The following is a 116,442-nucleotide window of genomic DNA, read 5'->3' as shown; positions in this document are numbered from 1 at the left end:
ATCCTAACACACTACTCAGAATCACTAAACATGATGAACAAAATCATAAACCCAGAAATCAATGAAACTTGCATGATTAGAAAGATAAGACAGAGATCTACAATATTGAACAAAGAAGTAAACTTAGATTCTCAATACCCAGAAAGTTACAGAAACAACAAAGTAAGAAAATCTAGAGAAAAAGCATAAAAGTGGTTGATGATGTAAACAAAAAGCTAATATTCCCAAAAGGGTAAAAACTAGATTTTTCTGATATTTTTCTCCCTAAAGTTGCTCTCTTTTCGGCCATAGAGTACAATGGGTTTACATAGGAAGGAAGGGCGGCTCGGTCAACTCGACCATGTGCTCGGTCGAGTGACCTCTTCTTCTGCTTCTTCCAGTTGGTCGAGTCCTTCTCCTCACACGGTCGAGTGTGGTGGTCGAGTGGACTTTCGGACCTTGGTTCTCTTCTGCTCTAGCTCCTTTGTCTGCTTCTCTTGATGGCGCCACTCTCCTTCAGCACTTCTCCATGCTCCCTTGGGTCCTAAATCACCTGATTATGCAAGAAACAATGCAATGCAATGCAAACCAACTCTAATGCATAAACAGTCCTAAAATTACTCAATAATGGCCTAACAAGCTAGTAACTCATGCAAAAGGTGCAAATAAACTAAGGTAAAACAAGGTGAAATATATGAACATCAGTGGGTGTTCTGATCACCTCCGCTGTCGTATCAAGATGGGGAAAGACCCTGTTCGCACTAGGACACCGTTCAAGTTTACAAATGCGCTTGTCTCAGATTCCAAATTTAAGCCACTGATACAAGAGTTTTGGAATGGTACTGAGGCCATTTACTCTTCCACATATGCAATTTTCCGTTTCTCAAAGAAACTAAAGGCTTTAAAACCAAAAATAAAGCAACTCAACAAAGAGGTACTTGGCGATCTAACTAGGAAAACAAGAGAAGCGTTTACTACTCTGTGTCAGTGTCAGACAGCCACTCTCTCTAATCCCACAGAAGCTAATATGAATCGAGAATCAACTGCCTATAGCCGCTGGTTGCACGTTGCGGAACTTGAGGAGAGATTTCTGAAACAGAAATCAAAACTCCATTGGTTGAGGGTCGGGGATGGAAATAATAAGGTGTTTTACAATGCTGCTAAAGCTAGAGAGGCTCGCAATGCTATTTGCGAAATAAAGTGCCAGGATGGGACAGTGGTTGATACGCAAGAAGCAATGAAGCAGGAGGCAGAACGTTTCTTTCGCGATTTCTTGGGGCACAAGCCGGGCCATTTTATGGGTTTGTCTGAGGATGCTATCCGCGAGTTAATCCAATATCGTTGTCCAGAGAGGGATAAAGTAAATCTTGAAGTTGCTGTTACAGAGGAGGAAATCAGAGGAGTTTTATTTTCCATGCATCATGAGAAAAGTCTAGGACCTGATGGTTTTACTGTGGAATTCTTGAAGGAAACATGGTCTATCATCAAACAGGATTTTGTTGTCTCCATCCAATCCTTCTTGCAGTACGGTTTCATACCAAAGGGTGTTAATGCAACCATTCTAGCTCTTATACCAAAGAAAAAGGTGGTGTACGAGATGAAAGATTACCGTTCCATCTCTAGTTGCAATGTGGCGTATAAGGTTATATCAAAGCTTCTCGCGAATCGACTTAAAAGGCTTTTACCAGACTTCATTTCTCCAACACAATCGGCATTTGTTAAAGATAGATTTTTGATGGAAAATGTCCTTCTTGCTTCTGAAATAGTCAAGGATTATCACAAAGAAGATGTTTATCCACGGAGTGCAGTAAAGATTGACATTTCAAAAGCTTTTGACTTCATTCAGTGGACCATCCTTATAAATATTTTTAAAGATTTGGACTTTCCACCCCAATTTATCAAATGGATTGAACTCTGCATCACCACGACCTCCTTCTCGGTTCAGGTCAATGGCAAGTTATCAGGGTTGTTTAAAAGTGCTAGAGGTTTGAGGCAAGGCTGCTCTCTTTCCCCATATTTGTTTGTAATTTGTATGCAAGTGCTCTCTGCAATGTTGGATAAATCTGCTCTGGATAAACAAATTGGCTATCACCCGAAATGTCACAACCTGCAACTCACTCATCTGTGTTTCGCTGACAACCTACTGGTCTTTACCGACGGCACAAAGCATTCTATTGAAGGTATTCTACGCAGTTTTGACAACTTTGCAGATTTTTCTGGTCTCAAGATAAGTCTAGAAAAGTCAACTATGTATATGGCGGGTGTACGAGAGGAGGATCAAGCTGACATTCTCAGTTCTTTCCCCTTTGCTATTGGCGCTCTACCGGTCTGTTATCTTGGGCTTCCCCTTCTGACAAAGCGAATGACCACGCAAGATTATGCTCCACTAATTGCACGCATAAAAGAATGCATAAGTAGTTGGACGGCTCGCCACCTATCGTTTGCAGGCCATCTGCAACTGATCAATTCAGTCCTCCACAATCTCATTAATTTCTGGATGTCTACATTTCGTCTCCCAAATGCCTGCATTAAAGAAATTGATAGCCTCTGCTCTGCTTTCCTTTGGTCAGGTCCAACCCTGAACACAAAGAAAGCGAAAGTAGCATGGAAAGATGTGTGTCTCCCTAGAGAAGAAGGGGGGCTTGGTTTACGATCCCTTAAAGAAGCTAACATGGTAAGTTGCTTGAAACTCAAATGGCGTCAAACTCACTTTGGTCAAAGTGGTTGATGACCTATTTGATGAGGAAAGGCTCCTTTTGGTCAATCAAAGACAAAACTGCAGCAGGTTCTTTGATGTGGAAAAAACTACTGAAATATAGGCACATTGCATCCGATTTTATAAAATAAGAGGTCAGGAATGGGAGATGTATCTCTTTCTGGTATGATAATTGGTCGAGTTTGGGTTGTGTATTGGACATTGCAGGCCTGCGAGGTTGCATTGATATGGGAATACCATTATATGCCAAAGTTGCAAAGGCGCTAGACCATAAGAGAAGACAACACCGGGTCGAGTATCTCAACCAAATAGAGTCTACTTTGTATTAGATACATTTACTTGGGACGACTGATGCAGACGACATAGTTTTATGGAAAGGGAAAGGAGGTCGATTTACAACAAAGGAGACATGGATGCAGCTACGAGACTCTCAGGGTAACAAAGAATGGGCGAAAGGGATCTGGTTTTCTCATGCGACACCAAAATATTCTTTCATAGTTTGGCTAGCAACTCTGAATAAACTCTCAACAGGACACTGCATGCAGTATGTAGTCCTGGGTGGTAATTTTAACACATCCTGTGTACTCTGCTCTTGCTCTCTATAAACAAGAGACCATATGTTTTTTTCCTATCCTTTCTCAACGGAAATATGGATAGACCTCACCGCTAAGCTCCTAACAACCAGATTTTCAACAACATGGGGACACATCCTCTCGCTACTCACGGATCCAACACAAAGCTCTGTCACACTATATCTCTTACGCTAGCTACACTTTCCAGGCCATAGTCCACACTATCTGGACCGGAATGTTAGGGACAGACTGCTCTCCATCTACACTCAAGGCAATGGCAAATACACAGCTGCAATGGAATTGTGGCTTGCTTCAAGATAATCTCCATTTTTCCCGTTTTGAAAATTCATTAGATAAAGTTCTCTAACTCTTTAAACTCATTAAACAAAGGCTGATGTAAAACGATTTTTTCAAATAAATTTTACATTTTATTCAAAAAAAAAAAACAATGAGTCAAATCATTTGGATTTGCATTTTTACTATTTTCCAACCAAAAAGGCAAAAATAATGATTCAAAATTCAGCCTTTGCATATTCAGCCTTTCTCCGTCTTTTTTTTTTGTTATTACTTTTTCCTGTTTCTAAGAAATATACACAATTTCATAGTAATTTTTTATTTGTTGTTAAATAATTTAAATTTTTTTATCTTTGATATGTAGTTCTTCAAAATAATTGTTAGTTATCTTTTCTAGTAGTTGCAGTAAAATCTATGCCAAAATGTGTCTTTCATGTTTATGGATTTTTAAAAATAAAAAGTAAAAAAAAAACAGAATACTTCTTCTATATCAAATTACTTGTCAAAAAAACAGAATACTTCTTCTGTATCAAATTACTTGTCTTTCTAGATAATTTCACATATATCAAAATATAATTAAATTTTCTATATTATCCCTAAATAAAAAACAATTTTATTTGATATAAATAACAAATAAATTAAAAGTTAGGACAAAATGGAATTTTCACAAAACATATGCATTAAAAAACTAAAACAACTACTACGGATCAACAGTTTAATCCTAAAACGACCCATTTTTTTTTTAACAACATAATCTAGTGATCTCATAAACACTAACATCCTAACCCCAATAAAACACAACAGCGGAAATATAATAACAACAATAACCAAAAATACTCCAATAACAAATAAACATATAATCGATCCACCGTAATAAACCATCCAACAAAAATCATTAAACATGGAACCATCAACCTAGCAACATTCTAATGAATCAACTCTAGCAACCTAATATAAGATAAACAACACAACAACGAGCCACAAGAACATCCTCCTCTTCATTACCTTTATTCCACGATCACACTTTGCATTTACCTTCATCACAAACAACAATTGAGACACATGAGTATTATCACAAATACTCAGTAAGGCAATCCTTCCATCTACTGAGCTATACACACAAGCAATAGAGAAACCAATGTTCAACAAACAACAAAATCAAACTAGGAAAAGCAAGTATTAGCCATGTCGCCGACACCCTCTTAGTGTTGATCGACACTGGCCACCTGGTGTCGACCGAGACCCTACCTCGACGACCCGAAAACTCTAACAGTGTTGCCGACACCTCCACGTGGTGTCGACCGACACATGCCCAATCCCTCGCGCCATCTCCACTTTAGTGTCGATCGACACCGACCCCGCAATCGCGTTCTGCTCGAAGCTGAAGGTCTGATCTTCGCCTTCCACCGCCTCCAATGCGGCCAAGGCTCACCCATAATTCATAATAGGCCATAGGGACCACAAATTAACCATAAACAAGCAAGAATCAATCAAAACACTCATAGAACATAGAAACAAAGAGTTCTCAAGCTTAGATCAGTCATGATCATGCGTTCACCTCGTAAACAGGAAGTTTCTGACCAAAAACGGACGAAAACACATCACTACAAGCTTCCAACACACCTCTTTCCTCGGCTTCAGTCCCACAGACAGACCTCAAAAGAACATGCACAAAAACTCAAAGGAAAAGGATTTAGAACTCTATGGAACTTTTAGGAATCAATATATTATTAAGCGAGGCAAAAAATAGATTTATCCATCGACCTCTCCCCCTATATATACCCTTAAATCGAAACAGCTTGAACCAAAAATTCTAAAAATCAAATCGAACTATCCGCTGACTTATGGTGTCGATCGACACCCCTGCTAGTGTCGATCAGCACCCACACCAAATTCTCAATCTTTGGTTTGCGGATATTACAGATTTAAACGATGGAAGTATACCCTAAAGATTAAAATAGGGAAGAACCTCAAACAACAGGGTTAAACACACTCTCAATAATGAGCATTATCCTCTTAAGACTATAAAGAGGAAACTCAAGGAATTGAGTTTGATGCCAACCTAATAAAGAATATACAAATTATAGGTCCAACAATTATTGAAGTCTATTTTGCTGAACTTTTGCAATTGATAAAGGAAAATAATTTAAAAAAAGTAATATTCATAATAATACATATAAATATAAGTACATAAAGAGAGGTAAAAACAAAGAGAATCTCGCAGCGAGTTTGCCGTAGTCGACATCCTCTCTGGTACAACAACCAAGGAAGCTTCTCCCGGCGGCGTCGAGACCCATCGGCGTCGCTTGGCTATGGTTCTGTAATCACCATCTTCTCCTCTGTTCACCAAGCTCTCTTAAGGTCCTTTTTCTCTTCACCGGAGTTTTCTTGAGATCTCAGATCTGAACTCCGGCAATGCGTCAGCTTCAACTCCTTCCCCTCTTCCCTCCGTCTTTGACTACCTCTATCGGTGAAGCTTCTTTGACCCGACAGCCACCTCCATGAACCCTTGAACGCCCCTGTAATACCCCTCATCAAGACTAAGTCCCGGACGGAGCAACGTTCGCTGCAGCCGGTCAACTAAAACCCATTATTCTGTCAAGGAAGGACATTTTTGGCTCGGACATTCAAAGGGCCAATACAAGAGAGAGTTGAGGCACACCTAAGGACCAAGAAGGAAATGTTATACCAAGATTGATTCCGACAAATGGGAAGAATGGTATGGAAAGCCAGGCTATCGGCAATGTCCCTAAGTTGGTCGAGGAACCCATAGGTAAGATCTTAGTTATGTAACCGGCACTAACCACATTTTTGCGTGTACAGCGGCGGCTTTGGTTATGCCTCTAGTGACTTGCGGCTCTATTTTGGTTGTGGTTGGTTGTAACAAAGTTTGAATAAGTGGTCTGTGTATGTGGATACAACCGTGATGTTTAAAACATATGTTATGATATAACCATGCTATGTTTATATTCTCGCTCTTGCCTTTGATTGCTTTTTATTGATTTGCTTGTTTGCGTGTGAGTGTTTGTGCTTGTTTAACTCAAGGAGTTCTGGCTAAGCGCATAGAAGTCTAGGGAGTCCGAAAAGCAAAACAGAGAGTTAGGGCTAAACCTAGAAGATAGGACGATTATCCCCAAACCTCGCTGACAAAGAGACTAGTCGATAGCCACACAATACATATTGACGTAGAGAATCACTCATGAAACCATGGGTGAAAAGAAACTACATGGCCACAAAGTACCTTAGTGGAAGCAAAGGAGGAGGAAGAAGGATATTATGAGTTGACAACCCAACTCAAAGGAGCAAGGTAATATTCCATGCGCGCATCACGTCGAAACAAAGGAAGAAGAACGCTTACAAAGCCAAAGAAGAGGGTGTAAGAAAATAATGGTAAAGACCATTTAAGGGAGTTTATCGGAGTGACTAGGACGTAACAAGCCTTTCAAGAATTAAGTGGAGACGACATCAGAAGCTATCTATTCGCGGCCGACATTACAGAATTCGGGGACGAATTCTTTTAAGGGGAGGAGAATGTAATACCCCTCACCAAGACTAAGTCCCGGACGGAGCAACGTTCGCCGCAGCCGGTCAACTAAAACCCATTATTCCGTCAAGGAAGGACATTTTTGGCTCAGACATTCAAAGGGCCAATGCAAGAGGGAGTTGAGGCACACCTAAGGACCAAGAAGGAAATGTTATACCAAGATTGATTCTCCGTCAAATGGGAAGAATGGTATGGAAAGCCAGGCTATCGGCAATGTTCCTAAGTTGGTCGAGGAACCCATAGGTAAGATCTTAGGACTAGACTTCTCTAGGAAACCCTAGCTGGTCTAGGGAATTAGGAAGGGTCAAGGAAAATGGACTGAGGCAGGATGGTACGGGCTAAGGCAATGGTTGGCCATGGTAGGACCAGCGGACATAGTTTGCGTTAGGCGATTTGGACAGTGGAGGTACATGCTAACGTTGGTCACTATCAGTGATCTAGATGATGGCAGTACTAGTTAATACGAATTGTCAATAGTAGCCCGGACAATGGTGACACTGGCCTGTACAGGATGGCTATCAGTGATGCGGATAGTGGTACCATCGGTCGATGCAGGTTGCCATGGGTAATTTGCATGAATAAAGGAGTGGTCTGGTACGTATCATTTCTTTAAGCTAGTACGCGTACAGGTGACCTTATGTACCACCGTCAATTCGGTACCCGGGGGCCGGAAACGGTCGTACCGGTACGCTAATGAACGGACGGTCAGGATACAAGGGCGTTAGCTAAGGAAATGGACGGCCAGGATATTCCCAAAGGTGGTGCTTATCCGTTAGGCTATGGAACTTATCCGGTTTGCTCATCCTTATCCGTTCGCCATGTGTTGCCACCGGAGCTGCGAAGAGTGTCTGCCATGTGTCGCGCCAAGAACCGACCTTGGGAGGCTATATAAACCCCCCTCCCACGTTCATTTCTCCCTCAGACCCAAAAACCACCTTAAAACCGTTAGTTTTAGGATCGCGCGGAGAGCTGCGAAGCGCTGGAAAAATTAAGGTGAGTTTTCTGATGGCGTGTGAGTAGCACGTGGGTAGGTTAGTTTAATTTTATTATTTATTTAATTGAGGTTAGCCTTAATTACTTGTTTAGTTTAGGGTTAAGGTAGTTAAGTGAGATTAGGGTAGTTAAGTAGGATTAAGTTATGCTAATTAGGATTAAGCCTAGTAAATTAGGATTAGGTTAGATTAAGTTGAGGATTAGTCCTTAAGCTGGAACTGCTTAGTGTTTAGCATTAGAATTAGAATTGTTTAGTGGTGATTAGTGTTAGGTTAGGAGTGATTAGTAGTTAGCCTCTAAGTTAGAACGGTTTAGGAGTCATTAGTACTTAAGTATGGAACTCCTTGGTTATTGTGGTGTGATTGTTTGGTACGCGATTGTTTGTGTGACTTGGTACTCTTGCTTGCTCTATTGCTTGTTGTGTGATTCTTGTGTGCATCATTTTAGGTTCCACCTGCATTGCTCCATTAGTACATGATCATATTGCATTCTTGTATGTGTGATGATCTGATATAGCGTTGCGATGGTATAGCCGTGATGCTGGACGCCGAGTCGCATTGCAGTTATGCCGTCCGATTGTTATGTTATTGTTTGCTGCATAATAGTTAGTATCATCTAGGTAGTTTCATTTAGGCGAATCATGAGGATTTCGCCGTCTGATGTGCGTTGCGTGTAACTCCGTAACGTTATGGCTTACGAAGGTTCGGAGCGGGTCATGCCCGACCGGACGCTACATGACGATGTAGTATGAAGGAATGTATCCTTTAGACTTTGTGTCTAGAGGTGGGAGACATTGCCTTGGGATATCATGGATTCGTAGAAGGCCTTAATTAGGATAGAAGCATGCATATTCATTATTTCCGCTGCATATTTAATTTGAATCTTCATGCATTGCATTCTTTATGCTTGTTGCTTTGTGTCATTGCTTGTTGTTTGGGTTCGTATTGCTTGGGTGTAGGTAGATGGGTAGAATTTCCTTAGGTATTCGGGGTAGGCTTTTCTTAGACATCGACCTCAATAAGTAATGCTAGATTACTTATGTTTCTACTCAATTTTTCCAGGATTCCTTAGCCGAAAGATTTTCGTAGTAAGCAACATGACCTAGGTGAATCAATGTAGGTTTTACAGCTTTTGTAAATCCTTACTATGTATATTATGTATGGTTTTCAAAAAGGATTCGAAAGCTATATAAACGTTTTGGCAACGATTTGCGCGTATACTATATATATGTAAGACTCAAATTTTCCAAATGCTAAATGGTTATTTCAAACTGATATTAAGTCTTTTCCAGACTTAACACAACTCTCGCTCGCGATACGGGTTGCAAAGCCTTAGGTCGTGTTCGGGAGGTCGGGCACTCGCGGTTGGACGACCAGGGTGATTGGATTTGTTCCGAAAGTCTTGGTTGGCCGACTACAAGGGTCCTACATAGCGCTTCCGATTTGTTCTTATTTTTAGGACGGGTCGGGGTGTTACAAGCGTGGTATCAGTGATTTCTATCTCTCGATCTGGCTCTTCCGGCAATCAGCTGCAACATCTCTCCGCTCCTCGGATCTACATCCACTCTCCAAGAGTTTTACTTGGTTGCAGATGGACGTGAGCTTTTTTTTGATGTCGGAACCATGGAAGATCTTGAAAAAGATTTCACAATCCCTGGCGATCTCTGTTTCCCCGTTGTTACTTCTTTGGCCCAGGTTTCCTCTCCATTCTTTTCTCAATGTCCTCGTAGATAGTTTACTTTGGTTAAACTATAGCACATCCCTGAAATGGAACCTACCCCGACCCTATATCGATATCGTTATATCAAGTTCATATCTGTTAGCATTGGTGTTTTCTGCTTGGTCAAGTCGAGTTACCCTCGGTAGTAGAACACTGGTTCTTTCTAGGTTTCTTAAGCTCCACTTGTGTTGAGTCCAGTGTTTATTCGGGTTTGGTCTTAACTCCACTCTACCCCACCCTAACCAACCTTTGGTCAGCTTAATGGTCTCTTTCGTCTGAAGACAGCGTTTGAACCTTAAACTACCATTGTTGTTAGAATGGCATAGGAGTCTTTTGGAAACCACTTTAATCGGATACCCTAGGGATGATCCCAATTATGAATACAGCTTGGTGAAGCTTGGCATTATGTTCCCACCTCTACGAAGTGGGGGTTACCGATGCTTCACCAACCTTGTACCTATACCTTGCCTAACCTCAAAGATCTTAAAACCGCTAACCATCTACTTCCTGAAGTCCTTCCATAGTATCTTGAAGAATAGTGGCATTATGACCCTCACTCCAAGGAGGAGTGGTTACCACAACCTATTAAAGTCCTGCTCTAGCACCCTTGGACCAAATACTGCCTTTGTAGCAACCGGTTATCAGAGCCACAACACCCCTGCTCGACCTTTTGGCAACTCAATTTTGCCAAGTTCATATCCGCTCAGTCTTCGAAGTTTCAAGACTGTGGCTTCCTACTCCTTTGATTTGCTTATGGAGTCTGCATTGGTTTGTCTTGACCTAACAAGTTTCATATAGCTACCTCACATGTGGTTCTCAGCTCTCAAGCTCTTCACATCGAATGCCCCTATCTATCTTTGTACTTTTATTGCTCTATGCTTTGGGTTAGCTTACCCTGTGTTGTACTTTAAACTATCCTTGTTATTTATGTTACTTTCTGTTTGAATGAAATGATAACACCTCTTTGATAAAAAAAAAAAAAATTAATTATTATGAGCGAGATAAATCGCACTATGAGCGAGATAAATCGCACTATGGGCGAGATAAATCGATTTAAAGAAAATTATTATAAGTAAAATTATTATTCTAGAACCAATATTTGTTTGTGTCAAACATAATATGTAACTGAAGATTTTTATTTATTTATTCAAAGCTGCGCTTTTTCGTGTAAAAAAATATGTTTCACCCGTGAAATCTTTAAATGTGTAAGAATACATTTCACCCGTGAATTATGTGAACGTGGTAAAGAAAATATTTATAAAATGTTACAATTATTGGAAATATATATTTTTGTGTGCTTTAAAAAGCGAATTTTATATTTATGGTTAATTGAGTAACTATAACAATTTTTCATAATCTAATAATCACTCATTTTAAATATATTATAATTGTTTTTGGGTACTAAGTTTATTTATAATGATAAGGGTTATTGTCTCATTCCTTTTTAATAGCACATAGATTAATGTAGAATTAGAACGTATATTCCTATTCGGTTATCAATATTTCCATTTTTGAATGAATAATCACACTAAATGTTGAGATTAATTAGTTTACATACTTAGATATATATATATAAATAATCACACATCATGATATCCTCTAATTTGTTGTCATTTTTATATTTATTTATGAATATATATAAATCTATCTTTATTGGGAATTAAGTTTCCTTTAATGAGTTGGAGATAATTCAGGGGTAATATATTTTTCTTTTTATAATCAATTATAATAACTATTGAAAGCTTGTTATTTAAATTATTATGGGAATAATACTAACATAAAAAATAACATTTTATATATGATTTTGTTAATAAGTTATATGTTCTTTTTTTATTAACTTTATATGTTTTTATAGCCTTTTTAAGTTATTTCTTAAAAATAATATAATTTTGACTTGTATATTTGTAAGTAAATTTTAGAGAAATTTTAACTTAAAATAGTATGTAATTATTTAATTAGTTTTAATATGTGATATTTAAATTTGTGTGAAAATTGATGACATATCTAATTATTATTCAGTTAATTGTTTTAATTTAAATATAATGACATGTTGATGTAATTAAGTAGAAAATTTAAGGATTTTTTTGCTAAATGTGTCTCGAGCTCTCTGGCGGTGACACATCAGTTTTTTCAAGAGAGTGCTTCTCTATTGAGGGAATTTGTAAATCAAACATCTAGTAACTGATATTTTTAATGTACTATTATACTTAAAAATAATATATTATTGGTCAAAATCAAATTTGTAAAGGAAAAGTAAAAAACAGAGGTAAACAGAAGAACTAAAAAAGAGGACAAAATCACCTTTATGCATCACTTAAAATAGCAAATCTATAAAACCACAAGGAAAATGGCGGATTCAACAAACGCTCCTTTTAAGATGTAGGAGACATCAAACAAACAATTACAGTTTTGACCCTTGAAATTTACAGTTTACATATGTTTTTTACGACAAAGGAAACAAACATTTACTTCTTTTGCATACTCATGTTTACTAAGTCTTTATATCTATGAACCTTCACACGATTTGTTCACATGCCTTTATCTACAGCTACGGATCTTCCTCCACCTGAAAACACCATTATAAGCATAGTTATTTTATATTTAAATATAAGCATAATGCGTGCGTGTGAGATCATATGGCAAGCTCATGATTTGGATCAATTAGAATTTTTAAGAGGTTAAAGATTAGAGTATAACATTATATATTTTCTACACTTTACATTAAATCACATAACATGGTTTCTGGATAAATTGCTGCATTTTCAACATTGTCTGTGCCTTGTCCTTTGCCACGTTGTATTCTTGAGGTTAACATGAAATGTGAAACACTTAAAACGAGGCTAATTAATTTAGTCTCTTAAAAAAAAGTTGAGAGGTAAGGGCCGGATGAGATCTGCACGAGTGGCATGACCTTCAATAGCAGACAAGCCAGCTCCCGTTCATGGTTTAAATCAGCACTCATGCAACGCAGCGCATCTCATGCTGTGAGGACGGTTGGTAAAAGATATTGCAGAGATATTTCATTTTTATATTAGCTAAGATGCTTTTTGTCACCTTGGAAGGGGAACATTGCATTGATGATTCGATTTTCTTAACCTCATAATATAAGTATCGACCGGAGAGGCATTGAGAAGGCAGAACAAAACATATTAAGCTCTCTCAACATCTTCTCTTTGATCAAGAAACAAAGAACTTAAGATCAACAAAAATGGCAGTCTCCTTCCATGTTCGATCTAACAGCCTTCCGTCTAGACTTCACCCACAAGCTGCTCATATTAATGAGCAGTTGGCCCGATTAAGATCTTCCGAGGAAGCCTCAACATCTTCCAGCTCTTCTATCTGCCATAGGCTGGATAACATTCAGGATCTACACGAGTCTCTTGACAAACTTATTCGTCTACCTGTCCCACAAAATGCTCTATCTCAAGAGAAGAACAAGAAAGCCGTCGAGCAGCTTCTTGATGGATCTCTAAGGATCTTGGATTTGTGCAACATTTCCAAGGATGCTTTGTCACAGATGAAAGAGGGTCTCATGGAGGTCCAATCTATTCTACGAAGAAAGCGTGGAGATCTATCGGGAGAGGTCATGACATACTCTAAAGAATCGTAGACAATGGAAAGAATATTTCTGTCTATCATTCCATGGTACTTTACATGACATGGCTTTTATAGACTACAATAGAATCTTATAATATCTAATTACAATCAATGTAATATACGATGACAATCGTATCTCAATCACAATCGTATCAATTAACATTGACCAGATCTTTGTTAACTTGTTGCCTAAGCTACGGAAATGATTCCGTAATATACTTAGCCTCAAGAAGATCCTTAAAGAAGTCTTTCCAAAAGGTTCTCAAAAGTTTGAAGGTTAAACATGACCACGAGTGTAGCTACATATCCTTGGCAGTGTTTGGAGAAGCAGAAGCTGTCACAATTGTTCTGTTTGATTCTCTCTTTAGCTACATGTCTGGATCAAAGACTTGTTGCAAATGGTCAGTCGTCTCAGAGCTAATGAAAAAGAAGAAAGTTACGTGTGAAGCACAAGAAAACGAATTCACAAGGGTGGACTCCGAATCCCAGTATGAACAGACTTTGAAGATGGAAGATGTTCACATACTAAAGTCATGCATTCAAGATCTTGAAGATGGACTTGAGTCTCTCTCTAAGTCTTTGATCAAATACAGAGTCTCAATACTTAACATCTTAGGCCACTAATGCCTACAAAATTTTGTACAAAAAGGAACTATTAAAAGAAATATATTCAAGTCGCAATTCTAAGCATCTTATTTCTCTTACCTTTGAATCTTTCATCATTAAAGAACAAGTTCATTCTAGAAACAAGAAATCAGAAAATACTCAAAATAGCTCATCATTAAAAAATTTTAAACTTCATGAGAATACAAATTTTAAGGTAATAAATTCATATCCACCTAATCTATAATTGTCACACGTACTCTACAATCTCTATATACTTTTATTTAAGCAATGTTGTTAGAAGATTAACTCTACTATCATATGGCATAATACAAAAATATGTCATTACATTTTAATTAATTTAATAACTAATAAAAGAAAATATTATATTGTTTTATACCCTATTTTTGAAATTATTTAATGAAATTATTTAACAGATTTCGTTTATTGTTTCAGAAAGTTGAAGGAAAAAAAACAAATTATTTAGAACAAATATAAAAATTGATTTTATTTATAAAATTAAGATTAAATATATGCATCCCAAAATTGTTTAATAATGAAATATATATTTTAAAACTATGATACAACATTGCTTATATTTTAAAAATATAAAATAGAATATCTAATTTATTAAATATTTTTTTGCATTGCACATCGATGCAGTGACATCTTATTAATATCTAAGAAATCACAAATGTTACATTTGAGTTAATATAACATATACAACTAAAAAAAAATCAAAATACCAAATCGAGATTTCTAAACACAACCGCTTCAATACAGATTTTATTATATTTTCTAGATTTTACCAAATTTATATGATTCACGGATTTAAACATTGTATCATTCTCCGAAGATGGTTTGAAATCAAATTATATATGAAACTAAATAAAAAAATTATAAAATGTACAGAGTAAATCAAATAAACTTTATACTATTATTTTGTAACTAACAAATTATATAGTAAAGTCTATGGAAATATTTTTTGTATTGTACATGGAGGGACTATCTAGTAGGAACTCTATTTATGCTTTGTATGTTGAAGAAAAAATTGGAATGATTCATGAAATTATGCTTTGTTTTCTTTAAAATAATCACACATTTTTTAAAGTACATAAATATAGTGGGAAACAATATTAATGGTACAATATTAATGGTCATTATCGATGATTAGGATCTTGTCTGAATTATAATTTTGAATTGGTCTTGGATTTTCTATATATGATCATACAGTTAGTATTGGTGGAAATCTTAAGAAGGTGTGACATATGGGAAAACATATAATCACACCAAAATAAATTTTGAATTTTGAATTTCTATCTATATATACATTTTTGGAGACATTTATAAAATAAATCCTGAAATTGGCACTTATTTACAGGTATGTCATTGACATTAAAGAATTAATTTAATAAACACAATTAACTATACTTATATTTGATTTTTTTTTATAGAAACTTACTATTTTAAAAGGTAACAAACATAATTGTAAATGTATACAGATTTTATTTCTTTATTTTATAAGGAGGTGAGTGAAGAGGTATTGTTCATTAAAAATTTGAAAAACTAATTTGATAAAAAATGATTTTTAGCCTCAAATACTATATTTTACTTTCATGGGTTTTGTATGATAAGTTTTTACGGATTAAAAATCTTTGAACATGTTGCGTGATCCGCCTAGCATGGCGGGTTTGGACTATAGAACAACCACTAAAACTATTAGTTTATTTCATATAATATATATTTGTAGTCATAGTTTAGAAACTTAACTTAACTTGCCATATAAGCATATACCTCTGTTTAATTATAAAAAACAAACTAAGTGTTTTAAAATTTTATATTCTATCTAATAACAAATTTAATGTAATTAGGTTATAAACTGTATAAAACATAAGAAGAAGAAAAAATATTATAAACAAAATTATAAATACATTAGATAAAATTTAATTAATTGAGAATTTGAAAACTAAATAAATTAAAAATTATTATTTAAATTACATTAATTTATAATTTAGTCTCGCGGTGTACCGCGAGTGAAAACCTAGTAATCACATATAATCAAATAATATCAATATTAATGGTTACTCTCTCTCTCTCTTTCCAAAATAAATGTAATGAAATTATTTGGCTATTGCCATTGAGCAACTCATTTGGATTTTCCATTTTATCATTTTCACACCAAAAATAATAACGATTTTATCTTCAAAATTCATCCTTCTACCGTCTCATTTTTCATTTTGTTATTACTTTTTTTTTTGTTTCTAAGAAATATAGTCATAGTCATTTTACCTTTATGTTAAATTGTTTTAAAATTTTATATTTGAATTTTAGTTCATCACAATAATTTTTAGTTTTCTAGTAGTTGCAGTGAAATCCCGTGCAAAATTGTATCTTATACATGTTTGTGGATTAAAAAAAAAAATGAAAAAAAGGAAACAGAATTAACTCAAGTAGTTGAGTTAAACGCCCACGTACTAAAGAACATACAACTTATATAGGTCCAACATTTATTGAAGTCTATATATTTTGCTGAATTTTTGCAAGTGAAGGAAATGATCATATGAAGAAAAAAGCAATATTGTATTTGTAAGAATACATATAAAAATATAAATACATAAAAGACAGGTAAAACACACAGAAGTTTCAATGTATATTTGTAAATCAAACATCTTGTAACTGATATTTTTAATGAACTATTATACTTTTAAAATAATAAATTATTGGTCAAAATTAAATTTGTAAAAGAAAAGACAGAAAAGATAGGTAAAAAATAAATAAATAAAGAAGAGGACAAAAATCATTCTGCATCACTTAAAATAGCAAATCCATAAAACCACAAAGATGTACATCTTTTGACATGTAGGAGATTTATGCTGAAAACATCAAACATCTTTTGACCTTAAAATTTACAGTTTACATATATTTTTTTACGACAAAGGAAATAAACATTTACTTCTTTTGCATATTCATGTTTAATGAGTCTTTATATCTATTAACCTCCACCTGAAAACACTATTATAAGCATAGTTATTTTACATTTATTAATTAAATATAAGCATTATGCATATGGTTTGGATCAATTAGAATTTTTAAGAGATTGAAGATTAGAATAACATTTTTCTTTTCTTTTCATACACTACATTAAATGACATAACATGGTTTCTGGATAGATTGCGGCATTTTCAACGTGATTAATACTTGACAATTGAGATTCACATTCTTGAATCAGCATTGTCTGTGCCTTGTCCTTTGCCACGTTGTATTCTTGGGGTTAACATGAAATGTGAAACACTTGAAACGAGGCTAATTCATTATTCTCTCTTAAAAAAATGTTGAGAGGTAAGGATGAGATCTGCACGAATGGCATAACCTTCAAGAGCAGACAAGCCAGCTCTCGTTTATGTTTTAAATACGCACTCATGCAACGCAGCGCATTTCAATGCCTTAAGATATTTAAAAGTTAGGCTGTGAGGACGGTTGGCAAAAGATATTGCAGAGATATTTTATTTTTATACTAGATAAGATGCTTCTTGCCACCTTGGAAGGGGAACATTGCATTAATGATTCGAATTTTTTAACCTCATAATCTCTCTTTTCTAATGGTGTATATAAGTATCGACCGGAGAGGCATTGAGAAGGCAGAACAAAACATCTTAAGCTCTCTCAACATCTTCTCTTTGATCAAAAAACAAAGAACTTAAGATCAACAAAAATGGCAGTCTCCTTCCATGTTCGATCTAACAGCCTTCCCTCTAGACTTCACCCACAAGCTGCTCATGTAGATGAGCAGTTGGCCCGATTAAGATCTTCCGAGGAAGCTTCAACATCTTCCAGCTCTTCTATCTGCCAAAAACTTGACAACCTTCAGGATCTACACGAATCTCTTGATAAGCTTATTCGTCTACCTGTCACACAACATGCTCTATCTCAAGAGAAGAACAAGAAAGCTGTCGAGCAGCTTCTTGATGGATCCCTTCGGATCTTGGATTTGTGCAATATTTCCAAGGATGCTTTGTCACAGATGAAAGAGGGTCTCATGGAGATCCAATCGATTCTACGAAGAAAGCGCGGAGATCTATCTGGAGAGGTCAAGAAATACTTAGCCTCAAGAAGATCCCTAAAGAAGTCATTCCAAAAGGTCCTCAAGAGTTTGAAGGTCAAACAAGACCAAGAATGTAATGACGAATCTTTGGCAGTTTTTGGAGAAGCTGAAACTATTACAGTGACCCTTTTTGATTCTCTGTTCTCCTTCATGTCCGGATCAAAGTCTTGTGGAAAATGGTCATTGGTCTCAAAGCTAATGAACCAGAAGAAAGTCTCATGTGAAGCGCAAAAAAACGAATTTACAAGGGTGGACTCTGAGTTTCAATCTGAAAAGACTTTGAAGATGGAGGAAGTTCAGATCCTAGAGTCATGCATTCAAGATCTTGAAGATGGACTTGAATCTCTCTCCAAGTCTTTGATTAAATACAGAGTCTCAATTCTTAACATCTTAGGCCATTAATTTATGCCTATAAATTTTGTACACATACTAAAGACAAATTAATAGAAACTAATTCAAGATTTCTCATATAATTATGTGTTATTCATTCTTAATTTTATTCTATTATTATCCAAGAACAAGTTTAGTTCAGAATCAAGAAAACAAAAGCAATTTTAAATAACATATCTACCATTGGCTTTTGAACCATCCCAAATTTCACAGTTTAGGCTTCTCACCGTAACAAGTTCTTGAGTCCACAAAACTTCAGACCCAAGTTTGCTCATCATAATTATAAGATATATAATCATGTGTGAATTCACATGCTTTCAGCAAAGAAGCTCTATTCATGTCTATGGTGAAACAAAATGGATCTGAAATCAAAACCTATGAATTAGGTTTTTTTTGTTGTTGTTCCTGTATGGGATTGTTGAACAAACTGCCTTAAGTATGCAAAATTGTTTATTCATGTCCCATTCTTATCATTTTCAAAATAGAGCAAATGATGATAATGAAATCAAAGAAAATATATTACCTTCTCTATTTTAACTTTTGTATATATATTTTTTTTTGATACAAAGACCAGATATATCAACTAATATAAAAAATAGATTAACATCTTTCTGGTAGCACATTAATTAAGAAGGATTAGAGGTATCTGTGGAATACTATTATCTACTTTACGCAAAAAATGTTGTGATTGTTTGACGAACTACGAGTAAGCTGACAAATAACATACATACTAAGAAGAATTTTTTTTTTCTAATTCATTTTTTTTCTAATTATTTCTTCACCTCTCGGGGCAAATCTCCACGCTTTTTTCTAAGAATCAGTTAGATCTCTTTAAGACCCTCTTTCATCTGTGAAAAACTGTTAGAGTACATGGAATGAGGCTGCCATTTTTACAAAGCTTCCAATTTTGGTTTTATGTTAAAATCAAGAGAAGGTTGTTGTTTATGCCTTTGCTACGTCTCTCACCACTACATATATACAACCAACGATCAAGGAAGGGAAACATGTGGAATCATTGTGATTATAAAGAGCGATGTTTGTGCAATGTCTCCCTCCAATCACATTCCATGACTCATAATCTAAAAGAAAAACAGATATGAAATGATTTACAAAAAAAAAAAAACAGATATGATTCAGATTTTATCACATGAATTATCTTCTAAACTAATGTAGCCACGTTCTAGCAACTCTGCCTCTCTCTTTTACAGGATATTGTTGCGCGCAGTGCAATCGATGCATACATACATGTGCATTTAGGATCTTGTCTGCCTCCTTCGCTGCAAATTTCTGATTTCTCGGAATTTTCTTATAGGCTCATGTGGTTTTGAGGGTGTATAGATACACGAAATATGCTGTTATTATCTTCTCTAAGGAGACAACCATAGTGGATTGTGCATGTGGGACTTAGGCAGAAGGGGAAAATTGCATAAACATTGGAGTCTTGTGATGCCAACATTGAATAATAAAGATGGCAAATGATGATATATTTCTCATGGTATATATGTATTGAACAAGCTGGTTGATGAGGCATCTTGAGTTCTCTAAGGTCTTTTGTTGATTACAAATCAGAGAAAGGAATACCAAAAGAGAGAATATGGGGGCAGTCACCAACAAGTTAAGAGGAAGAAAGCCATGGTATAGTAATTTGATGAATCCTTCATGATATTGTATTTGTGAAATATGGCGAAAGGATGCTTCGAGATGCGAGAAAGTTTTTTAATGCCTCAAAAGAAAAGAATGAGGTGGAGAAGTGTTTAGGTTTCTGAAAGAAAAACACATCATTGGCTGCGTTAGGGAGAAGCAGAAAGCCATAACTATTTTTCTCTGTTTGGTTCTCTATTTTGCATGTTGTGAGGTTCAAAGTCATTGATCTCTGAGTTGATAAACCAGAAAGGGAGAGTTTTATTACAAGAAAAAACCCGTAGAAACTAGAAACTATCAGTTTTGCTCAGTGTTAAAAGGATTCTGGCAAACAATGACTAATTTAGACACGCTAGGGTATGCAAGGATATATAGAAGCACCTTCTTGGAATGGCTACGAACAAGTTTCAAGATATATTGTGCTTGTTATAACGTGTATGAAATTGATGCATGGAATTATTAACCAGTCTTGGTAAAAATATCAAGTGTGGCGGACCTATGTACAACCAAGACAGGTCACATGACCTGGGTAAATTTTTAAATTTCCCTAATGGTTATTGAGAAAAAACACAGTTACTCTCATCAAAAAAAAAATTTCTTGTGTTTGACCTGTTTTAAAATTCATCCTGGATCCGCTATTGATATCAACAATATATGTGAAAGCTTCATCCATCTCAGCTCAATCATGTTGCTACTCGTCTACTTTCCCCAAACAGGTTTCTACAATTAGTTTTGATTTGCTTCTTTTGATCATGTAGATGGATACTTCATAGGAAAACAGTAGCCCTTGTATCTTCAAGTTTCCTAATCATAACTGAAGATCTAATATAATAAAGTAGGCTTACACTCTCTAACTAATCTTTATCTATTGCCATGCGGCACCTCTGAATCTTTTGGTTATTTTTGCTTTTCTCATGTTTAAACTAATTATTAATAGTTTGTAAATGGTTATTGGGCCACAAAAATATTTCGACTTCCCAAAGCAAACAGACGGAATCTCACAGTTCTATCTTCTCCTCTTTCTCGCTTCTCTCTCTTCCCCATCCCTCCTCTCTTATCTGTTCAATTACCGCTAGAAATCCTAATTAATCTCATCTCCGTTTTCATGGTGTTTCGTTAACCAACAACGGAGAACTTAAATCAATATTGCGTTTGTAAAAAGATTACGTTAACGTCGTTAAAAATCGTCACAATGATATGTGGGAAATTAGAAAATTGTGAAAGTTCATGTATTTTTTATCACCTATAAAATAGTTTAAGTATTTATTTGGCAAGAAAAAAAGTTTGTGTTTAATAAATCATGTATTTTTTTGGCATTTTTTCCTTTTTTGTTTCATCTTTCTAATTTAAAAATATGAAAAACACACTCTTATATTTTTTATTATTATCATCTAATTTAAAAATATATAAGTTATTTTCATATATAATTTGTTTGTGACATGTGACATATTGTCATGTAATCTTTTTTTAAATTTATTTTATGGTCTCTTTTTAATAGTTTCTTACCTAATTATTTTATATATTTTATATTATATAATATTTTCTAATTTCAGTTACTCTCTCATTACTGGTACATTTAGTGTTTATTTTCTTAAACATATAATATTTATTTTTAATTAAACCTAAAATATAACATATTTAATCATATACATTAATTTATACTTTAAATATACACTTTAGTATTAAATTGTAACTGAAATTACATAAATTGTAAATTGACTACTTGTTTTCTCCATTCACTTTCAGTTAAGTACCCTAGCAATTATAATTGTAACTCTTCTAATTTAATTTTTGAAATTTGTAACTTCCATCATTTCTTATCCTATAAATAATCATTCTCACATCCTCCTCCATCATATCTCAAATCCTAAATATTTTCTTTGTTTTTTTTGTTTTTCATGTTCCTGCATTGGTTGAAACTCAATGAAGATAATATTGTAAGAGTTTAATAATATATTTTACATTGTTCTCCATTTTATTTATTCTTACTTTTATCTACTTCTTTCTTTACTTTAGATGTTAGATTGTTTCTTAAATATTCTTATATATTTATTTGTTTCTTAAAATATGTAATGTTCTAACTTCTAAGGAAAGAAAAATTTGTAATATAATTATGAAATATCAAATCAATTTTTTCTAACAAAATTGTAATACATTTTTTAAGAATACTCATCATTATATTTAGTTTCTGATTAAACATATAATTACATAAAGATCATTAAACTATATTTATTTAATTCAAATATGTACTTCAAAAGGATTTTTGTATATAAAAAACAATACAATAATCTATTTTCTGTCTAGCTTTTACTACAAAGATGAAACGATTATAACTAAATCTAACAATATAAATTAAAATGAGGGCAATATAAAAAAGAGACTTAAAATTAGAATTAATCTTTGGGAATTGTACTTTAAAGTTTTACTTGCACTTCATATGATTTTATAGAGAATAATTTTGTTTCTCTCATTTAATACTTTAGGTTATGTGTTGGTTTATATGAACAACTTAATTTAATATTTGAATATCATAGTTAATTTTCATTTTATCATTTTTTAACCTCAAATAAATCTTCAGAGAAACTAATGAAAATTATTATCAAAGTTAAATAATAAAAAAACATAAAAAAATCAAGAGATATGTATGTGTGATTATATTTAAATTTGTTATATATTATGAATTTGTATAATTTTTTTTAAATGTATATTTCCTAAAGACATTTAGATTTAGATTTTTTTTTGCTTTTTATGATTATTAAATAAAATTAAATGAATTAACATAATTTATTATATTTATAACAATCCGCGCATACGCGGGATATAACCTAGTATATATATAATTTAGAACTACAATTGATAGTATTCTTGATTTTTTTATGGCTTGTGTCACTTTGAAACTCATGGCCTAACGGTAACCAAAATTTCTTACCTAGCTAAATAAAGAACAATAGTTTCTCGGTTGTGTAGACATGACAACAGACTAGTTAGCGATCACATTTAATTTGTTTCTTTGGATACTACTAATGTTTTAATACAAAAGCACACGGCATTTTATAACCTCAAGGTGCCTTTATTTTTTTGTTTTATCTACTCAACTCTACAGTCACCGTGTAACGAAAAGTTATTGTTATGTAGAAGGTAGACAAGATCCGAGTATTTTGCAATGGTGGTTATTGGTTAATCAGTTATGCATCATGGAGAGTTAATATATGCAAGAATAGTGCTGTTATCATCTTTTCCATTTGAGACAAACCACGTTGGGGTTTCCATAAACTATATGCCAACGCGTTGCAAAGTCGACTGTGCACATTCATTTTATCAGATCTGAGTCATATCTTTATTGCATAATAGGCAATGACGTGTGTAGGGGAACATTGCACAGACATTGATGTTCAATATAATAATACAGAAAGAGATTCCTCATTTTTCTCTTTCATGATGGTGTATATAAGTAATTACAGGAGAGGCAATGAGAAGGCAGAACAAACATCTTAGCTCTCAACATCTTCTCTTTAATCAACAACAAAGAACTTAAGATCAGGAAAAAATGGCACCATCCTTCCGTGTTCGTTCTAACAGTTTCCCTTCTAGACTTCACCCACAAGCTGCTCATGTCGATGAGCAGTTGTCTCGTTTGAGATCGTCTGAGGAAGCCTCAACATCTTCTAGCTCTTCTATCTGTAAAAGACTTGACAACATTCAAGAGCTACACGAGTCTCTTGACAAGCTTATCCGCCTACCAGTTACCCAACAGGCTTTAGCTCAAGAGCAGAATAAGAAAGCTGTCGTGAAACTTCTTGACGGATCTCTCAGGATCTTGGATTTGTGTAACATTTCCAAGAATGCTTTGTCGCAGATGAAAGAAGGTCTCATGGAGATCCAATCCATGCTACGAAGAAAGCGTGGGGATCTATCAGGAGAGGTCAAGAAATATTTAGTCTCAAGAAGATCCATAAAGAAGTCATTCCAAAAGGTCCTCAAGAGTTTAAAAATCAAACAAGACCAACAAGAGTGCAATGACAAATCTCTTGCTATGTTTGGAGAAGCAGAAGCTGTTACAATGGCTCTTTTTGATTCTCTATTATGCTACATGTCTGGATCAAAGACTTGTGACAAATGGTCACTCGTCTCAAAGCTAATGAACAAGAACAAGGTTTCAAGTGAGACGCAAGTAAATGAATTCACAAGAGTTGATTCCGAATTCCAGTTCGAGAAGACAATGAAGATGGATGATGTTCAGATCCTAGAATCATGCATTCAAGATTTTGAAGATGGACTTGAATCTCTGTCCAAGTCGATGATCAAATACAGAGTCTCAATTCTTAACATCTTAGGCCACTAATGCCTATTAATTTTGTACATATATAACCAAAAAGTTAAATACATCAATATTTTCATATGATTTTTGTTCTTAATTTGATTATATTCTCATTAAAGAACAAGTTCATTCTTAAATTAAGAAAACAAAAAGTCACCTAATCAAGACTTCTACCATTTACTATTGAATCCTCCCAAAAATTTACAGTTTAACTTTAAACCAACCAAAATTACAGCGCCAAAATTCCTCACTATAATACTACGTACAAGCATCTCTCAAATTCACACGTTTACAGCAATTATAGCTCTGTTCATGTCTAAATGGTGGGAGACAATGGAAATGATTCAGCATAAAAATAAGTAAACCGTGTGATTTCACATGCCAAAACCAATGAATTAGGATCTTGTCTATATTATATTCTTGAAAACAGACTTGCACAAAAATGAGACATTGTTTTAAAGCCACTCGTGCTTAATTTTAGTATCGATGGAAGGCTGACATGTGAAGATGAATGGTGGGAGACACAATACATGTTTAGTGTATACATTAAAGTAAGTCCACGTTGGCACTATAAACATTGCATATAAAAAGTTAAACCTCATGCACACAGATTTTAAAGAAAACATTATTTCAGTATTTTGTTAGTTAGATAGTTAAAGATCCTTGTGATCTTCGATATATTTGGATATAGGATATCTCTAGAATATTCCTCTAGCACAGATATGATTTTGGATTCGATCTCATCTGTACATTGTATCCTATATATACTTTTCCATGGTGAATAACATTCTCCACGGAGTTTCTCTTATAACATGGTATCAGAGCATTATAAGTGAACGGAGTTTAACTTATAACGTAGTTGTCTATCACCGAGGATGGGAGGAGATTGATTGTGTGAACGGCGGTGTAGAGAGCTTCGACCCAGTATGACAGTGGTAGAGAGGCTTGATGAAGGAAGGTGCGAACGAGATTATTGATCGTACGTAGTGTCCGTTCTGCCCTACCATTTTGTTGAGATGTGTGCGGGCAGGAGAAGCGTATGGTGGTGCCGACGGCAGATAGATGCGACAAGAACTCCCTATTGTTGTACTCACCGCCGTTATCGCATTGAAGTGTCTTGATGGTGCGGTTGAAGTGTGTCTTTACGAAAGCGGAGAAGGCTAGGTATTTGCCAAACACGTCACTTTTTTGCTGCAGTGGATAAACCCATATGAAATTTGTGTAATGATCCAAGAATCAAAGATAATACTTAAAACCGCTAATACTCAAAACCGGAGATGTCCAAAAATCAGAATGAATTAAATCAAATGATTGAGAGACAGATTTGTTTGATGAATAAAATGGAAAACGAACGTGTTTTCCAAGCTGACACGCTTGACACAAAGTTGTCAAGTCGGTCTTAGTGCTTGGGAGATTATTAGAGGAAAGAACACGTTGAAGAATTGTACTACTAGGGTGTTTGAGGCGGTGATGCCACGTTGAGCAACTAGGAGGAACCGAAACAAATGCTTGTGGGGGGGATAAATTTGTGTGCGGAGTGACGGAGTAGAGGGGACCCGTGCTATTGCAGCGGAGGAGCTTGGTCTTGGTCGGAAGATCCTTGACACAAAAACCAAACGGATCAAACTCCACAGACAAATTATTGTCGGTGACAAAACGACGGACAAATATCAAATTTTTGATGATAGAAGGGCAAACAAAAACATTACGAAGTTGAAGGTGTCGAGAGGGTGTTGGTAAGAGGCCATTACCAACGTGAGTGACCTTAGCGGAGGACCCGTTGCCGACAATGACACTAGGTAAATGACTCGAATTAAAAGTGGTACGTAGAATACCTGGTTGAGCGGTGATGTGGTTGGTGGCACCCGTATCTATGACCCAAGGAGTTGCATTCGGATCCTGAATGGTCATCGTTTGGAGAGCGTTGGTTAGCGCATGTGGGAGGTATGTGAGAGGTGTGGGAGAGTGAGGAAGCATTTGCGTGACGTGAGCTTCACCATGTGGACGAGGTTGGTGGTGTGCAGGTTGAACCGGTGGAACAGAGGGGTAAGCCATGTGTGGTGTCGAGCCGTAGAGCGGGGGTGGTGGTGCGTAATATGGAGACTGGTACGGTGGTTGACCATATCCCCATGGTGGGTTTTGATATTGCCAGTGATTATTGTAGCGGCCACGTCCTCTGTTCTGGCGACTACCGCGACCACGACCTCTGTGTCTGCGACCTTGGTGACCGGAGTGATGTCCTCGCGAAGATTGTTGGTCCGTCGTGGTATAGAGGATATTTGGGGTAGACGTATCGGATGGTGGGCTAGGAGCAGGTTGCACATGTTTGGAGAGACGAGTTTCTTCAAGTTGGATCATTGATCGAGCAACGGTGAACGATGGGTAAGGAGATTTGTGTTTGATTACGTTGATGATGGAGTCGAACTTGTCGTTGAGACCGTCCAACATGTACATGACAAGTTGGCGGTCAGTAACCGGAGATTCGACGTTTGCCAGGAGATCGGAGAGTGTCTTGAGGCGTTTGCAGTAGTCGGCGACGGTGGAGTCACCGATGGTGAGAGTTCGAAGTTCGGTGTCATACTCCATCGCTCTTGCTTCTTTGTTATCACGGAAAAGTTCTTCGATGGTGATCCAAAGTTCACGGGCGGTGGACTTTGTCTTAAGAACGATGTCTAAGATTGATTCAGAGATCGTGTCGTAGATCCACATTTTGACGAGGCCATCATGTTCTTTCCACTGCTGTTGGGTCGCCGGAGTGGCAGTGGATGTGCCGTCGAGATGGCTGAGAGCACAAAAGCTGAGACAATGAGTCTCAAATAGCTCTCTCCACACGTCATTGTTAAGTTTGGCTATGTCGAGGGTGATGGGGATGTACGCTTTCGATCTCATATGTACATTGTATCCTATATATACTTTGCCATCGTGAATTTGCCATCGTGAATAACATTCTCCACGGAGTTTCACTTATAATATATTTAACAACTTTCTCAAGGATATTATACAAACTAATATGACGTGTGAGAAACCTCACGGAGACTTGAAGTTTCATCTCTCTTAATTATGGTTTCTTGAACTACTTCAAATGTTTCCCACCATACAAACATGAACAGAGTTATTATTGCAAAGAACGTGTGAAATTCGAAAAACTTCACCAATAATAATGAGTCCATACAGCGTCATTTAGGTGGATTGAAGTTGTTGACGTAATTTTTTTGTTACCATGTTTAACCTGTGAACTTTAGAGGTTCAAGATATAATAAGAGAATTTTCTGTTTTATTGTTTATAGGATGAACCTGTTTGTTGATGTTAAAAGAGTCAAAGATAAATAAAAAAAATATGTTTGGAATTGAGACTTGAATTCGTTCTATTAACTTTTCTTACATGTACAAAATCTTTAGGCTTTAATGGCCAAAGCTGTTGAGAATTGACACTCTGTATTTAATTAAAGACTTAGATAATGATTCAAGTCCATCTTCAAAATCTTGAATGCATGACTCTAGGATCTGAACATCCTCCATTTTCAAAGTCTTCTCGGATTGGAATTCGGAGTCAACCTTTGTGAATTCATTTGCTTGCGCTTCAGATGTAATTTTCTTCTTGTTCATTAGCTTTGAGACGGCTGACCATTTGCTGCAAGTCTTTGATCCAAACATATAGCTAAATAGAGAATCAAAAAGAGCAATTGTAATAGCTTCTGCTTCTCCGAAGACAGCCAAAGATTTGTTGTTGTTGTCTTCGGCTTGTGAAACCTTGAGAGACTTTTGTAGTTTTTGGAAAGTCTTCTTGAAGGACTTTCTTGAAGCTAAGTATTTCTTGACTTCTCCTGATAGATCTCCGCGCTTTCTTCTTAGAATCGATTGGATCTCCATAAGACTTTCTTTCATGTGTGACAAAGCATCCTTGGAAATATTGCACACATCCAAAATCCTGAGAGATCCATCAAGAAGCTTCTCAACGGTTTTCTCGTTCTGCTCTTGACCTAGAGCGTGTTGTGTAACGGGTAGGCGGATAAGCTTGTCAAGAGACTCGTGTAGTTCTTGAAGGTTGTCAAGTCTTTGACAGATAGACGAGCTTGTAGATGTTGAGACTTCTTCACAAGATCTTAATCGGGCCAACTGCTCATCGACATGAGTGGCTTGTGGGTGAGGTATCGAGGGGTGACTGTTAGAGCGAACGTGGTAGGAGACAGCCATTTTAATTGATCTTAGGCTATATGTTATTGATCAAGAAGAATATGTTGAGAGAGCCTTACGATTTTTGGTCTGCCTTCTCCATGCTTCTCTGGTCAATACATATATACACCATCATTGAAAAAGAGGAGAGACGAATCTCGTGGTGGTTAAACAATTGGCATCTCATCAGATATGGAAAATAAAAATAATGGATCAAGATCTCCACCATATCAGTTCTTTGTCTCTCTCCAACCATCCCTCACAGCTCAATTCTTCATTTACTTATTGCACTGAGTTGAGTTCCATTGCACGAGGGACTATTTACAAACAGATAGAGCTGGCTTGTCTAAAATCGAAACTCACCCTTATCTCTGTCCTCTGAACTTATAATAATGTTTGTTACTTTTTAAAATGTAAACAGAACCACAAAGAATTAGTCAAGAGTCACGGCAAAATTATATATAGAACATGAAGAACGTTACATTACATGAAAACATCAATAAACCAAATTCGTTTCGATTTAGTTCTTTATAGACTTGCTCAAGAAAAATAGTTTTTGTCATGTTCTGTGGTCTAATGTAATGTAAGAAGAAAAATAAATGTAATCTTTCATAAAAAACGTAATTTTACATTATGTTACACGCTTGGATTATGTTAATTATATTAAAATCTTCATATGTTAAATCAACTGTGATAATAATGGTGATTTGGTGGAGTGAGCAGCAAGATCTCTATCCCTAAATAATGGCATGTGAAACAAATCGTGTGGAGGTTTTCTTCAAGAAATTAAAAAATATCATTATCTGTGCGTAGTACGATAATGCAAGATTTATTATCTTACAAAATGTCTAACCACACGAGCACTGTCCAATAGCTTCTGTCAATTCCAGCTTGGCTTTGCATCAGAATTTTTTTGTGAATATTTATAAGTTTCTCCGTGTGCTATATAACCTGTTTCCAGTATAGCACACGCTTGCATTGCATCATATGATTATACTAATCAAAGGAAAGACAACTGTGATATATAGATGCAGTAGGGGCATGTGACTACACATCCACCTAATAATTTTTTTGTAGATCTTTTTAAAATTTCGAATAAACGTGTAAAGATTCAAATATGCCACATGATATGTCAAGCAAGCACATGTTTATTTTTTCAAGCCGTTAAAAAAATGTTTTCACCGTTGGAAAACTCTTATGAGTTTTTTTGGTAGTAAGATTGAGATGATTTGGTTGTTTCATAAGGGAGAGAGATAAAGAGATGTAACAAAAGAACTAGTTAATTGTATTTGTTGTTTTTTGAGAACATTTTTACATTAACTTTCTATACAAAAATACTTTAGGCACTGATTAGTGGCCTAAGATGTTAAGGAATGAGACTCTATATTTAATCAAAGAATTTGAAAGTGATTCAAGTCCATCTTCAAGATCTTGAATGCATGACTCTAGGTTCTGAACATCTTCCATCTTCAAGGTCTTTTCGGATTGACATTCGGAATCAACCTTTGTGAATTCGTTTTCTTGCGTTTCACATGTAGCTTTCTTCTTGTTCATTAGCTTTGAGACGACTGACCATTTGCTACAAGTCTTTGATCCAGAAATGTAGCTGAAGAGTGAATCAAACAAAGAAACTGTAATAGTTTCTGCTTCTCCAAAGACGGCCAAAATTTCTTCGGCGTGTGTAATCTTCAAAGACTTTTGTACTTTCTGGAATGACTTCTTAAGAGATTTTCTTGTGGTTAAGTATTTCTTGATCTCTCCCGATAGATCTCCGCGCTTTCTTCGTAGAATGGATTGAATTTCCATGAGACCTTCTTTCATCTGTGACAAAGCTTCCTTGGAAATGTTGCACACATCCAAGATCCTAAGGGATCCATCAAGAAGCTGCTCGACGGATTTCTTGTTCTGCTCTTGACCTAGAGACTGTTGGGTAGCGGGTAGGCGAATAAGCTTGTCAAGAGACTCATGTAAATCCTGAAGGTTGTCAAGTCTTTTGCAGATATAATAGCTGGAAGATGTTGAGGTTTCCTCAGAAGATCTCAAACGGGCCAACTGCTCATCAACATGAGCAGCTTGTGGGTGAGGTCTTGAGGGGAAACTGTTAGAGCGAACATGGAAAGAGACAGCCATTTTTGTTTATGTTTAGATTTTTGTTGTTGAGAGAGTTTAAGATGTTTGTTTTGCCTTCTCATTGCCTCATCAGCCTTACATATATATACACCACAAGGGGAGAGAAAGAAGAGGAATCTTTTCGTGCGTAAAATATTCATATCATTAATAAGATGTTTGTGCAATACACCTTTTACTAGGTGACAAGAGGCATCTCATATAATATAAAAGTTATAGATCAAGATCTCCGTCATTGTAGCTCTATGTCTCTCTCTAACCATCCTCACAGCTCAACACTTCATTACAATTAAGACATGTCTCCTATTCCATTTTTGCACGAGTGACAATTAAGACATGTCTCTTATGTGTCTGTACAATGAGCTGTAAGAAGGATGTGGTTGGAGATGATTACAAAAGCTCTCAACAGTTAAATGTAATATAACCTCTATATACTAAACTCAGATCTTGTCTACTTTTCCTCTCAGCAACCACAATACATGTGAGTACGGAGACATAAGATTACAACCCGACCACAAGAACGATACATGAGATCTTTAATATATGTGACAAACTTTGACACATCCATTTCTTGCCACACTTGTGATTTCTTGTTCTTGAATTTTGAAGATTGAATATTATCTAATCCAGGACAAGAGGGTTGCAAACATCTTTCCTGTTTCTCTTCTAGCTAGTTTCATGCATGATTGTTATACATTTAACCTATTGTTAAAAGAGTTAAGCATTGAAGTCTACGTGCAATCTCCATAACCAAACATTGGATCTTTATTCCTTACACAAAGAAGAAAGGAAACTACATGAACGAAGACTTTGTTTTTTCTATCTATATACCCAAATGCTATCTCAAAATTAGTCACTGATGCAAAAGATGAAAATGAAGATTCACATAAAAAAAAAAAGAAAAGGTTTCAGCTTGTTTTAATTCTAAACTCAGAATTTACACAAGACTTCTCTCAATCAGAAACAAAAAAAAAGTGTCACGTCTATTATTTGATTATTTCACATTTTATCCTAAAGGAAATATGCAAAATCAAGATTCTTTCTCACTGGTGCCTTTTCTTTGCTTCAAGAATAGCTGCTTCTTTCAAAGTATTTGTAGAGTCAATGTTCATGTTGAGTTTGGCTAAGGCCACAGACTGCAAGTAGAAGGCGGTTGGCCAATCAGGGTACACACTTTGTGCAGCCATCCCATCAAGGAGGGCTTTATCTGGCTCATTGCAGAATATATAGCATAGACTACGCCTCGCATAAACACTTGGGTACACCATTGACCTAGCCTCAATGAACTGTGGACAGAAAACAGAAACAGATTTAGATATAGAGATTCTACTAATATGCATGCTGAAAGTGAAAGGGAAGAGAATGTTATAATAACTACCTGAGAATAACAGTCGATGGCGGTTTTAAAGTCTTGCTCTACAAAGGCTTGATCACCTTGTTTACGTACATCTTGAAGTTCTTTCACCTCTTGTATCCATTCTTCGAAAGATAACTTAGCTCATAAACAAATACAAGAATAGTTAGCATCTCTTTGATGCCAAATAAATTGAAAAGTCATGTTGATGAGTTACCTCGATGAAATCCTTGTCATCGTCATATGCTGTCGACACCATGATTTTATGAATAGATGCAAGGTCCATTCTCGAACAAGCCTCTCCTAGTGGCGAAGTACGATTTGATGATGATACCTCCTCTTGCTGCGTTGTCGTTTCAATCACTTCATGAGATGGAGCCTACAAGCAGGACGATCAAGTTTAACATGAATATAAGATTTTTTTTTTAAACAAAGAATGAAATTATGAATATGATAAAGTCATTACTTCTGCTCTAGCTAGCAAGGTTTCAAGCTCTTCAACAATCTCTCTTGTGTTGGGACTCTCTTGATCCTCGTGCTGCAAACATTGAATGGCGAGATTGAGAACTGCGGTAGCTTCATCCATGGAGAACCTCCCCTTCAGGTATGGATCCATCAACTGAACAAGAGTCTTTCGATGTATCATCTCAGGAGCCTAGAAGCAAGATAATAACAACTAATTAATCGGCTTATATGTGGCTTCTTTTGCAAGAAATGGACAATGGTAGATAACTTTATGAGTACAGTCACAAAGTCAAGATGAATGGTTGATTCACACAACTAAGAAAGCAAAAGATTACTTACATGGCTTGGAGGAATTTGCTTTCCACTTAACAGATTCACAAGGATAGTACCAAATTTGTATGTCATATTATGAGGGTTCACACTTCCTGAATTGAGAATATAACATCACATTTTAATAATAATAATATATATAAAAAAAAAAAAAAAAAAAAAGAGAAATGCGTATTTTGATTATTACCTGTTGTTGTTCTTTGATCATCATTGATCTCCTTCACCAAGCCGAAACAAGAAAGACATGCATTACCATCCTTCGATTACACCATTAAACAATTATAAAAAATAAAATAAAAACATTTTATCATACTTAAACTACACGAGAAGGCATATACATGAGAATGTTTGTCTTATGTATACCTCATCAAATAGAACCTTGTAAGCACTTAGATTATTGTACGAAGCAAAGCCTGCCGTATTGCAATAACACAATGCCTCAGCTACACCATAGGCTACTCTCAACCTCGTAGGCCAATCCATGGTTTGATGCTTCCCTATGAACCAAAACAACAACAACAAAAAATGTTAGCAAGTTCAATCTGATTCAATCGGTTCCTACAAGCAATATACATTGATATATACCATCAATATATTCCATCACAGCATGTCGTATAGACCAACATTGTAACCTCACTATATATTCCCAGATACACAAAACCTAAAATATGAAATAAATTGAATAAGATATGAAGAGAATGAATCATACGCTGAAATAAACGCTTAGCAAGAGTATCATTTGGCATGAAATCTGCTACAAGAAGCCTTTTATCTCCATCACAACAATATCCAATCAAATTGACGATTCTCTTATGTCTTAACCTCCCAACTCTTTGTGCCTCTTCCTGACAACGTTTCGAGAAACATTATAACCAAACCCATCAAAATTAAAAGAGAACAATAACCGTCACATAAAAACATTTTCAGACAAAGAAAGGGTACGGTACGTACCACAAATAGGTTAGGGTCAGGCCAAACCATGCTATTAAATATCTTGATAGCGATGACGCTACCATTTTGCAAACGCCCCTTGAAGACGATATCGAAGCCATGCTCCGTAACAATGTTTTCAGGACTAAAATATCTGGTGGCCATCTTGAGATCGTAGAAAGAGAATTTTGTTAATGGTGGATCTTCTCTTCTGCCGTTTCTGGGTTCGGAAGATGCATCGGTCGTCTGGTCTTGAATAGGATCTACAGTTGAAGGCAATGAGTAACAACAACCCATGATTATTCAGCGCACAAGGGGAGAGATTCACAACTATTCCTTATTGTTTTATCTGATTCCTTGTTTGGTCTTTGGAGTCCTTTGACTAATGAAGCTTAAGTGTCTCTTTGTTGCCAAAGACAAAGAGTCTGATTTTATAGCAATATGACCATTATTCTCGTGCCAAAAATAGAAGAGACCTTTCTTTTTTGTCACTTCAAGGGTTTTTTTTTTTTTATTCTTTTAATTCGTTTTTTACTAGATAAATATTCGTGTTATACGCGCGCTTTTTAGTTTCAATTTGTTAATTTTTTACTCTCAAGTTTTTATTTCAAAACTTTTAAATTAAATTTGATAATTATTTATATTTTTTATACTTTGAATATATTTTGATTATAATTTTTTTTATTTGCATTGACTTGGAGATGTCCTTGCAAACTTTTAATTTCAATTCTACACATTTAGATATATCTCAAAAAGACAACATATTTACAATAACATTTAGATATATCTCAAAAAGGACATTGATTCATATTGACTACACTTTTAAAAGACTTGCAAACTTTTAATAAATTTCAATTCTACACATTTGGATATATCTCGAAAAGGCAACATATTTACAAGTATTTTAAAAGTGTAGTCAATATGAATCAATGTTGTGGCTATTAGAAAATTTAAGAAATAAGCTAGCATTATAAATGTAAAGAATGAAAAAAAAATTGTTTTTCCTTAAATATACTATAAGGTAAAATTATTAATGCAAAAAATATTGAACTTTTAGAGTCAGAGTTTAATTTTGCAGTTCAGGGATATGTTGTATGGAAACTCTTTTTAAGGTCAGTTTCCCATTTCCGAAACGTTTTAAAAAGGTAAACTCGTGGAAACATGGAAACAAACCATAGAAACACGATTCCTAGAAATCTCTGTTTGAAAACACGATAGAAACTCCATTTTCGTTTTGGAAACAAAACATAAACTTTTTTTTAGTTTAGAAACTTTATAAATAAATAATTTGAAAATAGATATATATATATCTAATATTATTAAATTTTTTAGTTCAACTATTTAATATTTATGTTTTAAATTTGTGTTGTTTCAAATATTCTTTTTAATATAATTTTTATGTTTGGTGTTTTATTATGTCTATACAAAATAATTAAGAATCATATTATCGTCGTTTTAAAAAATTTAACCACAATATATTCAGACAAAAAAAATCTAGGGTTTTTAGAATGATTATGAAATAAATCAATAAATGAAGTGATCGATTAATAAAGAGGACACGCATTTTCTTGCATGACAGAGGGTAAATTTTAGAAATGTAAATTTCCTCCAAATAAATGGTGAAATAGTTATATGTTTTATTTACTCAGATAACTTTTTCTGCATTTTGACCAAATTAATAGGTTTTTTCTATTATGTCACTTGTAGTTTAACCCTAATTGTTTCAATGTCAACTTTCACAGTCGTCGTGCCCGATCGAAGCTCAAAATTAGTGGTGTTTAGTGATCTTTCTCATCAACTCTGCCATCTATACCCTCATTAAGTTAATGCTTTCTCCTCTTTCATCTTGTACTATACACTAAGTGTTCTCTTAAGTTCATATCATACAAAAAAATGGTTCTTTAATTTCGCTTTACTATCTTTAAAAACTGTATGACTCAGTGTCATAGCTTGTAATCGTCATTCTGTATTTTAGTTGAAAGGCCTTTATAAAAAAAGACCATGCAAGTAATTTTGTGTTAGGTTATCAAGTAGAAGTTACAAGCCTATTGGAGTTTATATCTCTGGTTTAGTTTCAGTAAATTTTATTGTACCATTCGGTTATTAATTATGTTGGTTTAGAAACTTGTATTTAAGCTTTGTCGTGTACACATTTTTAATTCAATGAAGTTTGTCTACATGGCTAGTTGAAGAAGATGATTACACCTTGACTAGTCTGAAGTCTCTCTAATATCCAGTTTATGAAAGTGCCAAAGTCTTTCCACACGGAGGAAAACGAGACTGTCGATTTGACAAAAAAATTGACTTGTCAAGGAAAAAAAAGAGAGTCAAAAACTAATTAATAACGGTTACCAATAGGAAAAAGAACAAGAAAACTAATTACAATATTTCCTAATTATTGTAGTCAATGTTTGATTATCTCAAAAGTGCTAATATATTTCCAAAATTTATTAATTTTCTTAGTATTTTTAAGTTTTCCTAAATTACTAAGAAGAATAAGAAAATGAGGGAGTCAAACTAATTAATATGTTTCCTAGATTTTAATGATTCAATATCCCCTTGCAATAACTTTTTTTTTGTATATATATAACCAAATATTTTGCTGGCATAAACACTACACTCTCTACATGTATCTACTTAAAAAGTTCTTGTGATTTTTCAATCGAATCATATTTTTTTCCTTTGAATCATACTTTTCTCACATTATACTTTTGAACCTACAAGGCTACAACAGTATTACAAATTACAATGGTCCATTGCTTCAGCTACACAATATGAATTTGGTACTCGCAACTGCATATTGCCCATCCCATATTGTATAGCTGAAGCCCTGGTTTTTGTAATATGTAATGGGGGCAAATAAAATAAAATAAAAATGCTTTGCATTTGTAATTTGTGTAGTAGTCAATACATCTTTGTTTTGCATCTGTTATACTCACAAATGTTTTTAATTTTTTCAGTCAACGATAGGGTCTCGCAGCTCTCATTCAAGGTGTAATCGTAGCAAACGTAGCAACCTGATTCGATGAGGAAGCTTAACCAACAAGGAGAAAGCAAGCTCCTAATAATCCTGCTATTGTCCTCAAGCAGAAGATGCCAACAGAGACATCATTCTCCTACGTCAAGACTCACGAAAAAGATGAGGTAAAATGCAACCAAATAGTAGCCACGCTCTGTAAACGTTGGTTGGTGTTGTTCGACTCTTTTGAGCTTCTGATGCCTCGACCTCTCATTTCTGGTCCTCCTTCGCATAGGTTTACAGAGCATGGCTAATATTTGGTTGCATTTTACCTCATTTTTTTCGTGAGTCTTGACTTAGGAGAATGATGTCTCTGTTGGCATCTTCTGCTTGAGGACAGTAGCAGGATTATTAGGAGCTTGCTTTCTCCTTGTTGGTTAAGCTTCCTCATCGAATCAGGTTGTCTTTTGCTCCTTTGTGTAGCTGTCGTGGTGTTTGATAAGTAGAGGAATTAGTTATCGGTGATAGCTTGCTTTTCTCTCCTTTTGAGAACTTCGTAGGTATACCAATTTATTTGGTTTGGTTCAAGGCATGTTTATGTTGTGGCTTCCTATTGCTATTGCCTTTGTTTGAAGATTGCATAGCTTTGCGTACTCGCCTCTTCTTGTGTCTTGTTTGTGTTATAGAGAAGTTAGTAGGGCTATCGGCTTCTGGTGTAGTATTGAATGGTATTATTTTGCTCTGCTGACTTCGAGGATGAACTTGGTTAGAGGGAGCTTGCACCTTTTGCTTTATTTGGTGTGTGAGGTTCTGTTCTGAGAAAGCTCATGGATAGAAACAAAGAATCAGTCTCACATAACGCAGGGAGAGTTTGTGATCGATGATTTGGAGTTTTACCGACGGCTTAGTCTCGGGCCTCCTGCGGAAGGTTTCTATAGCTAGTTATTAGTCGTATTGAGGTGTCTTACAATCTGCATCAGCCCTTCTTCTTTTGCAACTCATTCGGGAAGGACAACATAAATGTCATCCCTTCATCTTGTTCCCAAAGCTTCTTGGCTTGGTTGAGTAGATGGACCGAAAACTTGGTTTAATTACCATATTATGATTTCATGTTTTTAACCTTTTTTGCCATGAAACCATATGTATAGGTTTCAAATTCTTAGGATTGTAACCTAAACTTTTTTCATTTTCAATGAAATATTTACAATTTAGCAAAAACATAGCAAACGTATCAAACCATGGAATGGGCATGTTATAGTTAAAGGCTTGGAGCTTTGAATTCCTGAACCTTTCATGCCTGCTAATGTACTGCCTCTTTGTGGTATATATGATAATCGCAGACTAGTTAATCACAGTTCCCAAATTAATAAAACCAAACATAAATAAATCCGTTCTAAGGTTTTTGTTCATAGACTAAATAAATGTTGTGGAACATAGTAACGTTTTACAAAATAAATAAAGCTATATAAAATTGGGTAGTTCACATCATCACTTGTGCCAAAGTATTTTACATTTTTTCTGAACCATGGAATCAATCAACCAACCATCCCCTTCCTAGATAGGGCACGGCACGCACCCACCCACATACGTTACCCGAGCACTGTCTCATTTCTCTATTTCATGTCTACCGCAGAACAGTTCTTGGCCGTGTCTGAGGAAGATGATGCATTAACTTCCCGGTGCCTTAGATACCAGCCATATATGAATTGGGTGAACCAATTTGGATCTGGTTCTCTAGACTATTGACTGCAGAGCTGAGTCATGGCAGATCATGCATCATGGCTGTCTGTAGCACGTCAATCAACTCCCAAGTCTGTGATCATCTTTTGGGCATGCAATATTTTTCCTCCGTGGTTTTCCATTAGTCTTCATCTGTTTCCCGAGAGCCGCATTCTTCTTCAGCACGATGCAAGAGATCCTCATAAGCTTTCACAGATTCCTCTGTCAATATCTCCATAGCTTCAAATATACGTTGAAGACTACCCTGTAAACTCTCGTTACTAGTGTCGCTTTGGTAGACAATGTTATCCTCGCCCTGACCAACCAGAACCATTTTCCTTTCCAGTTCTTGAATCTCTCTCTGTATTCTTTGTTCCTCTCGGTCCATATTCCTTGGATCACCCGGCCCTGTCATCCTCTCCCGGGTTTCTGACCTATCTTTTTCCCAAAGATGAAGCACACTCGTTGTGAAACGGCGTATGGCCTCGATAACTTCCTTCTCTGATATTCTATCTAGAGCTTGTTCCCACTGGTTACAGATCACAAAAATCAATGGAGCCCCAATACGACCAGGAGAAAATGGAACGAACCCATCAGAAGTTTCCTCAGGTTCATAGAAAAGACACTTCATAAGCCAACTATTCAGCTCTCTTACAAAACCCTTTTGCGCACTAACCCAGCTCGGGAATCCTACTATCCAATTTATAAGTTCATGCCCAAGCATCCTTGTAGCTTCAAGATGATCATCACCTAGTTTTTTGCTCACTCTAATGGGGCCTAAACCTCTGGCTTCCTTAATAGCCTCACACTGACTTCTATGGCACTCAAGCATGGATTTCCACATTCTACTAAGCCTGAAAGAGGGAGTTGGCATCTACTGAGAAACCAATAAAAAAAAAATGATCATTGTAAAATATGATTGCATTTAAACTTCATTCAGCGTACCCTTGGATCAATTCATTCAGTTGAAGCCATAGCTCTTCGTCTCTTATCTTGTTAATTGTCACGGAGATTTTATCAACAACTTGAATAGCAATCCTAATCTTTGAGGACAAACTTCTCACTAATTTTCGTGTTGAATCTACTTTTAGATCCTCGGCACCTCTTTCATCCAAACGCTTCAGCTTCCTTAACTTTTTCTCATGGGTTACACGCAGTTTTTCCTCGGCCTACATGCACAAATATGTAGTTCAAACTTCAAACCATGACTAAAGAGAGCTAACTAAAAGAGATCACATCTGACTATCCTAAGAGAGACAATTTCTGTTTGAACATACCTTGACTTCCTCATAAAGCTTCTTCTCCCAGAGATGGAGCTTGTGCAATGTCGAAGAAAGTTTCCGAGACCTTAAAGCAAGCTCTGCCTCAATATCTGCGTAAGAAGGAGCAGCCACTGAAGAAGAGGCTTCAGCTTTAGTTTTCTTGGAGGTTGATGATTGAGCTGGGGAAGCCATAGACGGTGATGGGGTAGCCTCGTGCAGCTTCTTCGAGGAAACTGCTCCAATAAAGGCACAAAGTCCATTTTTCAGGAAGCAAAGAATGGTTTAAAGTTCAAACACAAGAAAGCTGCAAATTTAACTTTCATTTCACTGACAATAGTGCAAGTTGGCAACAGAATCATATAATGGCATAAAACCACACATATTCACTTGATTTCTACAAATAAGAAAACTCTCCGCAACAGAATCATTAAAAAGAGATGAAGCAAATGATAATGAAATCTACCATGTTTGTGACCATAAGGATGCTTGCCCACTTCAAGCATCACTGCAACCTCACTTCCTGACTCTGCAGCTCTCAAGAACTGAGCTTCTATCTCTTTAGCAACTTCAGGCACCCCACGCCGGACCCTACTGCCACGTGCAGCAGCCGCAGCGTTACTCCTCCGCGCCACGTCCTTACCACCACCACCATCCTCAACAACTTTCTTCTCCACAACATGAACCTCATGCTCCATTTCTTCTTTCTCAACTGACACACTTGGCCTAGTCTGATACAAAGAAGCCTGACCTCCTCCGCTAGTGCTGGCACCACCAGAATCACGTAACGGCTCTTCCACAGAAGCCGCAGCCACAAGTTTCTGTTTCCCATGTACTTCCTTCACAACCTCATCGTCTTCCTCCAAATCCGGTATATCCAATTCCTCTCTAAGCTCTCTCGAATCACGACTAGGACTGTACGGAGTGTAATAACTATCAAAAGGGTTTAAGAAATCCCAAACCTTTTCCCTCGGCGGAGACGGTGGCGGCGGAGGCAACTTCGACAAAGTCTCGGGTCCGTAATTCGCATATGGATTATAGCTAGAGGTTGATGATTCGCCGAAGTAAACTCTCTGAGGACTCGAAGGTCTCTGCTCATAAACCACAGAAGGAGCCATCGAACTGTTCTTCATATAGTTCATATGCAAATACGACTTCTGATTCGAGTCCTCGTCGTCTAGATGATGATGCAGAGGAGACGAATGCAACGAATCAGTATCGTCATCGTCAGAATCCGAATCGAATTCGAGATGGCCCGACCCGGAATCATCCATCTTGGGTTTAGCTTTCTTGGGTGAATCCGAATCATCGTCGTCACGGTGGTGGTGATTGATGAATTGGTGAAGAGAGTGAGAGATTCCGATAAGAGATTGTGTGTAGGAGACGTGAGCTTCAGCTAAAGCGTAACGTTGATGAATCGCTGCTTCTAAGAAACCACAACGGTCACGACAAAGCGCTACTGCTGGGAGATCGTCGAGCTTTGAAGTTGTACAACCCATTTGAAAAAATCTGATTCCTTTGAGATTCGAAAGAATCAAAATGATTTTGTTTTCGTACAGAGATTATGTTAATAAAGTTAAGGTTTTTAAGTGGAAAAAAGGATGAGACTTTGGAAGTTTGGTGAGGTGGAATTAGAAAAGTATATTGGGGTAAAGAGAAAAGAGGAATCTTTGCCAGCAACAACACTGATGAAATTTTTTAAGTTTCAATCGTACTGTGTAATTAAATTACTATTTTTTTTCCGTTTCAGAAGGGGATTAGTTTTAATAATTTGGATTAAGGAGGGGACTAATAAATTAGATTATTCATGCAGGAAAAAAAAAAAAAAAAACCTTTGAATTTTATGTGGCAAATACAATATCGAATTAGCCAATTAGTCTTTTGATTACTGTGTAACGCCGTATTAGACCAATTCATTGAAGTTGATTCCTATTTTGATTTGGTCGTTGGACAATTATAAAACAAAAAAGTATCAGTTATGAATATGAGGTTGTAACGTAAACATGTATGAGTTTTCTAACGAGTTATGTCACCATCATTTTAAAAAGTTTGAAAATAACAGTAAAACCTCTATAAATTAATAATGTTGATATTTTATTGATTTATAGTAATATTAATTTATCTATAAATTAATAATTATTATTTTAAAATATAAATTAATAATTATTAATTTATAGGTATATTTTTAATTGTTTAATTTTTTAAAATTATAAATTGAGACCATCTTTGCAAAATAAGATTACGAAATTACAAATATTATATAAAAAATTTAAAAATAAATTACAAATTAAAGAATATTGTAAATTTATGGTATTGGAATTGAATTTGAAATAATTAAAAAAATATTATTGAAATTAAATTACAAATATTACCGACAAATTCACTTATACACATGACATAAATATTCATATTTATGAATAAAAATATCAATTATCGTATTTTAATAGTCTATCAAACTATCAAAATGTAAATGATGCATATGTAGAAATTGAAAACTTTAAAATGTTTTAGTTGTTTTATGAAATGTTTTAGAATATTTTATATCAGTATAGTTTGAAGATACAATATAACTATTGTTTTATAGATATGAGGTTTAAGAGAAACATATTTTACTAATATCAATATATATATATATGTAAATTTACATGATTATTAATTTATGATATTATTGGGACCATATTTTACATGGGGATTTCAAAAAAATTATTATCTTATTATCTTATCGAATTTTGTTATTTTTTACACTATCCCGACTTGGGACTATCAAAATTTATTAATTTATAGTGTTTATTAATTTATAGAGTATTAATTTATAGAGATTTTACTGTATCTCAATGATATTGATTGTGTGTAGTAGAATCAAATTAATTTAACTTATTTTTCTTTTACGGTTAAATATCTCAATCCTAATGTTCGTGATGATTTTTTTTTATTAGTAGATTTTTCATACATTTTTACTATAATATTTTAAAGAAGTACTTACAAAAATAATATATGATCTCATTAAAAAGAAAATAATATATACGCAAAATGTCGTATTTCAGCTTCACATTTATGTCCGTGATTTTTTTTATATAGGGTATACATGTGTGTTTCATTTACTCTTTGGGTTTCCTTAGTTACAATTTTTACTTTTTAGGGTATAGTTTCCTTTAATACATTTGTTGTCCTGTTTTGCATTCTTTCGAATCTCGGTATTCCTAGAATTACACTTCGGTTTTCAAGACTATCTCTTTGAACTGCCTCCTCTTTTAGTTTACTTTAATCCATGTATGTTGTAAGTAAAATGACTTCTAATAGTACTCAAACTCTTCATTTAGTCTCATCAGGAGACTGTTGGATATGGCCTTGGCCCCCAACATTCTATAAGGTCCAAATAGAATACTCTTAAGATTTTAGGGCCTGAAGTCATGGATATGACTCATCTGGCCGCAGAAGCAAAATCGTCATTTGCAGAAAAGACAGAAAAGGCTCTACGTCAATGGCACACTATAAATACAAGATGTCATTGTTAGAGCTCTGCATTCGAAATCTTGGCAATCAGAGAGAAAATAGTAATTATTATCGTATTAACTGTGATCTATCTATGCTTAGATCTTTGATTGTATTTTCCGTAAACTCTTACCTTCAATTCTACGTATTTTCCAGCGATGAAGGCGTTGACATCTCCGGAGAACCAGAAGCATGTCTCCCATGGATCGCGTCAAATTTCCTAGGCCAACGGTATGGGGGCGCACCTTTGCTACGAAGAACCAATCTTAAGGCGCCGATAGAACCTAAGAAGACGCAGTCGAAGGCCCACCACCGAAGGCACAGTTCCAGGAGATCGTGCAGTTGTAGGCGCCACATTCAGCAATCGCGGAGCCGTAGGCGCTCCGTCCTCCAATGGCGTAGCCGTAGGCGCTACGCCCCTAATCGCGGAACCATAGGCGCTCCGTCCTCCAATGAGCTAGCAGGAAGCGGAGTGAGTAATCCGAGACTCCGACTCGCAAACACGTAATTCCTACAGCATCCACAGGGTAATCCGGTCACGCGTACCGCACCTAAATTAGTACGACAAGTCCGTCTTGTCTACTCAAGACGTTTCGGGGAAAAATATATCCAGCATAAGCCACGAGACGTCCTGCACTGCAAAACATGCAATGTAAACAAGAAAAACGTCGCATCTCTATTTTGAGGGTAATTTCGCAATAATCTAACTTTGTGCGACAAAAATCAGCAATAATCAACCTTTGCGCTAAAATCATCAATAAAAGTAAGAATGACCAAGCTCATAAAGCAATCAAGTTCGCAATAACAAAAAAACAAAAAAAAGGAATAAACGATAATAAGAAGACGTATCACTCTTGAGTAGTTTCGTCAGCGCCTCCGATAACAAACTCCGGGAAGTGCTCGAGATCATCTTCACGACATGACTTCACGTCTAGGTGCAATCAAAAAACAATCTAGCTGTTTCGTATGCACGCACGCCTAGCCATGTCAAGCTAAGTCATCTCGCAATTTCGTATGTGTGCCTCGATGCCATGACGTTCCCGTATGCTCCTCGTTGTATCACCTCGCCACCTTTCCACCAAAATCTCAATTTCGCCAGGACCTCGAGCAAGCCACGATCTCAACCTCGCCAGGTCATGAACACGCCGATTGGACAAGCATTAGAGTGGACACATCGTCACGTGAGCTATGACTCTTTCGCTTCAATTATAACACCATCATGCCATGCGTCCATCAACACATACGCGAGCTAGTTACCTCGTCATTAACCACCACGCGGAAAAATCACCTCTACTTCGACACACCCCGGAAAGATAATGGCGCCACCATCAGTCCCGATGTCGTCACTTTATCCCATGCGTTTCTACAACAACACGCGTGCTACATAACTCAATACAAACACCATTACGCAGACTCGTTGCCATCGCACCTCAACCTACGGATCAGCACGCTAGAACAAGTCTTCGATACGGATTCAAACGAACCTCGCAATCTCGTCTGCACCTCGCCAAGGTTTCATCGACGCGGCACAGGCGGTACGAACAAGACATCTCGCAAACAGCAAACTGCGTATGGCGTCCTGTGTACTGCGCCCCGCATACTGTCTCGCGCACTGCGTTACCTTCTCGCGTACTGCGTACTGCGAACTGCCTCATCTCGCCATACCGTCACACCATCATTGCATGTTTTTAAACACGATATACCCCAAGACCATCCCGCGGGACTCTCGATAGTATCTCGCGAGCACGCACATGTCAACACACACTTCAGCACGCCTCCATATCAAGACATGCGCGCCACTAGAGTCTCGATCTCGCCACCAACATCTTGATCTCGCCACCTCGTCTCCGAGAATCTCGACCTCGCCACCTAGAATCTTGATCTCGCCACCTCGCTGCCTTGCCGAGTATCAAGCCATCTCGCCAAGTACCATCTCGCCATCTCGCTAATATGAACACGCCAATAAGCCGAGCCAAGCAACATACCCGCGGGACACATCAACCCGCTCGATCTCGCATACATGACCTCACTCCACACTGACGGTCGGACCACGATCAAGACATCTCATCGCGACAGTAAATGACAGCGTTATGGCATCTCAAAAAACGTGTGCAACGCACTATTCATCCTGGAGCTCTCTGGATATCTCGAAAAACGTGTGCAACACACTATTCATCCCAGAACCTTCTGGAAGGTCTTCAAGCTCCTAAAATCTTTGGTTCCTTTTGAAAGACGGACCTAAGAGACGCAAAATTGTACCCGACGAGCTCAAGCAAGCCATCGCTCATCGGACTAGGGGGGACCATTGTTGGATATGGGCTTCGCCCCCAACATTCTATGAGGCCCAAATAGAATACTCTCAAGATTTTAGGGCCTGAAGTCATGGATATGGCCCATATGGCCGCAGAGGCAATATCGTCATTTGCAGAAGAGACAGAGGGGGCCCTAGGTCAATGGCACACTATAAATACAAGATGTCATTTTTAGAGCTCTGCATCCGAAATCTTGGCAATCAGAGAGAAAATAATAATAATTATCGTATTAACTGCACTTAGATCTTTGATTGTATTTTCCGTAAACTCTTACCTTCAATTCTACGTTAATAAAAGGATCAGCTCCGATTTATCCCCATTAATATTCGTTTTATTTATATTGTCGAATTCATACATCAACACAGACAATTGTTCTAAAGAGAGATTACTCAATGATTTGTAGAATATATGACAGAAGTTCTGCAAAAACTTTCACAAAGCACCATCCCCATTAATAGCTTCTCTACACTGTTAAAAACCAGAAAACATTAAATCAGTTCAACTAAAGCTCTCCAAAACAAGTTAATTCTCTAAAGCTTCCAAGAAATTCAAGCCCCAGAAATCACCACCATTTTTAACAAGGTTAGTTTAGGCATGACTATGGTTACAGTTATCACGGTTACGGTATATCAACCACCGGTTATGGTTAAAAATTTTGTTTAACCTTAACTATAATTGTTTAATAAACGGTTAAATAGTTACGGTTAAATACGGTTCCGGTTGAAGCGGTTACAATTATTTGATAAAATGATACAGTTAATATTATTTGATGATATAATATAATTGATATTATTTATTTATAATTAATATGTTTTTTTAGTGTACTCATATTTCTATATATCATATAATTCATATTAAATAAATAATTATTAGTATATTTTATTACATTTTTAAAACGGTTACGGTTAACAAACTACGGTTTAACTATGCAGTTAACCAACGGTTTTGATACAGTTACAGTTAATTAATGGTTATAGTTAATATAATTTAACCACATATTTACGGTTAACGATTACGGTTTAAAAAATTAATGGTTATAGTTAATATAATTTAACCACCGAGATATATGTATTTTAAAAAATTTATGTGTAAAATTCTTAAATATCATTTAAATTGAATTAGAGGGAGTAGAATATGGTAAAGAGGTAATTACAGAAATGAGATAGATTATCTATATATATAGCACAAATGGCAAATTTTAACTTCAGCAAAATGTTGTTTTTATACTTCAACAAAAATTGTGAGCTCTTTACTAGATAATTTATGTACTTATAAAAAAAAAATATGATCCAAGTTTAAAAGAAAATAATATATATAGAGAAAATTATGCATTTCAACTTCAACAAAATGCATCGTATATTTAAATTCATGTTCCTCTCTTGTGTAGTTTTTCAGGAAATACCTCATCTCAAGAGACTTTGATTCGATACGTACACCCAAGCTGTTTGCTGGAAAGAGTAACAGATGAGCTTCAGTTTTATGCCACGATTACATCGAAAAAAAAAACTATCTTTAGCCCAATCCACCCATGTCCACAAGTAAATGACAATCGACTGGTTTCAATAAAATATTTGACATTGGTACTTATTTCCAAGCCAAAAGTCATCCACAAACTGTCATCTCACTGAGTTTGTGGCTCTTAATGTTGAGATGGAGCTTAAAAACCACTACAATGAAGTAAAATTTGAATTGTTGTGATAACAACGTTATTTCACACCTCCTCGTTTACCTATATTGCTGATAATATTTCTAACTTTTTGTTGTGTGCAAGGTTATGGATCTGGCAAACGGTCTATTCGTCGACATGTTCAAGCAAGTGAACAAGAGCTGTGCAAACCAACTTGAAGCTCTCGCTGAGTAATTCCCATTTGAACCTCTCAAGGTAATCTCGGTGGCACCAAAAGCGATTCTTAGTTGGCACTAAACTTGTACTAATAATTGATACTTAACTATGTAGTTCCTTCAAACTAGATTAAGGCTTTCCTTTGAGGAAGGAAATCAAATGTTTCAGGTGTGACTCTTATTTTCTTTTTATTTTCGTTTTTGCTTATTTGAATGGATTAACGATTGATAGCCTTTATTTGAGTAGAATATAGTGAGAAGGTTGAAGAACATTCCGCAAGTTCAACAACTGAACATGAGAAAAACAAAATTGCCAAACTAGTTTGAGAATAGTATGTTTTCTTTTTACGATTCATTTGTTTTGATTATCATAATTCATTCCTGCTTGTTGATGTAAACTTTGAAAAGCGGGTTCGTAACTGAGAACTTACAATTTAAGGATATCTAAGATAAGGTCATAGTTCTAGGTGGTTTTGGTACGATACAATATTTCTAAGAGGAAATACATCGTTGATCCAATTTATTTTCTATTATTCATATAACAAAATATAGTTAAAAATTTTAATAATTAGAAAGAAAAAATATTTATTTGGTTTTCTTTAGAAATACTAGGTTAACTCTTTAAAACACTTTGAATTTTAATTTTTTTATATTCAAAACTTGTAAAAATCTAGCATTAATAAATCATATATAGAAAAGTAAGGTTTCGCTCTCTCCTTATTGGTCAACTTGGTATTTATTTTTTAAAAATTAAAAATTTATTTTTAATTAAACCTAACTCATTTAATCATATATATTAATGCATACTTTAAATTCACTCTTTACTACTAAATGGTAACTACAAGGGTGACAAATTATAACTAAACCTAGCAATATAACTAATTAAGTTAAGGGGAATAAAAAAATAATAATAATCTTTGGGAATTGTATTTTAAAGTTGAGATTGCACTTCATATGATTTTATAGAAAATATGTATAATTTTTTTTACTTTCAATATATTTTAGTTTTTAATTATAAAATACTTTAGGTTATGTGTTTATTTTATATGAACAACTTTAATTAATTATTTAAATTTCATAGTAAAAATTTTGTTTTTACCATTAATAATATTGTTTTTACCTCTAATGCTCAAAAAAACTAATAAAAGTTATTATCAAAGTTGAAAAAAAAACTAATAAATTCAAGAGATATGTATGTATGTTATATATTTTGATATTGGAATAAATAAAAGTGTAAAAAAAAATGTTAATGACATCTAAATTTATTTGTTATGTTTTTTATTTTATTATGATTATCAAATAAATTTAAAGTAATTTACATACTCTCTATTATATAACAACTAAAAGCTTGTCGACCTCGACTAGTGCTCTTTTTAATATGACAATCTTTAATTGAAGAAGGGTTAAGAAGACTATTATAGCATTATTACTATTTACCCGTCAATGATGATAGTATTAGAGCATTTGCAAGGTTGTAACGAAAGTATTTTAAAACAGATTTTATTCTTAATTTTGAATAAAAGTGAAATTAAAAACTTCTTAAGAAACTTTAACATTTCATAGGTCCATTGAAGATGGTTAAATTTGAAGTTCTTAAAAATATTTTTTTTTGTAATTGTAAATTATTATGATATTTTGTTAAAATTTATAAGACTTATATACTCTTAAAAACTTAAAAATATTGCATTCAATAAAAGTTTAAACAAACATGACATATTAAAAATAGATCACAGCAACGTTAGTTGATTCGATAATGCCATATCTTTCTTTCAGATTGCGAGATAAACTCCGTAATGTGTTTTTGCCTGCATCATGAAATAGGTATACTTAGACATGGTAATTTGAAGGCGATTAAGAAAAAGAGAGTGTATTATTCAGACTTTGCTGCAACTTCTCCACTTGTAGATGGAGCTTCTCCCGAACCTAGCAAGCTTCTCATTCTGAACCCCAATCCAACAATGTTGACTAATTGCTTTCTCCTGGTCAGCAGTGAAAAGCACACACGGGCATCAGACATCGTTTATAAGCAAATGAATATCAGATCAGAAGACTTCAAACTCAACAATGAATTAAACCTTTGTGATAAGTAAACCAACAACACAGTCCTGAAAATTTAAGATGAAGGAAGAAAATAGCTAAAGAAACAAAATCTTCATCTAACGAAAAATTCAATTTGTAAATATAGTGTTATTAGTGAAACCTGAAAGATAAGTATCCCTATTGTAACTTGACCATGAAGAGAACTTGTGCTGTTCCGTTCTACCAAAAACTATACTACCTGTTCAAAGAAGGAAAACAACGCCAAACTGTGCTACGGTTTCAACCTGCCATAGCACCGGAGGAAGAAATACAGAACATATGAATACCAGAATACTTTATCCATATGAATGTGTGGTTCCACGTCCTACTTTTATGTATAACAGTAGTGATGACTTAAACTCACACAACAAGAATAAATGATAATTGTAAAGCCACCTTTAACATGCTCAGCCAAGAAGCAAAAAGTTTATCCTAATTTCTGATTGCTTGTAATACAGTAGATGAATTGTATTCTAATTAACCTTATTGTAAAAGTTCAATAAGAAGATCAGGAAATGAATACATATGAAAACATCTCAGTCCATCTTTCAAATTTGACTAAGCAATTTCATTTCTAACTAAACCAGAATGAAAAGCCCTCTCTTACTTGTAGGTTTTGGGATCTGACAGGAGAAACAGAATGATGCAGTGTTGGCTAAGGCCAGCAAATCCCCAAAAGACAAGTGATCAAGACCACCCATGTCCTTGTTCGCAACAAATTTCCTGCATGCATCACTCCCATAAGCAAAAATCCCAATATGATTCAATAAAATTTCTCAACTATAGGACCAAAAGGCTCTTACCTTCCTTCAACCTGGTTAATAATAGCTGGCTCCTCCAGAGTATTAGAACAGATCGGAGAAATCAGAAACTGACACACCCAAGTTTCTAAACCTACCAAAAATATCTTAGTAAACAACGATTCTAACACATCTCATGGTGTTTGTAGCGTAGGTAATATGTAGCGTTGAATTATGGTAATGACAAAAATGATGATCTAGAGTCTTTGTATTTTTGTTCATGTTATTTAGGTTGGAATCTGGTTTATAAACATATTAAATTGATGATTTTTATTGATTACAACTGATATAATATTTATATTAAATTACAGTTGGTTTGGATTGTCTTCTGCTTGCGTGTTTATTTATTGTTCGAATTATAATTAAATATATTACTTATTTATTGTTCGAATTATAATTAAATATATTACATTTTTTTTTATAATTAACATTTTTTTTTTTTTTTAAATGGGTTGGATTGTTTGAAAAGAATTGTGGACGAATCTACCGCTAGTGCTCTTTTATATTCCAATCTTCAATTGAAGTGTTAATGATCACTACTAGTATTATTTACTTAGTAAATGATGATATTATAATTCTCTTCTCGACAAGTAAGGCGTGGCAAATGCGGACACTTCCATTAATGTGAAACCACAGACTGTTTTCTTGGTTGTGTTCTCATTTATTGTCTCACAACGTCAAAATGTCAAACTAGAATAGTCCAGTCTTCTCTCCGTCAACGCTCTCTTCTTTGTCCTTAAAACCAAAACCCATCTGAGATTACCTGAGAGAACTCTCCGGCGACCTAAAAATGGAAACTTCCCGTTATACCCTTCCTCTTCTCCTAGTCTCCCTCCCCTTCTTCCTCTCTCTCTCCGCCCAAATGACCGGAGACTTTAAATGCAGCGGCTCGACCTCCACGTGTATGTCTCTCGTTGGTTACTCAAGCAAGAACCCAACAACGTTGCGTAATATCCAAACCCTTTTCGCCGTAAAGAACCTCCGTTCGATCCTCGGAGCTAACAATCTCCCACTCGACACCACACCTGACCAGCGCGTGAACCCGGATCAAGTCGTGCGTATCCCAATCCATTGCTCTTGCTCCAACGGAACAGGTGTATCGAACAGAGACATCGAGTACACCATCAAGAAAGACGACACGCTTTACCTTGTCGCAACTGAGGTGTTCGGAAGTCTGGTTACGTACCAGAAGATCGCTGATATGAACAAAATTCCCGACCCAAGTAAAATTGATGTTGGTCAAAAGTTTTGGATCCCTTTGCCCTGTAGCTGCGATAAGTTGAAAGATGAAGATGTTGTTCACTACGCTCATGTGGTCAAAGAAGGGAGCTCCCTCGGTGAGATCGCTGCTCAGTTTGGAACGGACAACATGACGCTGGCTCAGCTCAATGGAATCTCCAGCGCCGTTCAGCTTCTTGCTAATTATCCACTCAACGTCCCTCTCAAAGGTTTAAAATTTTTTAAGATCTTTTGGATTTGAAAGTTTGTGACTTTAAGAGGTCTATTGATCATGTCTTAATGGGTTCGAATTTGGTGATAGTTTAGGTGAAAGAAACGATTTTTATTTGTGACAAGTCTTTGACTTTAGTAGATGATGATTGGGGTGAGAAAGAAAGTTATGAACTTTGAACTTTATTTTGCAGCTTGTAGCTCTTCTGTGAGGAACGACTCGTTGGATGCTCCTCTGCTTCTGTCTAACAACTCATACGCCTTCACTGCAAACACTTGCATCAAGTGTTCCTGTGATGCTTCAAAGAATTGGACGTAAGTGATGGATAATTCTGGAGCTGTGTTTGTCCCGTATGATAAAATAAAATTTGTGTGTTTTAGTTAGTTAGATTCTGATGGTTTTGGTTTTGTCTTTTGTTATCAGTTTAAGCTGTGAACCATCATCTCAGGTTAAGCCTTCGAATTCTACATGGGCAACTTGCCCACCTTCACGGTGCGAAGGAGCTGAGGGTTTGTTTCTAGGCAACACGACTACTACGTCGACTAGCAGCTCTTGCGGACCTCGTACTTGCGCCTATGCTGGTTACTCCAAACAAACCATCTTCACCGTACTTACCCCAACTTGTCCAGGTTTGTTTAATCCAAAATTTCTTTCAGATTTTGGTTATTGCATAGTGGCGATTAATGACTTAATAACATGGTTACTCTCTGATGAACAGATTCTGCAAGTCCTGGTAGTGGTAACTATGCGTCAACGTTCAGCCCAAGGTTCAATTTCGTGTTGGTGTTGATTCAGTGTGCGCTGCTTTGTCTCTATCTTCTCTAGTAATGTTTTGTTGTTATATTGATTATGAGTGTGAATCTAAGTACAGTTTGGACTGAAATAAAGACATTGTTTCACCTGAAGCATCACGTCCTTGTACCATTATGAAGTTGCAAACACTTCAGCTCTTGACACTTGTGTGGTTACCAACCAGAAAATAATAAAACATTGATATGAAGTTAACCGTATTTCATTATTCAAAAAGTACTGCTCTGAGGCAGTTTGCACATTGCGTTTTGCATAATATTACATGAACACAAAAAGAAAGGAAAAAAAAACGCAACTTTTTAACGAAAACCATGTTATTTTTTCCTTGAAATTTGAAATCCCAATTCGAGTTATCTCGAAAGAATGTGGAACAGTAAAAGTATTTTTCCAGTAAAGTGTCAATCATACCGACGTGTGATGATTACACAGGGGGAAAGTTGAAAATTGTCAAGTCAATCCAAATTGGCAATAACCGCGTTAACGACCTCTTGTGTAGTACTGTTTCCGCCTAGATCTTCAGTCCGGCATTTTCCTTCGGAGATAACACGCTTCACAGCGGTTTCAAGCCTGTCAGCAAAGGAAGGGAACTGAAGGTGTCTAAGCATCATTGCTGATGAGAGTAACAAAGCCACAGGGTTTGCATTCTTTTGCTCTTCCGTCGTGTCCTTCCCTACGTTTCCTGCTGATGCACCTTGCTCAAAGACTGCATACTCCGCCCCAACATTTCCTATAGAAGCACTTCAGAGCATAAGTAAGAGAATCTACTTCTCTATTGTGATTTTAGTGCAGGACTATTATTACCTCCAGGCATGACTCCAGTGCCTCCAGCAATACCAGCAGCAGTGTTTGCAACTAGATTACCATAAAGATTGGGCGTTACCTGCAAAGCAGATTCATGTAAATAAGCGAGGATTTGAGAAACAGATACAATCGTAAATTCTGAAACATTATACCATGACGTCGAATTGCTCTGGCCTTGCTACAAGTTGCATACAACAGTTATCAACAATGATTTCATTGTAGGCTATACTTGGATACTTCTTAGCAACCTCTTGACAAGATTCCAAGAACAAACCATCAGCCAGTTTCATGATGTTGGCCTTGTGCACTGCTGTAACTTTCTTCCTATTGTTCAAGTAAGCATACTCAAACGCATACTTTGCAATACGCTCCGAACAAAACTTTGTGATCACCTAGCATAACATCAGCATCAGAGACATCTTTAAATAAAGACAACTTCAAAAACCTGGTTCTATGCATCTAAAACTCAAATTCTAAACATTGATCAATCAAATTCACAATTGTAACCAACAAAAAAAGGTGAGAAAAATGTCAACCTTAAGGCTCTCAACAACACCAGGAACAACCTCATGTTCAAGCCCAGCATATTCACCTTCAGTGTTCTCTCTAATCACAACAATATCAACGTTCTCATGACGAGAAGCTAAACCAGGCAAATTGAAACAGTTGACCAAAGACGCAAAGAGATCAAGCTCCTTCCTCAAACTAACATTGAGAGAGCTCACACCACCACCTACAGGTGTTGGAGTCTTAAGCCCACCTTTTAAACAAACTTTGTTCTTCTTAATCGAATCTAATAACCCTTCAGGTAAGCTCTTCATATCTCCGTGTACTTCGAACGGTTCGAAGTAAACCGGAGCGTGCATCGCTTCCATCACTTGTTCAACCGCGTTTGTAACCAACGGACCAACTCCGTCTCCTGGGATTAAAGTCACCGGTCTTGGTTTCCCGTCGCCGGGTCTGGGCATGTAAGTCACGGATCGGGTTTGAATTCTAGAACCGGTGCTGATGCTACGAAGATTCTTCAGTAGAGAAAACGTTTGACGAGACATCTTCTTCTGCAAATTTTTTGATCGGAATCAGATTCTTCAGAACGAGAGACAACGAAGAAGAAGAGGAAGTAAAAGCGTTTACTTTTTAGTCTCTAACTTCTTTAATTTACATAATAGCCCTAATATTTTACCCGATATTACATTTTAGACCATACAAAATTTACGAGATCAATTTTGCAGTTATGTTTGTATTATTTACAAAATAGCCCTCTAACTATTAATCTTATACGTTTTGGTCTGTATTTAATTTAATAATTGCTTATAAGACCAATTTGGAAAATTTGAAATTTTTTTCAGTTCTGTAGTTCCATGGAACAGTCAGGTACACTTGTGAAAGCTTTGTTGAAGAACACGAACAATCCGAGATTAGCATGGAGTATTTTCAAGAGAGTGTTCTCTTCCCCTTCAGAAGAAAGCCATGTGATCTCTTTAGCAGCGGCTCCTACGATCGCTCGTATCCTCGTTCGAGCTCAAATGCACGACGAAATCGAAGATCTTCACAATCTTATACTCTCTTCGTCGTCAGTTCAAAACACGAAGCTTTCTTCATCTCTTCTCTCCGTTGTTTCGATCTTCGCGAAATCGGATTACATTGATAAGGCGTTTCCGCAGTTTCAATCAGTACGGTCGCGGTTTCCTGAGAACAAACCTGGGATTTATTTGTATAATGTGTTGTTTGAAAGTTGTATAAGGGAAAGACGTGTGGATTTCGTTTCGTGGTTGTATAAAGATATGGTTTTGTGTGGTGTTGCTCCACAGACTTATACGTTTAATTTGTTGATCCGTGCTTTGTGTGATTCATGTTGTGTGGATGCTGCTCGGGAGTTGTTCGACGAAATGCCTGAGAAAGGTTGTAAACCAAATGAGTTTACTTTTGGGATTTTGGTTCGTGGGTATTGTAAAGCTGGTTTGCCTGATAAAGGACTAGAGTTGTTGAATTCGATGGGGAGTTTTGGGGTTTTGCCTAATAAAGTTGTGTATAATACCATCGTTTCGAGCTTCTGTAGGGAAGGTAGGAACGATGATTCTGAGAAGCTGGTGGAGAAGATGCGAGAGGAAGGTTTGGTTCCTGATATTGTGACTTTCAACTCTAGGATATCAGCTCTATGTAAAGAAGGAAAGGTTTTGGATGCGTCTAGAATTTTCAGCGATATGGAGCTAGATGAGTATCTTGGTCTTCCTCGTCCCAATGGTATAACATATAACTTGATGCTGAAAGGATTCTGCAAGGTAGGGTTGCTGGAGGATGCCAAGACCCTCTTTGAGTCGATTAGAGAAAATGATGATCTCACTAGTTTGCAGAGTTCCAATATTTGGCTGCAGGGTTTGTGCAGACATGGGAAGTTTATAGAGGCTGAAACTGTCCTAAAGCAAATGATTGATAAGGGAATAGGGCCAAGTATTTTCTCTTACAATATCTTGATGGATGGATTGTGCAAATTGTGCATGCTATCCGATGCAAATACTGTAGTTGGTGTGATGAAAAGAAATGGTGTTTCCCCAGATGCTGTAACATATGGCTGCCTTCTTCATGGTTATTGCAGTGTTGGGAAAGTCGACGCAGCTAAAAGCTTGTTGCAGGAGATGATGAGGAATAATTGCTTACCAAATGCTTACACTTGCAATATTTTGCTCCATAGTCTTTGGAAGATGGGGAGAATATCTGAAGCAGAAGAGTTGCTGCGAAAGATGAATGAAAAAGGTTATGGACTAGATACTGTCACCTGCAACATTATCATTGATGGACTCTGTGACAGCGGGGAATTAGATAAAGCTGTTGAGATAGTTAAGGGATTGCGGGTGCATGGAAGTGCTGCTCTTGGTAACCTAGGCAACTCATATATTGGACTAGTGGATGATAGCTTGATCGAGAACAATTGTTTGCCTGACCTGATCACGTATTCAACTTTACTTAATGGTTTGTGCAAAGCAGGGAGGTTCGGTGAAGCCAAAAACTTGTTTGCTGAGATGATAGGAGAGAAACTGCAACCGGACTCTGTCGCATACAACATTTTCATCCATCATTTCTGCAAACAGGGGAAAATATCATCTGCATTTCGCGTTCTTAAAGACATGGAAGAAAGGTTGTCATAAGAGCCTGGAGACTTATAACTCTCTGATCCTGGGCTTAGGCATAAAATATATGATATTTGAAATTCATGGACTGATGGATGAGATGAAAGAAAAGGGCATTTCACCTAATATCTGCACCTACAATACTGCAATCAAGTATCTCTGTGAGGGAGGAAAAGTTGAAGATGCAACTAACCTTTTAGATGAAATGATGCAAAAGAACGTAGCCCCAAATGTATTTTCCTTCAAATATTTAATTGAAGCGTTCTGTAAGGTCCCTGATTTTGACATGGCCCACGAAGTCTTTGAGACTGCTGTAAGCATCTGTGGACAAAAGGAAGCCCTTTACAGTTTGATTTTTAATGAGTTGCTAGCTGCAGGGCAACTCTTAAAGGCTACAGAATTGCTTGAAACTGTTTTAGATAGAGGTTTTGAGTTGGGGACTTTTCTTTACAAAGATCTTATTGAGAGCTTATGTAAGAAGGATGAACTAGAAGTAGCTAGTGGAATTTTGCATAGGATGATAGACAAAGGATATGGGTTTGACCCTGCAGCATTGATGCCTGTGATAGATGGGTTAGGTAAGATGGGAAACAAGAAAGAAGCAGATAATTTTGCTGAGAAGATGATGGAAATGGCTTCAGTTAGTGAAGTAGCAAACAAAGTCGATCCAAATGCATGGGATTTACACCAGAAAAAGCATAATAGGCATGGTGGAAACAACTGGCAGAATATATTACACAGGTATGGATGACACTTTCTCCTTCTGGTTTGCCTTCTTTTATTGTTTCTCCTGTTATAGGCGCCATTTCATTAGGTATCCTAGGAAAATCGGTATTTTCATACCCCAGCTAAGGGGGTATGTTGAATTCATACACCAGCTATAACACTGAGTAAATCCATACACAAAGTTTAGTAAAATTCAAATTGGCTGCACCAACTCGACAAACGGTGTAAGAACATGCACAAGCCGTAACAGTGTTATCTGACTGTTAACAGCTGCTTACGTGGATGCCACGTAATAAACGACGTCGTATTAAGATACGAAAGAAAGAGCTTCTTTTGTCCAAAACGACGTCGTTTATTACGTCTTCTTCCTAAGCCATCTTCAAGCTTCAAATCAACTTTCAGCTTCTTAATGAACCACAACCAAGCATCATAGTTCTCTGTTTGCACAACTGCCCAAGCAACAGGATAGAACTGATTGTTAGCATCTCTTCCTACAGCTGCCAACAGTTGTCCTTTCACACCGTTTTTTAAGAAGCAACCATCTATGCCAATTATTGGCCGACAATATGCAAGCCAAGTCTTCCGAAGGGCTTCAAAGCAGACATAAAACCTATCAAACCTGACGATACCAGCATCATCAGTCAATGTCCCAACCTCCACTGTTGAACCCGGATTTGATCTACAAAACAGAAATCAAACCCATATTACCGACTAACTCCAAAATTATAAGAAAAGCAAAGTAAAAAAAAGCTTGACTTACTCTAAAAGATGTTCCATGTAATCATGTAGACGAGCAAATTGCTCATCATATTCCTCTCGAATCATCTTCAATGCTTTTGCTCTAGCTGTCTGACACTGATCATAAGTAGCAACTATGGTGTAACGCTCCTCAATCGCATTGCATCGCCTTAGCCTTGAATGTCGGATCATTCCTTATGTCATTCAAGAACAACTGAGCAAGGACTCCACTCTTGATCACTTTACTAAACCCGTCCTTTGTACATGCATGGACATCATTGCATGTCTTCACCATGTACTTGCCAATTTTATCTTCATAGGAGCAGTAGATCTTGAATTTGCAATTCCCTCCAATGGAACACCTTACTTCACTCTTCTCTGAACCCCATCTTGTAAACTTTATATTCTCTCCATTCTTAAGAGCATAGTCAACCACAACTTCTTTAAACTCACCTATACTATCAAAGACTTGCTCTAATTTTATTTCTCCACTACCTTTTTTGCACCTCATATATCTTCTTTCAACGAGTTAGGAGGAGTATCCTCATCATTATCATGCTCTTCTTCGTCAACAAAACCTGCTAAGTTCTCCTCCACTCGATCTTCCATGTCAACAAATACCCTACGAGCATCTCTATCATCACCATGAGAACCATCTCTATCACTATGAGCACCATCTCTATCATCGCCAACAGAACCATCTCTATCACTATGAGCACCATCTCTATCATCGCCAATAGAACCATCTCTATCACTATGAGCACCATCTCTATCATCACCATGAGAACCAGCTTCAAGAAGCTCATGCTGTTCTTTCTCTAGAAAGATTTCTATCGACTTAACCCAAACCGCAGTTGTACACATTTTCTGAAAATTCTCACCTTCATTTATTAACTTAAGCTCTGAAAAATCTTCAAATGGATACTTATACCAGATTTTCTGCCCATAAAGAGGATCGTCCAATGCCGCCATCAGATTAGTCACAACACTTTCTGGTTTGCTTTCAAGGGTTAGAGCCGATCTTCCAACATAAGTAATTTTTTTCCCATCAACAACTCCAAACTCTCCACCATTGTGGCATTGGAATATGACATCCTCATCGGAGCTGAAAATAAAAACTTAAAAGAATTAGAGGGTTATTCATTTCATTTACACATATTATCGAACACTTGGTGTTCATGATATTTTTGTAAGAGCTAAACTAGTTCCAAACTTAAGAACACACATCAAACTCATCTAAACTACACAATTACACGCAAAATCCATCGGATTTTCTAAATAAACACTCCTAAATATCTCAATTAAGAAAATCCCTAAATTATAAAAACCCTAAAAATTGAATTAAAATTACCTCATTTTCCGATGACAATACGGTTTACAACACTTTATACACTCTCCACGGTCGACAATCGTTGCTAATTGAATCAATTGACCAATTGATTTTGATTTATTGGTGAAAAGAAGAGAAGAAACATGAGTCGGGATTGAGAAACTTTCTCTCGACTCGTGAAAGAAGAAGTAGATGGCTTAGGAAGAAGACATAATTAACAACGTCGTTTTGGACAAAAGAAGCTCTTTCTTTCGTATCTCAATACGACGTCGTTTATTATGTGGCATCCACGTAAGCAGCTGTTAACGGTCAGATAACACCGTTACGGCTTGTGCATGTTCTTACACCGTTTGTCGAGTTGGTGCAGCCAATTTGAATTTTACTAAACTTTGTGTATGGATTTACTCAGTGTTATAGCTGGTGTATGAATTCAACATACCCCTTAGCTGGGGTATGAAAATACCGATTTTCCGGTATCCTAAGATACTTTTACTGGAACTTTCATAGTTTTTTGCTTTTTCCTTTGAAGTTCTGGTTCTTTTAAGGAAGAAAAAGTTTCCTAGATTTGGAGAAAACATTCGTGTATATTATTAGGCAGTAGACTCGTTGGTTTTCAGTGATTTCACATTCAGAGACTCGTTTCAAATGTCTTTTCGGAAACCTAATGAATTAATTTGTTCTCTATCAATTGCTATATTGCAGAGATGATGGTAGTGGCATTGCACTAAAATCTTTGTCAAGGGTTAAAAAAGGTTGGGGCCAAGGGGATATATCAAGCTTTCAGCCTCAGAGAGTTGACTACCTAGACTACTGGGAGGATGATGGTTAAAGGATATTGCATGACTCTGTTTTCTTTCTTATGGGAAAGTTCAGCTGGCGGTCAAGCACGTTTTTGAGGTGCAGCTCATTAAGGATGACAGGTAAAGGTATGAAACTAGGACTGGAAATAAACCAACAAAAAGGACGATGGAATAATAAAGAAAACTATTGCTGTAAGTCCAGGTCTCCTAGTAACAGCCTTCTGATGTAGAGACGTCTAATATTTTCAACGACAAATATATTTCTCTTTTAAATTAATAATCAGGAATGGGCTTACAGCATTAACTTTCATTCTGCTCCTTTAGACAGTAGTATGTAAGTTTGCAATCAAATTTGCATCGAGTGGCATACTCTTTTCATCATTGTCTCCATGCTCATCTCTAATATGTTAGCCTTATTATAGTAGCTTGTGATGTACAGTTTGAGATATCTCTAACGAAGCTAAATAAACCCTGTGGTAAAAGTATCACGGATAATGTTTATGAATCCATTCTCTTTTGGAGTCGGACATTCACTTTCTTTTTTCCTGTCTTTGCAGCTAAGCTGGTAGAAGCAGACTGGATGACATGGTTGGGCACAGATATGCTTATAAGAACGACGTTCCCAAGGGTTTTCAAAGAAAACATGACTTCTGGGTGTGTGCATTTGAAGTCAGCGAAACATATGATTCTGGCGAGCAAACATAAGCGGCAAGACCAAGGTGGTGGAGAAAATAGGGAAAAGTGCCGCCTGCTTTAATAATGAATTTGAAGCCTACTGTACTTTGAATTTTGGGTCGGAGGGACACATTCTACATTATTGGAGAAAAGAAAATGTAAGCTACTACTCTTTGTGCTATTTGTCTGCACATTTTCTGGTTTGGGAACAATAGGAGTTCGTTGTAATACAAAGCGACTAAGTTTGTTACACAAACTGTTAGCTGCTTTATTGGAAATAGATTTCTTCTTAACCATAGGCATACAGATTGTCTTTTCCTCTTTTACCAGATCAGTTTAAGTGTTTAATATCATAATCAATATAATGAAATGGATACTAGTATTCTGGCACATTCTGTTCATCAATGCAATAATCATGGATTAGATAGTATCCTGTAATTAGACATGTCCCAAAAATAAATAAGTGAAGACAGAATATTTCAATCACCGTAGTTGCAGTCTTGCAAAGCTTACGTAACTGGATAAAAAATGATTGTACAGGCATAAGATACAAGTTTCAGGAATGTATCGCCTTTTGTACAGACATCTGCTAGGGCGATAGAAGAGACCAGTTACTATTGCCACTTCCAAAATGGTATTCAGGGCACTGGATATATGTTTACACAAGATTCCCAGGCTGAAAAGGTAAGTGAGATTTCTACAAAAGCTAAAAAATCAATAGAGTCTTTCTGGTGCTTTGCAGTTTCAACCTTCTTCGATTGTTCATCAGGAAGGACCAGCGCTACCAAAAGAACCACCCAACTTGACTTGAGAAGCTTCGTTCAGACTTATTTTAATTGTTTGGGTCTGCGTTAATCTATATATGTCGATACATTCGTCGAGATCCGCTTCACATGTCAGTAGAACCCACTCCTTATCATCATCCAGGTACTTAAGATCAAACCAGGAAACGTCATCTACGTTGAAACGCCGAGCAATCTCTTGCTGCAGCTCTCTGAAGCCGCAACTCGGGAGCAAGGTAAACCGTATTCTAGCCTCACCAAATGTCGCTTTCACTTTGATGGCACCTCCAGCTCTTAAGCTCTTGTTGCTACTACCCGGTAATGAAGGTGAATTTTCAAGAACACGAGGCTCCTTTAATGTTTTATGGCTCTGAGTTCTTCCAGGACAATCTGTTTCCTCCTGATTCACTTGATGCAGTTCCACTTCGCTATGAGCTCTATTTAAGGCCGCATCAGCATCCTCAGAAACTAGAATGTTTGCAGTGTTCTCATTATTGTTGCTTGAACCAGAGCTCTTGGTGCAAGGAGATGATGGTGACCTTGGTGCTGTGTTTTCCTCAGCCATAATACCGTTTTCAGTTTGAGCATTCAAATGACTTGACTGTTCATTACTCTTCAAGGAAGGGCCATTACTGGACATATTTGGGGAGTTCAACTCTGGGAAGCTTGTATAGAATGAATCAAGTTGGATAGTGCCCTGCGCACCTTGAACAGAGTCCATAACAAGTTGGAGTTTCTTCAACGAATGCCCTACCTTCTTGATTTTCCGGGAGGGCCATCGCATTATTCCGTGCTGCCTGCATATCCTTTTCAAGGTAGTTGGACAAACTGCAACATAAGAACGAGACCTTGACACATCACTGTCTGAGAAAAGGATAAAATGCATGATGAAAACGTTTTTAGAACACGCTGATCCACTGCCACATAGAAAGAATCTAAGACAATACCGGTTTCATCTTAGACTTGTCTGTTTATACTGGCCATGGAATTTCACATATCCTAAAGCTTGTATCTTTGTTTTATATATTCATTTGGGATGTATTGGGTTGGACTAAGGAACGTATTGGTGATGATTTTCCTAAGATACAATAAGAATCAAAATTCATAAAGAGTGGAGCTATCTCTCCAGCAGTGTACAACAATTTCTTACCACCAATGCTCTTGGCTGCATCCTTGAGGCTTCCAGCAAAGTGTTGTCGAAGAACCTCCAAGCCAATGGTCTTTTCTGTTTTTGTTCTTCTCTTTTCTCCAGATCTCCTACTTTCTCCAGGTCTCCTACTGCCTAACATATTTTTCCCACCAGTCGAAGGTGTTTCAGTACTTGGACCGCTGTCGACTCTGAGTCCTGATGTTGATGCCTGCTGAAATTGCTCAGCTTCTAAAGGAACATTATTGGGGCTCGGATCAAGCTGATGGTTCTCCCGGCCAGATGAGAGCTCTTTGGGATCTTCTTTCTGGTACTCCCAGGAGAGTGATACATCTTTACCCTTCTCGTTTGCCTTTATCATGTGGGATATCCATGAGGATTCTTGCATTTGAATTCCTGTCAGAGTCTCTGCGGTTTCTGCTCCACTTACCGGGTTTTCTGAGAAGAGCATTGTCTCTCTAACAGGCAATACGACTTCTAACTCTAGATCTTTGTCAATGACAAGATTTGAACTCCTGAAATCTTGCTGCAGCGTCACAGATAGTGACCTGAGCATCTCCTGTTGCGCTTCAGTGTTGAGGCAGGCTTTTGGAAAGAAAAATTCCAACACAAACTCAACTAAGCCAGATTTGCTCTTTAATGGGACTGCTAAAGCAGCATGTAGTCCAGATATCTTGGCGTGGTGGGCAAGAGGGTAGTTAGTCTTGCTAAATGTGGTCACTTCTGGCACAAAAAACAGCTTGGTGGCCTTGAATGCTTTCCCAACAATGCCTTCCCCCTGGAGCAGATGGTGTTCAGAGCATGCCTCCCAAAAACTTTTGCTTTGTTCATCTGGGACAGAGCAAGCAGAATCGGTTGTTGAAACACATTGAGAGAAGTTCTCATCAGAATGTCGTGAACCACGTTTCCCTTGCGGTGCACACGGGGCCCATGACAAAGCTAGAGGCAAATCATATGATCTGCAGACTGTGGCCAAGAAATCTTTTATTTCAGGTAATGCAGCACAGTAGAAATCACTATAGACCTGCAGAAACTGAAACACGAGGTATGACCTTAGCAATGCATATCGTTGTTTCTAGGTGCTGAATGAACTAGAATCCAGTTAATGCACCTCAGAGCTTGGAGTGTTCAAGTTACTTGAACTCCTTAGATCAACAGCCTGCAAAAATAGCAATGTCTTTAGATTTCTAGGATCTACGTAATTTGAGGTAGAGGCAAGAACCAAGAGGAAGAGAAAAACCTCAAGAGCTTTACACATCTTTTCAAGTTCTTGACGGTAATTCATCTTCTGAGTTGTTGTGACGATCTCAACAACACCCAAACAAATCCCACTACCTCTTTCGAACACAGGAAGGGCAAGTGACCCACGAACATCACACTTGCGGGCTTCTTTAATGCGTGGATATTCATCTCTTCTAAAGAAACGCACATCAGGAGTCCACTCAGGCAACTTCTGCAAGAAAACACGACCGGGAAGACCCACATAATCGTTCATACCCTCATCAGCCGGGAAATTATAAGTCTCTGAAACATGTCTGTATTCAGCAAGGCTGGAGTATTCTTGGTTGAATAAATGTGGCTGAGCCCAAGTGGTCAGAAAGCTCTTCCCTTCCTGCTGAACTGGCACCCATATCTGTACCAGGAAGTCCTTATCTTGCACCGTCTCATTAAGACCGCTAATAGCTTGTAATAGTCTCTCCTTCACAGATGAAGAAGGGCCTTCACTTGCTCTTGGAGCAATCCACCAACCTTTTCCCAACTCAGCTTCTTCGAGCAGAAACTTTTCAGCCTGGTTAAAAGATTCTTGATTCATTGATTCGTTGTTCTCTGTTTCTTCATTATCTTGAGATGGGTTCTCACCAAAGCAGAGGAAAGTGCTATTGTCATTCATGGCGGTAGAAGCTGAACCAGATTGTTCAGCCTGGTTCAAGTTCTTACTATCTGTTGTCTGTAGCCAACATCCATCAAACAAGAGCTCATCCATAAAATCCAAATCCATGGCCGCGTCAGGGAATGCCCCAAAGCTAGAATTAGGTGAAAACCCACCATTTCCTTCTCCCCCATCGCCACCACCATCATCTTCCATGTCTAAAAATTCCTTCTTTTTTTCTTTCTATTCTTTCAATCTTAACATCTAACAGATCCTACCAAATCTACAAGTCCTCAGAGACTGTGCTAGTGTGCTTAGTTATTCTTCTTCATGGACCAGACAAGCATAAGCCTCTTAAAGATGAATAGACACAAGACAAACTCCTCTCCTTGTAATGTCCAAACTCAACCTGAAAAAAAAGGTTACAAAAACATTATCAAAGACCCAACCAAAGAACAAGAGCAGAGAAGAATCAAACTGTTGTTATCAAAGTACTTTTTCCAAAGAATGAAATCATAGAAGAAGCAGCTTCGCTTTCAATGGAGAGTTGACTTAAGATGGTATCAATCAAAGTAGAGTGCCATCCAATTTCAAGTACTAGATTCTGGAACATTAAAGCTCGTTTATCAAACAACTCAAGTAAAGATTACTACTAGCTTATAGATAATTGAAAACGAAATCAAATCTGATTGTCTATGAAAGTGTAAGATTTCAGAAAGAAAACCCTCAGAAAACATTCTAAATCAAAACCCCCAAAAGAAACTTTAAAAGAGATTTAGTAAAAGAATTTCACCAAAAAGTTACTAACTTTATCAAGATTTGTGACACAGAGAAACATAAAAAGCTTCACTTTAGATTTGTAACCAAAACCCAAGAACACTTAAGAGAAAGCACTGACAAGAAGAAACACAGATTTGGTTTTGCTCTGTGTAAATTAAAAAGATGTTGTTGGCTCACTCTGTTTCTTCATAAACAAAACACAAATCACATAAATGATAAGCAAAATCAAATCTTGGGAATATTTATATATAAGGAAAGAAAGAAACCTGTGAAAGTTCTTATCACAAAGCAGCTTCTCTCTCTTTTGTTGAGTGGTGTCTTCTTCCTTTTTTTTTTCTCTTGTTCCGGACACAAGTTACCTGGTGAAGGCAAATGATGATTAGACTATTTTAATCTCAAAACCATGTGAGTATGGGCTTAAAGATTCTTTCCCAAGGACAGACAAGTGGACCCGTGATAAGAGCATCCACTGTTCTAATCACACTTATATACAACTTTGTCCGTACCTGCTGCAATTAAAATATAAGTAAACAGCACTCGATCTTTGGTTTCTCAAAGACAAATCAATCTTCTCTTCTGCAAGAAAGATCAAAGAAGGAAACAAAAAAATTAAAAGGAACGAAGTTTGTAGTTTTTGGTTTTGAGGTGAGATGATAAAAATGTTTTTCTTAAATCGTGTGGTTGGTGTCCTGCTCTCTCTCTCTCTCCTTGTTGCCCCCTAGTTAAATATTTCTATTAATGATATAATATAAGATTACTATTGTTAATCATTTGTGGTGATTACGTATGCGTACTTTGTTTTATTTCGTCGGTACTTTGTTTTATTCGGCGCTATTCATTTCATTGGTTATAGAACTTAGAACTAGGCTGTATCAATGAATGAATCGGTCGGATCAAGCAAGATTCTTATATTGAGCAGGTTCGTGTTGAACAGGTTCCTTCATTGAAAGTTTGACCTTTAAGAGTTTAATTTAGTTTCTCTTGTATTTATATTCTTTCTGACATCAGCCCTAGTTTAAAACAGTTTTGCTAATCAAAAAAAAAAAAATGTTCTCCGATCGGTATACAATTGCATCATTAGCGGAATGATATTATAAGATTCTACAAAAAAAAAAAAAATCGTCGTCACACAAACATTTAGCTTACAACGAGTCAGGTTATCTTAGATGTTGGGTGCTAACTAGACAGGTTGTGAACATCCCAATATTACATCATTTATGATTTTATCTGAACTGCAATAAAAGAAAAAGGCCAAAGTAAATAAATCCTTTTTTTTTTGCTTTTTAAAAATCACTAAGTGACTAAAACAAAATTGAGCAACGATGTAAGTTAAGTCGTAGAGTCACATGCTCAGTTTCCAATCGGACACTAACACAGGATCCATATACATCGTAGGTTCATCATTAACCAAATTTAATGGTTAAACTAGTCTATTTATCTATATATGTGCGTAATTACATAATCTCCAAAGAGCCAGGCTTAAGCTTTACTTAATGAGTAAAACGGCTCTCAATGATTTGAGGAGCCATATCATCCGATTCTCCATTAGCCGCGTCCGGGACATGACCAAATCAAAGGTCATTAAACTCTTTAATTACTCTTTATATCCTTAAAAAGAATTAAAATTATATCAAATACAAATAGTTGAATCCTCGTGTAATTCACAAATATCATTTCAATAGCTATTTTATCAAATATATATATACAGAAGAAGATTATATAATTGTGCACGACGTCTCTCTCTTTCTCTCTTTCTAATATTTATAATTCTTATCTTTTTTCGCTCTAGTCCGGCAGGCTCTACACATGTTGCTTTAAGGAAACAATAATATAATCTCACTTCGACTACTTAACAGATTTGGTACCATCCTTGTGAATCTGCTCTCCGGAATGCAAACTTCTCCAAGACATGTAAGTGATTCTGTTCAAGTCCTGTCATGCTTTCTCACTTTAGACTTTGTGATTGTAATCATTACATTCTCTGCCATTGCCAATTTCTTGAAACACAAGTCACAATTGTTTTGAGTTGTTGTTTCTCTCCTGTTTCTAGGTTCCTGAGATAATAATTGGAAAAGATGTTACGGACTTGATGGATCCAAATCTGAAGGGAGATTTCTCTAAAGAAGAAGCTACCGTAATCTCAAAAGTCGCCTCTGAATGTTGCAACGCTTGAAGCTTTACAAGCTAAAACACAAGTAAGGATGCTTACTAACTCTGTGACAGTCATTGTATTCTTCATGATTGGTTTTTAGTATTCATGTTATATAAAAGCTGATCATTTTGCTTGCAGGTTCCAGCTGCTGAAATGGTTGAACTGGGAAAGCAGCAAGATGTAGCATCTTCCGGTCAACAACAAGAAGCTGAACCCTTGCAAGAAGTAAGAAGGAAAACTTATTATTGTTGAATTCTTAATTTTCCTTATTCATCATGTTATAAAAAACTGATCATATTGCTTGCAGGTTCCATCTTCTGAGACAATAAAGCAGCAGAAGGAAGCATCATCTTCGAGTCAACAGCAACAAACTTGAACAATGAATCTTCTGATATCATAAAAACTTTGTAACTCTTCTCAGATTTGTAGCTTTGTTGGTTTTAGATTGACGGTGTTTTGTGTATTTTCTAACAACTTCAAACATGTTTATCTTGTTGCATGCAAAAATCATGCATAGTACATCGATATTTTTGGGTCACATATACTCACACGATGAACAAAATACAACATGAACATTTTTATACAAAAAAATGAAAATATACAATTTCCGAAAACAACAATTTCAATTTTTTTTAAGCATATGAATTAATTTATTAAAAAAATGTTTAACATTATTGGAGTCCATCTTATTATATTAACATGATCGTGACATGTGTCAAATATATTGATTAGATGTTGACACATGTCAAAAATTTCAAAAAAATTAGATTTACAGAATTTTACATGTTTATATTTTAAAAAATTTATTTTTCTAAATCATAAAGAAAAACTAAAAAAATCAATATATTTTTCACTAATTATCTTATAATATAAAACTTGATGTCAAAGTTACTCATAAGAAGCGATATTCTCGTAATCCCACCAACAACTAGTTTTTTGTTACCTCTCTCCTCCTCTCAGCCAAATATCTCCTCCTCTCGCAAAAACTCTCCTCCTTTCGGTGAAATCTCTCCTTTTTTCTGTGAAATCCTCTCTACTTCTCTTCAAAGGAATTTTAACATATCGCTTATCATCTCTCCTTCCCCGGCACCCTAGCTTCTCCTCCTTACTCGTCTTCTTCATTTTCGAAGTTTTTTTCAAAATATATATATTTTTTTTGAAATCCTCGATTCCTCGAAATGCATTGCGGGAGTAATATTTATGGAAAAAAAGAAATAATTTGGGCCTTAAATTGTTGGGCCATACATATTTTTGGGCTTTTTGTATCAATATGTGATGTTATGAAATATTTGTGATTATGTGGTTCAAATATTTAAACTCGCAAATATCATATAAATATGAATAGTTTGGTGATACAAATTATACAGCCTGTGTAGTTGGTTTCTTGGCAAAAAGATAAAACAAGAAAGCAACAGGACAAATTAGAGAAAGTTCTAACTTCGTTAAATCCATAAGCTCATCAGCTTCATGAAGCGCTTGTTGAGAATTCTGGCAGTGATGGTGTTCTTGATCTCACGGTCAATATACTTGAAAAGTACCGATGGCAACACATGAATCTGATTGTGGTGCAGATTATTACGCTGTTTCCAGATGGCGTACAATACTGATTGTGCAATCAGTTTACGCAGGATAGGTGGCGACCTGTTGTTCTTAACCTGCGTCGAAGAGAGTAAATCAGACCATGTAAGAAAAGATATGGGTGCCTGTTCCAATCTCCTGCTCACTGCATTCCATAGGAACAGAGCATAATCACACGACAACAACAAATGATCTCTTGTTTCAGCATGAGCGGAACAAAGAGTGCATGATGTATTGATCTGCAGACCCCAGTGCTCAAGTCTGATTTTTGTAGGCAGACGATCAAGGTTTGCAATCCACATAAAGAAAGCATGTTTAGGTGTGGCCCCTTTGAACCAAACAGAAGTGTACCAATCGACTGTAGCCGCTCTCGGTCTTAGCACATACCAAGTTTTAGCTGAAGAGAAGCCATTGCAGCCTTTGTTATCTACCATCCATTCATAACTGTCTGAACCTTTCTCATCACTTGGCTTGTCTATACTGGTTAGATGCACATGAAGGCTCAGTGTCTGCTCAGATCTCGGATCTGCCAACTCCAACCTTCAGAACTGCATGCATCAGAAACCTTTGCATTTAACTCAATTCTGAGGTCTCTAGGGCCGTGACTGCCAATGGTTTTGATCAAAGGGCCAAGAGGTGTCCAATTGTCAAACCAGAAGCTGGCGAGCCTGCCATTACCAATGTTACATTTGAGAAATCTCTTAGCTAGACCTTGTAGCCTTAGCAGGCACTTCCAGTTCCATGAATCAGTGGGTTTTTCAGACAAATTCCAGAAACTTGTTGTATTGCTGCAGTTGTGATGCTTATGCCAGGCAACCCAGAGAGAGCCACTGTTAGAAAACAGGAGCCAAATCATTCTTAAGCATAGAGTTCTATTCCACTCCGCAAACCTCCTTAATCCCAGGCCTCCTTCATTTTTTGGCAAGCAGACTTGAGACCAAGCCACTTTCACCATTCCTCTCTTATCGATACTACCAGACCAGAGAAAACTTGAACATAAAGATTCAATTTTCTTAATACAACAAAGAGGGAGAATGAAGGTGGATATCCAAAAGTTAACAGTTCCAGAAATTACAGATGCAATCAGTTAAAGTCTGCCTGCAAATGATAGAGATCTGGTAGTCCAGGAATTGAATCGAGCTGAAATCTTCTCAATAAGAGGGGCGTATTCTGCAACTTTTAGCTTTCTACTCATCAGGGGCAGACCTAAATATCTAATAGGCAGAGACCCACATGTGAATCCATAACTTGACAAAGCATTGGATTCGAATTGTTTCAAGCCTGCGTGAAAGAGTTGTGTCTTCTCCCTATTCATGTGCAACCCTAACCAGCCTGCAAAGTCCTCTATAGTTTCATAAATACTATGTAAGGAAGAACTATTCCCATCAAAGAATATCATCACGTCATCTGCAAACATGAGATGGGAGATCTCCAAATCGTAAGTTCCTGGATGGTAGGATATATAACCCGATTCTTACCTTGGCTAATACAAACAAATAAGGCGACAGAGCATCCCCCTATCTCAGACCCTTAGTGCTCTTAAAGAAACCACCTGTTTGCCCATTACTGAGATTGAAAAACTAGCCGTAGAGATACATTCCTCGATCCATCCAATGAAGACCTCTGGAAAGTTGACAGCTCTGAGGGTTGAAATGATAAAATCCCACCTAACTGAGTCGAAAGCCTTCCTAAGGTCAACTTTTAACATTGCAATGGGTGGGATGTTCTTCTTACTATAGCCCTGGACAATCTCTGTTGCGAGTAGCACATTCTCCAATAGAAGACGGCCTGGCAAGAAAGCTGATTGGGAATGACTGATAATATCAGGGAGGATATCCTTTAGACGTCCTGCAAGCAATTTAGAGATAACTTTGTACATTTTGTTTAGGCAAGAAATTGGTCTAAACTCTGTCATGGTAGAAGCATTCGGGACTTTAGGGATTAAGACCAGATTAGTAGCATTCCATTGCTTAAGTAATTGACCAGAGGTCAAAAACTCCTTAACAGCTTCGGTCACTTCAGCTCCTATAATTGACCAACACCCACAAAAGAATTCAGCAGTGAAGCCATCAGGGCCGCTAGCTTTATTTCTAGGAAGAGGGAAAAAACTGCTTTTATTTCCTCACTAGAGAAAGGGGCAATGATATTGTTCCGCTGCACATCAGAGCATTGAAGTTAGGCTGATCATTCTCTCCCTCCAAACTCCTTTGAAAATACTCGATACAATGATTCTGAATTTCTGTTTGACCTTCAACACGTTCACCATTGCCATCGATCAGATAATGAATGTGATTCATTGATTGTCTTGCTGAAGCCATTTTGTGGAAATAAGATGTGTTTAAGTCTCCTTCCCTTAACCATGTGACTCTTGACCTCTGATAAAAGAAACTCTCTTTTGCAGTCGCCAATATTTGCCACTTCCTTTGCATTTCCATCTCATTTTCTACATTGAGTAAGTTTGGATTAACTAACATACTGGATTGAGCAAGGATCAGTCTCTCATGTGCTTCCTCAGTTCTCTTCTCCAAGTCTGAATAATTCTGTCTTCTAAAATCTCTGATAACTTTCTTCAAAGTTTTTAATTTCTTGGAAATCCTGAACATTGCAGACCCCGCTACATTCAAAGAGAACTATTCCAGTCCTATCAGAGACACAAACTCATGGTTCTTCAAGAGGTAGTTGTAGAACTTAAAAGGCTTCCTTGTTCTAGGAACTGCTGCATCTAGTCTTATCCCACAACTAGAATGATCTGAGAAATCCAGAGCCCCAAACTCACCCAGAGAAGATGGAAACACTGTCGTCCACATGTCATTTACCAAAATATGATCTAACTTTTTTGCTACTGGTGCTGTCTTCCTTTTGTTCCACCAAGTGAATGAGTTACCTCTGTAGTTAAGATCAACCAAAACAGCATTAAACAGCGATTCTCTGAAATTTCTAGTGGGCAAGTCCACATTTACACTGTCAGCCGTAGAGTGCTCAGTTGGATGGAGTATTTGATTGAAGTCCCCCAACACTGCAAAAGATATAGATATAAAGATATCTGTCGGATATTCGGCAAAATTAAATCTAGGGTTTTAGGTACAAAAGATATAGAGATCTCTATGTAGGCTTGGACATTCGGGTTTTCAGGTTTTCGGGTTCACCCCTATAGTACCCGATCGGGTTTTATATACTATCGGGTCGGGTTCGGATCGGGTTCCTTCGGGTTCGGGTTTTGTTTGGGTATACCCGAAACTCAAAGAACCCGATCGGGCTGTCCAAAACCTGATCAAAACCCGATTATGTTCAAAGCAATGCAATGTCAAATGTTCAAAGCAATGCAATGTCAAATGCTTACAAAGGTGACTTAAATGCAATGTCAAATGTTCAAAGCAAAAGAAAAAAGAAATTCAAGTCTCAGTCAAACATTCTACAAAGTACAAATCATTGAGAAAATCAACTTGAAATCTTCCAAAACAGCTTCTTTCATTCTTTGGTTCACTTCTCTTGTGCATCTTCCCTTTGGCATGTGAATAACTTAAGGTCCTTCTGAATCACTTCCATACTCTGAAAAAAAAATAATTACAAGCATTGAGAGATAAGTTTATATTAACACCAAAAACTTAAGATAGTAAGCATTAAGCAAGATTAGAAACAAACCTCTTTCAAGTTCATCCTCATACTCAAACTCAGCAAGAATTTGTGCATTTGTAAGCACAATATCTTCAAACTTAAGGTCTTGTTTGAGCCACTGTTCTGTACACATCAGAATCTCCACCATATAGTGTGTGAGACAACTTCTATATGGGTTTATTATCCTTCCACTAGTGCTAAAAGCACTTTCATAAGCAACTGAAGACACCTGCATAGCAAATAAATCTCTAGCCATCTGAGATAAAATAGGATACTTGCCACTATTGACTTTCCACCAAGAGAGTACATCATACTCAATTCCCATCATCAATTCAGGATTCTCAACTTCTTCCCTGAGATAAGTATCCAACTCATTTGTGTTTCTAACTCCAATCTTTCTAAGCAATGTATCATACTTATGGTACACTGGGTTGTATCCATCAAGCTCATCCTCCATGGAGTCAAATACTCGATCTGTTTGTCTATCTTGAGTACTCTGAGTTGAAGACTGAGAATGAGAAAGTTCCTCATTTTCTCTTGCATCGTATCTTGTAGTATATTTGTTATACATATCACGAAAGATGCTCAAAACTGAATTATACAACATCGTAGTTGTTATACTCTTTTCCCCATATAGCTCCTCAAAACACAAATTTGCATACTGCATCTTCTTTCTCGGATCGAAAACACTAACAAGTACCAACATCTTGTTGATGTTCTTCATGCCATCCCAGTACTTGTCGAATTTGTCAAACATCTTTTGTGCATTTACATTCACGTCATTATCAGAACTATGACAAAGCAACTGAAGCTCGACTGCTATGTTAACTATCTCACCATAACACTTGTATGCATTCATAGTCGTAGATGCAGATACAACCAATGTCGCATGGTAGAAAACTTGGAGAAACTTCACTAACCTTTCAACCTTACGTCAATCATCTCTCTGAGGAGGTCCAATCCTTTTCACTCCATTCTCAGTCTCTAAGAAATGATCATAATACAGCTTATCTTCAAACTCCATCCTATCAAATGCTCCATTGAACTTTAACGCCCTATTCAACATCAAAAATGTCAAATTCCATCTAGTGCAGACATCTAGTGGCAAACTACCTTTTGAAAACTTACCAGAATCTACTCTCAGCTGAAATGACTTCCTCCTATTTGGTCCTCCTCTAACATATGAGATTGCATTGCCGATTGCAGTCACACTTGAATCAATCTCAGTCAGTCCATCCTTCACTATCAAGTTAATGATATGTCCAGCGCATCTCATATGCATAAAATCTCCACCCAAAACCAGAGAATCCTCACTAACTAAAGAGAAAGCAGACTGAAACTGACTCAAAGCACTAGTATTAGTTGTTGCATTATCAACAATAATAGTAAACAACCTTTCTATCCCCCATTCAGCTAGACATTTCAGCAGTGTATTGGCGATTGTTTTACTTCTGTGATCTTCGACATGCTTGAATCCTATAATAAGCTTCTTTAGACGCCAATTCTTATCAATGTAGTGGGCAGTTATAACCATATAACTTGAACCTGTAAAAAAAAAACATTGATAAGAATCTTCACTAATTGAGTAGAAACATTAATCATAATATATTGCAATTTGATTTAAAAAAACCGTACCAGTTACAGAGGAAACCCATATATCAGTTGTGAGTGAGACTCTTTGCTTGGTTGTGAGAAACCATTTTTTTAGAGTAACTTTCCTCTCAACAAAAATCTTTACTATGTCTCTTCCTGTTGTCCTTCTTGAATGCGGCTTGTACAGGTTCACCTAAGTGGATTACATAAGAAAAAACATTGATTAGAATCATGTATTAGAATCATGTATTAGAAACATAAAAAAAACAGTGATAGAAGATAGAAGTGGCACCTTGTTGCAAAAATGTTTCATTGCCGCACATTCTACAAACGACAATGGTAACTCTCCTATCACCACCATTTCATTCAATGCTTCTCTAAAAATATGCTCATGCACTTTTCCAGATTGTAAACTCCCATCTTTACTAATAACCTGTTGACCTTCGGATGGATTTTGACAGTCTTCCCATGCCAAATATGCCTTACATATTTTTAGATGATTCCACAAAGTTTTTGTCCCTGACTTTGTTGGACAACTGAATTCCTTTCCACAATAGTTGCAGTTACATTTGTCACGATTGTCCTTCATTCTTGTGAAATGTTGCCATACATTTGATCTTGGGTTGAGAGTCTTTTGGGTCTTAGACTCAGGCTGCTCAGACTCTGATCCGTCATTACGAGTTTGTTTCTTTTTGCTCCTTCGATTAGACTCGGGTGTTAGAACCTCTTCTTCTTCGTGTATATCTCTCTCGTCATCATCAAAATTTGGAGAGGATGAATCCATCTGCAAATCATAAGTCACACGTTAACAAAACAATAGACAAAGAGAGAAGAGGGCTAATGCATCATCAACAAAACACAAAACAATAGACAAAGAGATATATATATATATATACATATGTAACGAATGGAAGCTGTAAGTCTCAACTTTTGTGTGCTATTTATCTATTAAGATGCCAAAACAAAAACTGATGATGTTTTTTTTTTTAAAAGGCTGATGCGGACGGTAATGGAACAATAGACTATGGGGAATTTATAGCAGCTACAATGCATATCAACAGACTCGACAGAGAAGAGCATCTCTACTCAGCCTTCCAACACTTTGACAAAGACAACAGTGGGTAAATATTTATAAAGCATTATCATCGGCCATGGAAAGTTGGAATATTCATGATTTAGCATCATTGTAACTAGATCCTAATTGTAGATTACAGAAGAAAAAAACTGAAACAAGCGAAACAGTCAGACAAAGAGGAAGTGAAATGGGCAACACTAAACACATCTCAAAGCACAAACATGGAAAATCAAAACAGGAACTCAACGATGGAACTCTAAAACAAGGAAATGGGAAGCCAATCAGCCCTAATTTCAATCAATCGTTCTACTAAGGATTCAAACAAATTCACTCAGAATGATTGTAGAAGCAAGTCCCATCTCTAAACCAAGAACAAGAAATCATGGCAACAAGACACGAAGATGAAGAGCCCAGTTTCAGTTTCAGTTTTACAAAATCCCAATTTTGAAGAAGACAAACCTTTGATTTCCTCCGTGAAGTTTCAGAAGGAGGAGAAGATGCGACAACCCTTTGATTTGGTGTATCCAGTTTGACGATTTGGTGTATAATTTTTAAGAGAGAAACCGTACTTTCTGTCTGCGAGTGCGAAGAGAAAGAGTAAAGTAAAACTAGGGATTTAGGGATCAAGTGTTATATTTTCGGGTTATTCGGGTTTTACTTCGGGTTTCGGGTAATATCCGAATCCGATCAGGTATCCGAACTTTAGAAACATTACACTCGATCGGGTTTTACATATTTCCCGAACCCAAACCGAACTCCCTACTTTAGGTCGGGTTTGGATTCGGGTTTCGGGTTCGGTTAATATGCCGAGGGCTATCTCTATGTGTGCGTCCAACCCAAATATTTTGATATAGTGTTTCTTTTCTGAGCAAAACGTCTTTGTTTTTCAAATGCTCATTTTCATACAAGATTTTAAAATTTTGGTTTTTTCTTTGGGTTTTTTTTTTTAAAAAATACTTGTGGATTCTTGTTTTTATTAAGTCCATGTAGTTATCACTGCGGTTAAAAAAAGGAGGCTTTTGTTGTTGCATTTTGAAACTACTCTTAGTCCAATGTCAACGACATGATAATTAAATAATTTGATTAAAAATGATTAGGTTCTTACTAATTATTACAAGATCCATTTCTGATCCGATTTCCGAGATATACCGGATCCTATCACCATTTGATTTATTAGCTTGTATCATAGCAATGTCTAACCTATTCTTATTGTTGCGGAGTAGAGATATAGCTTCACCCTCTTCATTGCATGTAGTTACCGCAAAAATACACATTGTTATCTAATATGAACAAATTTGGTAATGGTACAAAAGATAAGTAAAGAAATGATGATGGTCAGAGCCGGTCCGAAGTTATATGATGACTAAAACAAAACAGAAAAATCTTGTCCTCTACATAGATCTATTTATAGCTCCCAAGCAGATGCATAAATCTGATTTCCCTTAACGAAAAAAAAAAGAAGTCTAATCAAAATCTTGTGGATTCTTGTTTTTATTAAGTCCATGTAGTTTTTAAATTGTTTTTTTTGGTTCTTTGTTTTTGGTTTTTAGATTTATTTTTTTTTTGCCTACAGATTTAAAAACTAATATATCAAATGTAAAACAAAAATACTAATTTAAATCTATACATGTTTGTGAGTTAATTGGACTTATTGACCATTCAAAGCATGGTTGACTTTTATAGATACAAATAATTACTAATTTTAAATCTGCATAAACCAAAATTTATTCACACATTCTTTAGTGTTGATTTTCACAATCTTAGAGGTGGAGTATAAATACTGTACATTTTTGTAAATTTGAAAACTATGTCTAAAATGGTTGATTTCCATGCCATCCACCTATAATGGTACCTTTTTTTGTAAAGCTAAAACATAGACAAACTGTTTTTGCATCAAGAAAAAAAAGTATAGAGAGAAACATAATTCTGATTTGATCATGAAAATATGTCAATCGATCTTAATTTTTCCGTCTATTTCTATATAAAAAAAATATTTGTTGTATAGGACAACAAGTCTAGTATAATTTATTTAAACGTCTTATCTGTTTATCCAAAAAAAAAAATGTAAATATATGTTTTTCATGAAAACTACAATAAAAATTGTTTTAGAGTAAAAATTATACAATCATATTTCTTATAAAAAAAATATACTCACATTTTACTCATAATTGCAAGAATCATATTGTCACGCGATGAACAATACAACATGAACATTAATGTTCAATTAATGTTCATTCAAATCTTTGGTTCTTGTATATATTAAACTAAGATGTATATTCATTTGAGTATCAAATAACATAATCACACTTTTTGTCTTTTAAATATTATGATATCAAAATTGATATTCATATTTTCATGATTTTATGTAGTTTCTTAGCCTAGTAAGTCTATCACCTGTGATGAAATCTCTTTTTCCTATTTAGCAATACTTGATTGTTAGTTTCGGAAATGACCATCAATATAAACTTTTAAATAGTTGAAAAAATGTTGAACATTGGAGTCAATCTTATATAATATAAGAATGTTTCTTGAAATTTACTCTAAACTTTTTAACATTTACTTTTAATATTTGAAATTTGTCATATTAGTCTCTTTTAATTGTTAGTGATGTGTTTAATTATTATATTAATTTATTATGATTAATTTCTTTACATTGACTAAATATAAATAAATAATTTTCTCAGTCTTTTATTTATCAATATTTTAAATATCAATATTATGTCAGGAAAAATATTCATATATGACACCAATAATATAGTTTATTTGACACTTATAATGTGGAGAACATAATTAAACTCTTATAAATAAATTGATTGATCAATTCCAAAACTACATAGTTATAAAAAAAACAAATTTATGGCATACTAATTACCATATGTATGATAAAACGATAATGTATGAATTTTGAATATTATATAGTTCATCAAATTTATCAATTAAAATATAATTAAGAAATAACATTGAACTACAATATTTCAATTTTGATTTTATTTTCTTGGAAATAGCATTATATGGAAAATTTCAAACTTCTTTACTCACAAGTAGAAAGCTAATGGCAAAAGCCAAAAATAATATTCCACCAATAAGAGTCAACACCGAGGTTCAAATTATCTTGATCTTAAAACGAATAGCATTATTTTTTGCATTTTTCGAAGATTCAATACTTGAAGCACTTCTTAATTTGATAATACCATCTCAAGTTCTTGTTGAAGATAGATCACTTCCTCATATCCTAAAAAAAGATCATGAAGTGATGTTGTAATAAAGTAGATATTTTGTTCTGTAATTGGAAATAATCACAAACAATAATCAATATATCATATAATCATATTCTTGCGAAATGAAAGCTCAACATCAAACTTGTTCTAATATTTTGATATGTGTCATCTTCTTATTTTAATTGTTAGCAATGTGTGCAACTATCGTTTAATTTACTATAATTTACTATAATTTAATTTCTCAACTTTTTGACAATAAAATATTTTTTTGTACTATTTTCATTTGTTTTTTTCATATTTTTAATACCAATTTTATGCGCAGAACAAATTTATATATTACACCAATAATATGGTTTATTTGACACCTATGGTGCAAATAACAAAATTAAACTGTTACAAAAAAAAAATGTTGATTCAAAACCAAATTGTTATAAATAAGCTTTAGTAACATACTAATGATCATATATATGAATTTTAAATAAATACATGGTTCATCAATCACATCAAGAATTATATTAAAAATAAATTAGACGATAATCATTACAATTGTGTTACAGTAAGATTGATCTGTCTTTTATATAGTTGCAAATGATCACAACTAATAGTTAAGATTTTAGTTTTTTTTTTTCTAACTCTTATTGTGTCATCATCTCCAACCAAATAGTCTTACAACTATATCACCAATTTTTAGTCTACCACACTCTTTTACCACCATTTTCTCGCTAATAAATGTAGTATTACCTTTTAATGATATTCTTTTACATGTCAACAAATAAATCTGATTGTTTTTGTTACAATCAAGCTATCTTATTTTGGTCATATATCGAGTCATTGTTCTCTAGCACTACAATTATAAAAAATAAAAGATAGATGTACCTAAATGTATCAACCATAACAAATCATTCTCTTTACACTATCATATTTGGTTTAAAGTGACGGCCAGAAATTGTATAAGCTTACAAAGAGTTTGATATGATTCTTGATTATATTCATTTTTAGATGTAAAAACTATATGAAGTGGCTAAGATCTCCTCAAAAATTACAAAATTACAGATCTTTTTGAGTGCGTATAATTGGTGGGATGCTTAAATCACAAAAAGATTGAAAGAATTTTTGACTTTTTACTGATCTTTTCAGAAAAAACATGCATGTTTTTCCAAGTTTAAAACTTGAACATTGTTAAAAGAAATTTAAAAAATGTCCTCTCTTTTTTTGTCAACTTATATTCCTCATAAGATATAAAAACTTGTTTCGTGCATTTTAATAGACTAGAAAATACTATAAACTATAATACAATTTTTATTGTATCGAGATAATTTAATAGTTAAAAATCCAAATAAACATTCAAATTTCTCCAAAAATAGCATCAAAACTTTACAATTGTGCTTATGATTATCAATGGTTATATAAAATTTGTATATAATACATAATCTAAATTTTATATACACCAAACCAACTAAATTATACAAAGCTATAAATCATTAAATAATTACAAAAAGAAAACTAAATTAATAACACAAATATGGTGTTGGCAACCGGTTCTAAAGGTATCGCAATATCTTCTTCGACTTCATCATTACCATGAAGGATAGTTTTAGCAATTTCTTGTAAACTCTAAACTTTTAACATTTATCATTTTTACCTAGATAATCTATTAAACAATTGACATTCATCCTATTACGATTGTAAAGATTATAAATTTAAAAAAAATTGTGAATGATAACAAAAGTATCTTATTTTGTAATAGCAAAAAAATCAAAATTATGAAAATATCTTCATAAATTATTAAATTCTTAATTTATCGATAAATTAAAACCTCTATAAATTAATAAAATTTTATGGTACTCACCTTATTAATATAGAGGTTTTACTGTATTATGTAATATGTAACGTAGATAAAGTTCCTCTCATTGACAACAATACCAAACACTAATTTCATACACCATGCAATGAAAAGTCCTCAAATGGGAAAATAATTTGACCCATCAGTGAAACAACGATAAAATTAGAGTAAACAAAGAAAGATGCGTAATCTTGAGATTAATATTTAACCTTTTGTTATAAAAGTTTCATCATAATCATTCATCATAAACCCAACGGTCTCTCTTCATCTCTCTTCATCTCTCTCTATCTCTCTCGCAAAGAACGCTTTGGATACTCAGCTTTTGCCGGCGAAAACGAAACAATGGGTGGTTGTTGCGTCTCAACGCCTCTCGAGAACGATCAACCTCCTCCGCAACAGCAGCCGCAGACTCAGCACGTCGAACGCAAGAACGACGAAGTGAAGAACGACGAGGGATTCGTCAACTGGCCATTCACAGAGTTCTTCCTCTCCGATCTCACGATGGCGACCAAGAACTTCAGTTCCGACGAGATCATATCAGAGAGCGCTGAAGAATCTCCTAATGTCGTCTACAGGGGTCACTTATCAGAGAATCTTGGCTTCGTCGCTATCAAGAGATTCAAGAATACGCCTTGGCCTGACCATGAGGACCTTGAGGTACACAGTACACTTCGAAAACTTTTAACAACTCTCGCCATTGATATCTTCTGATGGGTTTGATTCTGTTAGTCCCATCTTTTTCAGGTAGAGGCACAAGATGCTGCGGAGCTAAAGCACAAGAGACTCGTCAAGTTGTTAGGATACTGCAGCGATGGAGATGAAAGGTTTCTTGTTTCAGAGTTCATGCCTAATGATACTCTTGCTAAGCGTTTGTTCCATCGTATGGTTCCTTCTCTCTTCATCTTCTTCTTTTGTGAATCTTAGGTTAAAGACGCTGCATTGTTGGTTTATGTGACATGTTTTGTTTTAAAGATGGTGCTAAAGTATCTGCTGTTATAGAATCGATTGAAACAGAACTAGCTAGCATCTTCTCTGTTTTGAATGTGGAGGCAGAGAGAAGTAATATTGGTGATTTACTGATTTATGTGTCACATTAAACATTGGTGAATCTGAGGTTTGTGTGTCAAGAACTCATGATTTTGCATGTAGAATTGATTGAAACAGAATTTATTAGCATTCTCTGTTTTAATTCTGAAGTCATAGAGAGGCCGCATTGGTTGTTTAAGTAGCATGGTTGTGCTTTAGATTCTTAATGAAAGAAACTTTTATATGACTAGCATGTATAAATGTATCTGCTTTTGTGGAATGTGTTACAGCAGAACTTGTTAGTATTCTCTGTTTTTGAAGTTTTTATATTGGTTGTGATTCACAGAGAAAAACATGGAATGGTCAATGAGGTTGCGAGTGGCATATCATATAGCTGAAGCATTAGATTACTGTATCACTTCAGGTTTCGCAATGTACGATAACCTAAGAGCTAACTCGGTTCTGTTTGATAAGGTATAATAAATCAACTTTTTCATGCCTATGCCTTCTTCTGTGTGATGTAAGGATACTAAACTTTTTTTATTGCTTGATGGATGTGTTAAAGGATGATGATGCATGTCTTTCCTGTTTCGGTTTAGTGAGGGAGGTGACTGATTATGATCCAAGACCAACAGGTAATTCAAATCTGAACTTCTCTCTTTAGGTTATTCATATATATATCAGAATGTGATAGTTTATATTCTCATTGTAGGAAGTGTGAACACTGAGAGTGTGACATACAGATTTGGTACCATCCTTGTGAATCTGCTAACCGGAATGCAAACTTCTCCAAGCCATGTAAGTGATTCTGTTCAAGTCCTGTCCGTCTTGCTTTCTCACTTGGCTTTGTGATTGTCATCATTAGATTCTCTGTCATTTTCACTTTCTTGCGACACAAGACACATGTTACTGAGTTGTTATCTCTCTGTTTCTAGGTTCCTGAGATGATAAATGGAAAGGATGTTACGGACTTGATGGATCCAAATCTGAAGGGAAAGTTCTCTAAAGAAGAAGCTACTGTAATCTTAAAACTCGCCTCTGAATGTTTGCAGTGGAAGAATAGAAAGAGTCTCATCAGTAAAGAGGTTGTTGCAACACTTGAAGCGTTACAAGCTAAAAATGAAGTAAGAATGCTTACTCTGTAACTGTAACTTACAGTAATTGTATTCTTCATGATTAATTTTTGGCGTTCATGTTACATAAAAGCTGACCATTTTGCTTGCAGGTTCCATCTGCTGAAATGGTTGAACTGGCAAAGCGGCAAGATGTAGCATCTTCCAGTCAACAACAAGAAGCTGAACCCTTGCATGAAGTAAGAAGGGAACTTATTTTAAACCGAAATTGAATTCTTAATATTCCTTATTCATCATGTTATGAAAAACCGATCATTTTGCTTGCAGGTTCCATCTTCTGAGAAAACAAAGCAGCAGGAGGAAGCATCATCTTCGAGTCAACAGCAACAAACTTGAACACTGAATCTTCTGATATCATAAAAACTTTGGAACTCTTCCCGAATTTGCAGCTTTGTTGGTTTTTAGATTGAGGGTGTTTTGTGTATTTTCTAACAACTTTAAACATGTGTATCTTGTTGCATGCACAAATCATGCATAGTACATCGATATTTTTTCGGTCACATACTCACACGATGAACAAAAATACAACAAAATAATTTTTACATATCAAACACTACCAAACCTATAAATATTAACAAACCCCAATTCTAAAATTATTAACAAAGCAAATATCATAGTCATTAAATGCAATACAAAATTCTCAAACATGTGAAAATATAGACCCAATATAGCATTCAGTGAAGCAAAAAAAAAAGGAAATGGAAGTTTGAAGATGTGTAATCTTGAGTATAGATCATAGTGCGACTCTGTTATTAAAGTTTTCTCATAATCCTAAACCTAACGGTCTCTCGTCATCTCTCTCTGTTTGTCTTTCTTGAAAAGAACGTTTTCGATACTCTGCTTTTGCCGGCGAAACCGAAACAATGGGTGGCTGTTGCTTCTCTACGCCTCTCGAGAATGAACAACCAAACAATGGATTCAGTGACTGGCCTTTCACAGAGTTCTTACTCTCTGATCTCACGTCTGCGACCAATAACTTCAGTTCCGACGAGATCATATCAGAGAACGCAGAGGAATCTTCTAATGTCGTCTACAAGGGTCTTTTATCAGAGGATCTTGGCTTCGTGGCTGTCAAGAGATTCAAGAATTCGGATTGGTCTGACCATGAAGAATTTGAGGTATCCTTTCTTTGCCTATAAAGCATATGAACTTTGCGACGTTCATTGATCTCTTTTGATGGGTTTGGTTCTGTTTCTTCAGGAAGACGCAAAAGCACTTGGGGAGCTAAAGCACAAGAGACTCGTCAAGTTGTTCGGATATTTCTGCGATGAAGATGAAAGGCTTCTTGTTTCAGAGTTTATGCCCAATGATACTCTTGCTAAGCGTTTGTTCCATCGTATAATTCTTCTTCTTTACTTCTTCTTAGAATTTGGTGTATCTGAGGTCAATGGGTCTGCATTGTTAGTTGTATTTGACATGATGGTGTCAATCATAATGTATCTGCGTATAGATTCAGTAGAGAGACGTTATTAGCATTCTCTGTTGTGATTTCACAGCAAAAAATAAAGCCATGGAGTGGTCAGTGAGGTTGCGTGTGGCGTATCATATAGCCGAAGCATTGGAATATTGCAATAGTGAAGGTTTTGCATCATACAGTAACTTAAGTGCATACTCGGTTCTGTTTGATAAGGTACGTAAAAGAATCATTTTATGCCTATACCTTCTTAGTGATCTAAGGATGCTAATATGCTTTGTATTGCTTAATGGAATTTGTTGAAGGATGGTGATGCCTGTCTTTCCAGTTTCGGATTGATAAAAAGGATAAAGTATGATCGAAGTCAGAGAACAAGAGGTAACCAGTTCATGCTTCTCTCTTCGGATTATTCACATCAGAATGTGATGTTTATATTCTCATTATAGGAATTGTGAGCCCTAAAAGTGTGACATACAGATTTGGTACTATCCTTGTGAATATGCTAACTGGAAAGCAAACTCCTCCAAGCAATGTAAGTGATTCTGTTCAACTAGTCCTCCCCTGCTTTCTTAGTAGTCTTATGGTTCATCTTGACTGTCCATTTCTTGCAACACAAGCCACATATTACTGAGTTGTTATTCTCATGTGTTCTAGGCTCCTGAGATGATACACGGAAAGGATGTAACTGAGTTAATGGATCCAAATCTGAAGGGAAAGTTCTGTACGGAAGAAGCTGCCGTAGTTTTGAAACTCGCCTCTGAATGTTTTCAGTGCGAGGCTAGAAAGAGTCTCATCACAAAAGAGCTTGTTGCAACACTTCAAGCCTTGCGATCTAAAAGACAAGTAAGAAGGATTTACTGTATTTGTAATCACATCCTAGATTGTTTTTTTACATTCTATGTTGTATGCATGCAGATTCCATATATTCAAATGCTTGAACTGGGAAAGCCGCAGGAGGTGGAAGCAGCATATGTTGAACCCTTGCAAGAAGTAAGAAGGGAGCTTAATTATTCTTAACCGGAATTTGCCTTGTTATAAAACTGAATCTTTTTGTTTGCAGATGCCAATTTTTTCTGAAATGGCAAAGCAGAACGAGGAGACATCATCTTCTAGTCAACAGCAACAGCTTCCACACTGAAACTCGAAGCAAAGAGATCCAGCAAAATAGTTTAAGAGAAGAAGAATCTTGAGTTTATCTTAAATCGTGGGACGTCTACAATTTTAATTTTAGGCGTTTCATATATAATCCACTATCCACATGTCTAAAAGAGTATGAGTTCCTAAAAAGAAAACGAAAATGTAAAAAGCATATGATTATATATGTGACCTGTGATACTTGGTACATAGTACTACATACTTTGGTGGTAGTGCCAATGTAGAAAACGTTGAACAGTGGAGTAATACAAATAAATTCCTCTCTTCTTTTTGTTTAAGGGTTTCAAATAAATTCTTCTCATTAACACAACACTAGCAAAATTGTATATTTTTATAAACCAAAACTTTGTTTTAAAATTATTAACAAAAATTATCATAACGCATTGCAAACTTCTCAAAAAAAAAGTAAAAAAAAAATAATTATTAATAATTAGAAAGATGCGTAATCTTGAGTTTTAGATTTTAGTGAGACTCGGTTATAAAAGGTTCATCATAATCATAAACCCAACGGTCTCTCTTCATCTCTCTCTATCTCTCTCGCAAAGAACGCTTTGGATACTCAGCTTTTGCCGGCGAAAACGAAACAATGGGTGGTTGTTGCGTCTCAACGCCTCTCGTGAACGATCAACCTCCTCCGCAACAGCAGCCGCAGACTCAGCACGTCGAACGCAAGAACGACGAAGTGAAGAACGACGACGGGTTCGTCAACTGGCCATTCACAGAGTTCTTCCTCTCCGATCTCACGACGGCGACCAAGAACTTCAGTTCCGACGAGATCATATCAGAGAACGCTGAAGAATCTCCCAATGTCGTCTACAGGGGTCACTTATCAGAGAATCTTGGCTTCGTCGCTATCAAGAGATTCAAGAATACGCCGTGGGATGATCCTGACTACTTCGCGGTACCCTTCTCTTTGCCTTTAAAGCTTTATCTCACTTTTGTGACGTTCATTAGATCTCTTTTGATGGTTTCGATTCTGTTTCTTTGATCTTCTTCAGGTAGACACAGAAACAGCTGCGGAGCGAAAGCACAAGAGACTCGTCAAGTTGTTGGGATATTGCTACGATGAAGATGTAGGAGTAGGGCTTCTTGTTTCAGAGTTCATGCCTAATGATACTCTCGCTAACCGTTTGTTCCATCGTATGATTCCTTCTCTCTTCTTCATCTTCTTCTTTTGTGTCATTCACATTAAACATTGGTGAATCTGAGGTTAAAGAAGCTGCCTTGTTGACATGGTTGTGCATGTAGAATCGATTGAAACAGAGCTTATTTGCATTCTCTGTTTTGAGAGTCTAAAGAGATAGAGAGGCTGTATTGTTGATTTAGATTGTGCTTTAGATTCTTAAAGATGGAAACTTTTAATCAGGACTAGAATAGTGAATAGATCATGTACAAGTGTATCATATGCTTAGGAACCGTTGAATCAGAACTTGTTTCTGAAGTTTGTATCGGTTGTGTGATTGACAGAGAAAAACATGGATTGGTCAATGAGGTTGCGAGTGGCGTACAATATAGCCGAAGCATTGGATTACTGCAGAATTGCACGTGCTTTCTCGTACGATAATCTGAGTGCTAACTCTGTTCTGTTTGATAAGGTATGTAAAACAACATTTTAACATGCCCTATGCCTTCTCTCGTGTGATCTATAACGATGCTGATCAGTTTCTTGTTGCTTAAACGGATGTGTTGAAGGATGGTGAGGCCTGTCTCTCCAGTTTCGGTTTAGTTACAGCGATCATCCGTTATAATCGAAGAGAAGGAGGTAATCTTTTCGCGCTTTATCTTTGGACTATATATGCATATATATATATATATATATATATCATCAGAATGTGATGTTTATATATTCTCATTGTAGGAAATGTCAACACTGGGAATGTGACATACAGATTTGGTACTATCCTTGTGAATCTGCTTACTGGAATGCAAATTGCTCCAAGCCATGTAAGTGATTCTGTTCACTTGACTTTGTGCTTCTCTGTCATTGTTAATTTCTTGCAATGCAAGCCACTTATTACTGAGTTAGTACTATTCTCATGTGCTATAGGCTCCTGAGATGATCAATGGAAAGGATGTTACCGAGTTGATTGATCCAACTCTGAATGGAAAGTATTCTAAAGAAGAAGCTACCGTAATCTTAAAACTCGCCTCTGAATGTTTGCAATGCAATGATTTTAAAGAGAGGTTCATCACAAAAGAGGTTTTTGCAACACTTGAAGCCTTACAAGCTAAGAAAGAAGTAAGGATGATGCTTACTGTAACTATTAATTGTATTCCTTCGTGATTTTTCGCATTCATGTTAATATAAAGCTGATCTTTTTGCTTACAGGTTTCATCCTCTGAAATGACTGAAGACGAGCCAAAGCAGCAGGAGGAAGCTTCATCTTCTGGTCAACAGCAACAACTTGCTCCCTGAGTTTGCTGATAGCTTCAACAAAGCAACTCTTCTCGCTCGAAGCAACATGTTTGATTTTCAGAACTTTTCTAGGATAATAAAGGGAAACCATATAAACTTTGACATACTTTTTGTTGGTTTTCGATTGTGGCGTCTTGTGTATTCTTTGAGATGATTCCAAAACAAAGTTGAACCTATTTTTCTTTTTCTTCTGATTTCATCTGTGATGGCCTTTGTTAAGGAACACCATAACCATACATGATACATATATCAAAACATTCAATATTTACATTATGAAAAATATGCGTAGCTAACTTCTTGAAATACACTGATCACATTTTTTTGCATTTCATCAGTTAATTAATTTATACAGAATACAATACCCAATCCTATAAGTTCATCATACAAATCATCACACATATACAGAGAGAGGGAGAGAGTTATTTTAAGAGAAGAAACCAAAACCAAATATATAAGTTATGTTATTATATATCAAAGTCCTAACCTAAGATCTAAAGAACAACCTATCGATGTGTCAGGAGGAGATGTCGCCGCAGGAACATTAAGATCAATTGCCCTGACTTGGTGCTCTTCCTGATCTTTCTCCCAATGACATCTCATGTGACCACCTAACGCTTGACCACTCGAGAACACTCTTAAACAGATTTGACATCGATGATTCATTCCAGAGACCAACTTCACACTCTTGCCTTTGTCTTGACCAACGATCTCCTGAGGAGGAGAAGGATCTTCGGTTGAGTTTGAAGCGGCAAAACATCCTTTCACATCTTTATGTGTTGCTCTATGTCCGCCCAACGCTTGATGTGACCCAAACACTTTCTTACAACCTCCACACTCGAACCGTCCCTCAACTCCACTTGAACTGCTCAAGACAACAGGAGCTTTAGCCAACAAGAGTAAGCAAGAGGCTATGTTATGATCTTCCTCCTCGGATTTATTTAAAACAAAATTCAAATTGGAGGATGATGACGCGGCGGTTGCGTTAGTCCCACGTTTGTGGTCCGGAGGAGGGATGATGCCACGCCACTGACGTTCAGGGTGACATCTCATGTGTCCAAAGAGTGCCTTCAGTGACCCGAATTGTTTACCACATTCAGTACATGGCCGTGCGATTTGTGGAGGAGCGTCAGAGTCCAGCGGTTTCTTGACCGGATTAGGCCTTGGAGAAGGAGAAAAAGAAGAACCAGGTTCGTTGTTGGTGAGTTTAGTACGTTTTCTTCTTGGTTTTTGATTGTAACTCGGAAGAGGTACATCGGAGGAAGCAAATGGGATGTCGAAATTGGGATCGGAGTTCGAAGAGTTCGACATTGTTATGGCTTTAGAGAGAACATGCAAAACAAAACAGAGGAAAAAAGAAGAAAAAAAGTGGAAGAGTGGGAGTTATGATTTGGTTTATAGTAGAGGAGAGGACGAAGTTAGTTTTCATTTGTGGAAGAGTCGCTTTACGGTTTTTTTTTTAGCAGTTACTTGTCGAATTGTTTTCTTTTGTTGACATGTCCCTATTTTTCCGGATTTACATTTTCTTTATGTTGTTCGAATCAACAATATTTTGCTCTGAATTTGTTGATACATTCATACGAACTTAGAACCAATAATTTGGGGATTAGGGTAAACTAGGTTTTTCAACTTTGAACCGGATCCAACTTGGTTTTCATTTTAAGGTCTAAATTGCATCATAAACTCTTTGAGATCTCTCTAGCTATATCGCTCTATCACAAAATCATCAACGTTACCACTACTACATTTATAAGATAAATGGAGATAAGATAATGTAAAATGTACCCATTCCATATTCCGAAACCAACTTCTACAGATGTACGTTGTAACAGCTTCAAATAGAATCTGAAAGATAAACAGACTGATCCAAAGTATGTAAAAAAAAGGTTTTTTTGCAATGGGTAAAAGAGGCAGGAAGATGATAACCACTGAAAACAAATACCATATCTTGGATGCGCGGCTTTTCTATCCACAAGTTCACGCTCCTATCATAAATGTAATTATAAGAATTCCCACATAGAATTCATTTCTGAAACGCACTCAAGTTGTTTATCCTATAACCGAGAGACCTCTGTTCACAAACCTGTGCTACTGGCCAATACCTCCCAAGAGTCGTTCTACAGCAGCATTAACGTTACCATTGGTTACTAGCAAAGCCCTTATGTTCTCTGCTCTGTCGTAGAATCCCATTTCCTGCAGTTGTTGCAACTGAGTAGCAAAACGCTCCTCAGGAGGCACTGGAATCAAACAGAAATGTGTCAGTGGAATCATCTCAACAAATACATAAGAAATCAAAGTATAGTCCCAGCGAATCTAACCGTTGGGTTGATTTGTGCCACTCAGGCCGCCAGCACCAAGACTGCCAAACATATTCATCAAAAAATCCATCCCCCCATTATTGGCCGTCCCTATAAATATATATCCATAGTAGTGAATGTGAATTAGTGATTTACTCAATAAGAGATGTATGAATATAGGATAACAGTATGATAAATAGAACAACAAGCAACTACACTATACTAAGTGAAATAACTAAAGCCTTCATACTTCCATTACAGATAATATCTTAAAGAGTACCTGTCGCAGCACCAGTTTGCCCCGCATCCCTACAAAGAAGACGATTGGAAACATGAATAGAGGTTGATGGAATCATGATAGAAAGTTCAACACACTGATATCATATGTTATAAGACAGCCCTTGATAGAGGTTACTAATGATCCACCCAGTAAAATCCACAAGAGTTGCTGCATTACTAACGATTCAACCCATTGATTACTTTAAGATAGTTCATCACCGCTACAGTTATCTGTTTAGCTAGTCACACTATTTTCTAAACCCAGATCAACCCAAAATCCAATTATGATATAGAAAGGACATTAAGTACTCGACTATGTTTCAACTAAAGAAAACAGAAAGAGGTATCCACACTTACTGGCCAGCCGTAGTCCTATTCTGAGAGAAAAGTGATTGCTGTAGAGTCATCATTTGCTAAAGACCAAAAAACAATCCAAAACATTAGGTTGAAATAATTTTATTACTTAAGAGATACAAAATTATTTCTCTGGAGAGACCACATGTTCAAAATTCACATGCATAAAGACAACATGGGCCCAACTGACCTGCATCATCTCAGGAGAGCTAAACTGGCGAAGGAATTCCGGGTTCTGCATCATTTCCCTCAACTGAGGATTCATATCTAGCATGCTTCGGAGTTGGGGGTTGAGACTCATAAGCTGAAATAAACGGAATACATTAACAATACATTCACAATACCAAAAGTGTCTTAAATTCAGATTATTTTAGGCGCTACATGATTCATGTATTGTGGATTGGAAAGTAGACTTTGCATCATCTGCGACATAGCTGGGTTTTGCAGTATTTGGTTCAATTGAGAAGCATCTGGAGTCGCACCAAGAGGTGAATCTGCTCCAAGCATACCAAGTCCGCCGAGGCCTCCAAGTCCACCAAGGCCACCAAGACCACCAAGGCCACCAAGTCCAGGGCTTCTCGTGTCCCCACCAGAAATTGTCCTTCCAGGGGCGGTTGTCTGGCCTGTCAAGTAGCTCCACAATATGTTCTTAAATGTTTAGTGCATTAGAGTAAAACTTCAACAAACTACTCATAACAACAAACTGTGAGAACACTACATGAACTCACCAATTTTTATCATAAACAATATATTCCTGAGCCAGTGTCGTAAACATAAGCTAGTAAACTACTATTTCTTATGAAGAAGCCACTATTGGCTGTTATAAACGTCTATATACCATATAAAATTAAGAGGATGAGAATGCAGTTTCATACCAGCCGCAGCACCCCAAGGATTAGGAAGTGGATTTGCATTTGGAATACTATTTCCTGTACCGGTTTCAGCACTCGGTGTTGAAGAATTATTAGTAGCATCAGTTCCTTGTGTAGTGGCCCCCTGGTTTCCCAGAAGAGCAGCAAATGGATTAGAGCCCGTATTGCTACCAGCATTACCCGACATAGAAGTAGCATTCATTAACGGTTCCTGGACGTTTTCATACATACGCCTAAGCATATTAAACCCCTCAGGCATAGACTCAATATTACTCATCGCCCTATCGGTATTCCGCATCATTTCACGCATAAGCTCAGGGTTTCTGGCCGCCTCTAGAGTTTGGCGAAGGATGCTTGGGTCATTGAGCACATGACCAAGCTCAGGATTGCGATCTACAAGCTCACGCATTTGAGGGTTATTCATAATCATACTCCTCATAATTTCTGGGTTATTCATTATATTCTGCATGGCTGGTGTATTCATCATATCTCTAACCATGTTAGGGTTTTGAGCTAGTTGTTGCTGTGCCTGCTCAAGATCCGGAAGACCAGATCCAAATAATCCAGCCATAGCATTTCCACCACCCAAAGGATTAAATCCAAGCCCAGGGAACAAAGATTCTCCTAGATTCGTTCCTCCTAGATTTGAGCTATCATTTGAACCAACCGCTTGAGGAGCAGTGGTTTGGTTTGCAGCTGGAGCAGCAGGAGTTGGTGAAGAAGGCACAAAACCTCGAACCATATGAACAGTGTGATCAGCCTGCAAACCTATAGACAGAGAACGGAAATATTAAGGCTCATGATCCAAAACATTAAAACCTGGAAACTATCCAACACAATCACATCAAAGTTTATGACCAACAATGTAATATATAACAGCCATTAAGTACACATGCCAAAAGGATAAATAAACACAATTCACATTAGAAACCCTTCAAAATTGTATGGATCATAAAAACTTTCACCATTGACTACATCTCTGTATCCTTCCCATATCACAATTCATAGGGAAAGAGAAACATTAAACAATCCAAGCTTCTGCAATGAGTATCACCCCCACAAAAAACCCTAGTATAAATCCAATTTCAATCTTTCAAACCAAGCAACTAACTCAATGAGATTTCGAGCAATTAAATCCACAGAACAATAGAAAAATCCCAAAACGATAACAATCAGAGAAGAAGAGGATGAGTTGTTACCATAGCTGAGGAGCGTCTGATCGTCCTTGAGGATGCAACCTTTATAAATCAATCGCTGCTGATTAGCTGGCACATCGCTGTTCTGCGCAATCAACTCTTTGAAAGACTCCACCGTGGAATCGAGGCTCGTCGTAACACTAAATTTCGTGCCGTTCGAGCACCTGACGTTGACGGCAACAGCTCCTCCTTCAGCAGTCAGCGGCTGACTCGAATCTGCGTCTCCACCCATTCTAATTTCCAGATCCTAGTTCAACAAAACAAATCGCAGAGTTCGCGAAATCGATCGAGGGACTCAAAATCTCTATATAACCCTAGAAAAAAAAAAAAAAAATCAATGAAGACGAAGGAGACTCGAAGAAGCTCTTAAGTCGGTTTTTTTTTGTAGATTTCTTGAGGAAAGAGTGATATATAAAAAAACTTTTGGTCGAATAACAAAAATGAGATACTGCTGCAGAGAATTAAAGAGAGAGACATAGGACTTATTTTGTTGGCCAATTAAATGAGAATCGAAAAAAAAAAGACTTGCGCTTGAGAGAACGTATCGACTTGAACCGGGTAAAATTGGGTCGAACCGAGTCGGTTTGGATCGGTTTAGTTGAAATTAACTCAGAATTGGGTATGCAATTGACTTGGGCAATTTGGTTTTAAACTTTGAACCGGATTTGAGTTTTTATTTCTAGAAGGAACCAAACATTTCATTGTGTTTGGTTTCTTCTCTCTCTGATGTCTCTCCGTAATCTATTCTCTTACCAAAATGGCACCACAATAAATGAAAAAAACTCAGAGCAGCAAGTGGACACCACGCACTTTTATAGACTGCTGGCCCTAATCCTAAACTAATATCGAAATTTCTTGGGATCTCTGGCGATAACACATCTGAAGGTTACAGTACTCTATTAGAAAAAGAAAAAAAAATTGTATATTTAACCATTTCACATTCCAAGACAACTCTTACAGATGTATGTTGTAACAACTTCAAATAAAATATGAAAGATAACAACGACCCAAAGAGGAAGAAGAAGAAGAAGAAGAAGAAGATGACCACTGAATACAAATACCGTATTGATCCGGCTTTTCTATCCACAAGTTCTCGATTCCTATCATACATATAAAATTTTTAGAATTCCATAAATATAATCATTACTGAAACATATTCAAGCTGTTTATTCTATAACTGAGAAGCAAGATGGAGAGACCTCAGTTCACGAACCTGTGTGCTACTGCCCAATACTCCCCAAGAGTCGTTCTACAGCAGCGTTAACGTTACCATTTGTTGCAAGCAAAGCCCTTATGTTCTCTGCTCTGTCGTAGAATCCCATTTCCTGTAACTGTTGCAACTGAGTCGCGTAGCGCTCCTCGGGAGGAACTGTAATCAAATATAGACATGTTTCAATCGAACCATCTTAACAAATACATAAGATTTTTACAAAAAGGGTATAGTCCTAAGCAAAGCAAACCATTAGGTTGGTTTGTGCCACTCAGGCCACCAGCACCAAGACTGCCAAACATATTCATCAAGGCATCCAACCCCGCATTGTTGCCTGTCCCTACCAAAATAATTTACTCAGTAAGCTACAGATGATATACAATAACAATATATATATATATATGTGCCAAAGTGAAACAATCATGAAAGCAAGGAGAACCAAAAAGAGTATCTACTATACTAAGTGACCAGGATAATAACGCCTTTTTACTTCAGATACAGATAAAATCTTTAAGAGTACCTGTGGCAGCACCAGTTTGCCCCGGATCCCTACAGAGAATATAAACTTGAGAGCATGAATACGGATAAACGAAAATCAAAATACAGAGATCCTTCACACACTGATAGCTTTTGTTAAAAATGCAAAAATGTTTATGTCTCTGTTCAAGTTTATTCCAACTATTAGAATGCTTTATAGCCCCCCCCCCCCCCCCCCCCCCCCCCCTGACAGAGGTTATTAATGATCAACCCAATAAATTATTCAAGAGTTGCTGCATTACTCATGATTAAATCCTTTTCTTAATTGATATAGAGATCGTTCAGAGGTTCATCACCAATAGAACTGTCTCCTTAGCTAGTTACACTATTGTCTAAACACGAAACAACCCAAAATACAGTTAAAATATATAACGGACATGTAACTCCTTAACAATGTTTAAGCACAACAAAACAGCAGAGGGTTTCAATACTTACTGGCTGGTCGTGTTCCTATTCTGAGACATAAGTGATTGTTGTAGAGTCATCATTTGCTGAAGACCGAAAATCAATGCAAACATCAGGTTTAAGAAACTTCACTACTTGAAAAATAGCTTAACGATACAGAAATGTTTTCTTTGGAGAGAGAACATATTTAAAATTCACATGCATGCAGACAATGGGGGAACAACTGACCTGCATCATCTCCGGAGAGCTAAACTGACGAAGGAAATCTGGGTTCTGCATCATTTCCCTCAACTGAGGGTTCGAATCTAGCATGGTTCGGAGTTGTGGGTTGAGATTCATAAGCTGGAAACAAGGGAAAACATTAAAGGCATGTTCACAATAGCAAAAATGTCTGAAGTTCAGATTATTCTGGGTGTTACCTGATTCATGTATTGTGGGTTGGATAGCATGCTATGCATCATCTGGGACATGGCTGGGTTTTGCAATAACTGGCCCAATTGAGAAGCATCTGGAGTGGCACCAAGAGGGGAATCCGCTCCAAGCATTCCAAGTCCACCGAGGCCACCAAGACCACCAAGGCCACCAAGGCCACCAAGACCACCAAGTCCAGGGCTTCTCGCATCCCCACCAGAATTTGCCCTTCCAGGGGCAGTTGTCTGGCCTGTTAAGTCCCCACGAATATGTTAAACAATGTTTGGTGCATTATGAGTAAAAGTTTAACAAGAAAGAGCAGCCTAGGAGCTTATCTATACACAAACTACTGATAACAACAAATTGTGAGAACTACATGAACTCACCAATGTAATAAAAAAAAAAATTGTTCCTGAACCAGTGTGGTAAACATAAACTTCCAATTTCTTATAAACAAGCCACTCTAACTATTATTGAAAAATTTGCATCCTTCAAAAGACGAGTAAAATTCTAAAGGAAAGCACGAAGATGAGAATGCAGTTATTTACCACCGGTAGCACCCCAAGGATTAGGTAGTGGATTTGCATTCGGAACACTATTCCCTGTACCCGTTTCAGCATTTGGTGTAGAAGAGTTATTAGAAGCATTGCTTCCTTGCGTAGTACCTCCCTGGTTTCCCAGGAGAGCAGCAAATGGATTGGAGCTTGTATTGCTTCCAGTATTTTCCGACATAGTAGTAGCATTCAAGAATGGTTCTTGGACATTTTCATACATACGCCTAAGCATGTTAAATCCCTCAGGCATAGACTCAATATTACTCATAGCTCTATCGGTATTCCGCATCATTTCACGCATAAGCTCTGGATTTCTCGCCGCCTCTAAAGTTTGGCGAAGGATGCTTGGGTCATTGAGCACATGACCAAGCTCAGGATTGCGATCTACAAGCTCACGCATTTGAGGGTTACTCATAATCATACTCCTCATAAATTCCGGGTTATTCATTAGATTCTGGATGGCTGGTGTATTCATCATATCTCTAACCATGTTAGGGTTTTGAGCTAGTTGTTGCTGTGCCTGCTCAAGATCCTGAAGACCAGCTCCAAATAACCCAGGCATAGCATTTCCACTACCCAAAGGATTGAATCCAAGCCCAGGAAACAAAGATTCGCCAGGACTCGCTCCTCCTCCTAGATTCGAGCTATTATCTGAACCAACCCCTCGAGTAACACTAGGTGCAGTAGTTTGGTTCCCAACGTTTGCTGCCGGAGCAGAAGGTGGTGCTGAAGACGGTGCAGAGCCTCGAACCATATGAATAGTATGATCAGCCTGCAAACCTAGGTATAAAAATATTCCACAGAGAATAAAAACATTAAGGGCTCATGACCAAAACAATAAAACTTGGAAAAAAAACTATCCAATAAAATGAGATCACAGTAACATATACTAGACATACTATTCAGGTAAACGTTTCCTTGAGAAACAAAAATTAAATTGTATGGATCATTTATTGTATCACTAAACATATTCTTCCCATCGCTATCACAATTCATACGGCAAGAGAAACTTTTATCTTTCCAAACAAGTAACCCTAAGAGATTTCAATTCAATTAGATCCACAGAAGAAGATAAATCCCCAACACAGAATAGTCAGGAAATTACCATAGCTGAGGAGAGTCTGATCGTCCTTGAGGATCCGACCTTTATAAATCAAGCGCTGCTGATTGGCTGGTACATCGCTGCTCTGAGCCACCAACTCTTTGAAAGACTCAACCGTCGATTCGAGACTCGTCTTCACATTAAATTTCGTGCCGTTGGAGCACCTGATGTTCACAGTCACAGCTCCTCCTTCACCAGTCTGCGGCTGACTCGAATCTCCCTCTCCACCCATTTCTAATTTCCGGATCCTAATTTAGTTCAACAAATCGCAGAGCTCGGGAAATCGATCAGGAGCCCTAACCCTAGATAAAAAAAATTGGACCAAGATTGAGAAGAAACAAAGCTCTAAGTCGGTTCGGTAGATTTCTTGAGGGAAAGGATATAAACTCAGCAGATTACGACAAGAACGAAACAAAAGACTTCCTTCTGTTTCAGAAACGAACCGGGTCGAGTCGGGTCGGATCACGTCGGGTCGGATTGACAGTCAGAGCCAGGAAATAAGGGTCGGGTCAATCGCAAAGGCCCAACGGGCTTATGTTTCTCTGTTCTATTGTGTCGTCTAACCTCATGCATCTATGAAGAATATGAACGACATCGTTTAACTCAGAATCACTCTGGCTTAACTTGTCTCCAGCCAAAAACCTCCTAGTTATGCTTCCTTCAAGAACCATGCTATAACCTGCAACGACACGAACCTTTCTCTCCTTCACTAACCTTCTCATGATTGCTACATCGTCCCATGATTTTTCAGCAGCAAACACGCTTGACGCAAGCAAATACCCTGAAGAACACAAGGGCTCGAGTTCAAGAACCTCAGCTACTGCCTCTGAGGTAATGATCCCATTTTTCAAATGGTTTCTGCAACCGCTTAGAATCGATCCCCAAGCACTAGCCCCGGTTTTTACGTCTCCTGGAAGGTTCTTGATTAATTCCATGGCCGTATCAATCTCTCCAGCTCGGCTAAGCATGTCCACAATGCAAGAGTAGTGTTGTAACGAAGGTTTGTGATCATTTTCTACCATTGATTTGAATATCATAAGACCTTTCTCCACCAATCCTCCATGATTACACGCTGATAACGCTGCCAGATATGTCACAGCGTTAGGTATGTAACCTTTTTGTTTCATTTCCTCGAACGAAGCTAATGCTTTATCCGGTAAACCGTTAATAGCGAATGCTAATATGATCACGGTCCAAGAGACGACGTTTTTCGAAGGGATTTGATCAAATGCCCTCCTCGCCATTTCTATGGCACCACATTTTGCATATGCATCAACAATAGAGGTATCAACTGAGATGTCACTGATGGCTAACCCTCTCCGGATAGCAATTCCATGTGCCCATTTGGATTTTCTCAAGTCTGCTGAAACTGAGCATGCGTTAAGAAGACTTATGACAGTGATTCCATTGGGCTTATCCCTCATCTGACAGAAGATTGAGATTGCTTCATCGGGTCGGCCAGAACGGGCTAATCCAGAGATCATACTGCTACATGACACCACATCCTTGTACATCATCGAATCAAGCACTGTTCTTGCATCATCAACAAGACTGCAGCTTGTATATGCATCAATCAAAGAACTCAAAGCCACTTCGTTAGACTCATATCCATGTCGGATCATCACGCAATGTACTGACTTGCAGGGCAATGGCTGCTCAAAGAACTTGCAAACCTGGAGAAGCGTCACGAGAGTAACTTCATCTACTTCAACCACCTCTTTTCCCATCAAACGAAACATCTCAAGAGCCTCATCGTACCTTTGGTTATGTACAAACCCAGCCAAAATCGAATTCCATGAAACAATGTTTCGACAAGTGGTCTCATCAAACACTCTAAAAGCTGAATCAACATCGAATCCTTTGGCATACATATCAATGAGTGAATTGCGTACAAACACATCTACCAAATCAAAACCTCTCCGTATCGAAAATCCATGAACTGATCTTCCCAAATCAGTATCCTCCAAAACCGCGCAAGCCTTGAGAACACTAGTCAAAGTTACACAATCAGGCTCTGTTTTCGCCTCATTAACCATTTCTTTAAACAACTTCAATCCCAAAACAGGTTCCTGGCTTTGCACATAACTTCGAATCACCACACACCATGAACTAACATCTCTTTCAGACATTTCATCGAACAGTTTATGTGCACTCGAGGGATCACACTCTGAGTACATACACAAGATCGAGTTTTCAACAGACGAAACCCCACAGAACCCACTACGTGTTGATGTCCAGATCAGTACAATTAGAGAGTTTTAGTTCAGTGTTTGGAGGGTCGAAGTTCTCTTTTATATATGAATAAGTCAGGCTACAGTTAATAACTACCAGCTATAAAACGACGAGAAGGAAACAATTATCAAGCTGAGAGCTCGTCGAATCGGTACTGCGAGAACCTGTTCTCTTATACGAATTCCTTTTCCGTTTTTCGTGTCCTCTCACTGTACGCTGTACATTCACTATTTATAGATTCCTGTGTCGGTTCGTCATCTGAAAAGACTAAAATACCCTGCTCGACCTATTTATAGATTCCTGTGTCGGTTCGCGGACAAATATCGGGAAACTAGAGAGTCGCGCGTGGGCTTTACCGTTTTCCGAAAAACGCGGTCGTATCGTCACGCGTTTATATTGTCGCGCGTGACATCCGAAAGTTGTAACGTCGCTTCGATCCTCGAGTTGTAATGATGATTTCTTCAGGAATCTTACCTTCAACCCTATAATTACTCCCCCGTTCCTTATTTTGGCTTCATTCTTCTCCATCGGTCGTTTCCTCAGCTCGTCGTCTCAGGTACTCTCTTCTCTCGTCTTCTAGCTCGTCTATTATTGTTTTTCTTGAGACTATGGCCTCTCCCCGGTCCACTTCGTCTGATTCTTTGGCGGCGAGCCATCTTCGTCAGAACACCTCGCCTGATTCTAGTGGTTCGACTTGATTGGATCGTCGTATGGCGAGATTTCCGACGAATAGCGACGTTTCCTCGGGATTGTCGTCTGACTCCGACGCAACAAATTTGGTCGAACTAAAACATCGCATCTTCTCCGACGCGACAGTTCCGAGCTCGTCAGCCCTTCCATGCCAGATCCCTTCTCTCATCGATGAAGATTTTGACGAGCCAATCGTTCCGGCAAGTCGCATCATCGAGCACCAATCTCACCCATCGGCTGCCGAACCCTCTGGAACTAGAGTGTCTGGTCTCTCTTTTGTTCCCCGATCTTCTTCAAAGCGCGACTCGGCCCGCGTGTCCGTTCAGATCGGCGAAATCGCGGTCGATCCGGTTATTATTATCCCCAGGCATGAGCAGCGTCCTTGGGATGTTCCCGAAAGGTTTATCTGTCTTTCAGAGATGCTCTTCACCGAGTCTGGGGTTACTTTTCCCCTGTCGTATTTTGCTAAGCGCAAAATGGCGATTTCTCAGTTCGCTCCGGCTACGTTCCAGAACGCGGTAGGTATCTTGATCCTGGCGAAGAGAGCAGGGGTTCGGCTTTCGGTCGGTCACTTCGAAGAACTAACCCGTCTGACAGCGTCTCACAGGAGCAAGAAACCTGGAGTTTATTATGTCAGTTCGCGACACCATCTGCTCGTTGAAGGGGCGAAAGGGAAGACCCACAACTGGGAAGGGTCTTATTTTTTCTTAAAAGTGGTTCCGGGGGTCGTCGAGGATCCTGCGATGCCTTTATTTTCTGGGTGGAACCTTTCACCTGGTAGTTCATCTTTCTTTGTCAATTGTTTTCGTCCTTCATATTTTTTGTCACTTACCCCGTTCGCTTCTTTGCAGTTGTCATACCGTGGTGCCTTCTTCCGTATCCTCCTGCATTTCGAGCTGATATGGAAGCGATACGTGCAGTGGGTCCGTATATTTGGCCAGGCTCTTTACACAGGAAATGAGGTCGTCCTAGAAAACAACAAGCTCCTCGACCGACAGGTAAGTTGCACTTTTTTTTTTGGTTCATTGACGACCTCTTTCCCTTTTTTTTTTAAACAACTTGATTTTTGTGCAGCTAACACGATGGGGAGACTTAACATGGATGTTCCCAATGTGTCGGCTCGCTATCGTCAAGCATCCGGTCCGTCTGCAACTTCTCCACCTCCTCCTCTTGAGGTCCAACCCGAGACTCGTCCTTCTGGGGTCGACTCGTCGCGAAGATCTCCTCCAGCTTCCCGCGATTCGCGTGTGGCTGAGATTCGAGCTGGCAAAAGGCCGGTGCCGTGCTCGTCTCCCCTCCCACCAAATCTCCTAGATCTTCCCGCAGGAGCTGATTCCCAAGGAAAAAAGCATGCGGGTGACTCCAGCCGTCGGAAGGAGCACTCCTCGCAGAAGAGGACAGATCGATCGGACCCGTCGAAGCGGCAGAGGACCGCGGATTATCGGTGGGATTTTTCGCACACGTCGGCGACCCGGGCTTTCCCAAACGACTCGGAGGCATGCACCCAACTGTTTTGCAAGATCCATTTTTGGTCAGGTCGTCTGAAGCCGATCGAGAGGATGAAGGAGGGCAACAAGATCATTGATGTGGCGAATACCGCCTTCGAGGTTTGCAATTCGTCGATTGATTTTGGGCCGATACGGCATTGTTGTTATCTTTTGTTGGAACTTGGTTGTTTTTTTTTTTGTTTTTTTTTTGCATTGAGGACCGTCTTTTACCATAGACTTCTTATTTCTGCTTAGCTCGTACCGACCTCATGCCTCTAAAATTTCTTCGTGCTATTTCTTTAAACGTGCGAACTTTTCTCGTGTCGCGTTCATATAATTCAGGCTCTTCCTTGGGATCGACCGAGATTGTTGCGTCGCTTTGCAAAAGCAAGGTCGTTGGAGGAAAGCGTGATTTCGCTTCCCTTTGGTTGGGATCGACGGGATACTTGCTTAGTCGGCTCGCCTATGAATTTTCGAGTAGCGATTCGTCCTCATTACATAGGTGCGATGCGATGGTCGACTTACCCATGAATGTGCGAGTAGCGACTCGGCTTTTTGTATATAGGTGCAACACGCGGTGGTCGGCTTACCCATGAATGTGCGAGTAGCGACTCGGCTTTTTTTTTAATATCGGTGCCACACGCGATGGTCTGCTTACCCATGAATGTGCGACAAGCGACTCGGCTTTTTTGTATATAGGTGCGACACGCAGTGGTCGGCTTACCCATGAATGTGCGAGTAGCGACTCGGCTTTTTTTAATATCGGTGCGACACGCGATGGCGGCTTTTTTTTTTTTTTTGGTAACGCATGGGGTCATTTAATAGATGCATTTTACGAGGGGCGCGATTTATTGCATCCCTCGGGAATACGCGCTGTTCAATCCATAAATTGTTCATCCAGCCTTATCTTTTTTCATTTCTAATTTCCTTCTAGTCCTCTCCTTTATTTGTTTTGGGAAAACACGTTGCAATGCTTGTAACGACGAGGTCGGCTTGGTTGAGGGGGGCGCGGGAACGGCTCGCTGTTCGATCTGAAGATGTGATTCGTTCGGAACTAGAGTATTATCATGCCCGAATTCAACGGCTGTGAAATTATGTCGTGGCGACGCGTCGACAGCTCGAGCGTCTTTTCCAGTTTTGTCGTATAAGTGGGATTGTGGAGCATCTCGAGCTTCTGATCGATGAGGGGCTGTTCGTCCCTAAATGGAGATGGGAGCGACTGCTCGAGGAGCGTTCTTGTTGCGAGGCGTTACTGAACAAAGCGGTGGTTCCCGATCTTGAGGAGGGCGACCTTGGACCCATTGGTACTAAGCCATACGAAGAGCACGTGGAACTCGATGCGTGCCGAACATGGGTCAATGTGTTGCGGCAGTACATTAATCAGCTTAAGAGTACCGATCACTTCTTCTGCGAGAGTACTCGTGTTGACGAACCTTCGAATGTCGACCTGGGGATTGAGTAGCGGGGCCTTGTCCGGGATGCTTGACAGCGGCGATCCCATTTTCTTATTGCTCTTTTTTTATATATTGCTTCCGTTTTGAACTATTTGGCGGGTTGGGGTTCGGCTCCCCTTCATTATAATTTTCGGGACTGCTTTTATTTTATGCCTTTGTTTTATGTTGGTGTGATTCGAGATTGCTGATAAACACAAGGAAAAATAATATATTATTGGCAGCTGCGTCTCGTAAACAAGACTGCCTACGTACCCCCGATCAGGAGGGATCAAGACGCTCGTAGTTCACTTTACATAGATAATGTGATGCAAAAGGTTTTAGATGCATGGCGTTCCAGGAGCGGGGCACTGGCTCGCCGCTCATTTTAAGGAGCTCGTAAACACCGGGATGGACGACTTTGGATATCTGGTACGGGCCTTCCCAATTGGCTCCCATTTTGCTAGCATTGAGCTCGACAGTGTTCTCGAAAACTTTTTGCAAGATAAGATCTCCCTCGTCGAAGTGCCGATAGTGGACTTTCTTGTTGTAGTACTTGGCGGCGGCGAGTTGGTAGTTTTGGATTCGTAGAAATGCCTTCTCGTGTTCTTCTTCCAGCTCGTCTAGCCTGTCTAGAATCATCTGGCTGTTGAGTGTTGTGTCTTGGACGAGCATTGTTCGGCGAAGGCTTGTACTTCCGACCTCAGCGAGGGTTTGGTTCGTAGCTTGTCGTGGGGTTGTACGATCGGACCAGAGCACTCCATCGAGTTCGACAGCCCAAGCGCCTTTCTTGGCGTCCATCCTCTTCTTGAGGCCGTCTAATATGGTTTTATTTGTCGCTTCGGATTGTCCATTTCCTTGTGGGTATCTCAGCGTTGATTTCCTTAACTTGATTCTCCATTTTGCACAGAAGTCTTTGAATTGCAAAGAAATGAATTGCGAGCCGTTATCGGTGACTATTTCATAAGGTAGGCCATGGCATCATATGATATATTTCCACACGAAAAGCTGGACGTCTTTAGCTTTGATGTTGGCGTAGGACCCGGCTTCGACCCACTTAGTGAAGTAATCGGTGAGGACGAGGATATATCGTTTCTGTCTTGACGCGGGTAGCGGGCTGATAATATCCATTGCCGAGCGCATAAATGGGTATGGAGCTACGCCAGCTCGTAGAAGCTCGGTCGGTTGGTATATGATGGGTGCGTGACGCTGATATTTCTCGCATTTGGCCACGAATCTTTCTTAGTCGGAGATCATTGTTGGCCAGTAATGGTCGTGCTTCTTGATTCGTAGTGTTAGGGCTCGTCCACAGCATTTGGCCACGAATCTTTCGTAGTCGGAGATCATTGTTGGCCCTCATGGGTTTCCATCATGACTCGTTCCGTATCATCGCCGTGCAGGACCAACAGTAAGGCTCCGGAGGAAGTCCACCGAAGCAGGTGCTCTTTCATCAGGGTGTAATGGGCAGCTTTCGTTTTCAATCGTCCTGTAGCCCATTTGTCCGTCGCTACGTCGCCGTCTGCGAGATAATCGCGTATTTCGACTCGCCAATCTGTCTAGTCGTTGACAGAAGGAGGTTCGAATTGCTGCTCCGAGGTGGCGACTTACCCGGAGAGTCTGATCTAGTTTGGGAGGTGATGGGCGAGGCAGGTTGCTGCTGGAGTGTCCTTGATGCTCGGCGTATCAATGCTTTCAACTGGTATGATACGTCGCAGGTCTGGGTCTACTAGGGCATCAGCCAGAGCATTTTCCACTCTTCGGATCTTAATGAGTTCGAACTCATCGAAACGTTTGGACAGAAGTCTGACGATGTTAAGGTAGGCAGCCATTGGTTCGGTTTTGGTGTCGTTCTCCCCACCGAACTGACTGGTGACAAGCTGTGAATCGCAAAAAGCCCTGATTTGCTTGATTTGCATTCCGCTGGCAAGTTTGAGTCCGGTGATTAGTGATTCGTATTCGGCGACATTATTGGTGGCTTGCAACCGAAGTCGGAAAGATTGTTCCAGAATTTCCCCGGTCGGGGATGTTAGCCGAACGCCCACACCGGAGCCTAGATGGGAGGACGCACCGTCGACATGCAGGATTCACTGTCCATCTGTCGGGTCGGACGGTGTAGGCTCGACGCCGTCTAAGGGTAGTTCAATTAAGAGTCAGCTAACAGGGCGGGTGAGATACTCGATGTCGTATTCGCTGAGTTCGATCGCCCACTTTGTTAATTGCCCAGATTGATTCGAACTGTGTAAAATAGATCGCAAATGTTGATTGGACAGGGCGGCGATGGTATGCGATTGGAAATACGGTCGGAGCTTTCGTGCCGAAGTGACGACTGCTAGGGCAACCTTCTCCACTGTTGGGTAACGGGTTTCGGCCTCGTCGAGGGACTTGCTTACATAAAAGATAGGTCGTTGCTCTCCTCGGTCGTCTTTGACAAACACTCCGCTGACTGCTGATGTGGAAACCGCGATATATAGGAATAAAATTTCGCCAAGCTCTGGCTTCGCAAGTATTGGAGGTGTTGATAAATAATTCTTCAATTTTCCAAACTTCTCGTGACAGGCCTCATTCCATTCGAACTTTCCCTTGGTCTTTAGGAGTTGATAGAAGGGGAGGCACTTGTCTGTCGACCTGGATATCAAACGATTCAGAGCAGCGATTCGCCTGGTTAATCGTTGCACTTCTTTGGCGTTCTTGGGCGAGGGGAGGTCGATGATCGCCCTGATTTGCTTCGGGTTCGCTTCGATTCCTCGCCGGGTTACCAGGTAACCCAAAAAATTCTCCCGACTTGACTGCAAAGGTATACTTGGCTGGATTTAACTTCATCCCATACTTATTCAGGGTGTCAAAGCATTGTCGGAGATGAGTATTATGATTGTCGGCGTGCTGCGACTTGACGAGCATGTCATCTTTATATACCTCCATGGTTCTGTCGAGCTGTTCGGCGAACATCTTGTTAACAAGTCGCTGGTAAGTTGCTCCGGCGTTTTTTAGGCCGAAGGGCATTACCTTGTAATAGTAGGTGCCTCTGTCTGTGATCAATGACGTTTTTTCCTGGTCATCCTTGTGAATTATAATTTGGTTGTACCCCGAGAAGGCATCCATAAAGGTCAGAAGTTCGTTGCCAGCGGTTGCTTCGACGAGCTGATCTATCTGTGGTAGTGGGAAGCTGTCTTTGGGGTAGGCTTTGTTTAGGTCAATAAAATCCACGCAGATTCGCCACTTTCCGTTTTTCTTTTTGACGACTACTGGGTTGGCCAACCACTCCGGGTATTTTACTTCTACATTGGATCCTGCGCTGAGTAGCTTGTCAACTTCGTCATTGACTGCTTGCGATCTCTTTGGGCCTAGCTTGCGTCGTTTTTGCTTGACTGGCTTGTGCGTTGGATCAGCGTTGAGCTCGTGTGTTGTGACGGTTGGATCGATTCCTTTCATATCAGTTACATTCTATGCAAACGTTGAGATGTTTGTCCTAAGGAAGAGGATCAGCTCGGTGCGCATAGCTTTGGTTATTTCCGTTCTAATATTCACACATCGTTTTCTGTCGGCCTCGTCGAGGCTTACTTCTTCCGTTGCGGCAACGCCCTGTTGGATCGGGGTCGGGCTTCCATCGGTCGGCGACGAGTCATCGTTGCCGACCTGCTGCTTTGACTGCTATAACTTCTTCGCTGTACGGATCTTGTGTTCGATCAGGAAGCAAGTCCTCGCGCTCTGCTGGTTGCCGCGTAATGTGAACACTCCTTTAGGTGTTGGGAATTTCACGCACTGATGGTGCGTAGATGGGACTGCCCTCATCTTGTGGAGCCACGGTGTTCCGGGAATGACATTGTAGATAGTAGGCCTGTCTATGATGGCGAACTGGGAATACCTTGCTATTCCTCCGACAAAGATCGGCAGATCGATGGTACCGACTGACATGAGATGATTTCGCTCTCGCCGATTTCCATTTGTGCTAGGACGTTTCTGAAGATCACATTTACCGAGCTTCCGGTATCGATCAAGATCCTCGTAACCTCGCTTTCTCCGATAAACAGTTCGACGACTAGCGGGTCGTTATGCAGGAAATCTAAGCCTTCCAGGTATCTGCCTCGTCGCCGCTCTGGTCAGCGAGTGCTTTGGAATCTTTTACAAACTTTCGGGCGATATTCTCAGCTCGCTTGGAATCAGTTTTTTCGGGTCGGGTCATCTTGCTTCTGTCATACTCGACAATTATTGCAACTTTTTTGTTCCGCTCCATCAGGATCGTTTGGAGGTAACGGCACTCCTCGGTTGAATGTGTGTTACTCTGATGGTAGTCGCAGTATTGAGTTGCACTACTCTCACCTTCTTCCTTTCTGATATATTTATTTTCGCCGATTGCGAAGGTTCGGCGTGTTCGGTCCGGGTTTCGGGAGAAGTGCTGGTGCGGCTCGACATGTTCAACCTTTGGAGCTGCGACCGTCGATGGCTTGGCTGCGACGCTTGTTTCTGTGGCATGCTTCTTTGCGTTGACCACCTTTTCTTCTTCGACTTCTATATGCTTCGCAGCTCGCAATAATGCGTCAGCTATGGTTTCGAAATAGGTCAAGGACAACTCTTCTTTAAACCGGGATTCGTACCACAACGCGTTTTTGAGTGTGACGATAGCTGCGGCGTCTGGAATCGAGACGTTCACGACGAATTCCTTAAAATTGCCATTGAAAGATCGGAGTGATTCGTTTCGCCCTTGGGTTAGTGCGTACAGGTTTGCGTGGGAGTTCTTGTTTTCCATCAAAACGGAAAACTGCTTTGAAAACTCTGTTATCAGTTCCTTGATACTATCAATCGACCCGGATGGGAGCCGCGAAAACCAACTTAACGCTGCCCCGGTCAAGTACTCAGCAAAGACTTGGCATGCTCGAGCATCATATTCTGTCGGGCTGAACTGCAGGGGGCCGAGTGCTACTTCGAAAGTGAACAGAAAGTCTCGGGGGTCGGCTGTCCCGTCGTAGTAACCCAGCCTTGGCTTGACCGCTCGCTTTACTGGTGTGGTTGCAAGCCTTATCGAGAATGGGGTTCGCTGAGTTGCCTCGAGCATGAGATCTACCTCTGGTGCTCTACTCGTCGCTTTATGAAATATAGTCTCCATTTCTTGCATCTTTTCCCTAATTTGCTTCAGCTCGGCATCCTTGGCGTTGTCGCTCTGTTCAACGATACACGGGTTAGGGTCGCGCTCGGATCCGCCAGTTCCTGCAGACGGCCTTGGCATCATTCCTGCCGAGAAAAGATTCGTCGAACCTTGTCGGATGGCCTAGATATGGTTGATTTCCTCCTTGGATCCGACCTGTGTTGCGGTTAATGCGTCCAATCGAGTGTTGGTTCGCTGTTGGTCGAGGCGTGCTAAGATCTCGCGGAATAGCTCATCTATGTTTGAGACGGGCTGGTTATTGATCAGGGCGACTTGCACTGGGTTCATAGTCGGTTTTGTGATCGTCGGGCTCGCTAGATTGCTTGCGATGACGAACGCTTCTGGACTCTCCGCTGTAGCAGCCTTTCTTGGAGCTTCCGGGGTTGGGAGGACCGCCTGTCCTACTTGATCCGCTGACGGGGTTGTTGTTCCCCCTGACGATCCGGCTTCCTTGCTCCCTTCCTTCGTGGCTATGGTCATCTCGCGTATCTGTTGTAGGTCCGTTCTTCAAACTTTCAAAGAGAATCTCGACTTGGCTCCCCCTACCTGGCGTGCCAAATTGTTGATGTCCAGATCGGTACAATTAGAGAGTTTTAGTTCGGTGTTTGGATGGTCGAAGTTCTCTCTTATATATGAATAAGTCGGGCTACAATTAAGAACTACGAGCTATAAAACGACGAGAAGGAAACAATTATCAAGTTGAGAGCTCGTCGAATCGGTACTGCGAGAACCTGTTCTCTTGTACGAATTCCTTTCCCGTTTTTCGTGTCGTCTTACCGTACGCTGTACATTCACTATTTATAGATTCATGTGTTGGTTTGTCATCTGAAAAGATCAAAATACCCTGCTTGGCCTATTAATTTCCTTAGGCCTTTTCTAAACTGAGCCTGTTGTTGGGGTGAAATCCACCCCTAACACTACGGATCACATATCCATGAATCTCCTCTCCATCCAATCGTAAACTACGGATCACATGAACCAATGTTGACACATTAGGCTCAAAACCCCAAACTCTCGACTTCGAAAACCACCATAACCCTTCTTCTTCAAAACCATGATCGAGAAGCCCAAAAACTATAACATTCCAAGAAACAGAATCTCTAAAAGTCATACAATCAAATTCTCGTATCGCAGAGCTCAAGTCTCCACATTTCATGTAGAAATCAGCAATCGAGTTCCCAACAGAAACAAAAGACTCAAACCCTCTCTTCAACAAACTCGCTTGGATACATCTACCTTGAAACAGCCACGAGAGTTTACCACAAGCTTTGAAAACGATGGGGAAAACGAAAGGATCGTTAAATTGATTTCCAGCTCTCTGTATCTCTGAATACCCAGTAAGCACTTCCCGCCATCTTCCATTAACGGAAGCTTGCTTAATCTTTGATGACAAAGCTTCTAGCTTTGAACACAAGTGTGATCCCATTATACCACACCTAAAGTTTCAAGCTTTCACAGCAGAGTTGTGTGAAAAAATGGTTTTTCATAATCTGGTTTAACCGTTTTAAGCAGTTATTATATTACACACACAGGTACAACTACAAGTACAGCATATGTTCTGTTTTCTCTATTTTGGTTGTTCCATATAGTAGTAGTAATACATACGAATTGGGTTCTGATGATCTTTTAACAAATACAAAACTTAAAAAAAAAAAAAAAAGAATCTCGTGGCTTCAAAACAACACTAACGAGCTCGAGCCATGGTATGCCTAGGACGAAATGAAGAGAGATGTTGCGGGCGATAATGGCCTTGTTGTTGACGGACGGATGGAGAAGCAGCTCTAGTGGTCCTTCGCTCTAACGGTTTCTCATTAGCAGCTTCTATGAGTTCAAGCGATTCCACAACTTCTTTCATCGATGGACGGTCCTTAGGTTCGGGTCCAAGGCATTTTAAAGCCAGTTGAGCGACTCGGAAAGCGGATTTGAAAGGGTACTTTCCTTCTAGACGAGGGTCCATTATGCTTCTTAGTTTTCTTCTTTCGGACAGATGAGGTTTAATCCATTCGGTTAGATTGTGTTGTCCGGTGGGACGAGTAGGATCAAGCGCATGTAAACTAGTTAAGATCTCGGCCAAGACAACGCCAAACCCGTAAACATCGCTCTTTACATACAAGTGACCTGTTAGAACCAACCAATATATTCACATAAACTGTCTTGTAATGAAAAACCAAAAAAAAAACAAGAAGACAAGAGAATGTACAAGTACCTGTAGCAACATACTCAGGAGCTGCATAACCTTGTGTACCCATAACCCGTGTTGTGATGTGAGATTGACTCGCGGAAGGACCTAATTTCGCTAATCCAAAATCTGATATCTTTGCGTTATATGACTGCATCAAGAACAAAACAAGTTGAGTACCATGCTTGATGATTTGCTACAACATCAAAATCCATAAGCGATCAGTATTTTACTTACCCCATCAAGTAGAATGTTTGAAGCTTTGAAGTCTCTATAAATTACTTGCTTCTCTGAAGCGTGCAGGAACGCTAATCCCTTAGCTGCTCCTATTGCGATCTTAAGCCTTATCTCCCATGAGAGCGGCTGAACAGAAGAACCCCCTGGAAGAATAAAAGCAATTTCAAACCATGCGGATTGGGAGATCATCCCATTGAAATGAGTTGGTGTATGTATAAGAAGAAGATTCTGATTAAAGAAGGTTCTTACTTCGGAAGAGATGATTCTCTAAACTCCCTTTCTGCATAAACTCATACACAAGAAGCAACTCTTCACCTTCCAAGCAGTATCCCAATAGTTTCACTAGGTTCGGATGAGAGACCCTCCCAAGAAAATTTACCTCACACTGCACAAAAAACCAAGTAAGAATCCATACAGTAAAAAAAAAAAAAAAAACTCCACATTGCATATCAAAGAAAATTACAATCCCATGATTCATTTGCTAAGCTGACTTTACTACTCACTTGCCATTCCTCGAATCCTTGGAAGCTTTCAGCATTCAGTTTCTTAACAGCAATCACGGTTCCAACGCTTTGTTTCCCAGGCGCCTTATCTTCAAGCCAGCCTTTAAAGACTTTCCCAAATCCTCCTTCTCCAAGAACATTCTCAGACTTGAAATTTCTTGTTGCAGCTCTAAGTTCTGCTAAGCTGAATATCCTCAAATTCGGAATGGGAAGTATCTGTCCCTCGGGATAAGCATCTTCACCACTTGTCACAGAGAACCCACTATTGCTAGAGATGTTACTTCCCCTTGATGTTCCTGTAGTCGTCGTGTTGTTTGATGACTTTAAAGCCCCTACTTCCAATTACAACCATAGGAAAAAACCAAGTCAAGCCCACAAAACACAGAGTCACATAACAGAAACACAAACAACAACAAAAAACACAGTCTTTTGATCAAAGGTCGAAACTTTCAGAGAACCCATATGAGATAACACCAAAAGAACAGTCTCAAATCCAATTAACAAAGGCTAAAACCATACACAGAGACGTAAAAACGTAACCTTTATGCATCAAACAAACAAGTACAACGTATCACGCAAGTTTAAACCAAACCCAGATAGGGAATTCAGTAGATTGAGAGAACAAACCTGAACTGATGTTACCAGTAGAGGTAGGTGTTGTTGTAGGAGGAGAAGAATCAGATGAAGAGCTCCAACAAAGTCCCATCCCAACAAAAGAAAAACTAAAGCCAAACCCTTTGTGTTACCCTCTATCAAAATAAATAAGTATCTGTAAATCTTAAAAAATCAAATACAATTCTTTGTCAGGCATGATTATTTATATGAAGTCAAAGAGAAAGAAAGAAAAAAATGGCGTGTGAAGCTAAAACAGAGTACTTTACAAGAAAATATTGATGGATAGAGATCGGACAGGTATCGTTTAAATTGGGTGTGAATGATTAGAAGTAGAAGAAGAAAAAGGTTATAAAGATAACTTTTTTATTCTTTTCTTTTTCAATTCGACGAAATTTCTTCTCTGACAAATTTATTTATTGTTATAGAATTTGTGGTGAGAGAGTTTGTTTTGTTATCATGAGAGCATTGAAGAGAGATGAGAGAGAAGACTAAGTCTTTACAAGAATGGTGGTGCAAAGGATTTTTGAGGAAGAAAGAGTGGTTTTTTAGTTTTGAGGTCCAAGTCAACTCTAGAGAAAAAATGTTTCCATGATGAGACTACCAAATAATGAGAAAATACAAATTATCCTATGTATTTTTCTTCATTTTTGATAAACTTTATTTTTACTTTTCAACGAAGTCACTATATCTTTGAAATTTATTTTACGTTCACCTTTTAAGCTACTCAAAATTTCATAAAATAATACTCTCGGTTTCTTATTATTTAATTTTAAACTAATAACAATTTAAAATTTTAAATATTTTTAATGATTATTTCTTGAAATTTACAAAACATCAATTTTGGTGGGACAAAAAATATCTCAAAACATCAATCTTTATAAAATAGAAAGAGTATTAGTATTAATATTAAAACGTTAAACTAGAAAAACATATTCATTTTCTTGAAATTATAGTCAAAACAATATTGTTTGATGATGTAAGCTCTTTCAATATTTGTCGATGACATTCGTTTATTTTCTTTATATAGATATAAAAAAATTGAATGGAAAAGTTTCCAATTCAATAAAAGATGAATAGCTCTTCATTTTTGGTAATCTATTTATAGATTTTTCTTTCACGGCATCTTTTTGGTTAGAAGTATAGGACCATGACCCCGAGACTGAATTTGTTGGTTTGCATACGGATAGATAAGAAAAAACAAATATTTGTCAAGAATTCATTCATGGACGTGTTTTAAGTATGTGATTTTGATGTGAATGTGAAAACCGAAAAGGTGAAAACTACTCAATAAAATAAAAAAAGGTCTTATGAAAGTCGATTCACCATTGTCACTGATTTGTTGTGTGTAAAGGCCTTTTTCTAATAATTTGTTTCTTGTTTTCTATTAGATCAAAAGTTTCATTGAGTGTTTAATGTTTCTACATCTAATAGAATCGATCGTCTACTGTGATTTCGTGTATTATATGTAAAAATGATTATCATGATTACAAGACATATAATAAAATTATTAGTCGTATAGGCATAGACATATAAAATTATTAGTCGTCTGATCAAATTTTGTAAATCAAATTTAGAAAGTAAAGAGTCTAACTTGGAAAAAAGTCTAATTTTGTAAAGAGTCTAATCTTAGTAAAGAGTCTAATTTTGTAAATCAAATTTAGCAATGTCGATGTAGTTTTTTTTCTTTCTAAATGAACCAAATTTTGTTTTTTGGAAGAACAGTATACTACAAAACAAACGTGCACGTGTACGTACTTAATTTAACAAGTTAAGATTATTGTCCTGTACGCACTTATTTTTAGATTATTGTTTTTAAAATAAAAAAATTAAGATGATTAAAATGTAAATCATATGCGCATTTTTTATTAATTATAATATAGTATGAACACGAGTCTAATGTAAGCATGGCAGCCCTCTCACGCGTAATGCGTCGGTGGGTCAAAGGATCCTGATTTTTCTGGAGAACAATTTATAAGAAATAAAATTAAAACTTGATGTGCTAAAAGTATATAAATACAGAAGAAGAGGAAAATTAAATTTGAAGTTTTTCTTTTCTTGTTTTATCAATCTAATGGTACATGACTAAACCGGTTTAGTTTTGGTATTCTATTTATAGTTTGAAACTGTAATGCTTCAAAGTTCAAACTCTCATACGCTGTTGATCACGATATTTAAACGTTTCCAACAATTTGTTCCATTTAGTTTATTTCGAAATGCGTATAACACACATTCATTAATCTAATGTCTTGAAGAAGGAAAAAAAAAAGTACTAACATCAAATGGTTTATCCAAAGTGGGCTTTTGTTGATGATCTTAATGTATATTTGGGCCAACACTAGTTCCCATCATAAAATGGCATTTGGACTTTTAAAACAGTTATTTTTTTTTCCTTGGTCAAATACAATCAATCTCTTAAGTAAACAAAAGTACAAATTCGAAAATTGCCAAAAAATTTCAAGATTGTCATTCAATTAGTTATAAAAGAGAGTGTTTCTTAAAATTGGAAGGGGTAATTTTGTCAAAAATCAGCAATCAAAATTACCCGACCCATTTATAAAAAGGATCTGCATCCTTTACAAATAACTCGGTTTATAATTTATAGGGCTTCGACTCCACTAGCTTCAATTTCTACGAAATCCACAAAAAAAAGCCTTACCCATTAGATATTTTAGGAACATAATCGATATTAAACAAAAAAAAATTCAAAACTTAATCACCGCAACAATCAAGATCGGGTAACTATACGAATCATAACCAACTTATAAACAAAATTATCTTAATCATCACTCCATCAATCAAATTTTGAGGATGTAATCCATCATAATCACCAAAAAATCTCTTAGTATTATCACAAAAATCTAAATTTCCCTAAACTCAAATCTTAATATTCGAAAAAATCTATGAAATTAAAAGAATCAGAGATTTTTTGCTTGCATACAAATTCTATCATTAAACACTCTAACCTAAACACTAACACGTGAATCACCTATAAATATACTCATCAATACACATGTTAACATCATCACAAATTCACAAAATCTCGAGTCCATACTTTGAAACTTACCTTAAAATGGCTGCTTCCTACGCTTTCCTCCGAGATGTCAAGCCTTTCAAGACTTCATGGAAAGTGCAAGTCCGTGTCCTTCATTACCTGGAAAACATATACAACACAATTTGGTGAAACCTTGACATGGTACCCGCTGATGCTCAGGTCAGTACAGAGATCCACTATTATTATATACATATACGTTCAATATTCAAGTTAATATTATTAACCTAACGACAACGTCATTTTCAGGGAACAAAGATTCATGCTTCAGTGAAAAAGAATCTGATGAATCGGTTTGAGAACAAGATCACCCAAGGAGAATGGAGATCAATTGAAAATTTCGGCTTGAGTTTTACCAGTGGTCAATTCAAACCCACAGGTCATCGATACAAGATGAGTTTCATGACTCAAACCGTTTTTTTCATGATGAAAGAAGTCAATATTAGAATGCAGAAGTTAGTGTTTACGAAAACAAACCTTTGAAAACTAAGGTAGAAATGAGTTGTGTCAATCATGATGAATCTTCCCAGAATATATTTTATGTAACTACGTGATGTCAAACAGGTCACCTACAAGAATATAGCAGGCAGTTAGCATTTCAATAGGCAAAATCAATTATATTTGGGGATGAGGGGGAAGAAATTAGCAATGTACAAAGTACTTATCTGATTGTAATTTATCTCTCTAACAATCAATAATTCCCCTGAATTAGAAACACAATAGAAAGTCAGTACCACCACAGATTACTTATTTGAATCTTGTAATTACATAATGAGAGCTATACCCGTGATATGATTGTTATATACTACGAGTATTCGACAGTTTTTGTCTCCGCTACATGAAAAAGACAACATAAATTCAGATTAACGCAGGCACTTAGATTGGGGTTATATGAGATATAAACGATTTTCTGTATTACAAATCCTACTATTAATCGGAATTAAACAAAACTCTACAGCTTTTGACCAAAAAAAAACAAAAAAAAAACAAAACTCTACATCATCATCAAGAACAAAATCCAGAGGATTAGGTCTTTACTGCTAGAGATAATAGAAATCATACAAGTACAAATGATTAAGAACGATTTAGAAGCATCTTACCCAGATGATCAATTGCTTGAAGGAGTTAACCAATTTAAAGAAAAAGCAATACTGAAATTGATTAATTGCTGATAGATAGCCGATTAAAACAAAATGGGAAAGCACCACTTTTTAACGACAATTGTCATCTCGGTAAGATGCTTTGCTCTCCAAAAATCAGATATATGGAAAGATTAAAATGATACAGATTGAAATAGAGAACTAATTTTCTGGAATCAACATGAAAAGCTTAACAAAAAAAATATTAGAAAATTAAAAAAAGAAGGTGTTGTTTCCTATCTAGATTCCAGCAAAAAATTATTAGTTTACATTTGGAAAAAAAACAAACAAAAACAGGCCCTTCAATATAAATGCCTAAGCTGGCCCAATATGAAATGGAAATTAAACGTAACCTATTAGATATGCACGTTAATACTTTCTCATAAACGTAAATATATGACGACTATTATTTCGAAATCAAGAATTTAATAGCAATTACATATTTTTAAAAATATAGAGATGATTAGTTAATAAAGTTATAGCAAAATAAAATTAAATAAATAAAATTATAATAAAATTGTGTTGACTACAATAATGTGTAACATATATATATATATATATATATATATATATATATATATATATATATATATATATATATCTAAAACACTATACACTTTAAATTAGTCTACTGAAAAAATACTATTAAGCCATTTTACATCCTTAGTAAAACTAAATATCTACAAATGTTAGAACTTACTTTAATATATATATATATATATATATAAATAAATCAATTTGACTTAATTAGTTTTCAAAAATTTTAAAATAGTAATAAATCGTCTCTATTTCTTCAATTTTACATTTGGGGTGTTACATAGTTTAGTTTAAACTTAAACTAATAATATATCTACTTAGCCCATAATTTTAAAGGTTAACATAAAATTGATTTCAGTGTCATTATTAATAAAAAATTATATAATAATTAAATAATAGAAATTTCAACTTGGTCACCAAAAAATT

The 116,442-nt window shown here is 37.4% G+C and overlaps 21 protein-coding genes, 3 long non-coding RNA genes and 3 pseudogenes across 43 annotated transcripts; 9 read left to right on the top strand and 18 right to left on the bottom strand.

Moving 5' to 3' along the window:
• The first annotated feature begins 12,966 nt into the window (after nt 1-12,966).
• Nucleotides 12,967-14,101, top strand: LOC104708371 (uncharacterized). The gene is made up of 2 exons (XM_087509042.1): nt 12,967-13,408; nt 13,630-14,101. The coding sequence occupies exons 1-2, from the start codon at nt 13,026-13,028 to the stop codon at nt 14,036-14,038; spliced, it is 792 nt and encodes a 263-aa protein (XP_087365168.1). The 5' UTR covers nt 12,967-13,025; the 3' UTR covers nt 14,039-14,101.
• A 3,578-nt stretch (nt 14,102-17,679) lies between these two features.
• LOC104791465 (uncharacterized) lies at nt 17,680-18,589 on the top strand. Its single transcript, XM_010517366.3, has one exon. It carries the CDS (start codon nt 17,730-17,732, stop codon nt 18,519-18,521), a length of 792 nt encoding a protein of 263 aa, XP_010515668.1. The 5' UTR covers nt 17,680-17,729; the 3' UTR covers nt 18,522-18,589.
• Nucleotides 18,590-23,629: 5,040 nt separating this feature from the next.
• Nucleotides 23,630-24,552, top strand: LOC104791454 (uncharacterized). The gene has a single exon (XM_010517354.3). It carries the CDS (start codon nt 23,698-23,700, stop codon nt 24,490-24,492), a length of 795 nt encoding a protein of 264 aa, XP_010515656.1. The 5' UTR covers nt 23,630-23,697; the 3' UTR covers nt 24,493-24,552.
• A 1,152-nt stretch (nt 24,553-25,704) lies between these two features.
• Nucleotides 25,705-27,157, bottom strand: LOC104708363 (uncharacterized). Its single transcript, XM_087509040.1, has 2 exons — nt 26,304-27,157; nt 25,705-26,067 (listed from the first exon to the last, which is right to left on the bottom strand). Exons 1-2 carry the CDS (start codon nt 27,052-27,054, stop codon nt 26,030-26,032), a joined length of 789 nt encoding a protein of 262 aa, XP_087365166.1. The 5' UTR covers nt 27,055-27,157; the 3' UTR covers nt 25,705-26,029.
• Nucleotides 27,158-27,796: 639 nt separating this feature from the next.
• LOC104791445 (uncharacterized) lies at nt 27,797-29,015 on the bottom strand. The gene has a single exon (XM_010517343.2). The coding sequence runs from the start codon at nt 28,660-28,662 to the stop codon at nt 27,871-27,873; it is 792 nt and encodes a 263-aa protein (XP_010515645.2). The 5' UTR covers nt 28,663-29,015; the 3' UTR covers nt 27,797-27,870.
• Nucleotides 29,016-29,903: 888 nt separating this feature from the next.
• On the bottom strand, nt 29,904-30,823 carry LOC104791437 (uncharacterized). Its single transcript, XM_010517330.2, has one exon. The coding sequence runs from the start codon at nt 30,769-30,771 to the stop codon at nt 29,992-29,994; it is 780 nt and encodes a 259-aa protein (XP_010515632.1). The 5' UTR covers nt 30,772-30,823; the 3' UTR covers nt 29,904-29,991.
• An 848-nt stretch (nt 30,824-31,671) lies between these two features.
• Nucleotides 31,672-34,290, bottom strand: LOC104708353 (putative inactive receptor-like kinase BSK12). The gene is made up of 9 exons (XM_087509039.1): nt 33,869-34,290; nt 33,627-33,762; nt 33,281-33,414; nt 33,105-33,174; nt 32,927-33,012; nt 32,589-32,777; nt 32,340-32,501; nt 32,147-32,260; nt 31,672-32,054 (listed from the first exon to the last, which is right to left on the bottom strand). Exons 1-9 carry the CDS (start codon nt 34,142-34,144, stop codon nt 31,812-31,814), a joined length of 1,410 nt encoding a protein of 469 aa, XP_087365165.1. The 5' UTR covers nt 34,145-34,290; the 3' UTR covers nt 31,672-31,811.
• Nucleotides 34,291-38,185: 3,895 nt separating this feature from the next.
• LOC104791429 (uncharacterized) lies at nt 38,186-41,508 on the bottom strand. Its single transcript, XM_010517320.3, has 4 exons — nt 40,251-41,508; nt 39,803-40,020; nt 39,471-39,694; nt 38,186-39,379 (listed from the first exon to the last, which is right to left on the bottom strand). The coding sequence occupies exons 1-4, from the start codon at nt 41,281-41,283 to the stop codon at nt 38,668-38,670; spliced, it is 2,187 nt and encodes a 728-aa protein (XP_010515622.1). The 5' UTR covers nt 41,284-41,508; the 3' UTR covers nt 38,186-38,667.
• A 7,584-nt stretch (nt 41,509-49,092) lies between these two features.
• On the bottom strand, nt 49,093-50,461 carry LOC104791420 (uncharacterized). Of its 2 annotated transcripts, XR_768911.3 has the most exons (5): nt 50,313-50,440; nt 50,117-50,232; nt 49,631-49,754; nt 49,311-49,409; nt 49,093-49,235 (listed from the first exon to the last, which is right to left on the bottom strand). It is a non-coding gene; the product is annotated as an uncharacterized LOC104791420 (long non-coding RNA). The 2 variants fall into 2 exon arrangements; XR_768912.3 differs by lacking the exon at nt 49,631-49,754 and having other exon boundaries at nt 50,313-50,461.
• Nucleotides 50,462-50,840: 379 nt separating this feature from the next.
• Nucleotides 50,841-52,769, top strand: LOC104791398 (lysM domain-containing GPI-anchored protein 2). The gene is made up of 4 exons (XM_010517279.3): nt 50,841-51,757; nt 51,953-52,073; nt 52,183-52,388; nt 52,478-52,769. The coding sequence occupies exons 1-4, from the start codon at nt 51,100-51,102 to the stop codon at nt 52,582-52,584; spliced, it is 1,092 nt and encodes a 363-aa protein (XP_010515581.2). The 5' UTR covers nt 50,841-51,099; the 3' UTR covers nt 52,585-52,769.
• Nucleotides 52,756-54,530, bottom strand: LOC104791406 (isocitrate dehydrogenase [NAD] regulatory subunit 2, mitochondrial). 2 transcript variants are annotated; one of them, XM_010517290.3, is made up of 4 exons: nt 53,907-54,530; nt 53,523-53,762; nt 53,371-53,449; nt 52,756-53,296 (listed from the first exon to the last, which is right to left on the bottom strand). In XM_010517290.3, exons 1-4 carry the CDS (start codon nt 54,420-54,422, stop codon nt 53,022-53,024), a joined length of 1,110 nt encoding a protein of 369 aa, XP_010515592.1. In that variant the 5' UTR covers nt 54,423-54,530; the 3' UTR covers nt 52,756-53,021. The 2 variants fall into 2 exon arrangements, with proteins under 2 accessions (XP_010515592.1, XP_010515600.1); XM_010517298.3 differs by having other exon boundaries at nt 53,523-53,750; nt 53,907-54,502.
• On the top strand, nt 54,162-60,276 carry LOC104791389 (pentatricopeptide repeat-containing protein At2g17140-like; annotated as a pseudogene). Its single transcript, XR_015561998.1, has 2 exons — nt 54,162-57,239; nt 59,995-60,276. The product of XR_015561998.1 is annotated as a pentatricopeptide repeat-containing protein At2g17140-like (transcript).
• Nucleotides 57,275-59,502, bottom strand: LOC147949910 (uncharacterized). Its single transcript, XM_087458593.1, has 3 exons — nt 59,314-59,502; nt 57,985-59,067; nt 57,275-57,903 (listed from the first exon to the last, which is right to left on the bottom strand). The coding sequence occupies exons 1-2, from the start codon at nt 59,316-59,318 to the stop codon at nt 58,470-58,472; spliced, it is 603 nt and encodes a 200-aa protein (XP_087314719.1). The 5' UTR covers nt 59,319-59,502; the 3' UTR covers nt 57,275-57,903; nt 57,985-58,469.
• Nucleotides 60,277-61,244: 968 nt separating the features above from the next.
• Nucleotides 61,245-66,164, bottom strand: LOC104791364 (protein NLP1). 7 transcript variants are annotated; one of them, XM_087458578.1, is made up of 6 exons: nt 65,853-66,164; nt 65,613-65,705; nt 63,937-64,975; nt 63,749-63,855; nt 62,700-63,662; nt 61,245-62,377 (listed from the first exon to the last, which is right to left on the bottom strand). In XM_087458578.1, the coding sequence occupies exons 5-6, from the start codon at nt 63,250-63,252 to the stop codon at nt 61,533-61,535; spliced, it is 1,398 nt and encodes a 465-aa protein (XP_087314704.1). In that variant the 5' UTR covers nt 63,253-63,662; nt 63,749-63,855; nt 63,937-64,975; nt 65,613-65,705; nt 65,853-66,164; the 3' UTR covers nt 61,245-61,532. The 7 variants fall into 7 exon arrangements, with proteins under 7 accessions (XP_087314704.1, XP_010515539.1, XP_087314697.1 ...); XM_010517237.3 differs by having other exon boundaries at nt 62,700-63,729; nt 63,808-63,855; nt 65,853-66,111; XM_087458571.1 differs by lacking the exons at nt 65,613-65,705; nt 65,853-66,164 and adding exons at nt 65,062-65,170; nt 65,375-65,596 and having other exon boundaries at nt 62,700-63,729; nt 63,808-63,855.
• Nucleotides 66,165-67,075: 911 nt separating this feature from the next.
• LOC104791359 (uncharacterized) lies at nt 67,076-68,115 on the top strand. The gene is made up of 4 exons (XR_768897.2): nt 67,076-67,257; nt 67,397-67,541; nt 67,637-67,723; nt 67,806-68,115. It is a non-coding gene; the product is annotated as an uncharacterized LOC104791359 (long non-coding RNA).
• An 825-nt stretch (nt 68,116-68,940) lies between these two features.
• LOC147949909 (uncharacterized) lies at nt 68,941-73,550 on the bottom strand (annotated as a pseudogene).
• Nucleotides 73,551-80,657: 7,107 nt separating this feature from the next.
• On the top strand, nt 80,658-83,112 carry LOC104791346 (putative inactive receptor-like kinase BSK12). Of its 2 annotated transcripts, none has more exons than XM_010517199.2 (8): nt 80,658-81,077; nt 81,150-81,300; nt 81,793-81,920; nt 82,012-82,081; nt 82,159-82,244; nt 82,382-82,570; nt 82,672-82,758; nt 82,847-83,112. In XM_010517199.2, exons 1-8 carry the CDS (start codon nt 80,763-80,765, stop codon nt 82,913-82,915), a joined length of 1,095 nt encoding a protein of 364 aa, XP_010515501.1. In that variant the 5' UTR covers nt 80,658-80,762; the 3' UTR covers nt 82,916-83,112. The 2 variants fall into 2 exon arrangements, with proteins under 2 accessions (XP_010515501.1, XP_010515510.1); XM_010517208.2 differs by having other exon boundaries at nt 80,668-81,077; nt 81,165-81,300.
• Nucleotides 83,113-83,442: 330 nt separating this feature from the next.
• LOC104708343 (putative inactive receptor-like kinase BSK12) lies at nt 83,443-85,131 on the top strand. The gene is made up of 7 exons (XM_087511322.1): nt 83,443-83,697; nt 83,780-83,915; nt 84,076-84,209; nt 84,299-84,371; nt 84,440-84,525; nt 84,648-84,836; nt 85,054-85,131. Exons 1-7 carry the CDS (start codon nt 83,443-83,445, stop codon nt 85,129-85,131), a joined length of 951 nt encoding a protein of 316 aa, XP_087367448.1.
• A 554-nt stretch (nt 85,132-85,685) lies between these two features.
• LOC104791337 (putative inactive receptor-like kinase BSK12) lies at nt 85,686-87,750 on the top strand. Its single transcript, XM_010517187.2, has 7 exons — nt 85,686-86,049; nt 86,147-86,288; nt 86,616-86,743; nt 86,841-86,910; nt 87,007-87,092; nt 87,196-87,387; nt 87,478-87,750. The coding sequence occupies exons 1-7, from the start codon at nt 85,735-85,737 to the stop codon at nt 87,562-87,564; spliced, it is 1,020 nt and encodes a 339-aa protein (XP_010515489.1). The 5' UTR covers nt 85,686-85,734; the 3' UTR covers nt 87,565-87,750.
• A 111-nt stretch (nt 87,751-87,861) lies between these two features.
• LOC104791325 (zinc finger protein ZAT2-like) lies at nt 87,862-88,924 on the bottom strand. Its single transcript, XM_010517176.2, has one exon. It carries the CDS (start codon nt 88,870-88,872, stop codon nt 88,036-88,038), a length of 837 nt encoding a protein of 278 aa, XP_010515478.2. The 5' UTR covers nt 88,873-88,924; the 3' UTR covers nt 87,862-88,035.
• Nucleotides 88,925-89,331: 407 nt separating this feature from the next.
• LOC104791290 (ubiquitin domain-containing protein DSK2b) lies at nt 89,332-93,070 on the bottom strand. 2 transcript variants are annotated; one of them, XM_087458546.1, is made up of 9 exons: nt 92,563-93,070; nt 91,367-92,131; nt 90,873-91,114; nt 90,682-90,795; nt 90,495-90,550; nt 90,139-90,167; nt 89,880-89,969; nt 89,645-89,798; nt 89,332-89,546 (listed from the first exon to the last, which is right to left on the bottom strand). In XM_087458546.1, exons 1-8 carry the CDS (start codon nt 92,789-92,791, stop codon nt 89,650-89,652), a joined length of 1,674 nt encoding a protein of 557 aa, XP_087314672.1. In that variant the 5' UTR covers nt 92,792-93,070; the 3' UTR covers nt 89,332-89,546; nt 89,645-89,649. The 2 variants fall into 2 exon arrangements, with proteins under 2 accessions (XP_087314672.1, XP_087314669.1); XM_087458543.1 differs by having other exon boundaries at nt 89,332-89,798.
• Nucleotides 93,071-93,439: 369 nt separating this feature from the next.
• Nucleotides 93,440-99,100, bottom strand: LOC104791301 (ubiquitin domain-containing protein DSK2b). 4 transcript variants are annotated; one of them, XM_010517153.3, is made up of 9 exons: nt 96,782-99,100; nt 95,671-96,456; nt 95,131-95,372; nt 94,940-95,053; nt 94,742-94,797; nt 94,290-94,318; nt 94,020-94,109; nt 93,773-93,928; nt 93,440-93,659 (listed from the first exon to the last, which is right to left on the bottom strand). In XM_010517153.3, exons 1-8 carry the CDS (start codon nt 97,008-97,010, stop codon nt 93,780-93,782), a joined length of 1,695 nt encoding a protein of 564 aa, XP_010515455.2. In that variant the 5' UTR covers nt 97,011-99,100; the 3' UTR covers nt 93,440-93,659; nt 93,773-93,779. The 4 variants fall into 4 exon arrangements, with proteins under 4 accessions (XP_010515455.2, XP_010515462.2, XP_087314666.1 ...); XM_010517160.3 differs by having other exon boundaries at nt 93,759-93,928; nt 96,782-97,157; XM_087458540.1 differs by having other exon boundaries at nt 93,759-93,928; nt 94,020-94,103; nt 96,782-97,157.
• On the bottom strand, nt 97,288-98,814 carry LOC104708332 (pentatricopeptide repeat-containing protein At2g17210 pseudogene; annotated as a pseudogene).
• Nucleotides 99,101-102,899: 3,799 nt separating the features above from the next.
• On the bottom strand, nt 102,900-103,418 carry LOC147949908 (uncharacterized). The gene has a single exon (XM_087511309.1). It carries the CDS (start codon nt 103,416-103,418, stop codon nt 102,900-102,902), a length of 519 nt encoding a protein of 172 aa, XP_087367435.1.
• A 2,847-nt stretch (nt 103,419-106,265) lies between these two features.
• LOC147949907 (uncharacterized) lies at nt 106,266-107,841 on the bottom strand. The gene is made up of 2 exons (XM_087511299.1): nt 106,745-107,841; nt 106,266-106,653 (listed from the first exon to the last, which is right to left on the bottom strand). The coding sequence occupies exons 1-2, from the start codon at nt 107,839-107,841 to the stop codon at nt 106,266-106,268; spliced, it is 1,485 nt and encodes a 494-aa protein (XP_087367425.1).
• A 1,410-nt stretch (nt 107,842-109,251) lies between these two features.
• Nucleotides 109,252-111,862, bottom strand: LOC104791268 (putative serine/threonine-protein kinase PIX13). 6 transcript variants are annotated; one of them, XM_087458562.1, is made up of 7 exons: nt 111,558-111,862; nt 111,304-111,425; nt 110,677-111,008; nt 110,423-110,558; nt 110,174-110,316; nt 109,964-110,087; nt 109,252-109,875 (listed from the first exon to the last, which is right to left on the bottom strand). In XM_087458562.1, the coding sequence occupies exons 2-7, from the start codon at nt 111,380-111,382 to the stop codon at nt 109,442-109,444; spliced, it is 1,248 nt and encodes a 415-aa protein (XP_087314688.1). In that variant the 5' UTR covers nt 111,383-111,425; nt 111,558-111,862; the 3' UTR covers nt 109,252-109,441. The 6 variants fall into 6 exon arrangements, with proteins under 6 accessions (XP_087314688.1, XP_087314684.1, XP_087314686.1 ...); XM_087458558.1 differs by having other exon boundaries at nt 111,304-111,453; nt 111,558-111,809; XM_087458560.1 differs by having other exon boundaries at nt 111,304-111,453; nt 111,553-111,805.
• Nucleotides 111,863-113,732: 1,870 nt separating this feature from the next.
• LOC109132219 (uncharacterized) lies at nt 113,733-115,043 on the bottom strand. Its single transcript, XR_002037477.2, has 3 exons — nt 114,818-115,043; nt 114,356-114,442; nt 113,733-113,919 (listed from the first exon to the last, which is right to left on the bottom strand). It is a non-coding gene; the product is annotated as an uncharacterized LOC109132219 (long non-coding RNA).
• Nucleotides 115,044-116,442: the final 1,399 nt, after the last annotated feature.

The sequence above is a fragment of the Camelina sativa genome, chromosome 1 (assembly GCF_030686135.1).
Source record: "Camelina sativa cultivar CO46 ecotype springtype chromosome 1, ASM3068613v1".
Taxonomy (NCBI): Eukaryota; Viridiplantae; Streptophyta; class Magnoliopsida; order Brassicales; family Brassicaceae; genus Camelina; species Camelina sativa.
Note: the sequence above shows the minus strand (reverse complement) of the source record. Positions and strands in the feature narration are given on the sequence as shown.

Excerpts from the sequence above, each read along its gene's own strand:
- LOC104708371 (XM_087509042.1), top strand. The coding sequence starts at position 13,026 with ATGGCAGTCTCCTTCCATGTTCGATCTAACAGCCTTCCGTCTAGACTT. Across the intron at positions 13,409-13,629 it reads CTATCGGGAGAGGTCATGAC|ATACTTAGCCTCAAGAAGAT; the intron begins ATACTCTAAAGA and ends TGATTCCGTAAT.
- LOC104791465 (XM_010517366.3), top strand. The coding sequence starts at position 17,730 with ATGGCAGTCTCCTTCCATGTTCGATCTAACAGCCTTCCCTCTAGACTT.
- LOC104791454 (XM_010517354.3), top strand. The coding sequence starts at position 23,698 with ATGGCACCATCCTTCCGTGTTCGTTCTAACAGTTTCCCTTCTAGACTT.
- LOC104708363 (XM_087509040.1), bottom strand. The coding sequence starts at position 27,054 with ATGGAGTATGACACCGAACTTCGAACTCTCACCATCGGTGACTCCACC. Across the intron at positions 26,068-26,303 it reads CCACATCACCGCTCAACCAG|GATCTTCCGACCAAGACCAA; the intron begins GTATTCTACGTA and ends TTTTGTGTCAAG.
- LOC104791445 (XM_010517343.2), bottom strand. The coding sequence starts at position 28,662 with ATGGCTGTCTCCTACCACGTTCGCTCTAACAGTCACCCCTCGATACCT.
- LOC104791437 (XM_010517330.2), bottom strand. The coding sequence starts at position 30,771 with ATGGCTGTCTCTTTCCATGTTCGCTCTAACAGTTTCCCCTCAAGACCT.
- LOC104708353 (XM_087509039.1), bottom strand. The coding sequence starts at position 34,144 with ATGGGTTGTTGTTACTCATTGCCTTCAACTGTAGATCCTATTCAAGAC. Across the intron at positions 32,502-32,588 it reads CCTTGCTAGCTAGAGCAGAA|GCTCCATCTCATGAAGTGAT; the intron begins GTAATGACTTTA and ends TCCTGCTTGTAG. Across the intron at positions 32,055-32,146 it reads CCATCGACTGTTATTCTCAG|TTCATTGAGGCTAGGTCAAT; the intron begins GTAGTTATTATA and ends TTCTGTCCACAG.
- LOC104791429 (XM_010517320.3), bottom strand. The coding sequence starts at position 41,283 with ATGGGTTGTACAACTTCAAAGCTCGACGATCTCCCAGCAGTAGCGCTT. Across the intron at positions 40,021-40,250 it reads TCCTTATGGTCACAAACATG|TTTCCTCGAAGAAGCTGCAC; the intron begins GTAGATTTCATT and ends TTATTGGAGCAG. Across the intron at positions 39,695-39,802 it reads AGCTTTATGAGGAAGTCAAG|GCCGAGGAAAAACTGCGTGT; the intron begins GTATGTTCAAAC and ends TTGTGCATGTAG.
- LOC104791398 (XM_010517279.3), top strand. The coding sequence starts at position 51,100 with ATGGAAACTTCCCGTTATACCCTTCCTCTTCTCCTAGTCTCCCTCCCC. Across the intron at positions 51,758-51,952 it reads ACTCAACGTCCCTCTCAAAG|CTTGTAGCTCTTCTGTGAGG; the intron begins GTTTAAAATTTT and ends TTTATTTTGCAG. Across the intron at positions 52,389-52,477 it reads ACTTACCCCAACTTGTCCAG|ATTCTGCAAGTCCTGGTAGT; the intron begins GTTTGTTTAATC and ends TCTGATGAACAG.
- LOC104791406 (XM_010517290.3), bottom strand. The coding sequence starts at position 54,422 with ATGTCTCGTCAAACGTTTTCTCTACTGAAGAATCTTCGTAGCATCAGC. Across the intron at positions 53,763-53,906 it reads GTGTTGTTGAGAGCCTTAAG|GTGATCACAAAGTTTTGTTC; the intron begins GTTGACATTTTT and ends ATGTTATGCTAG. Across the intron at positions 53,450-53,522 it reads CAGAGCAATTCGACGTCATG|GTAACGCCCAATCTTTATGG; the intron begins GTATAATGTTTC and ends TCTGCTTTGCAG.
- LOC104791364 (XM_010517237.3), bottom strand. The coding sequence starts at position 64,782 with ATGGAAGATGATGGTGGTGGCGATGGGGGAGAAGGAAATGGTGGGTTT. Across the intron at positions 63,856-63,936 it reads AGATGTGTAAAGCTCTTGAG|GCTGTTGATCTAAGGAGTTC; the intron begins GTTTTTCTCTTC and ends CTATTTTTGCAG. Across the intron at positions 63,730-63,807 it reads TGAACACTCCAAGCTCTGAG|TTTCTGCAGGTCTATAGTGA; the intron begins GTGCATTAACTG and ends CTCGTGTTTCAG.
- LOC104791346 (XM_010517199.2), top strand. The coding sequence starts at position 80,763 with ATGGGTGGTTGTTGCGTCTCAACGCCTCTCGAGAACGATCAACCTCCT. Across the intron at positions 81,301-81,792 it reads TGCTAAGCGTTTGTTCCATC|AGAAAAACATGGAATGGTCA; the intron begins GTATGGTTCCTT and ends TGTGATTCACAG. Across the intron at positions 82,245-82,381 it reads TGCAAACTTCTCCAAGCCAT|GTTCCTGAGATGATAAATGG; the intron begins GTAAGTGATTCT and ends CTCTGTTTCTAG.
- LOC104708343 (XM_087511322.1), top strand. The coding sequence starts at position 83,443 with ATGGGTGGCTGTTGCTTCTCTACGCCTCTCGAGAATGAACAACCAAAC. Across the intron at positions 83,916-84,075 it reads TGCTAAGCGTTTGTTCCATC|CAAAAAATAAAGCCATGGAG; the intron begins GTATAATTCTTC and ends GTGATTTCACAG. Across the intron at positions 84,210-84,298 it reads ACTCGGTTCTGTTTGATAAG|GATGGTGATGCCTGTCTTTC; the intron begins GTACGTAAAAGA and ends AATTTGTTGAAG.
- LOC104791337 (XM_010517187.2), top strand. The coding sequence starts at position 85,735 with ATGGGTGGTTGTTGCGTCTCAACGCCTCTCGTGAACGATCAACCTCCT. Across the intron at positions 86,289-86,615 it reads CGCTAACCGTTTGTTCCATC|AGAAAAACATGGATTGGTCA; the intron begins GTATGATTCCTT and ends TGTGATTGACAG. Across the intron at positions 86,911-87,006 it reads TTATAATCGAAGAGAAGGAG|GAAATGTCAACACTGGGAAT; the intron begins GTAATCTTTTCG and ends TTCTCATTGTAG.
- LOC104791325 (XM_010517176.2), bottom strand. The coding sequence starts at position 88,872 with ATGTCGAACTCTTCGAACTCCGATCCCAATTTCGACATCCCATTTGCT.
- LOC104791290 (XM_087458543.1), bottom strand. The coding sequence starts at position 92,791 with ATGGGTGGAGACGCAGATTCGAGTCAGCCGCTGACTGCTGAAGGAGGA. Across the intron at positions 91,115-91,366 it reads TCCTTGGGGTGCTGCGGCTG|GCCAGACAACCGCCCCTGGA; the intron begins GTATGAAACTGC and ends GCTACTTGACAG. Across the intron at positions 90,551-90,681 it reads GCTCTCCTGAGATGATGCAG|CAAATGATGACTCTACAGCA; the intron begins GTCAGTTGGGCC and ends TTTGGTCTTTAG.
- LOC104791301 (XM_010517153.3), bottom strand. The coding sequence starts at position 97,010 with ATGGGTGGAGAGGGAGATTCGAGTCAGCCGCAGACTGGTGAAGGAGGA. Across the intron at positions 96,457-96,781 it reads TCAGACTCTCCTCAGCTATG|GTTTGCAGGCTGATCATACT; the intron begins GTAATTTCCTGA and ends TTTTATACCTAG. Across the intron at positions 93,929-94,019 it reads TGGCACAAACCAACCTAATG|TTCCTCCCGAGGAGCGCTAC; the intron begins GTTTGCTTTGCT and ends ATTTGATTACAG.
- LOC147949908 (XM_087511309.1), bottom strand. The coding sequence starts at position 103,418 with ATGGACGCCAAGAAAGGCGCTTGGGCTGTCGAACTCGATGGAGTGCTC.
- LOC147949907 (XM_087511299.1), bottom strand. The coding sequence starts at position 107,841 with ATGATGCCAAGGCCGTCTGCAGGAACTGGCGGATCCGAGCGCGACCCT. Across the intron at positions 106,654-106,744 it reads GCTGAGAATATCGCCCGAAA|TCGTCGAACTGTTTATCGGA; the intron begins GTTTGTAAAAGA and ends ACGACCCGCTAG.
- LOC104791268 (XM_010517117.3), bottom strand. The coding sequence starts at position 111,382 with ATGGGACTTTGTTGGAGCTCTTCATCTGATTCTTCTCCTCCTACAACA. Across the intron at positions 110,317-110,422 it reads AGAGAATCATCTCTTCCGAA|GGGGTTCTTCTGTTCAGCCG; the intron begins GTAAGAACCTTC and ends TTATTCTTCCAG. Across the intron at positions 109,876-109,963 it reads TCCTGAGTATGTTGCTACAG|GTCACTTGTATGTAAAGAGC; the intron begins GTACTTGTACAT and ends TGGTTCTAACAG.